Source organism: Gopherus flavomarginatus, chromosome 3 (genome assembly GCF_025201925.1).
Source record: "Gopherus flavomarginatus isolate rGopFla2 chromosome 3, rGopFla2.mat.asm, whole genome shotgun sequence".
Taxonomy (NCBI): domain Eukaryota; kingdom Metazoa; phylum Chordata; order Testudines; family Testudinidae; genus Gopherus; species Gopherus flavomarginatus.
Genome location: NC_066619.1, coordinates 156,278,508 through 156,422,686, shown reverse-complemented (window position 1 = coordinate 156,422,686; position 144,179 = coordinate 156,278,508). Strand labels below are relative to the sequence as shown.

Sequence of the window (144,179 nt, the reverse complement as noted above, 5' to 3'; positions counted from 1 at the left end):
GTCCAGTCTAAAAATTCAAAGTAATGGCACTTCCCCTGAAATACTGCCGTATAGCCTATTGCTGACAGCAAGCTTTTCCTGATACTGAGGGAGAATTTCAAAAGCCTTGAAGGGTCATAGAAGCATAAGTCCCCTCCTCCATTCAACACAAATTTATCACAGTAAATCATTCTTCATCCGGCTTCATATTTATGCTTTTCAAATATTTATAGGCTTATTATACCTTCCTGTCGTTTTCACTAGAGCTTGTTGACAGTTTTCCAACAGAAAATGTCACTTCAAAGAAATCAAAAAATTTTGCAGAAATGTGTCAATTTTGACAAAATTTTGTTATGGAAACAAAAACAAAAATGGAAGAGTGTTCCAATGGGTCAAAACGTTCCATTTCAAGCTTTTCAGAATGGAACATTTCAATTTTCCATTTCAAAATTAGTTTTCATTTCAATTCTTTTATTTTATAATAAATAAAGAAGTCAAAGTTGCAATGAAGCATTTTGATCAATCTCAAATTAATTTTTTTAGAATTTCATTTGGTGGGAATTTTTTTTGTTTTGTTTCATGTTATAATGCAAAAAAAAAAATCTCAAAATTGTGGAATTTCCCATGAAGTGGAAAATCTGGTTCCTGTACAGCTCTAGTTGTAACGTTGCCAAACAAAACCCTTAGTACAAACAAAACTTACGTAGTACAATAATAATATCAATGCTTAGTGCTTTTATTACACTTTACAGTATCCAAATATTGCATACAAATATCCTATATTTCCTCTTCTTAAAAAAAAATGGTTCCAATACGCCTGGTCTCCAAAACAAGCTGGCCTTTGAGATGCACACATACAAAATGGGAAATAATTGCCTAGGAAGGAGCACTGTGGAAAGGGATCTGGGGGTCATAGTGGACCACAAGCTAAATATAAGTCAGCAGTGTAACGCTGTTGCAAAAAAAAAGCGAACATCATTCTGGGATGTATTAGCAGGAATGTTGTAAGCAAGACATGAGAAGTAATTATTCCACCTTACTCCGCTCTGATTAGGCCTTACCTGGAGTATTGTGTCCAGTTCTGGGCACATTTCAGGAAGGATGTGGAGAAATTGGAGAGAGTCCAAAAAACATGGGTCTAGAAAACATCACCTACGAGGGAAGATTGAAAAAATTGGGTTTGTCTCGTCTGGAAAAGAGAAGACTGTGAGGGGACATGATGATAGTTTTCAAGTATGTAAAAGGTTGTTACAAGGATGAGGAAGAAAAATTGTTTTTCTTAAACTCTGAGGATAGGACAAGAAGCAATGGGCTTAAATTGCAGGAAGAGAGGTTTAGGTTGGACATTAGGAAAAACTTCCTAATTGGCAGGGTGGTTAAACACTGGAGTAAATTGCCTAGAGAGGTTGTGGAATCTCCATCATTGGGGATTTTTAAGAGCAGGTTGGACAAACACCTGTCAGGAGTGCTCTAGATAATTAGCCCTCCCATGAGTGAACGAGACTAGACTAGATGACCTCTCGAGGTCCCTTCCTGTTCTGTGATTCTATGTCTCAGATATGCTGACAGCTTGGTAAAACAGCCTCTGATCTCAGGCTGCTAAGCAGCAGCAGGAAAGAAGGCATGATTGAGTGTTTGACTGACTCCAGGAGCTACACAGTTGCCGGGGTGGGCTTGTAAGAATAAGTATCTAAACAGGGTAATGTTCCCCTCATCGTCCTGACTGGTCAATTTGGATGACATATTTTGGGCATCTCTGCTTTCTCAGTGACTGCAACTTGTTCACCATCCACAAATCCCCATCTGCATCTACAGATGGTCCACTTTTTTTTTTCTTTTCTTCACTGTATAATAGCTCTTTGAGGGTGCAGACAGGAGAGACAGAGATGCAGTTTTACAGTGTACAGCTACATAAGCCAGGTACGCATTGAAATCTATTGAAAAAGGCACAGCCACATGCTGAATTTACAATACCATGGTTATTCTACGCTGGCAAAATGTACTTCCATTGTTCAACCTCACACATGCATCACAAGTGAACTGCAGCTTTTAAACCCTGATGTACAGTAGGTCTGGGAAGAAAAAAAAATTGCTGAAGATTGAACTGTATCATCTTCATTTTTAATTCTGTTGTTTATGTATAAAACCCTGTAGCCAATAAAATGTTCCCTTTGTTCCGTGCTATGTATCCGACTTACCCACAACAACACTGTACTGTCTGCTTCTTGGGGCACAACAGGGCTTTACCCAATGCTGAACACATTTGGCAGCATCCTGAAGATCTAAAAGTGTCACCAGAGAACCAAGCTTCACTTTTATTTGAGCTGCAGCATACCCATATGTTTTTATGCATTCTCTGCTCTGGTTTGCTAAACTTCCACCCTCTCTGCATTCAAATCCCTATTCACAACTTCTGTGATGTCTACAAGCAGTGAGACAAACAGTGTGTGTGTGTGTCTGTGTCTGTGTGGTGGGGGAGGCTGACTCAGCACCAGTTTACTCCAGTTTTATGCTGGTGCAGCTCTGCTGAAATTAATAGAGTTATACCTCTGTAAAAGTGGCCTAATGCAGTGGTGAATCTGGCCCCAAAATAGAAAACAGCAGATAAATTAGGAAGCCCAAAAGGAATTCCCAGATAGAACTGAAAATTGCAGTGCTGCGCATGTCTAGTCAGTGAGGATCTCATGGCACTTCTCATCAGAGTAGGGATATTAATTCAGGTTACCTGGCCACATTCCACCTCAGCAAGTAATAACATTCCACTTATATAACTTCATTTGCAGATTCATTTAGGTACAGTATTTTTCACATCTAGTCCTAACCAGTTATAGAGCAGTGCTGTGTACTGATAAACGGTTTCCTGTTTTCCTCCAGAGGTGGTTAAATTTCAGTGGAAGATGAAACTCTCTCTGTGTCTAATTTTCATGGAAGTTTGTTTACATTTTAATACACTTTGGAATGCAAGTTGCTACTACATAGAAAAATAAGATACTGCTATTGCCCTGCTCTATTTTTTCCTTTCTCCATGGCTTGGCCTAAATTTTCAAAATTTTGTGACCCAACTTGAGATATTTTGATGAGACCTAATTTTTAGGAACAATTGACTATCCATTCTCTGAAAAGCACGCCCCTTCAAGGCTTTTCCAGGTGGACCCCCAAAATGAGGCACTCAAAATTACTAGTCATTTTTGAAAATGTAGGCCCTTGTATTTTAAACTCCGCACTTCTATTTTGAATAGGGTGTATCTGATTGTTGTGATTCACTGAGTTTTGCAACCTGCTGCTTATCCTTGGTTTAAGATTTAATGCGCTGGCAATTTCTATTCCCTGAAATGTGGAGGAGAAAGCCGCATACATGAAGAACATTAAGATCAAACACTACGATAGAACAGCCAATTGTGTCATCTTTATAATTTTGCTTCAAACTTCTTGCATACTATTTTCAGACCATTAAAACTATTTTTTACTCTTTCAATGACAAAAAAATAACATCTCAAATGTGCTGAGGGATTTTTATTACCTTTTTATTTCCTGAAGAGTAATGTGCAGGAGGGAAATACTGTTACACGGCTTGGTAAATATTGCCTGTTTAAGGGCAAAGGTTATCGCACTGTATGATTTTCAGTCTCTTAGATACTGCAGGGCGAAAGTCATTGATAAATGCGGACTTTTTTTAATAGCCACTGCTATACTAGTTGAATTGCTGGAAGACCTGTGTTGTACCTAATTATAGCACAGCTTATGCTCAAGATTTTTAAAAACAGAGGTGAAATCCTAGTCATATTGAAATCAATGACAAAACTCCCTTTGATTTCAATGGAGCAAGATTTCATGCTGGGTGTCTAAAGTAGGCTCCTGGCTTCTTATCTAGGCACCTAGATAAGTGATCTGATTTTCAAAAGTTCTGAGCAACCAGCAGCTTCCAATAATTTTTAAGGATTAGGTCACTTATTTAAGTGCCTGAATATGGATTTAGTAGGCTAATTTTGGGTGCTCAGATTTGACAATCCGGGGTGAAGTTTTGTACCTCTGAGTGCATATCACAGGACACTGTATTTCCTTCATCCTTCAAAGATGTAGGCTTTGTTGCTTCTCTGTTACAGCAAAGCTGCACAGTATCATTGCCAGTAATGGCAGTGAGAGCTGTGCATGTTAAAAAATGTGCTGATGTCCTACTGCTTCTGAGTGCCTGCCTGATCTCTTTCAGCACCAAAGCATCTACAGCAGAACTTTGTCACATAAACCTAGGTTATACCAAGGCTAGCAGAGTAATAAACATTTATTGGTTACCATTGTTTTACGTGAAAGTACTGCGCCTTTTGTCTTAATTTTAAAAGTGGCTCAGAACACATCCTTACTTTTTGTTTGTTTTATTGACTATTTTAAAATCAATTCTTGTTTCTATTTTCATTCAGTCCACCAAGAACATTAAAAATAAAGAATATTTACAGTAGCTAGGTTAATGTCCCAGATCCTCAGCTAGGGTAAACAGGCAAAGATATTTATAATTATTGACATAAATGGAGCTACACTGATTTACAGTAGCTGAGGATTTGGCCCATTATATGTTAAATACGATTGGTTCTCAAGAGGCAAATTAGCAATAAAATCTGCTTGGTTTTTGTTTTGTTTTTTAAACCATCTGATCATTAGAATGATATAAAACCTATTGGCTTAAATGCTAAATTTACAGTACTGATCCATCCACTATAGACAAATGCTGATTAGCCAAAGACATTTTTCCTTATAATTAGATTCATACTTTATATATGAAAAGGGAATGTGGTGTGTTTGCAATGCCCTACATGGAGCTAGATCAATAATGTGACAGTGCTAACTGGTACCTATTAGGACACAGAAGCTTGCTGTCCCAAACTGGCTGCTTTCTCTAGAAAACACAACCCCAACAACTTCTGAGCTACTAACAGAGAACCCTGTTCTTATTGTAACACCGCATTATTCAAAATAATGTAATGAAATCCAGGAAATATCAGATGCAGCAGGTACATGAAGATAATTTTGTTTTTATAACCAATTTCAGGCAGATAAATACTAGAATCCTTTCCAATTTTCCCCCCATGAAACTGAAGTGTCACTGAGATTTACAGCACCCTCAAGTTCTCTTTTCAGAGGAACATTCATTTACATAAACAGATAATCCCAGATAAAAATTTCCATTAGACAAAGGTGAAATGGATCAATTTTCTCTGCCAAGACAAATCTTAAATCTTGAACAGATAGGGTCATTATTACACCAGGCCCATTTCAGAAATAATGTATTTAAAAAAAAATCAGCCGATAGCAGCCATTTCCAGCTTTCCAATTATCCTTAAGAAAAGCTTATTCTGTGGACAATAAAGCACATTAATGCACAATATGATACAGTCCATAAAGATCACAATGTTTTATGAAAGGTTAAAGAAAGCTCAGCACATTTAGGGGAATGTCATAACCCACAAAGACTTTCAAGACTTAACTGAATCCATGTGCATGCTGTGCAAATATTGTGCTATGGAATGCAGTGTTCCCTTTTCGGTATCAAAACAGTGCACTAGGAAGTGTACGCAACTGGCTCTGGCGTGAAATCAGGTACTGACATGAGATAAAAAGAAAGGGAACGAAGGCACCAGCAGACTTTCTTCCTTCTCCAGGGAAGAAGCTAATTCGCCTATACCTGTTTTATGTGCTGGGGAGAAAGAGAAGATCTCTCATGAATACCCACCAATCCATGTCAGTCCACTTGCCCTCAGATTGCTACCCCAAATAATTTATGCACCCAGCTGCACTAACATACTATGGGAAATGAGAAATACAGGAAAGCCTCTTCTTGTCTGTTTCCTTTTGTGGTACCCTCATTGGTAGCCCACTAGTTCACATGGCAGGATGGAAAGTGGGCTCGCCAATGCAGGATTGTGCTGCATTGGTCTAGCACAGACTGCATTATACCATGATATGAAGACAAGCCCAGATTACATAGTTCTGCCTGGACAATTCAGAAGGGAAGACTGGCAGGAGCAGAACTCTAGAGAAATACACTCCTCACTCATCAAAGACACATCATTCTAAAGTACAGCACAAGATTCCCAGAGCTCCTGGGAATAGAGTTTATGATGGGTGACAGCCATAAGAGGAATGAGCTGGAAATCACTGTCTAACAGATGCAGCCATCAAAGCAAAAACAAGCAGCAACCTAGTTGACTCATGTTTTCTTTGAAGAGGAAACATTTCCTTGCCAGCTAACTGCTACTTAGAGACATCACCCTAGGAACAACAGCTTTGAGTGCACGGATAATACTGGATTGAGTGAACCATGCCTGTTGTAAGAAGCATTGCTCAGATAGCAGTAGATAACATATTTGATCTGTTTTTATACCAATCAATGCTAGGTCCCAACCTGCAAAGTGAGTGCTCTCAGCTCCCAATGAATTAGCAAGACCTGAGCATATACACGAGATCAGGGTCCTTAGAGATCAGTATGCATTAGATTTGAGATAGGCAGTCACACACAAAGAGCTGAGAATCCTTGTCTGAAAACTAGCTTTATTAAACTAAGGAAAACTGAAATGACATGGAAAGAGATAAAAAACAGTGAACTACTGTTGACTTACTCTAAACCTTCTTTTGCTGTTGCACTGCAGACGGCAGCATAAGGCAAGGCAGGTCGGTGTGAGGTGAAACTCACCCCTTTGCAAAGGGCAGAACAAGGTCTATGCAACACCAAAGACCGATTTAAGCCAAGAGGGTTTATGTCTTGTGCTGACCAGGGGTGAATTTATTTTGTTCCCCCGTCTCCCTGGTCCTGTACCCCCACCCGCTTGTTTGCCTCATTTAGACAGTACACTTCTAGGTATAATCACCATCATCCTCATGCTGAAGAGGAAGAGCTGCATCTGAAGGCTCAGAGAAAAACAAGGGGCTAAAACAAGTGGTGAATGAATGTCTATAAATCCATGATGAGGAACACACATCTTCCCTTTTCCAGATGCCTTGTCCCAGCCCCTCCTCTTACGGATCTCTGTGCAACTGGAGTTCCACGGAGTACGGGGAATGGAAGGGAGTGGGGGAAGCTACTCTCCACCGTGCCATTCCCCTACAAAGCCTGGGGATTTCGGCATCGGAAACTAGATGGAAAATGGTACAACTCAGATATGTATGAACTCTCTCTGGGCACCCTTGGTGCAGCCAAGGACAGGAGTCATGTCGCCAGGAGGAGGCAGTTAGCAGAGCAGCAACCATTCCTGAATCATTCTGCCCCCAGATTTGAGGTTGGGGAGGGCCTGGCATCCAAAATATGCCACCCCTCCAATCACAGGGGATAGTTCAAGGAAACCTCACTGACTCTTTCACTGCCATAAGCTCAGCCCCTCTTGTGGGTTCTTCCATGGATCACTCCAACGGGAGCTGCTGAACTGATGCTTGGGTTGGGGGCAGCATGTGGTAGCCCCCATGGTTGCCCCTGCACCTAGGAGCTAGGCATGCTGGCTGCTCCTAGAAGCCGTGTAAAGCCAGGGAGCCTGCCTTAGCCCCGCTGTGCTGCCAAACAGACTTTGAGAGGTGCTGATCAGAGCCACCAGGGTCCCTTTTTGACTGGGCATTCCGGTTGAAAACCAGATGTCTGGCAAACCTAGCCCAGATCCTAGACACTATGGTATTCAGGTTCCTAACTTCTATTGATTTCAGTGGAAATTAGGCACTTAACCTAATTGGAGGACCTGGGCCTAACTGATTTACCCACACACAGTCACACAGGAGCAGGGATTTGAACACAGGCCTCCCAGACACTACATTAGTGCCCTAACCATTGGACTATTCTTCCCCTTTAAATATAGCCCCCTAAACTCAGTCTTTGAATCATATCAGCTTACTTTTCTGACCAAAAAAAAAATATCAAGAACCATATAGCCAATGCAGCTACAGAAGCGTGAGCTAGATTCTATTCTGCCACATCACTACAAAGTTTCAGCTGAGTTTGGATTGTAGGGTCTTTAACTAGGAATGCAAAAGTCACACAAAAAAGTCCAGCTTGACTTTCAAGTCCCCAGACTGTGTGCGCAGAGCTGGTAGGTACACAAAGTATCTTTTCATGTGTAAGCTAAGCACATTTGATCTGAAATGCACTGAGAGATGGAAAATATGGAACTTCACCGTTTTTTCCCCCCACCATACAAAGGTACTTCAGTTAACTGTAATTTGAAACTTTTTCTGTGTGTAAATAGTTATTATTTCAGTAGCTAGAATATCAGTCATAACATCTAACGATGTGGAGATTGTTGCCTTATAAAATTCACAGCTGGGTAGCTACATGGCTCAAGGCAAAGCCTATTTTAAAACTCAGTGTTTTAGGAAGGGGGATGTTTATTAAAACATTCTCTCTATTAAAAATATATGATGCATCATTGGAAATTCCATGTGATGCGATGCCAGCCCTCTTTTTAGGCATTCCACTTGGGATGATAGCTGTAAGCCTGGCAAGGATGTGTGACAAGTCTACATCCTAATAATTTACTAGTCTATCAAAACAGAAATAAATACATTCCAAAACCAGAAAGTAAATCACCAGTACCCCTCCCACAACATGCCTATAAACTTCTGTTCATGTGCAGTAGCCACAGTTGGTCTCTCTGCCACTGTCAAAGGTTGACATTCAAAAAGGTGATAATTGCTTGATCTCCTCATGTCAGAAGTGATATGAAATAATAATGCAGCCATGGCTTTTTCTAGATGTGGTGCAGAGGAAACACAACGATAAATAATTCTTTTATTCATTCCATAGGTATTTTGCATCCACTTACAGGATATGGTGCACAGAGCTCGAGGAATATCAGAGGTAGAATTGCATGGCCACACACAAATCAAAATCACAACCCATCCATCTATCCCATGCCCACCGTGTGGTATCTGTGCATCTCTCTTTGACATCTCTTATTAAACGTAAATATATAACAGTAATGCTTCGAACCACTGTGGGACATTTTGTGCCCCTCTTACTCACATTGGTGAGCAATCACACACATGTATAGGCCCACTGGAGTCATATGAATAACTGTTCATCAATGCAGGGGTGTTCACCATCTGGCCCTGCTGTGGTAACCTTGTTTTAAGCTATAGTGTTTAGGACTATTGCTTTAGAAAACAATCACATCCTTTTTTAATAAGGGGTGCACAGTTGAAGTCATCTTTCCTGTTATGGCCCAGCATCTGTAGAAATTGCCTGCTCCCATTTAAAGATGTTGCTGCTGACTACTCAGAGGCCTCTTGTTGAAAGCAGCACCAAATCATAGTCAAGTGGAAGCAACATACATGAAACAATACCACATCATGGGAAAGAACTCAAGATACAGTGCTGCTATTTAAAGATCTGTCCAGGCTGAAGTCCACTTTCTCTTCCCACCCACCCCAACTCCTGCCCTTTCATTTTGGGGAACTAGAAATGTCAAGGAAAATCTCAATTTTATTTTGTCTTTCAACGCAAGTTCCTAGCTCTTTTCATTGTGAAGTGATCTCCGAGATTGTGAACTAGTTATTGCAGGAAGCTGAGGTATAGATCACTTGCTGGGCTTGTCTGGGATACCTCACTAAATCAATGTCCTGCCTATTGCCGGGGCCTCAGGCACTGGTGCACCTCATTCCCTGCTATTCTTTGACCGTTGCGCACACTAGTTCAGTTTTTCAAGGGCTGTGATACTTTGGTCTAATTCTAGTTATTGGGTTTGGTGTGGAGGTGGCTGGGTGGTGTTGGTGGCCTGTGATATACAGGAGGTCAGACTAGTTTATCTGGTGACCCCTTCCAAGCTTTAACATGATGACTCCTGAAAATCTGTCACTAAAGGACATTTCTACAGTACACAGGTTATTCACAGTCCCCCTGACAGTGTCCCAGGATGGCCTTTGAGATTCATGAAACTCATGGCCACAAGTCCCTCTGGTTTGTAGGAAACCTCAGATCAGCTCACACTTGTGAGCAGTGGTGCTGTCTGGGTTGCTATGTTTGCTCCCACAGTCAACACAAGCTCCCTTCCACAGTGATCAGCCTTCTGTTGAACTGACTCATCTGCTGAACAGCCAGCGTGGCCTGTGAAGACTAAAGGGGGCATATCAACAGTGTGAGGGGCAACGCAGTCTAGCGAACTATGGCTGGGCTAATAGCAAAGGGACTGCTGTGTTCTGATACCATATCAGACAATGACTTGCTCTGTGGCCTTTGCCATCTCACTAATGGCCAAATTTTCTGAAGTGCTGAGCACCCACAAAACCCACAGAAGTGGGTAGGAGCTGCAGGTATCAGCATATCTGAAAATCACGCCACCAAGTGCTAAACTCTGTATCTGAATTGTCTTTTCTACCTTGCCTTTTTTTTTTAAGGGAAAATATTGTGTTTGAACAGGTGGCTGAGTTTTAAAAAATACCTGGCAAAATGGCTTAGGACAGCTTTTTATAAAAATGACTTTCCAAGTTTGTTAGGTTGGTGTACAATGTAATTAGGTTTGATTTGTTTTTCAGGTGCTTGGGCCAGAGTATGGTGTGGCATTAAAAGACAAAGAAGTTGTTGAGACTTAGGTGGAATGTTGTATTTCCAACTTTAACTTGTGTTTGTATGAATTTAATTCAAATCACACTTACTAGAATGACAGCCCTGGAACCTGATATCCTCTATTAAGCCACAAAGCAAGTGCAGCACCAGAAGGAGCAGTGCCCATGCTGTCCCACCAATATCTCTCAGCCCTTGAGCTGGAGGGGGCCACCTCTAAGGATGAGAGAGGTAGTTCAGTCTCTAGGCCAGTTCATTCCTTAGTCTTTTCTATTGAGACTGCCACCAGCGGTGTCTACTCTGGTGGCGATTTTTGTGAAGACACTTCCTTAGTGGGAAATGAACTGAGGCTCCTTTCACTAGGATACTCAACAGCCATCAGATGATGATGGTTTGTAATCATTAGTGACCACAGCCCTGCTTCAGCACCTCCCATGATTCAGCTGTGCAGGGAGCCCCTGTCAAACTGAGTCCTGGGACATGCATTGAGTGCTTCCAGTATATGGTTTTGATTATGTTTTAAGCATCTCATATTCTTTTGCACCAAATGGCCACCATCTCCCATTACTTTGCATGGGACTGATGCCACAGGCTGCCCTAAATCAAGATGGTCACCATTTTGCTGTAGTCTTTGCCTATGAAAGTGAGGATGCTCTTAGTCAAGGTGGCCACTATCTTCCATTGCTTTCAATGGTAAGTTAGGAAACTGGACTGGAAACCATGAGGAGGCAGGGAAATGTTAAAAGCCGTCGAGAGAAACTGAGAGCACATTGGACTAGAGGGAGCAGAAGGCCAGATATATTCTAATATGGCAATGCAGGCATTGCTGCCTGCTAGCAGTTTATCAGCATTAGCCACCCAAAATGGAATAAGGCGTTGATGGAGCCATGGCTTTGTCCCCCTGCACCTCCACAATTTAGAATCATGCTGATCAAGCACATAATGGAGAACACACATACTGAACCTGTTAATATGGTGACAGAGAGGATGCAAATGAGTTTCCCAGAAGTAACTCTACCTGTGTCCACTAGAATATCTCCTGTGGAACCACTACAACATAGCCTCTCAAGTGAGCCTCTGGCTGCAAAAGCCTGATCTAGCCTAGCTACTGAATAATTTCCCGTACTGTTTTCCTCAAAAAAAACCACTAGGTAATACTTCAGCATTAAGGACCTCAGTGTTAATGTTCAACAAAATAAATCTGACCCCACTGTAATCCCAGTGTACAGCCACATGGCAAAACTTGGATAAAATTAGCCATGTTAACACAGGACAAATATTCCCAAAATGTCATCCTTCCATAATTATTTTAAAATTATTTAAAATTAAAGTGCAATTCTGGGCAGGAAAGCTACCCTACGGAAGGAAGACCACGCTACTGCGCATAGCTGTTCCCTATTTGTCTTCCAAGTTCTATATATTTACTCAGCTTATGTACAAAAACATTTTTTTAAACTACAGTCAGCACGGCAGAGTCAATACAGCAGCAACAAAGCAAGCTGTTCTGCCTCATGCCTCATCAACATTTCTCACATTCTGTATCAAAACACAGAACGTTAGCAAATTCAGCTGCCCTTCAGAATTCCAGCTCTGTTCAGGAGAAAGCGTCTGTGCCTCTTCAGCTCCTTGTGCAGCTGACCCAGGGAAAGAGTTTGGCTTGCCAGAGATGCCCATATACTCAAACCTAATTGCTCTCTGGCTTACGGCTGCAGAGCGGACAGCAAGGAGTTGAATTTCTGCTCTCTTTCCATCATTCCACAATAGCTACTCCTCGCTCCAGTTACCCACCCAGAATAAATGGCAGCACAGCTCTATGGAGTTTACTCTTAGCTCTAAGCTGCAGTAATTCATTTGTACCACTTGTGTATGAGATCAAAGATGTTAGAAATGGAAAAGACGCACCTGAATTTTTGGTAGTATTGCTTCAGGAATGTCAGTAAGAAGGAAGTCAATAAATAATAATAATAGTGATTCCTTCCTCTGGGCTTCCCAGTGCATTCTGTTTGCACTATACCATATATCTTACTTAATCTGCAAATTCTTCAAGGCAGCGCCAGCCTGTATTTTGAGTTTTTAAATCACTCAAGCATATTATGGGCACTTAAAGAATACATTAATGATAAATTAATAAGCAAAACATCTTCTACATATGCCCACCCCCAATAGATCACAAGTTTTGAGTACACAAGATAAAATGCATTAATTGGTCCAAATGACCAACTTCATTTAAAATGCACAGTCACCAAAATGAAAAATTTCTGCACACATACATCTCTCTATAGTTCCTTTGATCTTGAACTTCTAATACAATTTAACATAAGCCTCGATCACTACTACCTCACACAAAAATCTTAGAGTAAATCAGAAGTGTTCACAAATTAATAAACAATTCCAGGGTAAATCACAAATAAATAATATATAGTAATTCATCAGCAGTGCAAACACTTTTCCTGTGGCCTAAGCATAAGGGTGACTTAAACATGGGACCATATATAAAGTTAAGTTCTGGATCAGGATTTCCTCAGAGGTCAAGGGAGGGGTTACATTTTGGCTCAGCATTTTATAAGGACCAGTCACAAAGTTCAAAACTAGATCCACATCTGGATTTGAATCTTCAGTCTGGAGTTGTTGGATCCAGAGGCATTTGGGTTCCGGCCCATGTCTAGAATCTCAGATGAACTGCTAAAGTATGGATGAGCACTCCATGCTCTATAATCCTTTGGAATAAGAGGCAGTAAATAATTGCAGGATATATTATTAGCTATCATTCAACATCACTTAGCATTCGTGAGGTTCTCAAATCTAGGAATTCCAGAACTGCAAGATGCAAAAGACTCCATTAAATAGGCACTTTAGGTGTGGAAAAGGGATACTTTTCTCTCTCTGTACTATTAACCTTCCTCCATCACTTGAAAACTGCTAGACATGCTGCATTAAAGTGACACCTGTTTCAGTTCACTATTGCAAACTACTGCAGAGCTTTCCCTCTTGGCTACTGTCTCCAGTACATCATTGCTTGCTCCTGGGGGAGTCATGTCAGTGTATTCCACATCTAAAGACGCACAGCAAATGGAATTAAAGCAACAAGACCCGTTGGATGATCCAGGTCGTTTCCCTTCAAGTGCAGGATGCACTCCTCTGATAAAGGACATATCAGATATTAAACAGGTCAAGCTTGAAGAAGCCAGCGTTAAATGAATACAAATGCCAGTTAATCAGAGCTTAAATCAGAATCTTGCAGGCCAGAATTAGGGGCCTATGCTGCACATGAAACATAGGGTGGAATTTTCAGCTTAAAGGAGTTAGGCACATGACTCCTCTTGAATGTCAATAAGAATTAGGCACCCAGAGCTAGATTCACAAAAATATTGGGATACCTAAAGATGCAGAGGCACCTAGTAGGACTTTTCAAAAGCAGTGAATGAGGTTAGGTGCCTAACCTGCTTGGGTGCTAAGGAAACCTCACTAGGCACCTATCTGCATTTATAAATACCTTTGAAAATCCTGCCCTCATTTTCCTGAGGCTCCACTGAAAATCCCAGCCTGACTTGTCATGTATAGGAGGGGTGTTTTTTTAACAAAGTTGTTTTACACAGTTATGATGTCTTAGTAGCACAGGTCCTCTCTACGGCACTTTGCTATTAAACTTTGGACCTAGTGAACAGAGATTTGGGGGTTTTTTTTGCAAGAATAATCAGGTTTGCACATTAGGGAATGGAAAAATTTGAGCATACGCAGCAGCAAAATTATTCTATCAAACAAAGCCAAGTTCTGAGTTATCCCCCAGGCCCTACAGTTTCGTCTTCACTGTAAATAACTAAACTAAAGCCATTAAACTGAAGAAATTAAGTCTTTACAGTCAAAACATTTTATCTAGAAATGCTCCCTATAGTGTTATGATGTCCAGCTGTTGTTTTTATATACAAAAGGTTTTTAAACATGAAAAAACACCCTACCAGAATTCAAGACACCACAGAAAACATTTAGGCAAAATAGTTCTGATTCTATTCCCATTTAATTCACAGGGATTTTTGGTAGGAGTGGGAGCAGGCCCACTGTTTGGTTCCAAAATGTGATTCTTTTTTATTATTAAGCAGATGTCCTTTTCTCAAAACGTATGTTTAACATGAATAATGCAACTCCTTTATTTTTGCATACAGCACATTCCTAGTCCACCCTTGTCAATAAATTCCAGTCCTTTTAGTATTGGATTCTGCTATGTGCACATCTGTCAGCCTAGCGTGGATGGAAAAGATGCTGCTAGGTTGGAGGAAAATAGTAAACCGTGCAGAAAAGGTGCCTTTTTCTCATGTGTGTAGTGCTTTTTTACTGACTGTAATCTCTCACACAACAGGAAAGAGCCAAAATTCCATCCTTACTCTTGCTATTAGCAGCTGTCCTCTTATCTCCATAGAGAATTTATCGCACCACTGACAGATGCTGAGATTCAGAAGCTTGAACTGAAAGCCAGAAACCAAGAGATTCAGTGTGTCAAAGAAAGACATGTCAGAGGAAGCAAGTGATGCCCACCATGTAAAGGTCTTAAAAGTCCTTCTTAATAAAAGATTGTGTTAAAAATCACACATTAAACAGAGATAGGATACATGGTTTCAAAGTTACCAGAATTTGCAAGTGGTGGGTCAACATATGATGTTCCCAAGGATTCCTATTATTTTTCTACCCTTAAGCCTCTCCCCTCTTGCAAGACTCTGCATCATATATAACACTACATTATATTCTGGCTAATCAAGAAAGTGGGTATCAGAGGATCTAAGCCTGTTTCAGATAACTTTGTTTCAGATAGTCAAGGTTGCACTGCTTGTATTTTTGCACAATCACATACACTTGCACGTCTTCTTTCCACCCACGTTACACACACAGATAGAATACATATGTATCACAACGTATACACATGTATAACACTTACATTCTATATACAAGCATCTATTCAATACACACATACATGAGCCCTGTACATAAATGTGCATTAATTCCCTGAAAAGAGTTGTATGCATTTATATACAGGCAAACAGAAGTAGGAATTTTTGACACAACGTGACAGAAAGACAGCTCTTTCCTGTAAGCATTTGGACCCAGAAAACAAAAGATCCCTGACATTTTCAAACAAATAACCATTTTTATATTCGCAAACAAGGATCAACTACAGCAGGGATTGGCAACCTTTGGCACGCAGCTTGCCAGGATAAACCCCCTGGTGGGCCGGGCCAGTTTGTTTACCTACCGCGTCTGCAGGTTCGGCAGATCATGGGTCCCACTGGCCGGGGTTCACCGTCCCAGGCCAACGGGGGCTGCGGGAAGCAGCGCGGGCCAAGGGATGTGCTGGCCGCTGCTTCTCGGCAAGCCACGTGCCAAAGGATGCCGATCCCTTAACTACAGATTCCACTCCTGTGCACTGAAGGACTCTTGTGTGAACCTTGAAGCAAAGCGGAAGTCTCCACTAATGCTAAGAAGATTCCATCAATGGGTAAAAACAATCCAACAGCCCTTGCCTCGCACATTCATAATTTACTGTCTAAAAACCTCATGCTCTACCCATTAAAATTAACAAAAGTTTTGCCATTGAGTTCAAGGGGAACACGATAAAGCACCAACTCAAGACTATTGAGTATCTAGAATTTATACGGAACTTTTTCTTTTTAAACATGCTGGATCAGATCCTGACATTAGTTATACCAGTGTAAATCTGCAGGGAATGGAGTGACTGAGATCAGATTCGGGATTGGGCTCACTGATATATCTTGTATCATTAATTGCAAACCCATTGAACCAGTTCCCAACAGAACTTGTGAATAAAACTCAACTCTGACAGTTAAAGAAAATGTTAAGCCTGATTCTACAGTGACAGAGTGACATCTGCAGGAACATTTTAGAAGGAGTGGTTATACACGCTTCATACTCGAGTTTTCTACACAGGTAGCTGATATTAAACAATAATCTTGGACTTCAGTTATTATCTCTTGTAATAAACTTCCTGTTTCACAACTTCTCTGGCCAGAAAATCAGAATGCAGATATAAACTCATTCCCCCACTGTGCTGTGATAGGATGCAATGTAAAGAAATAAAATGAAAAATATTATAATGTTTTTAATATTTAGATTAAAAGTCAGGGAAGAACTGTGAAAATTTCAATTATTTTCATTCCACAGATTTCAAAAGGGAATGAATTTTTTTTGTTTATTCAAAAATTTTCCTGAACATTTTAATGAAATGTTTCCTCTTTCTTCACTGCTTTATCCATTTTTCTACAGAAAATGGGTGCAAAAGACAAGTTATAAAACATACATTGATTAAATTATTTAAATGAACCAGAGACCTCTACTAAGTTCCTCAGTGTTCTATAGATCTGTTCCTTAGGCCTAAAGAATTATTATAAATGTATGAGTATTATTAGCCAAAATAGCACAAAGCAGATAAAAATTACAGAAAACAAAATAAAAATTGTTGGATGATGTTTACAATACAAAAACTGAACATGGGAAATTATAACTGAAGAGACAATAAATCAGTTCTATTAATTCAAGGTCTTATCACAATTTTGTTACAAAGCCAAACTCCCCTAGTTCTATAATAGTCCAGGGAAGTGATTTTGGTATCGAAATGGAGCTATAGTTCCTTAAATCCCTTACCTCAAATCAATCTTATCCGCTTATGGAATTATGGGACTGTCCGTGGGAATTTAACCAAACTATTCTACAGAAGAATTCAGACAAGTTAACTTAATTATCAAGGAATGTCAACTCATTTCAAAGTTATCTTGCTCAGGTGATACTCACAGCAAAGCTTTGTCACTGATGAACTCAAGGCAATCACACATTAAACCCAAAACAAAATATGCAGGTAATTATTTTGAAGGTATTCTAATTTCTCTGGAATTTCATCAGTGACTGTTATGCCACTTTGACCAAAGATTTAAATAGTGGTAAAATCTTTAGCTCACAAGCCAATGCAAAGCTTCTTCCTTTTCTTGTCTAAGAAGCTGCTAATTCTCTTGACCACAAAATCTGTGTGAATTTTAGGCTGCTTTCTTTGAAACACTGAGAGCTTCTTTTGGTAACTTACATAGTTCTAAGTTGAAAGAACAGGAGTACTTGTGGCACCTTACAGTCTAACAAATTTATTTGAGCATAAGCTTTTGTGGGCTACAGCCCACTTCATCGGATGTATGCAGTGGAAAATACAGTAGGAAGATATATATTTACACAGAGAACATGAAACAATGGGTGTTACCATACACACTCTAAAGAGAGTGATCAGTTAAGGTGAGCTATTACCAGCAGGAGAGAAAAACAACTTTTTGTAGTGGTAATCAAAATGGTCCATTTGCAGCAGTTGACAAGAAGATGTGAGGAGGGGAGGAATAAACATGGGGAAATAGTTTTACTTTGTGTAATGACCCATCCACTCCCCGTCTTTATTCAAGCCTAATTTAATGGTGTCCATTTTGCAAATTAATTCCAACTCAGCAGTCTCTCGTTGGAATCTGTTTTTGAAGTTTTTTTGTTGTAATATTGCGACTTTTAGGTCTGTAATCGAGTGACCAGGGAGATTGAAGTGTTCTCCGACTGGTTTTTGAATGTTATAATTCTTGATGTCTGATTTATGTCCATTTATTCTTTTACATAGAGACTATCCGGTTTGGCCAATGTTCTAAGTTAGTGTAATGAGTTTCTTCAGCCTCGGCACTCTCAACTGAATTACTACTTCAGTGTTGTTTCTAGACAACTAAGACTAAATTTGTTAGTGAAATGCAAGTACACATTACACATTTTAGACATTCAGGGGTATGTACTTTCTGAGAAGCATTTAGCTTAACATAGCTAAGTTGTCACTTGGATAACAGCACATGTATACAAGTCATCTTTCTCCTATCAGTTGGAACTGACATGAAGGTGGACTCTCCAGCTCACAGTTGCAATGACTGTTTTGAGATAAGAGTTCATTCGAGTGACTAACTAAAGGTGACATGATGGTTGTATTCTCCTTCTCTTTCCAGATTTTGCAGCAGTCTTCCTAACCAGAAATTTAAAAGATTGAGTTAATAGGGCGCTTGTCAGCTACATGCCTATTTGTTACCCAGTAGAGGGCACTCTCCCTGACCAGGTGATACAGTCCCCTTGACCAGATGGTTTGGCTTCAGGGAGCAAGGTGTGGAACAACACATTTTTATACATCTTTTGCTTGCCCAGTTCCTCTTCTTGGCAAAGCCAACGTGGACCAAAAAAAGAAAACAAAAGTGGCCCATGCTTCAGATGAAGACTTGAAGTGCCTAACAAGGCTCAGAGTTATGTTCCTTCTCATCATCGTATGATGAAATGAGCCATGTCCTTTACGACTTCGTAATTCTTTGTGTCTGGTAAATTACAGTATCTTTGTGCAAAACATCTTGTGTCGTACCAATTTGTGTACAACATGCTGGGCTGAGTGTAAACTGAACCCCAAGTGGCTTAGCTCTGGACAGCAACCTACTTCCACAAGTAATTTCATCACCTGGCTACTCCCTGGGTACCAAGTGGACACAATGGCTAACGAAGAGATTTATTTTCCATCCTAAATGTGACTGGTTAGTACTATAACGCTCTTGGCCCAACAGTCAGATCTGCAGGAATCTGCCTGTGTAAATCCACTTTCAGGACTGGAGTCCGTGTGCATCTTCTTCTAAAAATCTTTGAAACTGACCTCGTAATTCCTGTTTCCAAAGGGATATACATGCTGCACAGCATTAAATGTGAGAAAACCAGCAGACTGAACCTAAAATCAAGAACAAAGTATAGGAAACGGACAACTCAGATGCAGACCAAAGCAGGAAAACATGTTTTTTGGAAGATAAAGCACATTTACAGGATTAAACAAAAGGGCTCCATAACCTTACTATGTAGAGTGAGTGAAAAGTGGCAAAAGATGAATAATACTGGAATAATATACAGGAGTATCTATAGGGTGACCGCTTTTTTCTGAACTCACATCATCAGGTTACTGGCCTTGACTTTTTCTAAAACATTTGTGCTCCCAGCTGAGCAAAAGCTGGTGAGGTAGGGATCTATTAGTGGCCAGCGGGCAGGGCGAAGTGGAAAGTGGAAAGAAGCAGAGAAAAGGAGCAGCAAACACTTAGGCACATGCTTAATTTTAAGTGCCACTAAGATGTAATATAGCTAATTGACTTTACTGGAACTTAAATTAATGCTTAAGTGCCTTGCTCATAAAGATGAGATTATTCAGGTGCTTAAAGTTTTTGTTGAATTGGGGCCCCTATGGCCAAGTCTTATGAGTGTATTGCTTATTAGGGTCCTAAGACACACTAAAGAAAATATGGATCCAGAACAGTTGGTAGCTAAAAATCACAAACTGGTGAAACAACTGTTGTTTATGGTGACATGAAGAACTAGAAGCAGGATGAATACGAGGCAGTTTCAGAACATTCACATAAAAAAATTAGTGCATGATTGATTACTGGGAACATATGAGAGTTGTTGTGTGGCTGGAGCTGATTAACTAGTGGAACCAAATGATATAACATGGAAGAGTATAACATTTGGGGGTTATAGAGTACAGCTGGCTATATAATACCTTTGTAATTTATAAGGCTACAGCATCTGGCTCCTTGCTGTCATTAGATTTCAAGTAGCCAGAATTCTGAGTCTTTTATTTCACAGCACAAATTTCTCTGCCATGGGAAAATCTTTAAAACTTGCAAAGACATTTTGGTGAAGTATTTTTCACATATTTGCTCAGAAAGATCAAAAGGAGACTGTAAGAAAACAGCAACGCATGTTATGGGGAAGAATTATTGTCCATTACCTTAATTTTAAAGTTATGTTTACGGGAGCAGATCCTCAGAAGAGTTAAGGCTGTATAGGTCTTTTGAAATCGGTGGAGCTATGCTGATTTACAGCAACTCACAATCTGACCCAGGATCCTTTAGATTTCTATTTATTGCAAGATTTTTGCCTTGGTCATTGTTCATTTAATACAGGGTATACTGGAGCAAAGGAAATACTAACACAGCAGAACATTTTCAATATTCACTGTAATAAACTAATACAGGCAGTGCAAGTATGAAGGGCTTTTTTCTGCAATGTGCCGAGTGACACCCCTATTAAGTACTTTACATCATCAACTCTCATTGACTTCAGTGAGAGCTGAAGGCACTCAGCTCACTGCACCAGGCCCATAGTTTGGAAAGACTGGCAGTTTGGTGTCCACTGCAACTTGGTCTGTATTGAAGTCTCACTGTTCATGTTTGTAAAACTGCTACAGCACTTGAGTGTCTGCAAGAGCGTGGGTAAACCTTTTTCTCTGCTAAATTAAATATTGTCTCAACTAAATAACACCACAGGCTGATGTCTACAGTAAATGTTCTGTATAGACTGAAGGGAATGACTACTGTATCTTTTAAAATAAGCATTTTTTCAATGGCAACTTAAAGAAACTTACCCCATTTTGACAAAAAAATGCAACTACTTCTAATTTCATATATCTGAAAAGTGAAAATATTCCTATTTTTATGTATTGGAAGAGTCACCCCTGTGCAGAGGATTCACATGAGGACTATGCACTACATAAATTCAATCTTGAGATCTTCAGTAGTGCATTGGCCTTGTACTGGTCCGTTGCACATAGGTGAATTTCACTCACCAAGAACGGCTCTGGTCTAACAAATTTCTTTGAAATATATTGTGACAATTTTAATTAATTTACCTTATTCATCATAAAAATTCACTATATGCCATTGTTATTCTTGCATAAAGTGTTTAAAGCATGTATTACTGATCAAGAGAGTATATTGTTACTAATAAAAATTGAGACAGGGTGAACAGAAAGAGGCTGATCCCTCAAATTAGTTGACTTCAGTGGAACTACTGATGTAAGTGAAGTTACCCACATTTGAAGGACTAAGGCCTGTATCTGAATATTGGCACTATGATCTCTCCACAGTGTTACCAATAGGTCTCTCCATCTAGATGCACACTCCTTTCGTTCTGCCTGCAAACCTCTGCCTTCATTGGCTTCTTCCTCCTCCACTACATGCACAACAAACATTCTTTGCTCACTGTCCCCTTTTCTCTTGTAGCACAACCATCACTTCACCACTTTTCCATGGCCACCCCATGACACCGATTCCTGCTGGAGGAATGGAAAGAGGGAAACTTACTGAAGAAGTGAAATGGACAGCAAAGCTTTGACTGTAATTCCCCAACTGATGCACATTTTGTCGCTGCCAAACCTGCTAAGCTTTCCCTAAAGGAGCATGAATATATATTTGCCTGGGGCTTCTTCCCACTGAACTAAGGTAGTCAACGGAAAAGTGCGAGCTGAATGCAACTGCACAGGGAATGGTGCCGACGAGTGAAAGGAGGCAAAGGAAGAGACAAGAAGTCACTGTGAGGGCTGGAACACTATTCCCTATTAGAGCCCAATCCTAGTCAACTGAAATCAATGACAAAATTCCCATTCATAACAATGGGAGTAGGAAAGGGTCCTAAATGCCTAAGAACCTATAAACACTAATCATGCAAGAGAAATCAATGTTGGATTATGTGCTGCTAGTGATATTTTACCAAATGAACATAGAATACATTCTTTGGCAGGGTATTGACTAAGTCATAACAAATGACGCAACATGCCTGGTAAGAGAAAGGATTGCTGTAGTTTTAATGGAGGAGTCAGGTAATCTTGGTTTGTTTTTTTTAATTAATATTTGTTTTTTAAATGTGCTAGAGAATCACCTATACCCCAGTGGTATCTGCAAGAACAGAAACGGCCATGCGGTCGGCCTCCAAAGAGGGGGGGTGATTTCCTAACAAGGAGATATGGACAAGCATGGCAAAGGGTAGCCAGAGCCAGAGAAGATTGGAAGACATGTTGTGATTGGTTCAGTTTCAGCTGATGAAGGACTGACAGTCTACGCAGAGAATCAAATCTATAACACTGTTTGAACTTTACACAAGAAGTTTGTAAACACAAGAAAGTAAAATTAACCACTCTAATACACCACAAAAAATGACTGTCAACACCAGACAGAACAAAGCTGCCAAACCACCAGATAATAGTAAGTTTCCTAAAAGAAACATGACGTTATGAAAGCTATAATGCCAGAGAGCACAACCCAAAAGCCTACAGCCTATGCCCCTTACAGAATTTGGGGAAGGGGAGAAGACTCGCTTCCTAGGCAAAGATCCTGTGAGTTTCTTTATCTTACACAAATATTAACTGAATCAGAGAATTCAATATTGTCCTAAGGAACTAAGTATCAAATCTTAAATATAGCGCCAGATCCAGAAAAACCTTCATAATGGCAGGTTTGAAGCCCACAGTGGTGCTGCTGACATGAGCGGAACGTCTTACCCAAATGAAAACATCCAAAGGTCAGCAGCGCGTTTTGAAGACAGCTACAGTTATGTACAGTACTAAATATATCAACTCACAATTACTTCCCTGCATCCTGGCTGGATTTTTCACTCATCTATCGTAAGTGCAGGGGTTGCCTATAGGTGCTCTCCCCACCCCACCCCCCCCCGGACACCCACCCACAGAGCAGGCAGACTCCCTGCTTCCCTTTCCGCCGCGCCTCTGGCTGGATCCTTGACACAACGGTGCACAGGAGGCAAGAGACAGCAGGAAAACATTGGCCCCAGGCTCCCCCCATGTTCTCAGCCAGCTGCACGGGCCTGCCCCAGAACCCACCCCACAGCTGGCACCCTGTTGTCCCAGCCACCCCGTGCAGCAGCGGCCCCTGGAGCAGACACGCCAAACCCACGGGGAAAATGCAGAAATTGGGCTTGTTTTTGGCTTGTTGCCCTTTTTTTTTTTTTTTTTTGGCTGGGCTCCCGGCCAGCAGGGGCAGGGGGCGGGGGAGGCGCGGGGTGCACAGCGGGCCCACCCCAGGCCCAGCCTGCAGGCCGGGGGACTTGTCACCGAGGGTGCTGGGGTTCCTGGGGACTGGCCTGGCCTGGTCTGAAACGGGATTAGCCTGATTGCAGGCGGGTGCTTAATTCCCAGTGGCGGTTGGCACCGCTGCCGGGAGCAGGGTGGCTGAGAGGGACGCTGGGCGCTTCTCGAGGTCAGGCGGGGTCGGCCTCTCCCCGCCCACACAGCGCCCCCTGCTGGCGGAGGGAAGGAACTGCTGCATTGACCCCCACCGCGCGCAGCCCGAACCGCCGCCTTCAACCCCCGGCTGCGCCCGCGCGCACATGCGTCGGTTGGGCTGGAGACGTCACAAGCTTGCGACCCCCCGCTCCCCTCCCTAGGGGCGGTTAGGCACCCGACGTGCAGGCCGTCGGGGCGGGGCGGCGCGCAGTGAGTGCGACATCCGCGCGCGGGGCTGGTGGCGCTACTGGCAGCGGGGCCGGAGCCAGGGCCAGGGCCGGCCGGCGAGGAAGCGGCTGGTTCCTCCCTGTCAGCGAGGGACCCGCGCACGGGGGAGCCGCCCCCCTCTCCGGGATGTGCGGGGCGGCCCGGCCCCGGCGGGTGAGCGGCGGCGGCGGTTCTCCCTGCCCCTCGGGCTCCGCTAGGCTGGAGCGGGGACCCTGCAGCCCCCCCGGCTCCCCGGGCTGAGGAGGGGGAGGCAGAGGGGGGACCCAAACCTCTCAGTGTCTGTGTAAATAAAGTGAAATGGGCCGGGGGGCAGCGCCGCCCCCCCCCCCGCCCCGCTCGGGGCGCCCCAGCGGCCGTGCAGCCGTTTCCGGGGTGGGGCCCAGCGGGGTGGAACAGGGCCGCGCACCGGCTAGGTGAGAGCGGGCGTGAAGGGGGATCCTAATGTCAGTCACCTCGCCCCTGCGCCGCACTTACACCTGGGCCAGGGCCGCCCGGGGAGCCAGCTCTCTGTGTCCGGTCTGAGGGAGTAGCCTAGGGCTGACTCGTGGCCAGCGCTTGGCTGGGATGTGCTCCCTTGTCAGCTGGAGGGTTATTGCTCCCTTGCGCCTCCCCTGTGGACAGACAGACTCTTGCCAGCTACAGAGCACTTAGCAGACAGCGTAGTTAGAGGTGTGAGTCTGTGCCCTCTTCCCACTCATTTTGTAAATGGAGTTGGTGAGAAAATTGTGCCTGGCCCTTACTACAGGGAGGGGAACTGCCTGGAAAAGGGACAGTTCCTGACTACAGAAAGGCATCGCTGGAGCTGCCAAATTTTGTCATGACTGAACTTGTTTCTACCTGTGATATAAGCTGTAATAAGTGATCCAGGAAATTTTGTTGTGTTTTTCAGGCATATTGTAGCAGAGATCAGATGCCTGGAGCATAATTAGATATTGTGTTCAGTCTTGCCTTAGCTGTTGACTGTGAAACTACCACCATGCATCAGAAGCTTTTGAAGAGTGCCCATTACATCGAGCTAGGAAGCTACCAGTACTGGCCTGTTCTGGTACCTCGGGGAATCCGCTTGTATACCTATGAGCAGATTCCTGTGTTCCTTAAGGACAATCCGTATATTACAGATGGCTACAGGGCTTATCTCCCTTCTAGGCTGTGTTTAAAAAGGTAACATACATTGATTGGGATGTTAAAAGTAAGATTTGGGCTTTTGCTAAACCTTTGAATGTTTGCTGAAATGATGATTTTTAGTTCCACACACCACTTTCTGAATATCTGCTATTGTCCTTTTTTTTCTTTTAGTCTGTTCATTTTATCCAATGAGACAGTAAACATCTGGAGTCACTTACTGGGCTTTTTCATTTTCTTCACTCTGGGCATATATGACATGACTTCTGTATTACCTTCAGCGAGTGCCTCTAGAGAAGACTTTGTTATCTGTTCTATTTGCCTCTTCTGCTTTCAAGTAAGTCCTTTCATGAACTAGTTGTAAAACACGTACTGCAGTTTTTTAAAATATTTGTCAGTCATTTTTCATCATTTTCAGGATCATAATTTAGTTCTACCTTGATAGACTTGACCGAAGTAGCAAAGAAATCTGTCAGGAGAAAGGGAAATTTAAAATATGTAGTTATGGTTTTGGAAGAACAGCTGAACTGTCAGTACATCTGGATTTGGGGTAGAAAATTAGTCTCTAAAAAGCCCATCTTAAAACTGCTAAAGGTTTATCACTTATACTTCAAAATATATCCACACAGAAGTTTAGTGGTAGTACTTGGCTATAGAGTGTGGCAGACCAGAACTTGATTTCAACCAGGCTAGGGAAAAGTCTAGATTTAAAATGTTATTTGACTAAGAAGTAGAGTTGTCCAATTATTTTTCACCTAAATAGCCAGATGTAGTATGAAGCATAGATGTTTGAACACAGCTAGAGGGAAAATTTAGCACCATAGTTGGCAAGGTAAGTACTTTGCTACAGCTATAGTTCAGTGGCATTTACAAATACACCGGAAGATCTTTCAGCCTTGGTCTACATGCAGGGCAGCTAACACACTGGCAGATTAAAGCAGTAATAAGGGGTGGAGGGAACCCTGTCACTGAACATCTCCTGACAAGTATTGAGTGTCCTCAATTCCTGTTGGATCCAGGCTCCTAAGTAATTACATTTCACTTGTTCGGATTGTTTTGTGACTGTTATTGGCTAATGGCCAATAAAATATTTACTAGTTCATTGCTTCCCAGTCCAGAGGGTACTGTTAATATAGCATTCCAGTGCTTTATAGTCCATGTTTCTCAATAGTTGCCCTGCCCAATTATATATAAGCTGTGTCGATGGGCCTTGCTTGGATCCCATTGTTTGGTCCTTCGATAGCTTTTAAAAAAGAGGAGCATAAGGAATATAGAAGATTCCTTGAGGGAGGGAAGAATTTGTCAGCACAACAATCTGCACTCCTCAAGGAGATAACAGCTTTCAGACTTCAACCTGTTTTTGATTTTTAACTAACAAATAACTATCCATAGTGCAGAAAACTGATTCTTAGTAGATACATCAAATTGCACCATGACCTGCATACAGCATATGCTGCCAAAAATACTGTAATCGTAACTTGTACGTTTTGGTTCCTAAGGAGCCTCTTGGTTAAAATTCAAATACCACCTATCCATTATTCTTTTGTGTGGAGGTCTATTTAGGATTAAAATGTGAGGACTTTGGTAATTAAAAAAAATTGCTGAATTGAGTCAAACATGTTGTTGGAGGCTGGTGTGTATAAACTGGATGTCTGAATTCAGTGTGCCACAGAGATTAACCTATAATTTTATTCAAAGTGGTCATGTTAGAGTGAAAAAAGTATAGATTTGGATTAATTTTTGCGTGTGTGCTGATAACTCAAGGTTGAAACTCAGGACTGTCATATCGACTTTAAATGTATACATCCTGCTTTGAAGCATGTGTAATATGAAACATTACATACTCTTGGAATCCCTGCAATGCTTGGGCACAGTGCTATGAGCAGAAGACATAAGTTAGAGTCTGTTTGAGCCTCTGGCCTTTTGACAGGGTGTTCAAGTTTGGAGAATTTAATATGAACTCTTTGCACTGATGCATAGCTAATAGTATGTGAGGAAGAGGGAGCACCTGTCAAGTTGCTGTAGTAACAGTGAAGTATACAGGAATTTTGTCCCTTTTACTGTTTCCATTACAAAGTGTTTTGGCAAATGAAAATTTTGGATAATTATTGCACTGAGATTTTTCCATGGATCCCTGATCCTTAACTACTTAGTTCTCAGTGTTTCATGCTGCAGGTTTCACATAAGGGCCACACAGACTATTGATGATATATGCAGATCTAGTCTGGCAAATACCATCCTAGTAGTGAGATCAGCAGCAGTGAAAGGCACAAACTCCATCCTCCTAAGGACAGAAGAAATATTTTTCCTCACCAGCCCAAAGGAAAGGTGTGTGGACTGAGGTGTCTCAGAGAGAGATACTCCCACCCTTTCCTTCCCAGCAGCTTCAAATGTATCAGTCACTTACTTGCAAAGTCCTTATGAAATATGGGCTCCCCAATGGGCCAGGAGTGGAGAGAAAGACCAGCACTTTCTTGCTCTTCCCATCACCTGTGGTTTGAACTGGGGGACTAGGAAGGGTTCTGTCCATTTGCCCAGTTAGTGACTCCCTCCTTGTAGACATCTCTCTGTGTAGTAGGTGACTGGTAAATTTTTCAAACCATGGTTGTTGTTGACCACTTTGAAAGTAGTCACTCTCTCTCTCCCCCTCAGAAAAAAATCTTTTAAAAAGAATAAATAAGGAAGGGACAAATATTGGTCCCAGCATAAGTGGACTGCACACTGAATAAGTCTGGAGTGATAGAATCCTCTCTCTTTGTGCCATTAGAACTGGATATTCCAGATACTCCCTACTTCTTTCCCTCCATGTGGTGGTTTGGCCAGTGGAACCACTAGGTGCACACCCAAATTACCTCTCTGCACTGAATCACAAGGAGCTCCTGCAGAGCCACCCGCTCCCCTTTGCAGACTCACCCTATTGACATCCATATGTCCCTGTTCCCCCTCTTCAGCAAAATATCATTGGTTGCTTTGCCAATCAGGCCTTTTGTGCCCACCAAGGCTGGACAGGATTTTTCCCTTAACTTCTGTTGACCCTTCTCTGAGTAGCTTGGTTTGGTCAGCTATTTCATCATTGGTAGGAAGCATAAATTTCACGACACCCAGTAGCAGTGTGAAATATATAACAGCATCAGGTGATTAATTCTATGCTTGACAGCTTCGTAGGTGGAGCTGGATGCTTTTTTTGCTTTGATTTCATGTAGCCATGAACTAGGCTTTGAAGAAATTAACATGCATTTGTTTGAACATTTGTACAGGTCTGTATGCTTTGCTCGGTAGGATATCATCTCTTCTGCTGCCATCGCTCAGAGAAGACTAGCCGTCGATGGATGGCATTAGATTATGCAGGAATTTCCATTGGGATCTTGGGCTGCTATGTATCAGGAGTGTTTTATGCGTTTTACTGTAATAATGTAAGTTTTAATGTACTTTTTATGCAATAAAGTGAACACTTCATAGCTGACCTGTATGGCCTTACCCAGATGGTTTCTCACACCCCAAGCAAGAAGTTGGTTGCACAACATGCAAGGAGTGCAGAATTAATTGAGTAGCAATGGGAACTGGAGTCCTGTCAAATATTAGTGTACCTTTCCCATGAAAAGTGATTTGGATTTTGATCACTGTTATAGAAGGTCCTTAAAACCTGGATTTTATGGCTTCCAGAATTGTTGAACACAGCAAATTGGCTCAGACACAAGCACACGATCTAAAATAATTCAACATTACTGGCCTGCTAGCTGATCCATGTTATTTGAACTTGTTAGTTGGCTTGCATTTGTCAAAAACAAGGGTGGTTTCCTACCTGCCACAAATTGCTGCTGCTTACTGGAAATAAATTTGGGTTTTGGAAGGCATCCTGGAGTGTAGCTGCCCCCCGAAGGCACTGGTTTTTTTGCAGCTTATCAAGTTACGCCAGAAATCATTTTGTTGAAAAGACCCAGTGGTTTGGAACAGGCCAGGATCTAGAAGAACTTAAGGGTGGGGAGAACAGGAGATGGTATCAGACAAGAGAAAAGAAAGGGGGATAGTTAAGAAGTTAGGAGAAGAGTGGTTGCTGGGCTTCTAGTTATATAAACAGGTACAAGTTTTACACAGGCAAGAGTATAGGGAAAATTACTGCATCCCAAGCAACCTTCCAGAAATAGTGATTAGGATGGTCCACAAACCTGCCTTCTCCTCACCATCCGTGTGTGTGTGTAGGGAAGGGGAAGGTAGTTTCCCACCAAAACCTTATGTTGACTTATCCATTGGTAATAAAGAATACTTGTAAAGTATCTGAATCCGGCAGTAGAACCAATTCCAACCTGTCAAACTAGTACAGGAGCAAACTTAACTCATTTTAGGGAACACAGTAGCATATGCAATTTTGTATATGGTGAAAAGTGTATAGACAAAACAATGGTTAGCCTTCTCTACACTTGATTTCTATTTCACTTTGTACATTTTCTGCCAAAGGTGTTAATTATCTTCACACCTACCCAAAGAAGAAAAAATAATTATTTTCTTTTTTCCTTTTCTGCAGTACTGGCGTCAGGTATACTTGATCACTGTGCTTGCTATGATCCTTGCAGTATTCTTTGCTCAGATTCATCCCAGCTACCTCACTCAACAGTGGCACAGACTGCGTTCTGTCATCTTTTGCTCCGTCTCTGGATATGGAGTCATTCCTACTATCCACTGGGTTTGGCTCAATGGAGGAGTTGGTGCCGCTATTGTGCAGGTAAGCTCAGAAGCAGACACGATTCCTCTGATTTTCTAGTTGTCTCCCTGTTTTTGGAATAGAAGCATGGTTAAAAAATGAATACCTTTGAACTGGATTTTCCTAATGCAGAGCTTCAGAATATTAAACTCAGGATGTGAACTAAAAACAAGCTGCATCAATTAAATCTGGCTTACAACATACTAATTAAACCTGCCTTGTGAGAAGAAAAAAAATATAGGGAACAACTGTGACCCTAGATATACACTTCTGGGACACAACAACCTGCGTGGGGTCACTTTACTGCCTGCCTCCAGATGGGTGCAGTGTGCAGTCAAGTCAGCATAATGGAAAGTAGTAGTCTGGGTCAGGTAGCACTGGTGCAGATTCTCTATTGCCTTCACCCCCCTGAAATAAAATGGGGGAAGTAGCGGCCAGATTCTGACTCTGATCCTCTCCTGGGGCAGAGTCCCTTACTTGGAGTTTGTGGCAAATCCAGAAATGAGCCTTAAATATATATACATACATACGCACGCACATAACTTTGCCTTTCAAATGACCCACAGATCATAAAATATGAATAAAGTTACTAATGTTAGAAGTTATAAACTGGCTAGTAAAGTAATCTGTTGTAAAGGTTACCCAACCCTGAAAAGCAAGGAGTATGGCAGGATGAAAGAAGGAAATATATATCTGTCTTATGGTAAAACAGGAGTTGTAGTAGTTATATAATGAACTAGACACAGATGAGAACCTACCATGATGCTAATCTGTGCAGGTTTTATGCTGGCACCTTAATGGACTTTAGACTAGGCCTATAATTAGTACAAGTAAAAAAAAATTTTTTTTGTCTAAGTGTTATTGTCTGGGTATTCAAAGTATTTCTCTGCATAAGTCTGTGTTACTGATCTTGTTCCTGTACATCTAAAAATAGAAAGCTTTGCTTTTGGCAGCAAGACACTGTGGTAATAGGGACTTCAAAGAAAAGGAACTAATATATAGGTTGCTTTCCACTGAACCGTTTCATCCCTTTTTCCCATCTGGTGTTTAGTAGCCTCATGAGATCATGTGTGGTAAGTTATGCTTCACATGGTTAAAGATTCCAAGCTGATCTAGTAATGTTTTCTCCCTGCACTACCTTTTACTGCACTACCTCCAAAAGGAACGTACAGGGCGTTGATTGATCCAACTTTTAGTCATTAGTCAATGCATTTAAAATGCATTCTTACTGATGGAAATTCTTCAGTGTAGAGTGGTGGGGACCAGCCTAAGGAAATCTGTTCTTAGGCACAGTGTGAATGTATTAAACAAGAGGGCATCTCTGATTGTGGAATTTCACCTTCTGCAGAGAAAGCAGAAGGTTAGGGGGTGGGGGGAGGAGAATTGTTTTCGAGCACAAAGCTGGGGCTAAGCTTTAACCTCGTCTGTCTCCAGTTTTCATACTACTTACACATTTGAAGTCTGTTCAACATTCATGTAAATAAAGTAATAAGAATAAAGCTTTGTCCTTGCAAAATATGCAGTGCACTTGCTATAAAAATGTTATGGGGTAGGCATTCATGATCTACTACTAAGCATTAAAGCTTCATTTTATTTTGCAGGAGTTTGCCCCTCGAGTAATTGTGATGTACTTGATTGCTGCCATAGCTTTTCTATTTTACATTTCCAAAGTTCCAGAAAGATACTTCCCAGGTATGATTATCTTTTGCATTGTACTTACGTGGTGATTCTGGAAGGGCATCGAAAGAAAATATAATGTGTGTGTTTTGAATTGTCATTAAAAAACGAGTGAATATGTCCTACATTAAGCAGCCATATTTGTGTTGAATACTGCACTCTCTGTGCATTTGCTGCACTCATGCTAGTAGCTTCTCTGAGCCTGCAGGAATTCAGCTAAATCATAATCTTGTAGTAAGACATGTTAAGGGAGGAATCATTAACACTTGTATAAAATTGGAAAAAATACAACTAAATCATAAAAAAAAGTGTCAGTATGCCAATAATCTCAATTTAACCTCAAAGATCTTGGAACCTTACCTGTACTATATGATTTCTTGGTATTGCACACCCTTGGTCAACAGTTCATCCACTTATGGCAGGTGATGATTATTATGATTATTCTCCTAACAAAATGAAATGGGATTTGGGAGGCTAACTCGCTTTGGCTCCTTGGAAAATCCCAGCTCCAGAGCTTGTTTTCGCACCCCCCAGCACTGATCACACTCAGCTCTCACTGACTGCTGGCTATCATTTTCCCCAGTTGTAAAAGGGATTACTTACCTGTGTCTGTGGAGTGCTTTGAGATCTTTTGATAAATAGTGCTCGGTAAGTGTAAAAAGCTGTTGGGTTATAGGGTTTTCCAGCTAGTATGAGTGTTGGGACTAGACTAGGACAATCAGAGGATTAATGTCTGCTGACTGCTCTGATTTTTAAGGCAAAAATGTCAAATGACATCTCCGGGTAAATTACTTGTACCATTGTTTTATATAGTAAATTCATGTCCAATAAACTATTGCTATCTATATAAACCCCAGCTGGAGAGTAGCCTCACCACTGGTGCATTCCCTTGAGGCTGGGCGTGGTGTAGCAGGCTCTCCCCCAGCCTAACGCCCCCTGTCGATAGCCACTCTGGCCCTGAGGTGGTCTCCCTTGGGTCCCTGGTCTGCTTACCTTCAGTCTCACACCTCCTGGGCTCTGCAGGATTGTCCTGCTCTTGTGCAGCACAACGTGTCTGAGGACTTTCTTCCTGGAGGCTTAGCTCCAAATAATCGTTCTCTTTTTTGTGTCGAGGTGTTTCCATACCATCTTTCCTGTAGGACTGGTAGGCGAACCCAGGTCCTCCATCTCTTCTGGGTTCCAGTCCAGAGATCTTATGGCAAGCAGCTATAGTCTGCTCGCTCAGCTGCCTCACTGGACTTTGTACCTTACCTTTCCTTCAGGTCCTTTCTCACAGCACCCCCAGCATACTCTGTCTGCCTCTAGGCGTTTCCTCCACTCTCCAGTAGCCAGAGAACAACTGCAGAGGTGTTTTTTTTTCCCTCCCTTCTCTCCCTGCAGCCTCCTTCTCATTTTGGCTTCCTCCCTTTATGCTTACCACCCAGCTGTGCTTCATCTTCACTTGGGCCTGGCCCATCTTCCAGGTGCAACCAAGTGCACTAATTGCTGTCTGTCTCCAGTTAGCTATCATTTCCTGTGGGGGCATATACTCCATCACAATTCCCAATCAAGATTGGAGTTCATTTGTGTTAGATACTGTACATATATAATGGAAAGTAGGTCCCTACCCCAAAGAGCATACTCTTAAGTCTTTAACAAGAAATGGGTGGCTATGACAAACAGATGATGGGAGCACACAATAACAGTAAAGACAATTATGATTTAGTATACTGAGCAGCAGTCACAGCAAATCAGCTGTCTACTCAAGATTGAGTGTTTTATAGGCATCACAGGAGGAGAGAGATTTAAAGGAAAAGGTGGTAGATCCACTCACACAGAAAAGACCTTGGGTGTGGCCAAATGGCACATCATTTCATTAAAGGGAACGTGGTATTTATTGCAGAGAATACCACCACTGTAATATAAATAGAAATAAAATTGTGATATATTGAAAGTTAACCACTTGCAATAAATTCCTATGTAGAGATTCAACTTTGGTAAATATTTTAATTGTACCAGTGACAGGTTCCCTATTGTAGTATTGTATTGAGTACTAGGATCCAATATAACTTTTAATTAAAAGTTAGTGAAAGGACCTTATTAGTTTCCATGGGGTTGAATTGGGCCCTGGAGGAGACCGGTAGCTAGTGAGCATCCACTTTTTTGCTTCTTCTCTAGTTTTTGGGGTTCAGTTAGCTCACTTTACTTACTTTAGTAGGTTTGGGTATTAAACACCAGTCGGGTCCAGATTTTCCAATTAGATTGCTCCTTTGTTTCCCCAGGTGTATCATGCATGCTTAAATACCCAGTGTGCCCATGTGCATTCTGTATCTGTACACATGGCAATTGCTTACGGGCACTGGGGTTTATAGCCACCCATATAGCTGCACTGTTACAAACTCCAAGTGTAAATGTTGGGTATTAGTGTAAACTGGCTCTTGCATTGTGTCTTCACTAAGGGTTTGTACCAGTACCTAAAAACTGGAGTATAGACAAGCCCTTGTTTGCTTAAGTGGTCAGATGGGCCTGCAAATACATAATCTGAGCATACACTTAATGCACTTGCATATATTGTCCATTTAAAGCTGGCCCAGAGATATACAGTACTTTCCCTTCAATGCATGCATGTTTATGAGAAATTATTCAAATGCATGAGCGCTTCAACCTCCAGGCTAGAGTTGTTACTGCAGTAGTTATATTGAATATAATAACATAGACAATCTTTTTGCTTTTTCCAAAAGGACAATTAAACTACCTCGGCTCTAGTCACCAAGTGTGGCATATCCTTGCAGTAGTAATGTTGTATTGGTGGCATCAATCTACAGTGTATATCATGCAATACAGACACAGCAAGCCCTGTCCTGACTACAGTACACATTTATGAATGAAGGTATGGCAGTCCTATATGCATGGAGACATGAAGATAGAGTGGGTGGGGGATTGATCATCTTGCTTTGAGCCTGTCACAAGGTTCAGTTTGCCTTCTTTCCTTATTTGTGCTAATGCTCCAGAACAGAACCACGGGGTAGTGCTTTTTATCCATGAGAGATACATCACTTGAAGAGTTATATGCAGTATTCTCCTAGACACAGCTGAAGTGCCAGATAAGAAGCTCCAGGCAAAACTGGAGAGCTGCTGGGTGTTCAACATCATTTGTATACGTAGGTGTAAGGGAAGCTGACACTACGATCAAACTCCACAACTGAATATCTGCTTGTTTACACTAGTATAAATTGGGCCAAACTCCATTATAGCCAGGGATGTTACATAGTTTTTAAACTGGGATAAGCCAGAGGAGACTCATCAGTCCATCACATCTTGGTTACAGGGACACTAACTACCACTTAGAGCCAAACTTTGATTTACAATCTGATAGTAAAAGTCCTGCATGTTTTTACTAGTGAAAATTCAGGCTATAATTTTGATAAATTGTTTTATAATATCTCAATTTATTTTGTTTTTATTTTCTTGATATTTAATATTCTGCAATAATACGTATATTTACACTGCAGTTTGCTTAGATTTTTACTGTACATTACATTTTTTTTCACTAAATTGCTTCTTCCTTATTTTTCTCCAAAACTTGTAATAACACATCCACATTTTCTGCTTTCCCCCCTAAAGAATAAAAGCAAATGTGTCACAGTACAGGTAGATGTAAAAGCTAAGGGATCACACAAGGCACAGATATCATCCGGCATGATGTAGTACTATAGATGTTGCAAGTAAGCAAAGACAGCCAGGTTAATTGCAGCTCCGTTCAAAGGAGAGGAAGACTTAGTGGTTTTCAAATGTGGAAAGTACAAAATTGGCAAAGGCACTTAAAATAAAGTTCTAGAAGAATATAGCTAACCAGTGAAAACTATAAATAGAAAACGTGTGTCCTCTGGGACGTGCCTGAAGTGTCTTACCTGTAAATCTATCTATAATTGCACTTAAGTTAATAAGATTGGTAATGGACAGGGCATTTGTCTGCACTGTCTATACTAGAACTCTTTCTAGAATACTTGCTCACCCCAGACTCTAATGCTAGATATTGCCATTGAAATTTTAGATGAAAAGATACTTCCATTGCATTTTTCTGTCCTTGCTGTCTGAGGTGAAATTTCTCTACATGAAGAAATCCTAGCTGTCTATCCAACATGAAATTTATCTATATGAAGAAACAGTCATTTTATTTAACAATTTGCATTGAGACAAATTCTGTCACCCTTACTCACGCTGAGTAACATCTTACTCCTTCAGTAGCAACTCTGAAATCAGTGGGGATATGCACAGAGTAAGGTGCTACCCTGTGAGAGAGAGGATGGCAGAATGAGCTCTCTCTGACACCCTTCTTTTCACTCCATTTTGTTAATTCCCCCAACGTTTGTCCATTTTTTTTTAAACAAAAGTGTAGACAGTTGATGTTTGTAGTCTGATGAAACTTGTCTCCCACTATCTTTCAGAATTCTCTTACTGCAACAGAAGTTCTGACTATGAATGTCTAGTCCTTAGTCACATGCTGATTTCCAAAACCATGCACTGAGGCAGCTACTCTCTCTCACCTGCGGGACTGTGTTTCTACTTGCTGGGATGGCATACCAACAGAGGTTTTTTTGAGACAACTGCTTAGGTCTTCAAAATGACTCATTCACCTCAACCACTGTACATTCTGCAGTGAAGCAGAGAACAACTGTGCAGGTCTTCCTATAGAGAGGTTATGTAATCCGACCATGTGAAAACAGGATATGAATAATTACATTCCTTCTTCTGACTGGTAAAACATGAAAGGCAGCGATGTGTACTCTTGGTGAACAGCAAATGACTCTCTCCTTGATTTGGACTTCACTTTCAGACTTCATTAAAGAGTATACTGAAGAGATTTGCCCTAAACAGCATGCTTCTGAAGCTCCTATGATAAATTGCTTCTTGGGACCTCGTCTTAGATCTTTTCAAATCCATACAGTGTGGTGTACCATCTAGACTTGCTATCTAATTGTTGTGTTTGTGCTATGACATTGCTGTTATATTTAAACCTGAATTCTGTGGATTCTTACTTTTTTTACAGGAAGTTTTTTCTTTTTGAAAGATCAAAATGGATGCTCTCTCTCCGCTCCGTTTCATCATCAGTAACTTTAAAATTAATTCCTTCATTTGAAATGGACAGTGTCACTAATTTGTGCCATTGAGTTTCCAGGTTTCTCTCAAGAACTTAAGTGATTCCTGTGGTTTTGCAAATTTTACTCTTGACATATTACAAGGACTATCCAGCAACTGTAGGGTTAAGTTTATTAACCAGTTGTGGTCAGTAGACAGTAGTATTACACTTAATATACGTTGCTGGAGTTTACACCATCAATTGGCCCTGTATTAGACTGGTATAAATAATCCAAAGTAACTGTCCAGCTCTAAAGAGCAAATATAGCCTTCTGATTAATATGAACAAATGCATCAGTGTTCTTTTAGCATTGTGTAGTCTTATTTAAACATGTCTGTTACCATAAGTTTTCTATAGCGATTAATAAAAGGAGACTCAGTATTTGCCCCTAGATTAGTCTTCCCAGTCTGAATCCTGGTTTTAAAAATTGCAGTTTATTTTAAATTTATTTTGCCTTGAAACACTTTAAAAATAATTTTACATGTCAATACAGAAAGTGTCTGGATTCCTTAATGCCAACAAGATACCTTAAACTCCTGAACAGTTGTTTTGGTCTGTTGCAGGGATTGAAAGATTTTTATTTTATTATATAGATTTCAATGTGAAACTGGCTGGAAACTCTTTGTTTTTAAATGGAATTAAAATCTTAAATAGCTTCTGGAGGGTAATTGCTTGTGTTTACATTCATTTCACCAGTTGCATTAAATGCTGCTGGCTAATGTGATAAATGTTATAATCAGTGTTTCTCTCAAGTTTGTTCTACACCAGTATGTTGGCAGATCTGATTACAACTGAGTAACAATCCAACATGAGACTGACCTGTATGTCGATTGTCAGGGAAGCACAGTTGTAATCATATCCTCTAACGCAGTAGTTACTTCAACGTGGATGGGATGATGTTCTAAAGGAGATGACCTCATGACAGGCACCTGTTTCCTTTACAATTATGTTGAAGTCCCTGTTTTGGGAATGACTATCCAGGGTCATGCTTAGAATCAATAGAAACATGTAGCCTAGTGGCTGATGCATGGTCTCTGAAAATGCCAGCTATGTGTTTGGCTACAACTTTTCTTGATCATCTTAGTAGTCACTCTGAGAACTACTGAATGTGACCTTTAAGAAAACCACCTTGGCCAGAAAAAGGTACATCACCAATCAGCAGGCTAAAAAGAAATATAACCAATAGCCCATGCTGGAATGTCTAAAGCTGTGTAACATACACAAACTATTGTAAGCCTTTCCTAGATAGGGGTCCCATCAAAGGTTGGGGAGGGGAGCCAAGCGAAGAAACAGGTTCCTCTTTGAGAGAGGATTTTTCCCTGTGTTTTATTTTGCTCTTAACTTCAAGTAGCTAAGCCTGTTTTTTAATTCTTGTACAATGGAATTGTTTGTTAACAGAGGTAGAAGGAAAGTACTTTGAAATTCAAAGAAGGTCTTTGGCAATGGCTATGTTGTCAATGAAGACGGTGACTTACTACAGTAGATGCAGCTCTATTGTAAAACCTTTGAACACTAACTTATGCTTGTGACTGAGAATTCTGGGCACTATAACTTTTGTACTAATATGTTTTGAGTATGTATTTATTGTAAAATTGTAGATTGTTGATGAGTCTAACCATGCCAAGTTCCTTTGAGTTCTAAACTAAATTAGTTTCAAAATAACTTGTTAGCATTTAATACTGATGGATTACCTCCCAAACCTCTGAGCCTTTCAGTGTGAACACCAGACCTTATTTATTTTTTTAAAAACTTGTCTGCAAAACAAGTTTAAAGTGCACTAATAAGTACTACTGAAGCCTGACTAGAAACTTGCAAATGAAAAAGCCTGCTCTAACAAACTTCATGGACAATTTAAACAATCTGCAATTGTCTGTGTTGGTGGCTGCATTTTGATTATTTTAGGTTGCTAGGTCATTTTTTAAAACTAATTATGTAATTATTGTAGCCTTTTTCAACCACTGAAAAGGAAATTCAAAGTCATGGTGTGTTTCAATTTCATGGAGTGCAATTTATCAAGCTGCATGACTAAATGTGTATTATGTGAATATCTAAGCTGTAAATAAATTTGGGTTTACTGAATATATGCTTAACAATATTATACACAAGAGTCATGTCTCATTAAAGTAAAGTGGATGCTGCTCCTTCAGTGCCAAAACCTTGAGTTTCTACAATGCAGTTGGGCATCTTGAAAACTGAAAATATGAGGATAATGTAAAATCAAACTTCACAGAAAAATGAATGACAGGGATACCTATTCATTCTAATGCTTCATTTAAAATTTTTTTAAATGAAACTGTCAGAGAATTTCCAGGCTGCTACACCAAAATCCTGATGAACTCAATGGTCTTACTACAGCATTAATGTCCAGTTTCCTCCAGAGTAGACACGGCCTTGTTTGAACAAGAGCTCTGATCATTCCACTTCATGGAAACCTCCCAAATTTTGATTCTTGGCACCCACATAACCTGGGAAGTTTGTCTTCTCCTTCCATGCCTCCCCCCTGATTCCTAAATGTCTCTGGGACTGACCAAAAGTGATTTGGTCACGCCATAAAACAGTAACTGCGTTGATTTGGGAGGTGGGGAATCTGATGTTCATGTCAAGCACTGAAAAAAGAGGTACTATTTCTTTTCACTTCCAATCCCAGCTGTCAACTACTTCCAACAAGGTAAAAGGATCTGAATGTTCTACAATGTTATGACTGTATGAGTGTACTACCACAAAGCAATCTGAGCTATTATTTATTGTGAGTTGAACTGGCACCTCAATTAGAAGATGGGGGTGGGCAGCGAGGGAACAGAAAATTTCTCACCAGTAATTTCCATTCTGCTAACAGCATCTCCCAAAAGTCTGGATGCTGGGGCTGCTCTCCTCTCTCTGAAGCTTCACGGCAGCAGTTCAGCATTTTGGCTCCACATGCTCTGGCCATGCCTCCTCTGCTCTTGCTTGCTGCCAGATGAGTTATTCGGAGGACCTTGCTAGAGTACGTCTGGTCTTCATGGAAGCTGGAGTGGGGATTCCAGTTTCAGCTCTATGAGATCCAAGAACCAAGGTCTCCTTGACCAACAATGAGTTAAATGAATTCTCATCTTATTTTCTGGACCACCTTCCCCCAATATTGGAAAGGGTGAAAATGCATAAAGTAGGTCCTGTGGCCAATTGTGCAATATGGCATCTGTCCCCCGGCTCTAGGATGTCTCCCCCCTATGAAGGCAAGGAAGCAGCCTCATAGGCTATGAGCTGCAAACAGCTGCTTCCCTGCCTTTGAGATCCTATATTTAGAGTCCTGCGCAGATACAAAATTTGTACCGGCATCCAATTCGCAAAAATGGTCTGTGGAAATCTGCAGATATAGAGCTGATATCTGTGGATTTGCAGGGCTATAATGATATGTTACAGTAAGCAGAGGAACAGAATAGAAAATTGAAATCAGCTGTAGAGAAACTGCAAAAAAGTAGTGCTGTCCCCTATCATAAATCTTGGTGGACAACAATAGGCTTCAAATACTTAGGCAGGGCTTGAAGATGGAACCTGGGATGATTGGAATAGATGTTGGAATGGGGACATGTGGAATGACCCAGACCAACAGTCATCCAAGCAGTCGACGGGCAAGGGCCACTGCACAACAACTACCACTGCATGAGGAGAGCCAGCTTCTGGCAAAACCCAAGCCAAAACCCAGAGCAGTTTCTGTATGAAGGGAGAAGTAAGTGCAGAGGGAAAAGAATCATCAAATGATTTGACTAGGTTGGTAGATAAGATGGATGAGGAAACAGTCTGGTTAACAAAGCACCTTGAGAGACAGAGGCTGCGACTTGTTTGATGAAAGAGAATATAGAAATAAAATGAAGTGAGCTGGTTAACACCTAGAATGGATGCATTAACGTGTGGAGTTGCCCAGAAACGGTCAACTGCAGCAGGGAAGGGCGTTCCTGCAATCCGTTTGGCACGCACGCAAAAGCAACTGACACTGGGGGAACAAGTTTGTGTTTTGCAGGAGCAGGTGACAACCCCCACTCTCCTCTCAGAGCCAGGATAAAAACCAGAGGTCCCAACCCCAGCCCCCTCTCCAACCCATGGAAATGTACTTCCCTCAGAGCTAATAATATAACCTCTCAAATATTATATCCTCTTTCAGTTTGCTAAACTCACTGCTGCTGCCTTTAACTAACTTTGTGAGGTTAGTTTAAAGTAATCTCTCTTGGCTTCTGCCTCCCTCCCTACATTGCCTTCTCACTTCTGCCCTCCCTTAGTTTTTAAAAGTTATAGCTATTAACAGAAGCCACCCCTATCACAGAAAGAAACAGCAACTGAAAAAAAAGAAACAAAAAACCAAATCATGATGCTTAAGGTGGTAACTTTACTTAAATAAATCCAATAAATTAATTATTTTAACCCTTCAGGCATGCAACAGCTGAAAAGACTTAAGTTTCTTGAAGATATGGTTGCTAAGCAACAGAAATGCTAGCTCTGCTAATCCTAACCACTAATATTTGAAACACGAGTTTTTCCTTATTTCTAAATAGTAGCTTTTCTAAGATAAATGTCTATAAAGTAATGGGAAGGGACTACATTAAGACAAAGTAGGAAAATAATTTTTATCAATTCTTATTACAAGTTTTAAACAAAAGGTAATTTCTTTAACTAAATGTTTAACCCTTTTGTGTTTACCTTTTAATTTTCTAAAATGCATTGCCTTTAAGCCTATAAATGCCTTACTGTTCATCTTTAATTGTTAGTTTGTTGTGTGCTGGGTCATGTGACTTCTTTGTTTTTATTTTGTTGCAACACAAGTCAATTTGACATTCATAATTATAAAAAGTTCTTTCTGGTATAAGTGGTACCACACTTTTAATATTAGAGTCAGGTTAAAGCCATCATCTTTTTTTTTTTGCAAAACTCAAAAAGGCCTCAGTTATAAATATATGTATGTATATTTCTGCCTTAACACAGTTGCAAACAAAAAGGGTTCTCTTATCAATCAAAGGCTTTTTGTTCAAAGAAAAAAAACTAGGGGGGAAACCAAAATTAATGCAAAGGTAACATTGACAAAACATTAATTTCCTTTTTGGGAACTGGATAAACTTAATTGCACCTTTACTAAATATTAAAATATAGTTATAAGAATCTTACAGCAAATGTCAAAAAATTTAAGTATATATAGCATATCTCATTATGTTGCAAAATGTTAAAGCTAACCAAGCAATTTCAATAGGCTTCCACCTTTGTCTCCCAAACAAAACCAAATGTCGTGAAAGTTCAATACCCTCAAAGTGTTTGCATAGACCTGCATTTAAATTTCATTTTCCTTTAATGTTTATACTTATTTTGTTTGTTTTGTTAAAGAAAAATAGTGGTGGTTAAAGTTTGTGCTTTCAAATATTAACAAAAGTTTAATTGGGTATAACAAGCAAAGTAATCCTAAAAGAGTTTGTGTAAAAATTCTTGTACAGTACTAATTCTTTTGCAAAAACAGAGTGCTCAGTGGAGGACAGCAATATACTTGATCACAGAAAATTGTGAGCATTTATTTTAGCAGTCAAACACCATTTATTATGAAAAACTAGTAATGCACATATTAAGGAAGTACAAATTATTGTCTATGCAAAAACAGCTAAAAACAGGTATATTTGTGCTAAAGCATTGGAAAAATCAGTACAAAAGTATAGCTCATGTTATAAATGATTTGGTCCTTATTACACTGTTGATAAATTAATCTGTGTATAAATTAGAGTTACTAAAAACTAGAGAAATGTAACACACAAGAAATTTATCATGTTAAATATCTTAAGTGATTTAAGGGTGCATCCGACAGACCGAGACACCAGAAATCAGTACACAGTGAAGAAACCACAAGCGTTGGAAGAAGAGAAGATAAAGTGCTTTATAAATAACAGACCAGTCGACTACACTTCAGTCTACCATATACAGACAGCTGAGTATGCAATCCACTATAGAGGCATTATAGAAATCAGTAGCTGGGTCAGGTCTGTTATTTAAAATATATATTATTAAGCAAAAGGAGTTGAGGTACCTGTGGTTTTAAATCTCTCTCACTGAAATATGGCTGAATTTGGTTACTTTGCAAAAGCATATATTATTTATTACTGTATACTACTTTGTTAATTAATATACTAGCATCGTATCAGGAATGTGCGCAAGACTCAAGGGTTATGCAAAAGAAATATCTGCCGTCTGGTATCTTTCAGAATAGGAGACCCTAAAATCTAGATTGAATAATTTGTTAAATGTCATGATTATTTAAATCTGGAATATCCATTCTAAACAGGGGTAATGTGGAAATATAACGATGTACACAGCTATATACCACATTAACTATTTTGACCACTAGGCAGTGGAACTCTAAACCTATAATTCCTGGTATTAAGGGCCTGGCTATTGAGAAACATTACACCATTTACAATGAGCATGCCATTGCTAACATGTTTAATGAAACACCAGTAGAAGTTAAACTAACTACAACAAACAGTATGAAGGCAAGGGAAAAACTGGGCTGGTAAAGAAATTATTTGAACTGCTTATGGGAGTTACGTAGTATTAGATAACTTGGTCGCTGCCTTAATAGGTTACCTGGAAGGCATCATGTACAAGAAACAACTAGATCTACATCAACTACTGGTGTATCACACAACGCTAGCCTGAAGAGCACTGCACCCCGCTTGTTATGCCAGGGATTTTTTACACATCGCTACTCCAGTTGTTCAGTCCAGTACAATGTGACGGAGAGGGTAACCTCTCCTGTCTGGTGAAGCTTATCAGATGGTGACAACCATCACTAAGGGTCACCTACAATATGAATGGACAGTAGTGTAGTAACTAATTACATGAAATTTAGATATGAAGGCCTCACTTGTAATGTCAGTACTCCAAAACCAATAGGAATGTGCTGCTTCTCCAAAGATCAGGCCCAGTATTATTAGAATTCCTATGTAAATGGGAACCCTCACATTTTATTAACACTCAGCAAAAGATACAAACACTCCCAGCAAGGGAGGTAGAGAATATAGACTGGGGTGGCCAACCTGAACCTGAGAAGGAGCCAGAATTTACCAAATGTACATTGCCAGGGAGCCACAGTAACACATCAGCAGCCTCCCACCACTCCTAGCACCTCCCACCCACCTGCAGCCCCGCCAATCAGCGCCTCCCCCTCCCTTCCAATCAGCTGTTTTGTGGCCTGCAGAAGGTTGGCAGGGGCGGGGGAAGCAAGGGCACAGCAGACTCAGGGGAGGGGGCAGGGCCTGTGGCAGAGCCAGGGGTTGAGCAGTGAACACCCCCGGGCACATTGGAAAGTTGGCGCCTGTAGCTCCAGCTCCGGAGTCGGTGCCTATACAAGGAGCCGCATATTAACTTCTGAAGAGCCACATGTGGATATAGACTGAGTTGAGCATCCATATACTCTCACTATCCCTTGCAGAACAACTGGAAATGTTAGTTATCTGCCATCTCATTATCATCCCCATCAGCAGTAGCAGTCACCCTGGCATCTCCTAAGGGATACAGGCCTGGATACAGCACTTACAATATGTTAGACTGATGCCAATATGCCTAATGCACATTCAGTGGGGGTTTCAGCCCCTTTTCTTTATTTGTATTTCCTCACCCTACTAATGTTGGGATGCTCTTCTCCGATAGGTTATTCATCCTCTTACCTCAATTTTAACCAAGTCATTGGTTACCAAGGCATTCTTGTGGCTAGACATCTGCTGATGTCCCTAATTTAAGATACACCAAGCATAAAATACAAGTTAGCATTTTGTGGTTACCTGTTAGCAGTTTAGTCATTGCATCATTCTGTCTTGTGATATATTATGATCTAGGGTTAGTTTTGGTTAGCTACTTTGCAAAGGTTTTTTGGGCTTTATGCCTTCATTGGTTTAGCCGAACTATTTCTTCCAGTAGGTTCATTGTATTACTTCCTCAGCTTATACCTATGCACTTAGACCACCAACTACACACATGTACTGTCAGATTTTTTGTTCCTCTTGCTGGTTTAAATAGGCTTCCATAGTCATGTTATGTCTGACTGAACCAGGAAGTGGTTCCCCCTTGTGGGGGAGCAGGGCTGGAACCTTCACACAGCTAAGCCGACCACTCAGCTGCAGGAGTTTTATTCTGTGAGCCTTTTCCTCCTTGCTCCAGAGGCCCTGAACTGTTTGGGCCCCCAAACGAGCTCCTCAAACTGCCAGATTGGCATCAGTTGTGCAGACTGAAGGCTCTTGAAGGCAGCTCGGCATGCCTTTGCAGACATTGTCATGGACTGACCAAATTTGGTTGTGTCAGAACCAGTATTTGACCTTTTCATGCATTTCAGGGAATGGTTCCACTCCTTCTAAAAGAAGGCTTGAAGCACTCTGATGTGCCCGTGAAGTGATGCCTATGCTTGACACCAGCAGTTGAAGGTATTATGCTATGGCAGGTCTTCTGTGACTCTGGAGCACGGTGATAAAAAATTCCTGGATTTTCTCTGACCTTTCTAACGCTGGTTAGATCCTTGCTACCAAGGCATCTATTTCTGCCCTCCACAGCTAGAGTAGTCTCATGGCCAGAACCAGGGAACTCTTCTTGGCACTGATGATGAAGCCATACACCTGGAGGAGACTCGAAGTCCGAAATGTGATCCTATGCATTGCACTGATCCAACTGTCATCCAAGAAAAGGTTCCTTGCAACCTGAGTCTGTTTACTATCATCACCACCAACATATTTGTAGAAACCCTGGGGACTGAGGACAGGCCGAATTAAAGAGAAGGTTACTCAATGTGTGCAGTAATTGAGGTTCTTTGAGATGGTTGTCCCTGCGGGTGCTTGTAATCGGAGATTTGTGGTAGCAGTGCCCAGTTGAGCAGCGCATGCTTTGCAGCCGTCTCGCACTGCACCAAGCAGCTACATAGCAGTGTGCGGCCAACTGTCCTCCTGTTCCTTCTCTACCTCAGAGAATCAGCCTGAAAGTTCAACGTAGAGGGTAGTGGAGTAAACAGGGACAAGCATCTTGAAGAATTTCTGTTTCTGCATAAGGTAAGAAACCATCTTCTCTTCTTTGAGGCGTGTCCCTGTGGGTGCTCCACTTCAGGTGACTGTTGAGCAGTGCCCCTCAGAGGAGGGGAGGGACTTCAGAGTTGAACTATTGATGGTGGATAACACCATAAGTTCAAAGTGAGCATCTGATGTTGACTGTTATTCTAAAGCATAGAGGTTAGCGAAAGTACGGACTGATGCCCAGGCAGCTGCTCTGAAAATGTCAGTGACAGGCCACAAACGCTGTCAGTGCTCTGGTGAAGTGTGTGCGAATTCCTGGTGGAAGTTGTAGATCGTTGTTTTGGTAGCACAAATGGATATTTTCAGATATCCATTTAGATAGCCTCTGTTTTGAAATGGTTTGACCCATCGACCATTCCGTTATGGAAACTAATAGTCTAGGTGATTTTCTAAATGTTTGTATTCTTTCACTGTAGAAAGTTAATGCTGTGTGAACACCCAGTGTGTGGAGTGAGGCCTCCCTCCTGTCTGCATGTGGCTTCGGAAAAAATACAGTTAAGTAAATGGGTTGATTTAAATGAAATGGGAAGGCGACCTGCGGTATGAACTTAGGATGCAGTCACAGGATTACTTTATATTTAAAGAATGTTGTATAAGGTGTGTGTGCCATTAGGGCACCTAATTCTCCCACTCATCTTGCGGACTTGATGTCAATGAGGAAAGCCACCTTCATGGATAAGTGCAACAAAGAGCAAGTTACAAGAGGTTCAAACAGTTTTTCCATGAGTCCGTGTAGAACAAGGTTGAGGTCCCACAAGGGTGTAGGGTTTCTTAGTGTGAAATAAGTGTTTTCAATGCCTTTTAGGAGGTGTTTAATTGTCAGGTGAGCAAACATAGTGACCCCGTCCACCTTGTCATAGAAGGAGGTAATAGCAGCCAAGCATACTCTGATGGAGCTTGTGGATAGCCCTGATTTTTTAAGCCTTAATAATAGTCGAGGATCCTCGGTAGGGGGGACGACTGTGGTACGATCTGTTTGTCTTGACACCAGGTGCAGAATCATTTCTACGTATGGATACGAATCTCTCTCCTGCTTGGACTCCAACTGTTCAGTAATATATCTTTTACTTCCTCAGAACAGGCCTTCTTGACCCCAGTCAGCCATGGAGTAACCAGGTCTTTAGGTGGAATACTGCGAGGTTGGGGTGACAGAGGCATCCCGCAACTTGTGATAGAAGGTGAGGTACTAAGGGAAGGATTTGAGGCGGTTTCACTGCCATCTGATGCAGGTATGGGAACCACATCTGTCTGGGTCATGTGGGTACAATGAAAATGACCCTGGACTTCTCCTGCCTGATCATGTGAATGACTCGGCTTAGGAGTGGAGTCGGAGGAAATGAATATATCAGTGGCACCTTACATTTTATGAGGAGAGTGTCGCCTAGGGAGTGGTTTCCCAATCTCGCCCAGGAGCAATATTGTGGGCACTTGGCATTCTGAGCTGTTGCAAATAGATCTATGGTGGGGAATCCCCATAGTTTAAATACGGATTTGAGAATTCCAGGATCCATCTCCCACTTGTGGGTTTGTGAAAAATCCCTGCTTAGTGGATCCGCTGTTGTATTCTGACATCCCAGCAGATAAGATGCTGATATCTCTGTTGTTGGTGATGCACCAATTCCAAAGACGTATTGTCTCCATACATAGGGAGTATGATTGTGCTCCCCCTTAGTGGTTTCTATAAAACGGGCATGCTACATTGTCTGTGACAATCTTGATGGCATTGTTCTTGATTAAAGTGAGAAAGTGATTGCATGTATTTCAGACTGCCCTTAGCTCCAGTAAGTTTATGTGCAGGTTGGGACTAGCGGCCTGGAATCGTATTGTTGAATAGATGCGTCCCCCAACCTATTAGGGAAGTGCCTGTCGTGATTGTCATGCTTGGAGTTCTTTATTGGAAAAGTACTCCTGAGCAGATGTTCTTTGGTTGTGTCCACCAAGTTAATGAGTCTTTCACTGTACGTGGCATTGTGGGGCATCTGTTGCTGAGAGTGTATCAGTGCGGTATATATACTGTTCAAAGCCAGGCCTGCAAACATTTCACATGGAGTCTGGCATGTTTTATAACAAACGTTGTCACTGGCATGTGTCCTAAGAGTTGTAAGCATGTTCTGGCGGCTGTTTGTGGGCTGTCCATCACTGCTGAAATTAGGTTAACTAGAGTGATGAAGCGTTGTTGGGGTAACATTGCTGTTGCTGTGAAACAATTGAGGTAGGTTCCTATGAATTCCAACTTTTGGACAGGAACCAGTGTGACTTTTTTACATTTATTTGCAACCCTAGGTATGTGAACAGGATTATCATGCTCTATGGGGTGTTTATTACTTTTTGCTACGTTGGTGCCCTTATAAAGGCAGTTGTCTAAGAATGGAAATATCATCGATCCATGTCTGCAAGCAAGAACTATGGAAAAACCCTCAGGGCAGTGGAAAGGCAAAGGGTAGTACTCTGTACTGGAAATGCTGTTTCCCTAGGGTGAATCTCAGGAATCTTGTGTGTGATGGGTGAATGGTGATATGAAAATAAGCCTCGTCCTGAAGGTCGAGGGCCGAGAGCCAATCTCCCTTCTCTAATGCCAGAATTATTGCGGTTAGAATCACCATTTTGAAATGTTGTGTTCTCACGAATTTGAGTTTTCGTAAATCCAGGACGGGTCTCTACCCACTGGTCTTTTTCTGAGTTAGAAAGTAATGTGAATAAAAACCTCTTGTGTTGCTCTGGTATGGATTCCACAGCACCTAATTGTATGAGGTGGTTTATTTCCTGTTGTCACAAGGGCTCATGAGGGGGGTTCCTGAAGAGGAAAAGGGAGTGGATAGAAGGGATAGAAGTAAAGGGGATGGAGTAGCCCTTCTGGATATTCTCTTAAAACCATTTGTCTGTCATGATGGTGTTCCAAATTGGGTACAGGCGGTCTCCGAAGGGTCAAGGGACTGTTTCTGATTCTGGAGTCAGAGAGTGTGGAGATCTCGAGCCCTCAACCACACCTTCAAAATGATTGCCTAGAGGTGGATGGTTGAAACGTCAAAGGCTGATCTTGGTTCTGCTGACATCTGTTCTGTCTTTGTTTACCCCATTGGTCATACTGTCTTTAGGGTTGAGAGTATGGAGTAGCTGGAACCTCTGGTTGTAAAACCAGCCTTGTTTCTTTTTGCTTGCAGGTACATAGATGCCCAGGGGGTTTTAAGTTTTCGCTGGAGTCCTTTAAGGTGTGTAAGGACACATCAGTTTTGTTAGCAAATAGTTTTTGACCCTTGAAGGGTAAGTCCTCAACCATTGCCTGGACCACCCTTAGGAATCCAGAGAAATGGAGCCAGGATGCATGGCCCATGACCATGGATGTGGCAATGGATCATGCTGTCATGTCTGCAGAGTCAAAGGAGGCCTGTAGGGCCATCCTGGCAATGAGACACTCCTCGGAAATATTCGCCTTATATTGTTCTTTATTGTCATCTGGCAAATTTTCAATAAATTCTCAAGTTTTGGAGAAGAGATTATATGTATTTTTAGCCAGCAGGGCCACATAGTTAGCTATGCGGAACTGAAGTGTAGCTGAGGAATAGGCTTTCCACCCAAAAAGGTCTAGCTTTCCCCAATACTTATCATATGGGGTCATTCAGGACTGGTGTTGTTTCTCCCTTTCTTTGATTGCCTCCACCACTAAGGAGTTTGGTACAGGGTATGTGAATAAAAATTCAGCTTCTTTTGCTGTTCCATAATATTTTTTGTCGGACCTCTTACACGAGGGTGGAGGAGTAGCTGGAGTCTGCCAGATGATTTTCACAGGCTCCATAATACACCTCTACACTGATATAACGCTGTCTTTGGGAGCCAAAAAAATCTTACTGTGTTATATGTGAAACCACGTTATATCAAACTTGCTTTGGCCTCGAGCATGTCCGTTAATAGTTAGCAAATCATTTTTGTTAGAACCCCACGATGTATGCAGTATGCTGTGCCTCCCCAAACAGCCTGGCTCTGCCCCCGTCTGACCCCCACCTATTTCCCGTCCCCTGACCTCTCAGAACTGCCAACCCATCCAACCCCCCCAATCCTTGTCCGGACTACCCCCTCCAGAGACTCCCCACCCCTAACTACCCCTCCCAATACCCCACCCATCTAGCCCCCCCTGCTCCTTGTCCCCTGATCGCCCCCTCCAGAAACCCCCCGCCATCCCTAATCACCCCCAGGACTCCCACACCCTATCCAATGCCCCTGTTCCCTGTCCCCTGACCGCCCCACCCCCAGAACCTCCAAACCATCCAACTGCTCCCTGACCACCCCCCGAGACCCTCTGCCCCTTATCCAAACCCTCGGTCCCAGCCCGGCACCCTTAACACACCGCTCAGAGCAGCGTGTCCAAGCCAGATACACTGATGCGCTGATCCACCGGAGCACACAACCCCCCCCCCCAGAGAGCGCTGCTTTACCACATTATATCCTAATTCGTGTTATATCGGGTTGCATTATATCGGGGTAGAGGTGTAGCATCATTTATCGGCAGGGCTATCTTTGCCAATGGGGATGCCTAGAGTATGTCCATGAGCTTATGTTGGGCTTCTGGTAGCTGTGACAACCAAATGTCTAGGGATTTAACAACCCTTTTGAAGAGTTCCTGAAGCTAAAGGCTCCATCCCATCCATTCTTCATCTACTCATCTAGTTCCAACAACCCCATAAAGTGTAATCTGATCTGGAACAAAAAGCTCACCTTCTGGATATGGGAGTGATAGTGTTTCCTCGGAAGAAAGGTTCTCTGGGTTCTATTCCATCTTCTTCATTGTGCAGAAACACACGGGGAGTGTCAATCATTTTCGACCTCAAAAGACTCAAGAAGTGGCTGAAGAAAACTAAGTTTCAGATGGGGACCCTGGCTTCTCTAGTGTCATCCCTGTCCGGGGGGCGGGCAGGAGGGGAAGGGGAGAAGGATGGGGATTTATTGAATTCAGTAGGTATAGCAGATGCATATCTCCACCACACTGTGCCACCACAGACTTCTGAGGGTTACTCATGGCAAGAACCATTATTTGTACCAAACACTACTTCTTCAAGGAGTGTCCCTGCGGGTGCTGCACATTAGGTGTCTTGACGCTCTGCACTTGTAATCAGTTGGGCCATGCACATACAGCAGCCATCTCACGCCCCACCGAGTGGCTACATAGCATCATGCAGCCAACCATCCCCCTGTTCCTTCTCTACTGCCTTTGCTGTCCTCTCTGACTTCAGATAAAATTTATAGATCATTCATAGCGGTAGTGTTAGCTTAGTTGTAGTTAGCTTCCCTATCCCCCTTGCCCTATTCTAATTTATTTAATCTCATCAAAAAAAATTCCCCTTTTTAACTCCCCTGTCTCTCCGGCAGGCGTACAGCCTTAGTCTCAAACAAGGTTTACCCGTTTTTTCTTTAAGAGACCAACTCTCTCATGCAGGGCTGGCTCACCTGGTTTTAAACACTGCCTGACTTGCAGACTTTCCATACCAGTCTCTGATGGCCACGCTCAGGGTGTCCGCTGCCTTAGCGAGACACACATTACTCAAACGTGCCCACACTGCAGAAAACTGAGAGCCAGGACAAGAAAAGCCAGAGATCTCCAACTGAAGCGCCTCATAGAGAAATCCCTCAGACCAACCTCCGACCCTGAGTCCAGGTCACCCCACGGCCAACAGTTGCCAATGGCAGCCTCTGATGGGTTCTGCAACAATGGCTGCCAAGGAGCCTGCTCCTAGAAAGGCTACAAAAAGGCGGTCACAGACATCCCCGCACCAAGAGTCACCTAAAAGAAAGCGATTTCCAGCTGAAAAATCTGCCCTGGTACCAATGGCACTGAGAGCGCCGGGCCACGAGGCACATCCAGCACTGAGAGTTTCCGACAAGCTAAAGACCCTGTGCAGGCAAGCTCTGATGGAGCGCGTCACACTCAAGTGAAACTTGGCACCCAGGGAGCTAAAGAAGATCTCAGCACCAAGCGGTACAATGGCTCCACCTGCTGTATCGATGCCACAGAGCTCTAAATCCTCAGCACTGGCAGCTTCAATTCAGGTTCCTGGGCTGCAGTGGAGGCTCAGAAAGGGTTAAACTGAGGGAGAAGGAGGAGGAGGAGGAGAACACTCGCTCCTTACTGCCCAAAAGCTGCAAGAAACAGATCAGATTGCTAAATAAGGGCAGAAGCAACAGAAACTGCCATGGTCTGCTGCCACAGAGGCAGAGAATCTGGTGGCAAGTGGTAACAGACCAGGCACGGCCAGAGCCTGGGAGCCAAATGATCTGCCTCCGTGAAGCTGCAATGAAATTAGAGCAGCCCAGACGTCCAGAATTGTGAGACCCTAGGCTGCAGAAAGAAGAATGGCGAGACTGGGTCAGACCAATGGTCTATGTAGCCCAATCTCCTGTCATCTGACAGTGGCCAATGCCAGGTGCTTCAGAGGGAGTGAACAGAGAAGGCAATCAAGTGATCCATCCTCTGTTGTCCACTCCCAGCTTCTGGCAATCAGAGGTTAAGGACACCCAGAGCATGGGGTTGTATCCCTGACCATAGATGGACCTATTCTCCATGAATTTATCTAACTCTAATTTTACTGAACTTGTGTAACATTTGTGTAACACTGACAGACTCAGTGAGTGATTGAACCAGGGACCTCTGGAGCTTAGTGAACGAGCCTCTACTGCATGAGCTAAAAGCCAACTGGCTGGTAGCTAAGGCTGTAGAGCAAACTCATTACTCACTCTCTCTCTCGTCACCACTAGATGGGACAGAACACCACACCCAGAAGGTGTGTGGGTTACATACTTCTCCTAGCTGAGGAAGTGCATCCTGAGCTTCAACGATTTCCCAGTTGAAATCCTGGATGAGCCCCCACTTGTAACGCCGACAGACCCTGGTCGTCAGCAGGCAGGATCAAACCTGGGGCCTCTGGAGCTTAGTGCATGAGCTAAAAGTCAGTTTGCTGTTATAGCTAAGGCTGTAGAGCACATTCATTAATCTCTCTCTTGCTAAATGGTCTTGGTACCGCTAGATGGGACAGAACACCACACCCAGAAGATGTGTGGATTACACTTGCACTCTGGGCCTCTCAAATGCTAAAGCCTAAAATATGGCAATTCATGTGGCTTTTGAGTTCCTGGATTTTGGGGTCCCTCCCAAGAAATTGTGTCAAAATTAGTTTGCCTGTCCTCCTTAAGGCATTGATAATGGTGCTCTATCACAGATGTTAAAAATGCTTTAAGAAACTTTAGTTAGAGCTTTGAGCCCAACCGTCTTAGCTGTGAGGTGCATTTAATTCAGACGGACACCAGCATTCATCTTTCAAGATCCATCACCACATTCAGAGGACCTCTTCAAGCTGTTAACTTCCTCTCAAGTCTCCATCTACATGGTACCTCTAATAGAGGGCCTTAGAGAGCTCTCTTTAGAGCGAGGTTTTCCCCTGTGGCTCAGAGGCCAAGACGATCTTTATTACTAACAAATGGTTGTTAGAAACTTGAAAAGTCTAGCTTGTGCAATTTTAAAGAATCCCCATTTCACTGTTATATGAAGTTGGGCCCTATCTAAATGTGGTCTGCTAATCCTTAGCAGTTTTTTCATTCCCCAATGGAGAAAAACCTTCAGCCCCTTGATCTAAAGAAACTTGATTAGATTCTAAGAAACACTGCATGGTTTCTTTGGCTACCAATATTAATTCCCTCCCATTTGCAGGAGTGGTTTGGGTCAGTCAGATGGATCTTGGTCATATTTCAGTATGAAGTAATTGCAGGAGCTTTTGGGTTACAGGTTTGTGTTGGACAGGGATGACTTCCTATACAAGGTCCTAGTCAGAGCAAAGGGCACAAGTACATACATTGTGCTTAATCCCAGACACAGGAGGGCCTGGCCCATGTCCCAACCTGAATTAAACTTGTTCAGCCCAAGTAAAGGGAGTTCAGCTGTGATGTTTCTCTTACCTTCCTCAATGACACATTCCCTCCTTCTCCGCTAAGCATGGTTCATGTTAGAACAACAGGGCATCGTTTTCCCTCCTCTTCTTGGATGCACTGTTACAGGAAATCAAACTACCATAGGCTTAACAGAGACCATAATAGTGTTGTTACCATGTAATCTTGCGGTAAGTGTAGCCTACATCAAGATATTGTGTGTGAAAATGGGTGGGTTTTGGGCTACAGCAGAAAAACTGCTCACATCTATTCCTCTACTTGATTCTTTCATGAATCCTAAGAAACTTTAACAATAACTATACTATCTCCCTGTATGTTGCGTATCCAGGCTGTGTGTTTGTGTGCATGTTAAATACTGTAATTAGCTGTAGCACAGGCATCAGAATAAGCTCCACCACACACGGTACCCACAGAAGTCTTACCAAAATGCTGACATCTTTAACTGGAAAGACCACTTTAATAGTTCTCAGCATCCCCCTCCAGGAAGACCTGGTGTTGCAACAACCCCAGCCCATTTCCTTCCAGCCATATCAGACTCCGTTCTGTCCCTTTCTGGAGCTATAAACAGAGTCCAGCAAAACAATCTTCACACCTGACATAAACCAAAATAGTTTCCTGCCCCTCCTGGGCTCAATGCTCAGTCCTTCACCCTTCTTCCAGAAAGCTGGCTCTCAGATTTCCTCCCCTCAGAGTCCACACTTAGCCAACACACAACGGGTACCCACTGCTTCCCACTGGGCACAGCCCTCCTGCTTTGAGTCTGCCCTAGCTCAGTTCCAGCCCTCCCAGAGGAGCCAGCCAGACAACCTGCCTCTCTTAGCTCCCTTTGCTGTCTGCTGCTTCTCCTGGGAACTTGGCCTCACACCACTCAAGGAGCAAACCCTCATGTGCAATCCACCCAGCTGAGCCTGCTAATGAACCTATCTAAACCCCAGCTGACCAACATCATTGGGGGGGGGTAAGGGAGGCAGCTCAGCTGGCACATGTGTGGCTGGGTTTGACCCCCCCTTAAAGGGACAGCCAACCTGTAACAACCACCTAAGAAGAATGAGAGGTTTTCTATGCCTATTCAATCACTGGGTCCTGTGCTGAGACTGCTAAAGGTGGTGCCAACTGTTTAACGTAAGACCATAACCAGCCAACCAGCTGTTGGTAACTTTCACTCAAAAGCAAACTGAGCTGGATTTGAAAAGGGACCTACAGATGAAAAAAACCTCATTAGCCGCCTTTTAACAAAGCTTCTTTTATAGATGTGCATCATTTTTTGAGACTAGGTCTCTGAATCAAGCGATGGTGACTGAAGGACAGAACACCCAGCCATATCACCACTAATATGGGGTACTCATCACCAGTGACTAATACTGGTTTCTTCCCTTTCACTTTACTGTTACATTTGAATAGGGGTAACATTAATATTGCCATTAGTCTTCGATAAAGCCCTACATTTACCCCCGTCTGCTCTGGGGTTTTAGTAGATTGGCCCAGAGTAGTTTTATCCTAAAAAATGGTTACAAAATCAATTGCAGGGCAGAATCCGTATAGCAAGCATATAGACAATATTTAGTCTTCTAGCCAGGAATGAAAACTGGCAACATTTGGCTTCCCTACCCTATTAAGAATCTGAATATTCACATCTGAAAATCTTCTGCAGGAAGGAGTCAAATAAATATGTTGCATTCATGGAATTATAAAAGAATGTGTAATCCACTGGGATTTATTGCTTTAAGAGAAAGCAGATTATTAGGCAGCAAATATGATAAACAAAGAAAAAAATATTTCAAACAGAATGAACTAGGGACCAAAATCAAGTCTGTAGCAGTGAAATGATAAAATGCCATAAAACTCAATTAGTGATTAAATGGAGAACGTTAACTGCAGCTCATCAGGAATATGATATTACACAATTAGTTGTTTAAGGAGGTCTGCAAAATCACTATCACATTTGATTATTTTTTTAATAACAATCGCAAGTATTTGATGATGTACATCAAGTTTACAGAAAAATTAAAATTCTCTGTTTAGTGGTACACAAAAAAGCTTTAGAAACTTCAAGTCTAACAAGAAATGGAAGTGTAATTCAGAAAAGTGCACTTAAAGCTGTAGGCCAGCAATTTAAAAATAGCTTGTATGCTGTTTACTATTAAAGGATGCCCTAGTCACACAAACAAACTGAGTATACACACAATTATTTGATTTTCCTTTTGAAAGAAGTACTGTAGAAAAATAACTCAGCATCCGCCCCCTGGCATTTTTCTCATGTCTCCCTGGCATTTTTAGGGGCTTTTGTTCATATTCTCTTTTCCAGTCACATGAAAATGATTGTGGCTGCAATGATATTTTTTAAAAAAAAGTCACATTGACTCCAAGAGATACGTAATGTGTGAGTGCATGTGTATATTTATATATATAAAAATACACCGTATAGTACAAAAATCTCCAGATAAACTATTTGTTATTCTCACAGTAGTAAATATATCCATTTATTTTCACAGTGGGTATCTCATCTTACTAACTGGAACATGTTAACAATGAAAAGATATTTCCGTAAGTGTGGGACACACTAAATTAGGTCCAGCTCTGGTATAGTGCAAGCCAGTAAAAAGCAATGCAGATCTCCCAAAACTGACGCTTTGGGGTTTGCAGAGAAGCTAAACTTATTTTCAATGACTCTTGCCCTTAGCCAAGAAGGGCTTATTAGTACCTTCTGACAAGATGTGCAATCTCAGAAAACCCACTCAATGCTTGTTAAGACAAACAGCTAGTGCATTGCAAGCTGGGGTGTAAATGTACACCATGCTAGCGTGCTGCGCACTGATGGACTGTGTGGACTGCTATCATGGCACTACGTTCCCTAAGTGCTTGGACCTACTGCAGTTCGAAAGTAGTTGATTTGCAAAGATCTCCCTTACTGCCTTTTATATTCTAGAGGGAAGGATCAAACCCTAAAATGATACTCCCTGCTGGCTAACCAAAAAAAAGTGACAATTCCCTACCTGCCTCTCATGGTCTTATACGGCATCGTGATACAAATTTATCATAGTATGTTTTTTCCAGTACTTCAGGTATGGTCGTGATATAATAATCCTTTTTAAAATACATACATGCATTCATACATACACACAGAGTACAGGCAAAGGTATATTTTCCCCAGTGACACCAGTTACTTTGTTTCCATTAATAGATCTTAACGGAAATTAAACTCAAGGTCAATATCTTCACTGGCCAAGTCTACTGCACAGCAAACCAGGCAAAGCCAGGTTTGTAAGGCATGCTAATATAGTCTCTCTCCACCATCGCCACCAAAAAATCACTGTAACAACAGAAACATATTAAAAATAAGTCATGTCTGAAAAAGATCTGCTATATAAGTAGAGTACATAAATCAAGGTATATTAAGGCCATTAGGAAGGAAAGATCATAATAATGAAAGGTCAGAGAAATGTGCCAATTTTGGAATTACTTGGTTTTACAGTATTTTTGTCTCCCTTGGTAATTCATTACTTAGTCTCATTTCATCTAACCTATACCTTCCTTCTGTGGCAAGAAGAAGAAAGAAAGAAAACATTTAAAATATTCTCCAGCTTAAACAGGTGTCAGGATAAAAGTCTTCGAAATCTAATTGGGATGGCAGTAATCTGCCTTCTACGCTCATTTTAATTGATATTCTAAGACAGGAGTTATCTTAGTACATAACCTTTTTTGGGGCCTAATGCTCCCCCCATTGAAGTCAAAGGCAAACTCCCTTTCACTTAAGAGAGCCAGAGTCAAGAATCCCTTTGTGCAGACTGTTAAATTCAGAGATATAATTCCTGTGTGTGAGATATATCTATGAATAAAAAATGATTTTTTCAATTTCAGACAAATGTTTGGCAGGTAGTTAAGATCATTCTACACAAATGAAAGCCATGACCTTAGTGTTCTAGACCCGATTTACTATAATCTCCCAGTCCACATTACTCATGGGGGGGTGTAAATCCTGTAATCTGATCACTTTTGGAACTAACATCTTCCAACAACTAATTAGGTATGTGTGTGAAATTTCAATAAAAAGCTACGTAAAAGCAGTTTCGTGTGTTTCTTCGTAAATCAATGTTAACCTGAGAGCCAGAAAAAAATGCAAGCTCGACATCTGCTTCTTGGCACAAGAATAGGAAAGATTAATAGGGACAGAGTCTAAAAACTGGAATATTCAGATGCAGATAGAGGTTACCCATTTTTAACTGTCTCTCAAAGCTAAACATTTTAGCACGAGAAGGACATCTCTAACTCAGCAAGACTTTGTATTTGAATTTCATCTGTTTTGTCAGAATAAAGGAAAAAGAGAGGAAGAGAAAGAGATAAAGACCCATGTATGTATCTTATTTCTCTTGTCTAGGACTAGAGACATGAATACTTTAGCTACAGGTGGTTTCTAGTCAATCCAAAAAAGCAGTCAAAGAAAATTGAATAAAGCCAGCAAAGGAGAGCAGCAATTTGTTTTAAGAAGTCTCCTTTTTATTTTTGTGCTCGAAAAGAGCCAGACTCCTCTGGAAAAATCTATGGAAGAGTCTGCACCTAACTGTATTTTTCTTAAGACTTTCGGAAGAAATGTATTAATCTAGATTTCAGCTAATCCAGAGAGAGAGTGAGTGTGTCTGGGGGGAGGAGGGCAGGTGGGTAGGAAGGGAACACTCACTGCATCTGCATATACAATTCATTCATCCATTGATTTGTCTCAAATAATTTAAAACTTGGCTTTTTGTGCAAAATGTCAATATTCAGAGCAAGATATACCATGGTGACATAAACAAAGAAGACCCGATTCCTTCCATCTAGTGTCTAGTCATTTATGCCTGCGAAAAATGAATGTGAAATAGGTGTCAAATACCACCACTCTGATTTCTGCTCACTTTGCAACAGGTGTAAGTGACTAGACACAAGGTACAAGACAGTGGAGAATCAGGCCCATATACAGGTAGTATATACTTTTATAACAACAACTAAATCATGTATTCACCAAGTGGATTAGCATCACCAGCCCATCATGACATACTGTGTACTATACTTTTTAGCACTCTCATGTGCACCTGTCGGCTTAAGAGGTACTTTGTAGCAGGAAGTGGGTCCTGTCTGTAAGGCCTTGTGGTGTGAAACGCAGTTTACTGACAGAATAGTAATCAGCATCTACAAGCTACCTGCTGCTTACTGCTTCTCTTCTGAAACTCTGTGGTTTCACGGTATAGCTTCTTCATAGCTCAGTGCATTTAGCAGAAACTCTGATAAAACAGACTAAGTACAATAATAGAGTTGTCAGAACTTAAAAGAATATTATGTGACAATTTCATAATTGTTTAAAAACAGTTTCTAAAGATATACACAGATTTTGTTTGGAATAAAAATCCAAGAGAAAAAAAAAAAGTGGTATTCTCAGATGCAAACCCTAATTGATAATTGAATAAAACTGATTTGTAATCTTTACGTGTTTTCACTTGCTGCCAATTTTACTGATGATCTGATATACTCCCGCTGTGCTAGACATGGCATCCAGGTAAATCAGCCCCTCTTGTCAAATGTACTGTGTAGTCTTCAAAGTGCTGCAAATGCTGGCTGTATTTCTGCTACTTTGTTACCCATGATTTTATCTGGCAAACCAATATATTCTCTATATCTTTAGTTTTAACTCTAGACTTTCATTTTGCTATTTTATATTAATGGCACTTACTGTAAAAATATTAATGTTCAGGCACACAAAAATGGCCTTCCACCTCTACTTGTGCACCAGTTCTCAAACCACCACCATGCTCTGAAATCTTGAGACACAATCCTTTGAGTAGGTTTCTTTGTTAGGATTAGAAAAGAGCTTTCATTTAGAAGGTGGAGACTGAAGAATTTCCAGCAGATCATGGATACCAGCACATACATATTATCTCAGGTCTCAGAGAGAGTCAAAGGTTTGTATCATAGAAGGATTCCATTCCATCAGACTAACTGGATGCATCATGGCAGACCTTCTTCCATGGTTTTCCCCCTCGCCTACAAGCGAAAAGGCCATGCAAAAGTGCAGAACAGTATATTTCATGGCTACAAAGTCAGTGGCTGAAACAATAGCTCATGTCGGATTCCTCTTCTGCTCTGGAAATGCGCTGTCCTGTTGAAATGCTTCCTCCTTTTTCTGGGTGTTTTGTACAATACAAAACCACAGGATTTAAAATTCTGGGGGAACGCTGGGCATGCAGTACCGAGGCTGAATAAACTGTACGAAAAATCAGTTTCCTGTCAATTCAACCAGATGAATTATTACACTATTTAAAAACGAAGTTAAATAGTGCAGGGAATGAGAAATAGTCTGGTGGGAGCACTTACTGTTTGGAAGGAAATGGAGCTGCCCCAAATGGATCTAACTCTAATGCCTGTTGCTGCTGGGCCTGCTGTGGCATTACACTCTGCACAACCAGTTCTGTGAAGGGCACTGCACCAAAGTCATCTGTTTTTAGCCCATCACCACCGTGAACGGCCCCGTGCAGGGAGCTCTGTCGAGGTCTACCAGGCACTACTATATTATGGTCCCCACGGTTGTCAGCCAGTCCTTGATGTTGTGGGTTCCGCATCAAGTCTGGTGGGTGGAAAGGTTTGGCTCCAAAGGGGTCCAGCAGATTCTCATCCGCTTGCAAAGGGTTGCCTCGATCTTTGCTGTCAGTCAATGCAACGCTTATGTTTTCCTTGGAGTCGGAGATAGTTAGGAATTCGTTGCTGCTTTGGGAGTCCCTGCGGCCAGTTTTTTTGTGCCTGCGGGCTCTCTCTGGGGTGCGGTAGCTGGGTTTCAAAGCCTTCTTGGTGCTGGTCGGGGTGCCATGGTGGCGCTTCCCATTGCTTTTGGGCACCTCCTGTTTCATGCGTCTTTGCCGGGAGGAGAGTTTCTGCAGATTCCGCTGCTGCTTCACCTTCTGTTGCTGCTGGCTCCCTGTAATCTCCTCAAAGGGGACAAGCCCAAAGAGGTCCTCTCTGCTTTCACTGCTCTTTGGGGTGGGAAGAGGCTGGAAAGGGGTGCAGCCAAAAATATCCACACTTCGGGGAGAAGTAGGGGAGGTTTGGGTCTCAGCTCCGACAACCGGGCCATCTGCCTGGGCCACCTTCTTGTTGAATGGGGCTTTGGTGAAGACATCAAAGTCATCCTGCTCTTGCCTCAGGCCAAGAAAAGCTGGCTGAGGGGAGAAATCTGTGTCACTCTTTTCTCTTGGCTGAGGTTGCTGAGTCTGAAGAGCAAAGAAAGGGACAGCTCCAAACACATCAAATTCTTGGCCAGGGCTTACCTTGGCCACAGTACTTGGTAACTCAGACAGGGAAGAGAGTGCTACATTGGGTTCTCTGTCTTCATGACTGCCACCCACCTCTCTGTATCTACCACAAGGGATCCCTTCCATGGGCTTTCCCTTGGTGCGATCGGAATCAGAATCCGAACTCTGCTTTTCTTCCTCCTCTTCCTCCGCCTCATCTTCAGAGTCCATAAGGAGAGGCCGATGGCCAAAGTTCTCAGGCTCTGTATCATTGTCATCATTAAAGTCTCCATGCTCCCCCTGTAAGACATCTTCATCCTCCTGTTCTTCGTCTTCCTCACTGCTCTTGGGAGAAGGAGGATCAGATTCAAAGTCACTCTCTGACTCATCATTTCCTTTCTGCACTTGTCCCCCTGCAGTTTTTCTTCCTGGATGGTGCTCTCGAGAGGCTTGACTTGATTTTTCAGCCTTGTTTGGGCTCCCTAAATTATTTTCTTGGCTGCTGGCTGAGTTGTCAGTGGCCTTTCCTGGAGAACCTGGAGGGCCAAAGAAAATATAAAACAACCTTAAATTCACTTTTACAACAAACAGTTCTTATTTCACATACACCATATAGACATGTAGAAGGGTGCAGGTGCATTCAGATGTGCCTCTTTTGCAGTTACTCACAGAAGAGACTGAAAGTCCACATAGAATTTCAACTTTTGATCTGACGCTAATGAAACAGGTAAACTGTCCGACCTTTGTGCCCATAGGTTACTTCTAATACATCTGGCCTGTGGGAACAGCACTGTTTCTCTCCTTTGACAGCTCTTGGTATCAATCTTCAAAAGAAAAGGCTACAATATAAACAAGTAGGGCCAGGTCTGAACAATGCAGCTCCTACTGAAAATGATGGGAATTGCTGGGTGATGAGCGCTTTGAAAATCTTTCCGTTTCTTTAAGATTCCTAAGTGGAAGCCGGTGGGGTCCTGATCTTTTCAAAATCTAGCCTGCAAAGCTCAATTAATGGAAAAAAAAAGTCTACCAGTGTGAGCTAGTCACATTTCATCTAATTTGTCCAGTTTCTGTACACCATGTAACAGACACACCTTCCTACCAATCACAAATCAGAAGGCAATACAGTTGTATGACAGCATTTGACTTTGAAGAGGCTTCTTCATTTTTGGAAGACAAATGTGGACACCATCTTACTGAACATGTGCACTGTACAGCTGCAGAGGTACTGGTCTGTAGCAATACTGATGTTTTTATATTGATACAGAACTGCAGTATAGACTGATAGCTATTGCAGCATCCTACATCAGTGGACAACTTGCAGTTTGTTTTCACAGTCCAAGCATAGCTAAAAGAATATAATGCAAAGAATGGAGATTGCTTAGTTCATATACAATTCCTTCAAAAAGGTTCTCCACATGAGTTCTCAAAGGATTACACGAGACTGGTTTAAATTTCTCTAGAAAGTCACTTTCATTTGACCTTGTCTATACTACACATTTTTGTGCCTATTTCCAACACGGATGCCCCAATGCAAGCACTAATACAGCCCAGGCACAGGTATTTTCAGCATGGTATCGGAACCCAGCTCTGCCAAGGTTTTACGGCACCGTATTGAAAAGGCCGGAGAGGGGGCCTACATTAGCACTCACACTAGGTATGGGATATTGGGGCGCAGATGCTATATTAGCAGGGCCCCCCAAGCCCGTACTGTTGCAATCCGCAGTGGAGCCGACTACACCAACTGCTACCAATGTTCTGAGTGCAGTGTTTACCTAGCCTTGATCACAGGAGGTCTAATTCAGTGGGTCTCAACCAGGGGTCCAGGACCCACTGGGGGGCTGCAAACAGGGCCACTGTTAGACTTGTTGGGGCCCAGGGCAGACAGCTGAAGCCCTGACATGTGAGGCTGAAACCCGGAGCCTTGAACGCTGCCACCTGGGGCTGAAGTGGAAGCCTGAGCAACTTAGCTTTGCAGGGGGCCCTAGGCAATAGCCTTCCTTGTTACCCCTAATACCAGCTCTGGCTTTTATACACAGAAAAAAGTTGTGGCACAGGTGGGCCGTGGAGTTTTTATACCAGGTTGGATGGGGCCTCAGAAAGAAAAAGGTTGAGAACCCCTTATCTAATTGATATGGGGGAAATTTTCAAAGGCAAAAGTGCCAGTCAGGCACCTAACTGCCCTTGAGACAGTGGGTGGTCTACCTTAGTACTCAGTATTGTTAATGCCAATGAGGCTGAATTGGTGGTAGCAACAGTAGGAAATTTTGGAAACATTTCTTTGACGAATACATTCCAAGTACTTGTCTTGCTGTTTTTCAAACTGGCTGTAATCAGAAAAATCATGCTCTAAACTGACATTGTGAGGTCCCATATTCATTTTCTCCCATTAAGCAGTTTACAAATCATGAAAGGATTTTAAAAAAACCAAAAAACTAGCAGGCTCAACTTGGGGTCTGAAAAAAATCAGTCTGTTCTTGCTTTGACATCCTCCTATTTGATTTAAGATTCTGCAATTAGAATGTAGCTGACAATTTCACTTTCAATGACTGATGCACAATAGGGATACAATCTACTCTTTCATGGGTACATTGGCTTGGTAGCGTTAGAAGTAGTAAAAGTTTGTTCATGCCAGTAAAGTAAGCAGACATGACTTCTACACTCAGGGACTGATATGTTAAGGTGGTGCTATTTTTACACATCAAGAGTCACTTTTGGGTAATTACTCTCAAGCTTTAGAGCTGGGATATTGTATGTTGTGAAGATGTCTCTTACTTTGAAGTTTTCAAATTCTGAGTTTCAGTAATATTTAGGTGGAAGAAAACAGTAATACAGCAACAAACTGTTACAATCAACCGAAGAAAGGCTTTACACTTCAGTTCAATACAATATACCTGAGCTTGTCAATGTCCCATTCTTCTCCCCAGAACATAGATCACATTGCAGCTCCATCACCTGAGAGTGGATCATAGAATAATATAATGGCAGTAACAATAATGCTGACTAGGGTTGTTGCAGGAGCTATCAAAGGGTGAAATTCACCTTTTCCTGCACATAGTCTGATTAAGAAGGCTTCGTGTGAAGAACTACACAGATGAAGAGGAGGTGGGGGAATTCAGCACACCAGCAAGCCACATGGCTGCCATACAGTCCCAGAGGTATTTTTTTATACAGCACCATGGGTAGGGTGAACGATTGGTGAACGTGACAACCTGGTAGTGTCTCTGGATCAGCATATGTACAAGCATATGTTAATTCCCTACGAAAAAGCCAGCAAAAACAGATGCTTGAGCAGTACCACATATTTATAAAAAGATGTAGCTGTTATGAAACACTGTTTTGTTGCTTTATTTTAAAAGGTCATGTCTCCTCCTTCCTTCCCAGAAGCACATTTTAAAAGCTATGTTCTAATTTCTCACCTACTACAATACGTTGGCCCTGCTTCAGCAAAGCACTTAAGCATATGCTTGAGTGCCTTACTGTGTAATCAGTTCATTACACTGATGCACTAGAAAGATTAAAACTACAAACACAAAATCAAGTCTTATGAAATAGCATAAAGAGGATACACTGAAGGATCTTTCTTCAATCTCCATGGAACAGAGATTATGGGTCCTGTTTCAGTTGTACAGGATAGTAGGTTTGCAGAGACAGATGAGAGAATATTCCCCCTACTTCAGAAAAAGGTTGTACTTGAGGTAGGAGAGGCTCAAGTCTAACTACTGGGAATACTTTTGTTAATTATGAGGCCAAAATAGTGTCTATAGAGCTTGTAAACAAAGGATGGGGGGGGGAAAATAGAAAAGGCAGCTCGTCTTTATTTAGGCTCCATCTGTATAGCACAAAATTACCTCTTTCGTTAAGTGATTTTTTTCTACAATGCAACCCCCGTTTTATGGGTGAGGCAGAGTTGCCTAGTGGATGAAGCACCAGACTGTTATATAAGAGAGCTGGGTTCTATTCCTGGTTCTGTCACTGGCCTACTAAGTGGCTTGGGAAAGTCACTTCACCTCTCTGCCTCAGTTTCACCAGCTGTAAAATGGGAATGATATTGATCGGGCGGTCAGTATTTTGTAAAGCCCTTTGAGATCTATGGATGACATGTGACGTGCTATACCAGAGCTAGATATTCTAACTCAAGTTATCTGTTATTAGTCTGATGTGCTACTGAGAGTGTAGTAAACCATAAGCAGAGCTCATCACCACCTGCAGGAGTGGTGCAGAGCCTCCTGCCAGGGGTGAGACTTGCTCTAGCAGAACTTCAGAGCTCCCCTGTTGCAGAAATTAGGAGTGCCACTGGAGTTTAGCTTCACTCTCAAGGAGCTTCAGCTCCCTTTTCTGCTGACTCAGCCAGCCTGTAACTGAGGGAACAGGAGTCACCTGAACCCCTGATTTTACATAGGTATCATGCGTTCCTTGATATCTTCGTAAAATTCAGAGTTCAGTTATGCTAATATTTTAATATCTTACAGGTGTCGTATACAGCACCTTTCATCTTAAAGGACATCAGAAAAGTTTACTCTCACACACAAAATATGGAGAAAATGTATAACTTTGTAGATAGATTTCATTTCACCAGTAGAAGATTGCTTAATTAATACAGGTCTCACATTTCTAGTATCACACCAAAGTACAACAATTGATTTTCTGGAAATGCTCTACTTCCTGACGGCTCAGGTCCTCACTCTTACTGAAGCACGGCACTGATGATCTTTAATGAGTCCCATTTTTGAACTACAAAGAAGGACTGACTCTCTCTGAGCAGCAGCAGTTTTATTACTGGGGTTTGCCATCCTACAGGGGAAAATATAAAGCTAAGCTCTTGTACTGGCCTTTACTTCTGGCTTTATTAATTATTGACAGCAGTGCCTACTAGGAAGCCAGGCGCTTTCCAGGATATTCCCTGATCTAATACCTCTAATTTAAGGACAGACAAGTGAATAGAGATGGAGGAAAGAGAACAAGAGGCAGTTTATATATAAGTTAACTAGAGCAGTGCTTCTCAGCCAGGGGCCTGGGGCCCATGAGCTGATTTTAGGGGGTCCATGAAGCTGGATTGGCATTAGACTTGCTGGGGCTCAGGCCAGAAAGACAAAGCCCTGCTGCATGGGGTGAACAAGCCCGGGCCCCTAAGCCCCACTCTCCAGGGCTGATGCTGAAGCCTGAACAACTTAGCTTTGCACGTCCCCCTGTGGTGAGGGGCCCAGGGTAATTGCCCTGATTGTTAATCCCTAATGCTGGCCCAGGCTTTTATATGTATAGAAACAGTTGTGGTATAGGTGGGCTGTGGAGTTTTTGATAGCATGGGGGGGGCTTAGAAAGAAAAAGTTTAAGAACCTCCAAACTAGAATCATCATAAGCAGCATCACACAAATGTTTCCTTAAGAGGGACTAAAATGTGGATAGGGTCAAGCCTTTGCAGATGAGCTCATATGTAGCATAGAGGGTCACACGGAAGACCTCACAGAGAGGCTTGTGCAAAAAGCTGACAAATGAGCGGACAAGGGTCAGAGCATGGGTGGAGTAGAGGGGATGAGGGGCAAGACACAGCTTGACAAGGAGAGATTAGTAGGGAAGAGCAGAATTACAGCGAGCTTTGAGGGTAGTTGATGAGAAGCTTAAGTTGGATGCAATGGTGGGTAGGCAGCCAATGGAAGGATTTGGAAAGAGGGGGATGGTTATACTGATTAAACTGATCGGCAAGGAGGAGGGGATGAGTGTCTCTTTTAATGGTGCACAATAAAGGGAAGTGAGCCACTACCATATTCCACTCCAGACAGGAAAAAAAGCAACTGCGAACACCTACCAGCACAGCACTGCTACACTGAAGTGCTTCGTAAACAGCAGGAAGGGGTGGTATGGAAACAAAATTACTTGTCGACAAAAGCGTTAAAAACACAGAAGGGCAAATTACCTCTCTTCCCTCATCTATACTCCCCCCACATGTAACTCCATTCTTACAGCAGTTAATACATTTTAAAGTGTAATATGAGACTTTAAAAGGCTTGTTTATTTTTAAATTGAAATATATTTTGAATTTATAAAAAAATACTTCTTACAACTGACATACAGTCACCTACTTCAGAGATGGGCCAGATTTGTAACCCCCAGCCCAAGGCCCTGTTCCTACAAATACAATTGTAGCACAGTAGGGGAAAATCCGCCTAAAGGCAAAAGATCTCATGCAGCTCTTCCGTTTTGAGTGTCAAGGGCAGGATTTTGGATGCGAGTTTAACATCTATGCTCCATGGACTGCTTCCCAGCTCAGTTTAATTGATACGGCCATACGTGGGTTGGTTCCTGTACAACTTGAACAGCTTCCCCTTCCTGTGCCTCGTCATCTCAGTTGAAGCTCTTTTGCTGACCGTGCAATGATGTTTTCGTGTAGGGAGTTGAGGCTGGTTAATTTCAGGAGAGTCCCCTAGCATGGAAGCCACTTCTTCTAGGTGAATCACAAGAGATCACTTTTATCGACCTTCAGAGCATGGAACAAAACATATTTTTGCTCGACTAATTGATAATCACTAGTTGATTTATGGTCAGTTGAAATGGTTTGTGCTGGGGGGAGCTATTTGTCCTGTCCACTGTGGGCAGTTTTAAGTTATTAAGATTCAGTAATATATCCATATGCAACAGTCATTAATGCATAAATATAAATCGATAACTCATTACATCACAGTCAACACCCAATGTAAGTTATAGGTAGGGCAGCTACGTACCGTTAAAGCAATTAACCACCTTTGTAGTACTGCACTTGACCCAGAACGTCCTCAGCTAAGCAAAATTTACATATACTTTAATGACAGTGGTGCTTGAGCAAGGACTAAAGGATTGGGCCCTCTCTTTTCATACAAAAAAATCAGCCCCCCTGGAATATAAGCAACTGAAAATTATTCACAGGACAGGGCAAGTTTGCATGTTGTTGTTTTTTTAAATGATGAATTGGTTAGTCTGAGTAAAAAGTTCGTCACTCTACTCACTGGTTTCTAACTGGTAAAGCTTCTGCTGTTGGCTTATGGTTTATTCCTTTGTCACTCAAGGAGTATGCAACTTTAACACCCAAAGCAAGGTCAATATTATCTTTTGATGGTTAATGGTCTATTTCTGGAAGGAAGCAGACGCTTACTGAACTATCTTGTTTTATTCTATGAAAAAAGTAGAACTGAATAGTTTTTGATAACCACTTTTTCATCTCTAAAACATGCCCCCAGTCATAAGAAGAATTTAGAAGTAATGTATGTTTTTTGTATGGATTTAAGAACAAAATGACCAGAAACATCAGGTGATTATAGCTTTGGACTGTTTGTTTGCTTCTGGTGTTAAACTGCTTCTTATCTGTTCTTAGTTTAAATAGCGCACATTTGGTTTACTGTTAAATTAAAATCTGGATTACTGGACACTTTAGATTTCCCAAAGGTATAGCCTTCATGTTGGGACTTGATAACCCCATGTCTTGCAAATCCTGACATTTCCAATGTTTGTTGAGACACTGTAATTGTTAACATGAATGTGATTAGTTTGCAAAATGAAAATAACCTAAAATCTATCTGATTTAGGGTAGACATTAGCAACATTAGGTTCAGAAAGGCAAACCTGTTTTTAAAATGTGTACCAAAGTATGTGTATATTCTGCTTTTTTGTATATACCTACACACACCTATTTCTGTATGAAGAGAGTTGAACACTTGTAACAGGCAAATGGTTCAATTTCTGTCTGATGAACTGAATTTGGTATACTGAAAATATCTAAATATCACATACTAGTCTTTATTCTCATCTTCATGCTCTCACCCTGATTATGCTAGGAGACTAACCATCTGCAAACTGCATTAGCAAGACAAAGAGAAACTGTGAGGGCTGTGTCTGACCCCTGGAGCATATACTGTGGCAAGATTTATCCCATATTATGGTGCGTGTTTAGTTTTCAATGGGAAACATTTTTATTACATGTGTTCTGTCATGGCAGACTTGGGGCTTGAGTCTATGCCCATTACAATCAATGGTGCTGGATCTGATCTATACAGTTTAAAAGTCCTAGCATACTAGGTCAACTTCACTTTTGTTGACATAAATTAACATCCTAAAGTTTAGTTTTTCAATAAGTGGACAATAACCCCTGTAGAGGAATGGGCTTGAGAATGGAGGAAAGGGGGAAGAAATTGGTTGGGAAATAATTTTTTAATTTGAGCTTGTTTGCTATGTCTACTGCAACTATACCTGAAGTGGTTAGGTGGGTTTTGTTTGGCTACTGGGATGAACATTTGCTGTTATTGGGTCTGACCACCCGAGCATCTCTTATTGTCAAGATAGCCTTTATCGATGTTTTTCTTTCAGCCGTAATAAATCCAAAAGAGCTTTGAAAGATTTAGGAATAGCTTAACAGCTGACAAAATAATATTTAGTTTTTATATTTAAAGCACTCGGCAAACAGTCAGTATATGATTAACTGTTCCATTGCCAATCAGCTTTGGTGCCCCCATTCCTTGCAATGCCATAGGAACAGGCAGTCCTAGTGAGGCTAATGGGACTAGTCACATGAGTAGCGTTACTCACTGCCATGTTTCCAGGATCAGGTCGATAAAAGGGTTGTGTTTGTCTGAGATTGTTCTACAGAGTCCTTAGACATTGTTAGCACCCATATGTCACTAATGGTAATACTGAAGAAACAGAGCTAAAGATCTGCACAGAGGTGCAGTAAGAATCAGGACAGAGCATGGAACAGGAAGAATAAATTGCTACGACTACTGTTATCTGAGTGCTTTCTTATTTATTCTAAATGTCTAATTAATTAGATTTGAAGTCTTTTACTGTTCCCACCTATCAATCTATTGAACAGAGATCATATACATACGAGAGGCCATTTCAGAATAAAGATTATGGTATCTGAGCATTGAAGTAGGTCGATCACACGAAAATAACGACATATTTATAAAGAGACCATTAGTTTTTCACCGAGTCCCTTGCCCGTATACAGTAAGTATAGCAGTTTTAACCAACTCAACCATCTCCTAACCCAGGGTTTCGAGAACATGAACAGAATGGCAAAGTCCTAAATCCATATGTAGGTAGCTAAATAAGTGGCTTGGTTCTTGAAAGTGCTGAGCACTGATGAGCTCCCATGACTTCTGTGGGAGCTACTGAGCTCTCAGTATTTTTGAAAATTAGGTCACAAATGTCAAACTCAGAAACCCACTCTAGATACCCATTTTTGTACATTTTTAAAATTAGAGAACAGAGCATATCATGCATAGAAATAATGTCCTTTCAACTTGAACTTCCTACTTCTTCAGCTTGTGAATGCAATGCAGTTACAAAAGCATCATATCTGTTGCTATGGGGTTGAAAAAAAGAGCATCAGAGTTTCTGAACAAGTGGCAGAAAGACTACAAGTCTCACAGTAAAAAAATAATTCAAAGTATATTATTGTTGTGGTTACAGGTTTACTTTGAAGACATATGCAGGATTTTCATTCTTTGATGACTGCCAAGTCATGTTCTCATTTGAATGTTCCTATCCTACATAACAGAAAAGACTGCCCACTTAAACTCTAAAACCAGAACCGTGTAAGTGTGGGGATCAGAATCAAAGCTCTGTTTCCTCAGCTAGTGCTATAACTCAAAGAACTTTCACACAGAAGTGCACTGCAAAGACCCTTGCTCATCCCTTGCTCCCCTTTCAACCTCTCATTTAAAAAGATTTTAACAAAGCAGCAGCCATGCTGACTCACTCACTCTGCCATGGTCTAATGTGAACCACTGCAGTTTAAAATTGGTGACCAACCCCCTAAAATATAGGAGACAACCCAAGAATAGAGAACAAGAAACTATGTGGGGGATTTGTTTCTTTGAACCTGTAAGATCTTTCCTCCCCACAGCTTTGTGTCAGCATTCTGTTCCCATTTATTGACCGTAACGAACAGTGAGATCACGTTTGGGTGTCTTGGATGTAAATCTGAAGTTTACAAGACAGCTTGCAAAGAAGTGTGGGTGAGAGCTACGTTCTCTTAATTCTCATCCCCATCAAAACCACCCTCAATATTACCCACTCCATCTGCAATTTTGGAATAACCAGATTTACAGAATATTTTCCCCTCTGGTTACTATTAGACTTAGAATAACGTCTAACTTTCATTTAAGTAACACTTCTGCCCTAAACTGCTTACTTCTCATACTGTGTGTACAAGCCACAGAAGTATGTTTTCCTTGTTTCTATGAACAGATTGTTTTTGTTTAGATCTAGAAATAAGTTCTCTTCGCACCCTCCCCAAGGTACTTGAAAGTGCATACTAAATGCCAGTTTATGGGAGTTAATTTGGAATAGTCAATGACTCAGCAGTATAAAGCCAAAAGTCATTCTACTTCTATTAATAGCAGATAGATTTCTTTTTTGTTATCTGCAGATAAAACTGTGAAAAACTATTGCCTAGAGGAAGAAGCAGGCTTTATTCAAAACCTGAGATTAATTTCCTGACATGCTCCCCACTGAAACTGTAGGATACTTATTAGAATCATACAAAAGCAAATCCAGCAACCCTTATTTCAGTGAAGAGATTCACATTTTGCTTCGTATGACTGTCATGAGCTTTGCTGAGGAAAATGATATATTATGGATGTATTAAACTTCTGCAACTTCTAAATCATATGATGAGATTATAGTTATAGAGATGGCAAGTCTGGTTTTCCTCTCACTTGGAGACACTGTTGTAAAACCACTGTCTCCATTGCCTTCAGTAGAATTACTCCAGATTTAAACCAGTTTAAGAAAGGGGAGAATCAGGCCCTTTTGGGAATAAAAGGAAGAGAACGCCTATCAGAAGGTTACAGCAGTTTCTGAAGAAATAAGTTTTCTTTACTTTTTATATACACCAAAAAAAAAAAAAAAAACAAAAAAACCACACACACACAACAAAACATGTCCAAGAGAAAATCCTTTTTAAGCAACCATTGATTTTGAGATCACCTCAAGGAATATTACAGTGCTAGACTTTGCTGGATTCATCACTGCTTGAAGCAGCTTCCACTACATTCCTGCACATGACTAAGCACAGCTCAAACCTGCTTTTAGGGAATGAGCATACTCCCACTTGAAATCAACAATAATATTCCTGGTGACTTTATGGTCAGAGTCGCTGTTAAATTAATGAGCAACAAATTCAACCTTAAACAAGTAAAAATAAATACCCAAATACAAAGCCCCTGTATTGTTGATAATTCACATAAGTTTAAACATTACATAGTTTCGCTGTTATTGATGGAGGAAAATTTCTATTTTCAACCCCCAAAATAAAAAAGTTGTCAAACTATACTTCATTTACCAAAAATTTTAAAAATGTATCAAAATAAATGCCTAAAAGGGAAAAAATGAGTTTTGTTTATTTAATGACATTCTAATGTTGCCAGAATGCACTTCAAAATCAACATGGCAGAAGATTTCATTTTTTTTTAATAATCTTCTCAAACTGTAAACTGCTGTAATGAAAATTTCAAATATATATTTATACAAGCTGAAGAAATATGCAGTAACATCTGTTTGCAATGTACTTCTAATCAGGTTTGCATCTTGTAGGAGACAATTCTTCTTCACTCAACTGAAAGGCAGGTGGAACATCTTTAATCATATAAGAAGATCCTAATCTTTAAGGAAATTTTCTGTTCTGATGTTCTTTTTCTAGACATCCGATTATAAGAGGATGAATGGCTTGTAACAACTGCAGTAATTACACGCCTTCTGCTGGTTCATCATTTTAGGGGCTGGGGTGGGGCGGAAGAGTAGGGCATAAGGGCCTTACGCTTTCTTTGAATTGGTAACATACTGCCGCCATCATTTCACAGTAATTTGCCATGTCAGGCCCAGGATTAGTGGGACATTTCAACTAAATCTGCACTATTTCCTTGACGACAGGCAGAGCAGCAGCTGCTGAATATTGTAATAGATTTATGGTGCTTGCTGCTCTTGTTTTCAAGACAAGAACTGGATATTAAAACAAACATTTGGTTCTTAGAATATATGTTTTTTCCCCTTCAAAACATCTGTGAATAACTTTACACTTGTTACGTCTTTGATGGTTTTTAGTGGCACTTCTCTTGTATCAGACAACATGAGTTGACTTACATAACGCATGATCCTGATGTACTGATCCATTTTAATGATAGTAGAAACCTACTTCATCATTTACTATTAAAGGATGCCTAGATATACAGTCTCCAAAGAATCTCTGCTCATCCCCAAAAAGGAAAGGATGGAATATGATCACACAACAGAATGAGTGACAGGAGTATACTTGAGTCATTTCACGGGCAAAGCAATCAGTGTTGTTCTGGACCATCAACTTGTCACAGATCATGAATTCCCACTGTATTAGGAAACAGACAGCCAGAGTTTAATAAAGAAAGATTACTGCAATATAAGCTATGCTTTTTTCCCCCCGTTAAAGTCCACAATATTAAATGCGAGGTTTTTTAAAAAGATTTTTTCCCGCTAAAGTGAATTACTCCATGAACTCAGATATTCTTACTGTGAAGTGGACCACTGCTAAGCAGATGATCATTTAGCCAGAGATACTACCATGAGTTAACTGCATCATCTACTTGCCAACTCAAAAGTACCAAAGTAAATATGTTTTGCATGCAGCTGGAGAACTGTGCAGTCACAGTTGATATTTATATAGGGAATCAGGTGTTTTATGCAAATTTGCCCCACTGACTCAACTCTATTCCATATTTCTTCTGCCTAAATTTAAGTGAAATGTGCCTCACATTTACAAATCAAAATCTATAGTAATCTGTGTGTTATAGTAAAAATACGATGGGGAGAAACTTACCACAGGAGTTGCCATGGTCTAAAATCATGCCTATAGATTTAAAATCATGCATCATCTATTATTCTTGATTACCACAGTCTGAGGACTGGGACACTCACTATAATTTACCTGTTCAAAATTAAATTTTCAGGGAAAGCTAGATACTTCTGGTAAAAATATCCATTAGTTTCATTAGAGATGCTTTGCAGTAGTAAAGAAATGAAAAAACTTTTTTTTTTTTTAAACCAAAAGCTAGAAAACGCAACTTGATTCAGAGAATAATTCCAGCTCCTGGGAGCCTGAAAATATATATATTTTTTTTTTAAAGAGTCTTCAAGTTCCTAGGAACTGTATGGATCCAGTTTAGATATTCTTAAAAGGCTGAGACCAAAAGGAGACCAAGACAGTTAACTATCTATCACATTACCATTGAGTACCATTTCTAATAGCAGAAATTTATGTATGGGAATGTTTTGTTGTTGTTTTTAACTAAAACACTCTACCAGAAGTTAACATACAAAGGACCAATTTGTTTGTAGGATGCAGAACTCTTTCACGAGCTGTACCAAACTGTGCCAGCCATCACAAGACATTATAAACTGCTTTGAGATTTGACAGATTGTGGTGTAGATATGAGGTCAAGAATTTAGGGGAAAAATAATTGTCACCTTGTAAAGAAAGGACGTACTTTCAGGCTTCTGTATTTGCTAAATAGCAAAGATTCGTGTCCAATGCCTCAAATTGTCCTGGCTGAAGAAATTAACGTAATAAAGCCACTTTTGAAAGCTGTGTTTATAGTATCCACATGAGGTTTAGTGGGGAGGGTTCCCCAGGATTAACATAACACAACACTAACACTATTTACAAAGCTAAATTTTATTTTAAGGGGTGCACCAAGCAGCAGTGAGAAGGAACTGGAGAGGCGGTCAGTCTGCCCTGCCCTTTATCCCCTCAGTCAGAGTCAAACGGTGAGCAAGGGAGCATGCGCGGATCACTGGACACTACTTTCAAATTCTCTGGCTCCGGACACATTGTGTGAGCGTGTAATCCGCAGTGGAATACAATAGGAACCATCACGCAAAGACCACCACTGACATTTATTGCAGGGCTTTCCCCTGCCCCCCAGTAAAAGACCCCAACATATGCGAGGCCTCCCAGACTGCTGTGGTGTAAGAATTTTTACAACCAACAGCTAGAGAAGATCTTTTGTAAGTCTCCTCTTACTTTTCAACCTTAACTGATCCAGGATTGTAAATATTTTTTTTTTAAATGGAGATACCTTTTTCTAAGTTTTATAAATGGCAAAAGTTAATAGTGAAGATATATAGTTTTTCTCTCAAGATCGCCACAGCTCTTCCATTTCCTGGACTCAAGATTATCCTAAATATGTAAATGGAAAAAAGTGGTTTTTTTTCATTATATGATTTAATAAATTCAGTTTAAATATCTGAAGGTTATAGGCACACCAGGCTGAGAAGCAGTAGCAGAGTAAAAGCATCAAAAAGTTGTCAGAAGTTAAGGGACTATTAAAAGTTTCCAGATCTAAAAAGTATCACAGTGCAAGAAACCTTTTACTTTTCTGATCTTGATATAATCAGCAAGCAAACAGCAATGTTAATTTGGGTGGCCACCACACAAAGGGAACCATTTCTTTCTTTATTTCACATTAATTCAGTCTTGCCTATAAGGCGAAGAAGAGTCTCTGCAGATATTGCATAATGCAAATCCTACAGAGTCTCTAGTTCTATGGAGAAAACACAGTCCTTAGGACAGGCTTAAGAGACCTCAGCAATGCTAGACCTCTTTAGAGCAGGGTGATTGGAGGTGGTAATTTAGTGCTTGCTGAGCAGATATAATGGAAGAAAACTCAGAAAATGTAATAATGTGAGCAGAACCAGTTTAAGGCAGCCTGACAAGGAAAAAGTTGATAGAGAATGCGAACAGAACAGCCTAGCTCTTAATGAGTACCACAGAGAACAGAATGCCAAATATTATTCTGTTCACACCTGGTTGTGTATGGTCAGAAAGGGCCTAAGTCACACAAGGAGATTCACAGAAACGCAAAGTGAAAGAAGAAAAGGGAATGTGGCTGCAAAAGAAGTACCCAAGATTGAAGACAGTGAAATCTGAGCATATTAGAGGAACCATTACTGTGGATATAGACAGTCAGAAAAATCACACCAAGAGCGCATTTTTAACTCAACATTCCCACAACTTTGAGCATCTTTAAGTTGCACCTTATTTTACTCATTGCTGGCTGCACAGTAGTACAAAGTAACAAAAGCTTTTTTTAATGTTATGGAGGAGTGCCCTAGATTCTATCCTACCTCCTGCCTTAAAACTGTCAATGAAGTTCTTGTTGCAGAGTTTTTAATAACTGGCAAATTAGTAGGTGACAGAGCACGATTTGGTTTTTAGATCCCAGAGTTCACAGTACAGTCAGACAATCTGTCTCTATAAAGAAAAAGTTATACAGAGTCTCAGTGTCATAAGTGTGACTGTAACCAGACTTAAAGCTAAGCTCTTTATCCCTCTGCTGTTGCACCTGGAGGTTCTAATAAAACAGAGGAACCAACAACTAAAATAGAAGACAGAAAGGTTGTTGGCTGAAAACAATCGAGGAAAGTAGCAATACTCTTGTGTGACCTAAAAAAAATTTAATTCTATTAAGGAAAATTAGTCATTTAACTGACACGGTTGTATTAAATCCACTAGACCATGCATGTGCAATTTTTGAAATGTAAAATGTATCAATGCATTTGGGTGCTAGGTTAGATTTAAACTTCAAGACATTCACGATAACATTAGAAAAGTTGTCCTCTATTCTATCTTCAACCACAAGGCTGATGATTCCAATTTGCACTGGTTTGGTCATATAACTGAACAAGCTTCCTTTGAGAGAGAGAGATTTAAATAAGAGGTAGTGACGTTACGTATGTAACTTGCCTGGGTGAGAAATGAAAGGTACAGAACCAAAGGGATCTTCAGAAGGATGGTTCTGTGGAGCAGAATATGGCTCCACATTCTTATCTGAGGATGTTCTCCTCTCCACGAGCCTGTCTGCAAAAATAAATGAAACAGAACAAAAAATAAAATAAAATAAAAATGGCAGTTCTTATGCCAAATTAATGATACGTTTAAATAGATTTGTGTTTGTTTCAGATCCTCTCCTTGTACCCTGACATCTATCCCATTTTCGAAGGCCTTCATCTGCAAGAGTTATTCTTGTTTTACTTCTTCACTCCCACCCCGAAGTAAACTGTGGCAGATGAAAATGTATTATAACCAAAAAACAATATCGTCAAACTTCTCTGAGCAGTGCATGTAAGAGACTAAATTTTCATTCTGTTCCATTTAGGTTCTAATATCACAAAAACACACCATGGTATCCAAAGACTTATGTCAGACGCCTTGTGTTACATTTTTATTTTTTATGCCTAAAATTAGTTTTAAAAAACAATTCACCAACTTCCCTAAAGGTAAAGCTTTTCTGCTAGAACCACAATGGACACAAATTAGTAATCCCACCAGCATCCCTTTTAAATTATGGGATTGTACTAATGACTGCAATACCAGTTTCTGAGTTTCACCAAATCCAAATAAGTACAATTATATTTTGTATGCTCTTTATTCTCTAGAGTTCTGGTCCATGCAATGTGTTTTAGAATCGGATACATACAGTATTCAACATAAGAATAATGCAACAAAAAATTGGGAATGTAGTCTCCTCATTTATTGTAGCCTAGTGTTCCAGGGGTCATCAATGATGAGACAAGAAGGTAACCCAAGTAACTGGAATTCTGTCAGATCTACCTTGGTGCACTATTGCTCAGGAGTCCTGGAACTATTTCAAAGCAGTTACCCAACAGTACACAAACTGATAGTCATAGCTATACATTCTGTGAGTATAAAAGGCCCATATCCTCAATTGTCCACAGCGTCTCTCCATCTGGCTAAACTCCAATTTTTGATTCAAAGGAAGAAGGGATGGAGGGCAGGTGAGCAAGGATCTGCAGAAACTATACATTCAGATAAAGAAAAAAAAAGTTACCAGTAACCACAGTTAATATAATTATCCTTGTGGTATTCCATTGTAGATTAACAAGTAGTTGGAATTCCCAGGTGGATGAGCAATGAGTGTTTAATTGGACAAATGATTTGACAGGGTGAGCATGTTGTCTAGCTCCGGCATTTTGAGAGAGTATTACTGAGCCAGATAAACTGAAAGCATAATAAATCTGATGGAGGCAAGATAAAGAGGTGGCCATGTCTCTTGTAAAATGAGTCAAACCCTTCTGGCAAATTCCCACACAAGAGCTGAAGAAGGTGGTGGTTCAACTGTGTTGATTACAGATGTGTCACTTATAGCAGTACCCAGTCTCAAGACTTCATATGGATCTCTGTGTAGGGGAAGGAGAGGGTGGCAACATCACTGTGTCAGACCTCAGCAGGTTCTTGAGTTGTATGTGCACTCAAATTGCTTTAAGTTGCACCAGCTCATCTGTGCACCAGGTCCCACAAGGTGCCAGTGTGTGTGTTTGTGTTCATCTACCAGATTGTTGTATTAAAAGTCAGTCAATTTCTGCTCTGTTACGGCAAATCCTGAATGTCCGAGGCATGGAAGACTTCAAGTAGCTCCTGGTCAGTTTAAGTTTCAAAAAGAGCATTCTGCAGAGGCCATAGTAATAAGCACTGTCAAATTAAAGCATAGTACAAGACAGGTGTGTGGGAGGCTTTAAAAAGCATTGTTTCCTCCCACCATCATACCCATATGCATAGGGCCAATCTGAGGAATTTGATCAGCTGTTCTTTTGCATATACTCTACTTATACGGCCTAAAATTAACTGTTTAACTCTTACACTTTGTCTCCCTGCCCATGATGATCAGATGACCTCCAATTTTTTCCATTTCTCCCACAGTCATCCTCACATTTGTTCCTGCATGACCCTTATACAGGTAACATCTTCTCTGATCTGGTCTATATGGACCTTTTTTCAAAGCACCAATTAAATGAACTGACTATTCACAGGGAGTCTAAGGACCAACTGGAGATAGCTGATAGGGTGGAGGAAAATACTTTTCCCCCTCTTTGTTTGCTGCTTGTTTTAGGTTGTGAGGTCATCAGGACAAGGACTGCCTCTTACTGCATATCTGGACAGAGCCTACTGCATTGTGGCCACTACCATAATACAAGTTTATATAAAATGTGCATATGGGAGGCTTTAGGTAGCATCATCCCTAGTCTCCTGCTGTAGGCAAAATGGAGACCTCTATTTTTCCACAGAAAAGACCTCAGAAAATGGATGGGAAAGAGGCAGATTGATAGGGAGAAAGTTTTTAGACAGCTAGATTCCAAATAAAGAGTTGGGATTCTTAGCTCTCTGGGAACATCAGCTGATTCAGAAGATAAGCTAATGGGATCCAGGAATGCTTTCAGTGACTTGGCACTCCTTGCATTCTACACTCTGAAACTGCCTCTGTTGAATTATTTCTGCTGAGGCTGATTTTCAGTCTGTATATCGTAACAGTTATACTGCTGCTAGTAGAAAAAATGAATAAGCCTTCCTTCTCAATTGATCTAACCTTTGGCGTTGATGTCACAGTGACTTGCATCCCTTTGATTTATAAATTTACAGTTAACAAGGAGCCCAAGGAAGGAAGGGTGAGGAAGAAGATTAAATCTTGCTGTCACTTAAGAGTTTGTACAGTTTCCTGATTTAGGCCAGGGCAGAAGCAGGTTGACTCCATAGTTTCTTGATGCTCAAAACACCCTCAACATGTGGAGCAAGCAAGATTACTTTGCATGCGATAGCCTGGAACTGAGGGACAAAAAGCTTGCATGAGCTTTCCTTGAGTGTCAATGATTAAGGCAATCAAGCACTGGTTAATTTGCTTAAGACATGAAGCGGATGGTTCCTCAACACAGCTAGAGATAAAATAAATTGAGGGCAGTTGGGCCCATGGGCCTTCTATACATTTCTCTAGAATGCTTGCAACCCTAGGCCCATATGCACACTTGTTTGAAGTGATTTGGGGTCTCAAAAATAATATGATTTGGAAGGATCTGAAGAGGAATTCTATATAGGAGAATGGGCAGTTTTCAGTCTCAAACCCATAGGTTCCAGTTTAAGAGTACTGGAGCTTAGAAAGCAATAACTCAGCAATACTAAAATGTTCCCATTTGGGAAAACATGTTTTATTTATTTATTTACACTAGGAACAAAATTTTCAGCGAAGACTTCAGGAGCCAAGATAACAGAAAATCATGGTGAGCCGAGATGACTGTTTACTATGGTTACCCAGATTCCAGTGAGTGTTTTACTTTGGCTCCAAAGTGTAGTACTACAACTGAGTGTTTAGTCAGTAAAGAAACCATTTAATTCTAACACAATTCTATAATTTTCAGAAACCCAGTTACAATCAATCACTCATGTTTGGCCTTTGCAGCTTCACTGACATCTTTAAAACCATGACCATGGAAAAGGAAACAATGCAGGAAAAAAAGCCAATAGCTAATGGAATAGCTAATTTTGAAAAAAAATATTTTTACTCAAAAGAGTTCTCACTCCGCTTCATCTACTGGTTAATTGTCAAGTGACTGCCTCTGTGAAAGTCAGATCTTTTCCACAGCATATATAAAATAGCAAGTTTATTCATTTCTCCTGCAGTGAACATGGAGAACAAAAAGCTGAACCATCATAGCATCAAGAACTTTAGTTCTCTGTGCATACTCTACTATGCATGCAGATAATGGTTTAACCAGTTTATAGGAGAGATTGTGCCCAAAGATGAAGATGCTGATAGCTGCAGATATATCATATACCCTAAAAACCTTGACTTTTGAGACCCAAAAGGGAGTACCTAGGAAACTTGTTTAATAGTGTATAACGGTGAACAAAGCTTTAAATATTTTTAATGTATATGTAAATTGTGACATGACATAACAAATTAGGCTTTTAGAAAAAAAACAAGGGTCAACATGTTGTGATTTGCCAGCCCAGTGAAACTGAAAGCTAATAGAAAAGTTTATTTCAAAAGACTATATAATAGCTTATAAGGTGTGTCAATTATTGGGCTAAGTAGTACAGCAATGAAATTTTCTTCTCTGGATTCTCATTCTTCTGTTCTTATTCCCTTAGATCAAAAAAGCAAAAATAAACCTAGAAAATTTACACATTTTGTGATAAACAGTAGCTTTCTCTAGTAAAAACTGATGTCCTCTCCTGTAGAAAGGATTTTGGTGATTTTTATGAAGAGAGCAGTGATATCTATTTAAATACATCTGCACAATGTCAAAAACATTTTAGCAAGTATAATCTCGTTAATGTATGACGAAATAACTAAAAACATAATTATGTAAATTATCTCTGTAGAGGTGTATGCCTCTACATGTACCAATTCTAACATTTTAACTGTATAGTGGTAAACATTTGTGCTTTGATTTTAGAAGATTACTGTAGGTATTACAGAACATACGTTTAGAACAAGATTGCTAACTGTCAACACTCAAAATCCATAGGCTAAAATTTAATGGTAGTATTTTATCTATTTTGTCTACTATTGCCTTCATACAAGGGATCTGTTTTGCGACAGGATGTCAATAATTACAATAAGAAATTCATTAAGGAAATCCTCATTGTCAGAGTTAAGACTGTGGAAATTTATGATCTATAGCAGGGCTTTCCACTGAGGCTTTTAAACTTGACTCAAGCCAAAGGTGAGGAAGAAAAACTATTGCACTTCATGCACTATACTAAACCAGTCTGCCACCTACTGTATTATTTGTCAAACCACAGCAAGTTACGTCTCAACATTTTCCTAGGCAGTGCTGTTGTGTGGTTAAAAAAACTGAGTCAGGAAACCTGAGTTTCTAGTCTTGGCTCTAACAACTCATTGAAGGACTTAGGGTTAAGAGATCTACCCTATCTATAAACAGAGTTATTACCTAGTTCAGAAATGTAATGTAATTACAAGAAAATTTTCAAACATTAACTTTTTTTTTTAAATATAATGCTACATACAAGCTAAGTACTAAATACTGAATAAATGGAACAGTGGTCAGGTACTTAATTTTACAGACATGTGAAGTGTTACTGGATTACTGATCATATCATAAGCTTCTTGTACAACAGTAAAGTCACTTTACAGGCAGGCGAGGGTAGGGGAAAAGCAAGATACACCAGCACTCACTGTTTAGTCAGTTATACTAGCAGGGTATAATACAAACATTGGACAATGGAGGTAACCAGTAACTGTTAATGGAGAATCAGCAGAGAACATACAAGAGATTGTAGAGTACAAGACATCATTAGTTTATTTTCTTCATATAATTCTCTTGCACAAGCTCAGTATACTTGAGGAAATAAGCAGCAACTCAAACAAATGTTGGCATTCAGATAACATGAAGTCTAATGTCTACTATGCTCTAACTTACTACATATTCCTCCCAACTTAACAGTAAAGGGCAAAAGAGGACAGAAAATTGTGCGGTTTCAAGCACTCCCATTTTTACAAGGATTGTGTTCCAAGAAACATTATCTTAAGGCTACTACACTAATTCAACTGCAAGCATTATATATAATGAACGGAATATTAACAGGAGCCACCAACCATGTAAAAATGGTTATAATTCTTCATTTTTACAATAATTCTTCCGTTTTATGCCATCACTTTACAGGTCCATCTTGCTCACTGTGATGCTGGACTAAAGCAATTGTTGGCCATGGCTATACTAGCGAACTTATAGCGGCACAGCTGTACTGATGCAGCTGTGCTGCTGTAAGGTCACGCGTGCAGCTGCTCTATGCTACCTCCAACGAGCTGCGGTCGCTCTGTCGACAAGAGAATGTCTCCTGCTGACATAGTGTTGTCCACAACAGCGCTTCTGTCAGTGTACTTATGTCACTCTGGGGGGTGTTTTTTTCCCCACACACCTGAGACACATAAGCTATACCAAAAAAAGTGCGAGTGTAAACATAGCTCTAGTCTACAGACTGCACAATAATCTTAGTCAACTATTCTTCTTTATATTCTCCTTAATCTTGCACTGAGAATACCACCAGTCATCTCACTACATAGCGTCATGAGCTCTCTATCAAGTGTATATAAAGGCATTACTTAACTTCAGGGCCTCTGAGACAATGGTGTTAGAATTTCCTGATGAGATAACCTTATGCAAAGTTCACTAGCATTTACAGGAAGAAATCAACCTCCTAGAACCTTCAAAGAAAGCGGCTTTGCATGAAAATAGCATTACTTTAGGATTTCTATTTTGCTGGAATTTTAGAATATGATCACACTGTATGAAAAAAAGTTTTAAAATCTTAATCTCTGACAAACTTATTTTCCCTTCTTAGAATCTGTTTAAATCGTCCATTTTTCTACACCTTTCACCAAACTGAACAGAACTTTGAGTATACTAAGTATAGCCAGCCATTCTCAGTAAGCACATTTGCCCGGATAGCAGCTAGTACATTAGTCATGAAGCCACTTAAAATATTTTTCTGGTCAGTAACTTCTATTTTCCTTACATCTATCGGAAACGTGGCTCAAGACTACTCAGTGAAGCCAGATGCAGGACGTACTCAGGACATTTAGCATAATTATGGTCAGCAAAGTGGTTAGGAATTATGAGAATTGGCAGTGTTATGCTGACCTTTCACTTTTAAACAAATATTCTCCTGTTGAGTATTATTTTGATTTCCAAATCCTCTAAGGCTCCTTTTGAAGGAACAATGCTTAAGATTTTCAACACAATTACCAGAAAGACAATAGTTTCAAGCTCCAAAACAAATTTTTTTTTTTAAAGAATGGTTATTTTCAACTAGGACAATCTTAATTTCCCAAACATTAACAAGAGCAATTATTTTGTTTTACTGGAAAATAATTCATTTTTTGCAATGCTACTTTGACACCTCTTAGAAAAGTGGTACCAAAAAAAGCACATATGTGCAACGCTATGGTAAGTTTTTGGTTCTGCCCTATTTTAGACTGACTTCTTGAACCTAAATGATAGAAAAATGATTTCATGTATGTTCTTTAATATTCTTATGTTCACTTTGCTTGTTGGCATTCCACATTCTCACAGCAAGCTTACAAAAAAAAGGAGTCACTTGGAAAAATTAAGCCACCAGAAATGTGAAAGAAGCTAGCTCTGTTAAAATTATAGTTTCTTTTTCCATTAATTCCCCACTAGCTATTTTGTTGCATGTTTTACTAGTGAGAAATCTGATCCTTGCTGTCAAATGATTATATCTGTAACTTAGAAGTCAATGTCATGTTTTGCTACATGCTAAAGGTCTTTTTAAAAAAACCAGACCTAGTCTTCCTTAACAAAATTACATTTGAAAATAGTATCGTGATGAATACCAACAAGTTGACTAAAGAAAGTGATTTCAAGTAAAAACATTGAGATAGCTGACTTAAAGAGGAAAAAAGTTTATTCAACTATTGCCATGTCAGAACAATAAAGCAGCCCTTACATTTAGCCACTCTTCAAAGGACATTACAAAACATTAACATAATGTAATAGACCAATTTTTCTTTCCGGCATTTTCAAAGGGCATTTCAGACCAACAGAACCTTCTGTTCTGATGTGCAAGAAAACAGAGCTGAAAATGGAATAATACAAGCAGCTAAACTGTCTCATGTATCTGAACACCATATTACTGATATTTAGAATTCTTGACAATCAAGGAGATGAGAAATATTTAAGAGTTAAAGATTATATCAATAGCTGCTAATGCTAAACAGTGAATTTCTTCTGCACACAACATTTTCCAAATGGAAAGAAAAGTGAGAAGGCGGACCTAGTTCTGCCCTCAAATGCTCAGAAAGAGTTTTCTGTACAACAGACTGCATGGCCCTTAAAAAGGACTGTCTTTGGCACTGTTGAGTGTACAAACAGAGCCCTTATTTACTGTGAAGCGAAATAAGCCTTCAAGCGTCCCTTACTTGATCTCAGAAGGTCAAATTCCCTGTCCAGTAGCTCCTCCTCTGTTAGCTTGGAGAAATTGTCCTCTCCAAATGGGTTCCAGCCTGACATATCAGGTGGGTTACTGATGTTCTGCTTTGGGTAACTGGAAACGGCCTCTGCATCAGGAACGGCTGAGCTGTGAAGTCAATTTGGGGAAGCAGATAAAAAAAATTAGCCTATTGATGTAAAATTAAGCATAACAGAATTTCATCATTTCAGAGATCTTTGAATATTTGTTCTTACACACAATGTGACAGCTTCTTAGTGAGATAGTTTAGCAATAATTTAGAGTTTTGTTCCACCTTGTTTTATATTGTTGTATGTAATTCACTTCAACTTGTGTTTTACCTTATGGGTTTTTTTTCCTCCATTCATTCTAAGCATAGCCAAATCACAAACACCTTCTAATGTTAATGTGACCTGAAATAGGAAAGGTGGTGTAGCTATTTGTTTCTGTATTATATTAAAAAATAGCCAAAATGTTTATTTCTGCTTTTTCAGGAGAGGGAGAGGAAAATATTGGGAATGTCAAAATCTGTTTTCCCCGTTTTGCTGCTGTTTTTTTTTTTTCGGGGGGGGGGGGGAGGGGGAATTGGAGAAAAATGTATTTGTAGATTGGGAGCTGCTGGTCCTTATTGAAGGAGTGGGGCAATTGACTAAAAGGTTCCCCTCCCCCACTTATTTATAGAGAGTTCACTAAGTGTTAACAAGAAAAAATGACTTTAAAGAAAATAGTCACTTTCTCTTTAATCATGTTTTTCCTTTCATGGAATCTTAATACTATTGGTTCTTTGGTTTTCATTGAAAATAAGGGAAGAAAGGAGAGATATATAACATGTCAACATCTAATTAATGTGTTTTTTAAAACTTTTCAGGCCTTTATATATATCAGCAGCAAAAAAAGATAAACCCATTTCCTTTGGAGATCACTTCCAAGGAACAAAGAAGAATGACTAGTATGTGAACATCCAAGGGAATGTTTACACTAGAAACACTACAGTGGCACACCTGCAGTGCTGCAGCTGCATCGCTATCGTTCTGTGGCATAGACAGACACTACCATGACGGAAGAGGTTCTTAAACCTACCTCTGAGAGGCCATAGCTATGTCAACTGTGTCTACACTGGGGCTTAGGTTGGTTTAACTACGTCACACAGGGCATGACATTTTTCCACAATTAAAGCAGACATAACTTTACAGTGCAGACCAGGCCTAAACAGATATGTAAATATACGTTCATTCTTTCCATTTTTTATTAACCGGAAACATACAAAATTTTGCCCTGGCCTCTTGATTTACGTCTCCTAACCCCTTCTACGTGCCCACCCTCCAGCTTTTCCAATTTGTATAAAAATCATGATCCCATATCCGATGCAGCCTGAAAATATTCAACTCAAATTTAAAATTAAAAAGCTAAGAGAAAAAAAGTGGTGATAACCCAATTCCCTTTGGTGGTGGAAATATCACTGGCAAAAGCAGCCAAACCAGTAATAAACTACAGTCTTTGGCTTTAGGTGAAGACTTATGACAATGAGACCAACTGACGTGGCCTGCCACCAGGAGGCAGGCAAAACCCAATTATCCATGGATAGTTACTTAGAAATCATGGGAAAGATCTAAACTCTGACTGAAATCATACTAAAAAGCATGATGTTCTTAGGAGCCTTGTCTGAATGTTTGGAGAAGGAGCAATTACTTCCTTACAGTAACGCTGAGTTCAAAATGTTGTGCCCCTATGGGTGCTCCACATAGGATGTGTGTGCGCTCACACGCTCTCAATCACAGACTGCCAAATAGTGTCTGCTGGCCCGTGCCTGCACAGAACAGTGCCTGCCTTATGCTTCAAATGAGGGGATAAAAAGAGATGCAAGCCCACTGCAACTCAGTTCCTTTTCAGTGAAAACTCCACAGTAGAGGGAAAGGAGGACAGGAAGTGAAGTATCCATAGGGACAAAACCTCTTGAAGAACTCAAGTAACTGTAAGACAAGTAACCTCTCCCTCTTCAAGTGTATGTCTCTGAGTGCTCCACTGTAGCAAATTCCCAAGCAGTAACAATGAAGTGATGGGTGGTAAGGGAGGAGTTCAAATGATTGTATCACCAAAGGTGGCGTCATTGCTAGAAGCAAGTAAAATGGCATAATGCTGCTCAAAAGTAGGGAAAGATGACTAAATTGCAGTTTTGCAGATTTCTGTTATAGGGACGTCCTTCAGGAGAGCTATAGATCCAGGCTGCACTCTAGTGGAAGAAGTTGTTACTTGTATTAGGAGACATCTGAGGTGCAGCCTCACGTGGGTAATCACAAATCCAGAAGCAGACATGTCACCCAATAGCTCTACACAAGCCTTTAAGGTTGTTTGTGGGCTGAACTGCAGTGTTGAGATTAACTGGATAGGATGGAAAATCTTTCCTTGGGTAGATAGGCTCTTGCTATTGTGGAGTTTCAAGTGGCCCTATAAAATCTATTTTTTGAACCAGAAATAGTATGGATTTCCGAGGATGGCTCAGAGATTACAATAAAGTTAATGCCTTGCCCACTGATGACTGGACCTCCTCAGGTGACCTGCCTTAGAGCAGCCAGTTGTCCAAGCACAGGACTATCAAGCTGACAGAGAAGCTGCTACTGCTGAGAGGATCTTTCTCAGCACCCTTTGAGCCACAGAGAGTCTGAAAGGGACAACTCAATATTGGTAGTGATCTCTTCCTATTCTAAAGTGTAGGCAGTGCTTGTGGGATGGGTGGATGGCCACATGAAAGCAGACATCCTGTAAGTTGAGGGCAACAAACCAGCCTCCCAGATCTAGGGATGAAATAATGGTAGAAGTGTCACCATTCTGAAGTGCTGCGCTAGAACATAATTCAAATTCTTGAGTCTCACCCTCTCGGTCTCTTGGGAACTAGAAAGAGATCGGAATACAAGCCTCTTTCAATAAGCTGTGGCAGAACTGGCTCTATTGCTTAGAAGAGAAGGGGGATTGAACCTCTTATCTTACAAGCTCCTCATGAGAAGGGTCCCTGAGGAGGGACAGGTAAGGGGGAGTGAGAGGGAGGGGAGTGAAAGTGGATGGAATAACCAACTCTGATGACCTCCAGTATCCACTTGTCTGAGGCAAGGAGTGGGACAGAGTCTCCAAAAGGGACACGGGGAAGTAATTGCACAAGAGAGGATCCAGCGGAATGGGATACTCGATGCTCTTGACTGAGCTGTCAAAACCACATCTTAGAAAGAGCAGACTGACTAGAAGGTGGGAGGGGGTCCTCATTTTTGCTGTTTGTATCTGCCCAAGAAGAGTTCCTGAGGCTTAGAGAAGGTGTGCTGATGATACTAGAATGGACTGGATCTTTGAGCAGTTTGGGATCTACTAAACAATCTTGCTGTTGTAAGAGCCTAAATCCCCAGTGGCTGCAAAACTGCCCTGGAATCCTTGAGTAAGAAGAAAGAGGAGTCCATATTCTCACTGAAGAGATTGGATCCTTCTAAAGGGAGACACTCTCCACAGTGTTTTGCACCCCTCTCAGAAAATCTGAGGCCTGGAGCCAGGATGCTCTTCTCATGACCACAGTCGTGGCTGTGGCCCTGGAGCTGTGTTGGTGACATTTAGGGTAGTCTGCACAGAGGCTTTTGCAACTAATTAGACTTCCAAGATGGACTGAAATTGATTTCTCTGGTCTTGTGGCAGGTGTACAATAAAATGTGTAAATTTTGAGTATGTGGTAAAGTCTTGTTTTGCCACAAAGGCCTGATAATTGACAATATGAATTTGAAGAGCAGAAGATGAGTAGCTCTTCCTGCCCAGACAGTCCAGTCACTTGATCCCTTGTCCACAGGAGAAGGTCTACAGTGTGCTTGATGACTCCTTTCGTTGGCTGCATCCACCACCAGGAATTAGGGCTGGGATAAGAAAATAAGTGTTCTATTCCACTTGATCAGATATAATACATTTTATCTACCCTCTTACAGGTGGATGGAATTGTGGCAGGTGTTTGCCATAAAGTACACACAAGAGATAGAGAAATTAATAGGCAGGGCAATCTTTCCTTGGGGATTGATATTCCAAATATCCACCAAGGAATGATGCTACTCTTGGACTTCTTCTAGCAGGATTTGGAGAGAGTCCACCAGCCACTGCATGAAGTCCTGGAAGGTCTTGAAGTCACCAGCATAGGAAGGTGGTGATATTACTGCCACCTGGTCCAGAAATAAAGAGGATCTGACTGAAGGAGAAGAGACCCCCTGAGGTTCTTGTCCCTCCTGTGTATCATCCGATACCGAAGTAGTGAGCGAATTGTCTGTTGATACCCATGAACAGTAAGGTACTGGTAGGTACTGATCCTTTATCTCCAAGAAAAAAGTAAGACTTCTCAATGATAATCAGACTCTCTAGACCTACAATGTCCGGTAGGTACCCCCAAAATCCTCTTTATTAGAGGGATTCATAGGAGTGTAGTGGTACAGTACATGGAAGAATTCCTGTACCAAGATCTGACCAATCCTCTCCTGAGCTACAAAGGGAACCTCAAGGTAACACAGCCAGTTCTAAAGGCTGGTGACTCAGGAAAGTTTCGACTTGTGGCTGTCTGAATGGTACCAGGGCGGGAGCTTTGACAGATCTCAACAGTGAGACTCCAGCTCATCAGAAATTATAAGGGCCTCCAAATTTAGGAGCTGAAGGCCTCTGATAGCCTTTAATAAAGACTTGGGCTGTTACCAGAGGCGGAAATGCCTACTGATGACATGGAGATTGTTGCAGTACCGAGGAAGCTGCAGGGTCTTCAACCATCTGCGAACTGTGGTAACAGAACGGTATCAATATATGCACGATAGCCCTATGTATATAGCAGTGCCATGAAGGATCAGGTGATGCCACTGCAGTAGGTGCTCTGGCGCTAGCGAGCTTGTCTATATGGAGCTTCTTATGTGGTACAAAAACCTCGGTCCTGGACTCAGTCAGAGATTCAGCCATACCCTCTGAGGAATGCGAAGTCTGAGAGTGGGTCATATGGGGTGACCTACCTCTTTTCTTTGTCCACCTGGCCGGGGAGATGTGCATCTTTTCCTTTGAAAAGGTCATTTCTGGAGCTGCAGACGAAGCTCCAATGGTGGCCAAAGCAGCCAGCAATGTTGAGGCCAACATAGAGGAGGAGGGAGCAGACCCCTCTGGAACTAGAGTACGTTTCATTAGGCAGGAGTTTTAGTCTAGTTTCCCTGTCCTTTTGGACCTGTCTTTGAATCCCAGACACACTTTACACTATGAAGTCCCCCAAACAACGCAGGCAACTCAAGTGTCTGTCACTGCAGGGAAAAGTCCTGTGGCAGGTCTGGGAAGGCTTAAACCCTTAAAGTGTAACAGATTGTGTTCCAGCACAAATGAATGGACCAAGAAGAGGAAGGGGAAACACTTTGTTGCTCCCAGGAGCACAAATGTGCTAAACAAAAATAGAAAAGGGGATAATTAAGTAAATAGATAAAATAAATAAGGATTTCACAAAATGAAAAAAATGGCAGAAACCTGGAGACAGCAGAACACTCCACTCTGAGGGTATGTCTACACTACGGGATTATTCCGATTTTACATAAACTGATTTTGTAAAACAGATTGTATAAGTCGAGTGCATGCGGCCACACTAAGCACATTAATTCGGTGGTGTGCATCCATGTACCAAGGCTAGCGTCGATTTCTGGAGCATTGCACTGTGGGTAGCTATCCCGTAGCTATCCCACAGTCTCCCCCGCCCATTGGAATTCTAGGTTGAGATCCCAATGCATGATGGTGCAAAAACAGTGTCGCAGGTGATTCTGGGTAAATATCACTCAATCCTTCCTCTGTGAAAGCAACGGCAGACAATCATTTCGCGCCTTTTTTCCCTGGATTGCCCTGGCAGACGCCATAGCATGGCAACCATGGAGCCTGTTTTGCCTTTTGTCACTGTCACCGTGTGTACTGGATGCTGCTGACAGACGCGGTACTGCAGTGCAACACAGCAGCATTCATTTGCCTTTGCAAGGTAGCAAAGATGGTTACCATCCCTACTGCACCACCTGCCATTGTAAATTGGCGATGAGATGACCGTTATCAATCATTTTGTACCGTCTGCTGCTGTCATGGGTGCTCCTGACAGGCCTCGCTGAGGTCGGCCAGGGGTGCATGGACAAAAATGGGAATGACTCCCCGGGTCATTCTCTTCTTTATGTTTTGTCTAAAAATACAGTCAGTCCTGCCTAGAATCTGGGGCAAGTCTACTAGAGAGCCAAAGAGCACAGCCGCTCCGGGTCAGAGCCCCAGAGATCCCGCAGAAATGATGAACTGCATGCCATTCTAGGGGGTGCCCCTGCAACAACCCCACTCGTTGCTTCCCTCCTCTCACACCCCTCCTGGGCTACTGTGGCAGTGTCCCTCTATTGTGTGATGAAGTAATAAAGAATGCAGGAATAAGAAAAAGATGGTTACTCACCTTTGTAACTGTTGTTCTTCGAGATGTGTTGCTCATATACATTCCAATTAGGTGTGCGCGCGCGCCACGTGCACGTTCGTCGGAAGATTTTTACCCTAGCAACACTCGGTGGGTTGGCTGGGTCGCCCCCTAGAGTTGCACCACCATGGCACCGGATATATACCCCTGCCGACCCAACGGCCCTTCTTGCCGGCTACTCCGACAGAGGGGAAGGAGGGTGGATTTGGAATGGATATGAGCAACACATCTCGAAGAACAGTTACAAAGGTGAGTAACCGTCTTTTCTTCTTCGAGTGCTTGCTCATATCGATTCCAGCCTTACCTAGGCGCTGGGGTCGGAGTGAGATGTTGCAGAATACAGAACTGCTGAGCCAAAGGCTGCATCATCTCTGGACTGTTGAACCAGAGCGTACTGTGAGGCAAAGGTGTGGACGGAGGACCAGGTAACTGCGCGACATATCTCCTGGATGGGTACATGAGCCAGGAAGGCGGCAGATGAAGCCTGAGCCCTGGTAGAATGTGCAGTGAGGTGGCTCAAGGGGACATGAGCCAAGTCATAACAAGTACAGATGCACGACGTAACCCAAGACGAGATCCTCTGGGAGGAGACAGGTAGGCCCTTCATTAGGTCTGCCACCGCGATGAAGAGTTGGGGCATTTTACGAAAGGGTTTTGTCCACTCGATATAAAATGCGAGCGCTCTACAGACGTCTAGGGAGTGCAATTATTGTTCCCATCGTGACGAGTGTGGCTTTGGGAAGAAGACTGGAAGAAAGATATCCCGGTTGATATGAAAGGTCGATACCACTTTAGGGAGGAAAGCCGGGTGTGGTCGCAACTACACCTTGTCCTTGTGAAACACAGTATATGGTGGGTCCACCGTGAAAGCCCTAAGCTTGGAGACTCGTCTGGCTGATGTAATGGTTAAGAGGAAAGCTGTCTTCCAGGAAAGGTATAGCAGCGAGCAGGTTGCTAACGGCTTGAAAGAGGCAGACATAAAAGTCTGGTTAGAACCAGGTTGAGGTCCCAGGTCGGGGCGGGGACGGCGTACTTGGGGGTATAGGCGGTCCAAGCCCTTGAGGAACCTAGAAACCATAGGGTGTGAGAACACGGAGCGGCCACTTTCCCCTGGGTGGAAGGTAGAGATGGCCGCCAAGTGCACCCTCAATGATGATACCGCTAGGCCCTGTTGTTTGAGAGACCAGAGGTAGTCCAAGTTGGTGGGGATCGAGACCTCAGTGGGAGTAACATTATGTGTTTCGCACCAGCAGGAGAAACGCTTCCACTTGGCCAGATACGTTGACCGAGTGGAAGGTTTCCTGCTACCCAGGAGTACTTTTTGTACTGAGGCAGAGCAACGTAACTTGGACTGGCTTAACCATGCAGCAGCCATGCTGTGGGGTGAAGGGACTGCAGGTCTGGGTGGTGAAGTCTGCCGTGGTCCTGAGTTATGAGGTCTGGGCGAAGAGGCAGGGTAACTGGGTTGGCTATCGACAGGTCAAGAAGCATGGTGTACCAGTGCTGCCTGGGCCATGCAAGAGTGATCATGATCAAGCGAGCTCTGTCCTTGCGGAGCTTTATCAGGACCCTGTGAACCAGTGGGAACGGTGGAAAGGTGTAAAGCAGTTGGCTCATCCACGGCATCAGGAAAGCGTCCTAGATCAAGCCCAGGGAGAGGCCTTGGAAGGAGCAGAACATCTGGCATTTCCTGTTCTTGTGGGAAGAGAAGATGTCTATACGGGGAAAGCCCCACTTTTGGAAAACATAATGAATAATGTCCGGATGAATTGACCACTTGTAAGACAGGAAGGATCTGCTGAGTCGATCCGCCAGAGTGTTCCGAACCCCTGGGAGAAAAGACACTACCAGGTCTATCGAGTGGGCTATAAAGAAGTCCCAAAGCTGGATGGCTTCCTGACAAAGGGGGGAGGACCATGTCTGTCCCTGCTTGTTTATGTAATACATGGTCGTTGTGTTGTCTGTGAACACTGAGACACAACGGCCTTGCAAATGCTGTTGAAACACCTGGTACGCAAGGCGGACTGCTCTCAGCTCTTGGACATTGATGTGCAAGGCCAGCTCCTGAGATGACCAAAGGCCTTGAGTGCGAAGATGGCCGAGGTGAGCACCCCAGCCGAGAGATGATGCATCCATTGTCAGGGACATAGAAGGCTGAGGTGGATGGAACGGCATCTTTGCACACAGCAGGGAGGGCATCAACCACCAGTCGAGGGAGCCTAGGATGCTCGGGAGAATCGTGACTATCATGTCTATGGTGTCCCTGCCCAGGTGGTATACCGAGGTGAGCCAAGATTGGAGGGGACGGAGGCATAGCCTGGCATGTTTGGTCACGAACGTGCAGGCAGCCACGTGACCCAGGAGACCGAGACAAGTGTGAGCTGAAGTTGTCGGGAAGTTCTGTAGGCCTCGGATAATTGTTACCATCGCCTGAAACCGAGGCTGTGGTAAGTAGGCTTTGGCGAGATTGGAGTCCAGGATGGCCCCAATGAAGTCTATCCTCTGTGTGGGAACCAGAGTGGATTTCTCTGTATTGATCATCAGGCCTAGACTCATGAATAGGTCCTTGACGATGTCCACATAATGAGATACAGAAAAACATTAAACGACAGCGGCAGAGGGAGGTGGTGACTACAGCCATGCACTTTGTGAATACTCTTGGAGCTGCAGAGAGGCCGAACGCAAGGACCGTAAACTGGAAATGCTGACGGTTGGCTACAAATCGGAGGTATCGTCTGTGCGGAGGATAGATGGCTATGTGAAAATACGCGTTCTTCATATCAAGGGCGGCATACCAGTCTCTGGGATCCAAGGATGGGATGATGGTCCCCAGGGATACCATGCGGAACTTCAACTTAATCATGAACTTGTTGAGTTCTCGCAGGTCTAGGATAGGTCTGAGACCTCCCTTCGCCTTGGGGATTAGGAAATAGCGGGAGTAGAACCGCTTGCCCCTTTCGTCCTTTGCTACCTCCTCTACGGCTCCCATAGCAAGGAGCATCGGCACCTCTTGTAAGAGGAGTTGCTCGTGAGATGGGTCCCTGAAGAGGGACGAGGATGGGAGGTGGGAAGGGTGGGGCGAAATAAACTGGAGGCGGTACCCAAGTTCCACCATGCATAGGAACCAACAATCCGAAGTTAGCTGGGACCACGCAGGGAGGAAAAAGGAGAGGCTGGTAAAGTCTTGTTTAAGTCTTGTTGTAAGAGGGAGGGAAAGGATCCTGGAAAGGAACTGGTACACTGTCCTCGGGCGCACCTTCAAAAGTTTGGCTTTGGCCCTGTAGGTGGCTTGGAGGGGCCCTGATTTTGGCCCCCTTGGGGTCCTGACTGCCATCTACGACCGGCTCGACTATGCCTTCTGCCAAAGTCCTGCCTCTGTCTAGGCGGAGGGTAAGGGCGGCGAGGCTGAGGGCGGGAAGGCCGGCATTGAGTCACCGGCATGTGCATGCCGAGAGCGCGCATAATGACCCTGTTGTCCTTCAGGCTTTGCAGGGTCATTTCAGAAAAGAGGCCTCGACCGTCAAAGGGCAAGTCCTGTATGGTATGCTGTAGTTCTGGTGGGAGGCCTGACACTTGAAGCCATGAAATGTGTCTCATGGCAACTCCCGAGGCCAGAGTCCTGGCCGCAGAGTCTGCTGCACCCAGCGAAGCCTGGAGGGAAGTCCTCGCCACTTTCTTTCCCTCCTCCAAGAGGGGAGCAAACTCTTGACGGGAGTCTTGAGGGACTAACTCCGTGAACTAGCCCACCGCCACCCAGGTGGTGTAGTTGTAGCGTCTAAGTAGGGCTTGCTGGTTTGCCACCCGGAGTTGGAGGGCGCCTGCAGAGTATACCTTACGGCCCAGTAAGTCCATGCGCCTAGCCTCCTTCGATTTTGGAGCTGGAGCTTACTGGCCAGGGTGTTCCCTCTCATTGACAGACTGTATGACAAGGGAGCAGGGAGGAGGATGGACGTACAGGTACTCGTACCCCTTAGAGGGCACCATGTACTTGTGCTCAACTCCTCTGGCAGCGGGTGGAATAGAGACTGGAGACTGCCAGATGGTATCAGCATTGGCCTGGATGTCCGGATGAATGGTAAGGTCGCTCTTGTGGAGACGTCAGCCGACAGAATATCCACCACTGGGTCCTCTATCTCCAGCAACTCCCCTACCTGGAGATTCATATTCAGTGCCACTCGTCTCAGGAGGTCCTGATGGGCTCTCAGGTCAATTGGAGGAGGGCCCATGGAGGATGTCCCCACCATTGCCTCATCAGGAGAGGAGGAAGAGGAGACGCCAGGGACAAGCAGGTCCTGTGTGGACTCTTGCTCTTGGATGACCTCCGGCTCCAGTGGAATCTGGGAGTCTGGTGGCCGAACAGGCGCTTCCTCCGTACCGGTAGGAGGGAGGCAGCTGATAGTCGCCTCCGGCACCCGGTGCTCCGATGGAGCAGAGCGAGATGGGACCGGAGGTACACCTTGGGCCTGGTGGTACGCCCAAGGTGTCCAGAATGACCACTGATGGGGGCCTTGATCTTGGGCCTGGGTCTCCTGGAAGATTCTGGCGGGCACATCGGAGTCACGGTCCTGTGCATAGGAACTGTCCGCATGAGAGGACACAGATGCATGTCGGGATGGCCAAGGAGGGGCTGAAAACCTCTGGGAAGAGTCTCCCTCTATGATCGATCTCACTCTGTGCGGCACCAGGGATTGGTACCGGGAGCATACTGGTACCAGGAACGAGATCGAGACCTACGACCGGAGTGGTGCCGGGAGGTCGACCGGGATCTCAAAGCTCGATGTCTGGAGTGGCTATGAGAGTCACGGTGCCTGTAGCAGTGCCTGGATCTGGATCGGTGCCAAGAGTACCAGACCGGCGAACGGGATGCTGATCAGTGCCGCTGGTGCGACTGGTGCCAAGACAAGGATCGGTGCCGGGATTGCGATTGGCGTCGGGACTGGGATCAACGATGGGACCGAGAACACCGGCAGGATCATGATCGTGAGCGGTGCCGCTCTGCGGTGCCGACAGAGGGTGGCCTCATCAAGGCCTGCTTGTCTACCAATTGTTTGACCCGCACCAGCGGTGCCGGGGGTTGAGGCAGGGCAGACTGTCATCGCGATCAGCTCCCTCGCTGTGGAAAAAGTCTCCGGCGTGGAAGGAATAGTGAGCTCGACCACGACTCTCGCCGGGGAGCTTTCAGGTACCGGACTCGATGGCCCTTGGGGGACCGGAATCGATGGTGCCAACGTTGTCAGTGCCGCAGCAGGTGTAGGTGCCGGGCGGTCCGATCTAGCCAGGTGCTCTGGCTGCGGTGCAGGTGGCACGGAAGCAGCGTGAGTCTTATGTCTCTTCACCCGCGGGGAGAGAGAACGGTGCCGAGCAGACGTCGGTGCCGGTGATGGTCGGTGCCGAGAGGCCTTAGCAGTACTGGTGCGATCTGGTGCCAAAGAAGCGCTTCTGCCCATGGAATGACCAGCGCTCGGTGCCGAGGGCGGAGGAGTAAGACTTGCCTCCATCAGGAGCTGTTTGAGACGAAAGTCCCGCTCCTTTTTCATCCTCAGCTTGAAGGCCTTGCAGATCCAGCACTTATCGGCGAGGTGGGATTCCCCGAGGCACTTAAGGCAGGAGTCGTGGGGATCTCCTGTTGGCATCGGCTTATGACAGGTCGAGCACGGTTTGAAACCCGGTGAACCTGGCATGGGCCCCGGCACCAGGTGCGGGGAAGGGGCTAATCCTCGAACCCCTCTTAACTATATACATTAACAATGTTATAAAAACGAGTAAGAATTAACTGCAACTATAGAAATTTCAACTATATACACAAGAATAACGAGAGAACTATGAGTAGCTAGGGAAGTGGAGATAAGTTAAGCCACGCTCCACTGTTCCAACAACTGACACAGGCCGTAAGAAGGAACTGAAGGGCCATTGGGTCAGCAGCGGTATATATCCGGCCCACGGCGGCGCCACTCTAGGGGGCGACCCAGCCAACCCACCGAGTGTTGCTAGGGTAAAAATCTTCCGACGAACATGCACGCAGCGCGCGCACACCTAATTGGAATCAATATGAGAAAGCACTCGAAGAACACTGACCTTTTAGCGAGATAAAATGAGGAGGAGGCAGCCTCCAGCTGCTGTGATAGTCCAGGGAGTACAGAATCTTCTCTTTAGTTCTCTTTAGACATGAAGGGGGTGGAGGGGCTGATGGAGCTCAGGCTCCAGCTTCTATGAGGACGACAGTTACCCAGCATTTTGCACCGTCTGCCAGGAATGACAGGGAGTCATTCCCATTTTTACCGAGGCCAGCCAGGAGCACTCACGGGATGATGACGGTTTTCCACCATTTTGTACCATCTGCCATCAGGAAAGGAAGGGGAGGGGATGCTGCTGTTCAGCGACGCAGCATCGCGCCTACCAACAGCATGCAGTAGAGTTACGGTGACAGTGAAAAATGGCAAGAAACAATTTTTTTCCCTTTTCTTTCACGGCGGGAGGAGGGGTGGTAAATTGACGAGATATACCCTGAACCACCCCGGACAATGTTTTTGACCCTTCAGGCATTGGGAGCTCAGCCGAGAATGCAAATGCTTTTCGGAGACTGTGGGATAGCTGGAGTCCTCAGTCCCCCCTCCCTCCCTCCATGAGTGTCCATTTGATTCTTTGGCTTTCCGTTACGCTTGTCACGCAGCACCGTGCTGAGTCTCTGCCGTGGCCTCTGTCTATCATAGCCTGGACATTTTTTAAGATGCTTTGTCATTTCGTCTTCTGGAACGGAGCTCTGACAGAACAGATTTGTCTCCCCAAACAGCGATCAGATCCAGTATCTCCCATACAGTCCATGCTGGAGCTCTTTTTGGATTTGGGACTGCATGGCCACACATGCTGATCAGAGCTCCATGCTGGGCAAACAGGAAATGCAATTCAAAAGTTCACGGGGCTTTTCTTGTCTACCTGGCCAGTATATCCGAGTTCAGATTGCTTTCCAGAGCGGTCACAATGGTGCACTGTGGGATACCGCCCGGAGGCCAATACTGTCGATTTGCAGCCACATTAACCCTAATCCGACATGGCAATACCGATTTCAGCGCTACTCCTCTTGTTGGGGAGGAGTACAGAAACCAGTTTAAAGAGCCCTTTATATCAATATAAAAGGCCTCGTTGTGTGGACGGGTGCAGGGTTAAATTGGTTTAACGCTGCTAAATTTGGTATAAACGCATAGTATAGACCAGGCCTGAGCTGCAGGAAATGAAGAGGAAGCTGAGCACGAGGCACAGCTCTGAGCAGAAGCAGCCCTCTGAACACTAATTTGCAGTCTCCAATCGAGAGCGCATGCACATCCTAAGGTGGGGAATCCATAGGCACGAACTTAAAGAAGAACTGAAACTTTTATTTATAGGTAGAAGCGAAACATACTGGGACAATGAGAACAAAACAGTCAGTCAAGGCCTTTTTTTTAAAAAAAATACAAAATGCTGAAAAAATCCACTTTTGAAGTCTTTCAAACATAGTTAACTTTCACCAGTATCTACCATTGACAACATATAAAAACCCAAAAAACTTTAAGGATTGGCAACTTTTCATCAACGTTCTGGTGTTTTGTTGTCTGTATTTTCCTTTTGATTTTATTTTCTGTTGTAAGCTGCAGAGGTTTAGGGGCTGTGAAGCTGGGACCGAGTGAACTCTCACATGGGAGAGAAAAAAGGACCCAAGAAGCTGACTCCAATTAACTACTATTTTCAGAGTCTGCTGGAGTTGGAGGAGGCTGGGATTTATGCAAGCCAGACCCAGCTTATTCCAGAGAGGAGGGACAGCATCACCATCGGCACCAAGAAGAGTAAGCTGAAGGAGTGTCAAGAGGAAAAACTGCCCCGGAAGGGGCCGAAGGAGAGGCAGTCACCTTGGGGAAAAAGGTATTGAGGTTGGGGAGGATGGGGCACCAACTGGGACATGCATTGCTAAGAAACTGTGAACTTGTCTGGCAGGTAAAAACTATGTAGACTTTGATTGTAGATGACAAACTACTGACATGTCTTTAGTAAGGCCTCCTACATGCTCGCTGGTGTCCATTGTCTGTGGTGGTCAGGTCATCTTGGCTCATCAGACAATGCCTTGGTGATATTTGGGACATATCTGGAGGACCACCTCACCTTAGGCCATGTCTACACTACAGCATAAAATCAAAATTATTAAAACCGGTTTTATAAAACTGGTTTTATAAAATCGATTTTACGCGTCCACACTAGGGCACATTAATTCAGTGGTGTGCGTCCATGGTCCTAGGCTACCATCGATTTCCGGAGCAGTGCACTCTGGGTAGCTCAGTAAAAGAATGAGACCAATAACTTCGATTTCCGTCCACACTAACCCTAAATCGATATAGTAATATCGATTTTAGGGTTACTCCTCTCGTTGGGGAGGAGTACAGAAATCGATTTTAAGAGCCCTTAAAATCGATTTAAAGTGCCTTGTAGTGTAGACGGGTACAGCGTTAAATCAATTTAACGCTGTTTAAATCGATTTAACGCTGTAGTGTGGACCAGGCCTTAGTGACCTCCTGCTGAACTTCCTGGGGCTTCTGAGAAGCACCTGGTTTACAGAAGCCTATCAAAACCTCAGGCCGTGGTTACTCCTGAGTTCTAACAGCATACCTTAGCTGTCCTGGATGAAGACGATGCCTCTTTATCTGATGTGGTCTCTGTGGATTCTTGCTACTTGTCAAGAGGAAAATTTCACCTGTCATCTGCATGTTGCCTTCAGCTACTGAGTCTCAAGTGTGATCTTACATCTTTGGAGAGGGCTCCCATATGGTGCCAAATTCAGCCTAATTTAACACAACCCTCACCCACATCTGACCATAAAAGCTCTCTCCTTTACCCTTCAATCTATGTCTGTTTGGTTCAGAAAACTGACTTAACATCACAGCTTTGTAAGTAAGCTGAAAATATTTCAGCTGCAGCCTCATTCATATTTCCATCATAACAAACTTAAGCAATGAAGCTGATTTTTTGAATTCTCTTTTCTTTCCAATGTATAGTGAATAAAGTAGAAAAGTTTACATTGTGTACACCTAAAGTTAAGGCCTGAAAACTGAAAAAAACTTAAGACATAGCTTGTGTTGTGGGGTGCACAAGTAACATGCAACAATAAATCACGACATATGCACACCTTTGAGCAGCATATAAAAAGGTTTTAATCCTGCCTAGAGATAGCAGAATGGTAAATGGCAGCAGGTGTCAAGTTAGCCCATGACCAACCAAGGCAAGAAGTGAGGTTAGTCCAGAAGCAATCAGCTTTGAAAGGTGTGTTCTGTCAGTAGCAGAACCTGAACTGATTTGTAAGTCAGAGTAACCAGAGAAGCACCTCACCTCAATATAAACAGCATCAAGTTGAATGCAGATTGTAGGACACATTTTAAATAAATTTCAGAATACTGAAGAAAACTTGTCTTGAGAAAGGACCAGCCAAGTATTTGTACAGTGACCATCACAACAGGACCAAGTCAATTAGGGCATCCGGCCCTAGTCTCTCAACAATATGCGTACTTGCCTATTGGCCGGATAAGGAGAATCCATCACAGCTCCAACATGAGCTGGAAGTGATGCAGAGTAGGAAATTAAGGCTGGTGAGAACTCTTGAGGAGAGGTAAGATACTCAGGAGACTGTGGATGTTGAGGTTGCTGTTGATGTTGCTGTGCAAGGATCCGCTGATGTAAGAGAGCTTGCTGGTATTGTTGCACCTGAGGAAGATACTCACCATTATAAAGTAATCAGAATTCATTTAGCCATTAAAAACAGGCCACTTTCACTTTGCTTCTTGTAAAGTATTTGGACTTGCAATATGACTCTCTCATCATAGTTTTCAATGTTATTGGAGCTGTATTGGTCCCAAGATATGAGACACGAAGTGGGTGAGGTAGTATCTTTTTTTGGACCAACATCTGTTGGTGGAGGGGACAAGATTTTGAACTTCTCAGTGCTCTTCACCTTCTCCAGACCTGAGGAAGAGCTCTGTGAAGCTTGAAAGCTTGTCCCCTCCACCAACAGTAGCTGGTCCAATAAAAAAATACTACCTCACCCAGCTTGTCTGAAATCAATATACGAGGAGAAAGCCAAAAAACCATCAAGCTATGGCAAAGCCAAAGTTACATATTCCTGCTGAAACTGCAGGAAACCAATATTAGAGCACTTATACTACTAATAAAATTGCTGGTTTAATAAATCACTCATTGAAACATATGAGTTGGAGGAGGAAAAAAAATCAAACTAAATATATAATGTTACCATTGCTACTAATTTGGTTTGTTTTTTTTTAAATTACACCCACTTTCAATACACCTCTACCCTGATATAACGCTGTCCTCGGGAGCCAAAAAAAATCTTACCGTGTTATAGGTGAAACCGCGTTATATCCGAATTCGTGTTATATCAGGGTAGAGGTGTATATTGAGGGCACTGTATGGCAGCACAGAGGAGTCCTTACAATTCTGTAGTGGATGCGCTGTCAACAAGTTATGTTTTACTATATCCATTAAAGGATGAAATGCTGAATAATGTTCATTTTAGTAATCTTGCTGTAAATTATCCTTGCAAATATTGTAGTTGCCCACATACCCAGATAAATCTATTTTGATGGGGGAGTAAAATCTCTAATTATGTTAGAGATAAGAGAGAGTGTACTAATTAGATTGGGCTAATTACTTTTCCATGACTACATTACAAAGCTGGAGTAAATTGACAATACTGTATCTATTAATAAAAATAAAAACATTTAAAATTAGTTTAAACCTAAGTCTAATGAAATTGAACCTGACTACAAAGATGGTTTTAAGTCTGGAGGGATTGCATACCCCAAAATATGAAATTATTCCATCTGGCTAAGAAAAGACCAAACCACGCACAAAAGCTCTCTCAAAAGCAGAAAAATTCTGAGCTTAAAGTCCACCATGACGTACCTACATAGTGCAGCACAGATACTATGTAAGAATATTTACTGTTTAGTGAAATCATGATACATCAAACGGTAAATAAAGGAAAGGTTTTAACTTAAACATCAAACAATATCACAGTTAACTCAAGACTTTAGGTATATTTTAAAACCTGCATTCAAAAATATTTCATATAAAAAACTTCAGTCAATGTAACACATACTTGATTTCAAATGCTTTATCATAAGCAAGTGAAAAACTCTCTCTGCTCTGGTGCTCATCCTATATTTTATGGCATACTCAGAATATTAATTTATGAACAAATAAAAAGTAAAAACCAGAAAATGAGATGTTGCATAATAGTATGCATTTAGTAGCCAAGTTAACATTACTCTGAGAAAGTTAAGGTTCTAATAATAATAATAATAATGTTAGCTCAGCCACGTTTGTGCATACAACTGTCGCAATTATTAAAATATTTACTGGCAAAGGCAAGCAAAATTAATGCATGTTATGCTGTACTTCAATATGTACTTGCAAAAAAAATTATAAATATTTTAAATGGTGACTACTGTACTGCTTTTCTATTTTTGTCTTTAAGGACCAAACTTCCATAATTGTGTTCAAAATGAGTGTTCAGTTAATATGACTGCATGCAACTGCAGAATTTACATGTACCGTTAGCCAGTTGTATGTACAGTTGTGGTAAGTACCAGTACAATGGGGCCTGAAAGGAAACTGCTGGATATTCAGCACCTGAAATATTCAGGCCACTTAAGAACCCAATTTTAAGCAACCACTTTTGAAAGGCTTAGCCTGAAAAGTTTATTTCAAATATTGGATTTTATAGTGCTTTCATTTCCTACCAACATTTAGATGTTGAACATCTGCCTACATTCTTGTAACAACCAAATATCTCTCAGTCTAGTAAGTAACTACACCGCAGTGTTTCATGCAGTGTGCATTAACTGTAACCTAGTATTAAAACAAATCTACACATTCTTTAAATTGTGCTCATTATAAAATCAGTTAACAGATATGAACAGAGAAACATGTCAACATGCGCTATTTTGTTAGCGCTGAAAGCTGTAGCATGTTGGGAAAAGAATTAGATGATTTGCTGCCCAATATTTAAGATGTCTATTGCAGCTCAGATATCTATTAAGACTACTATATGTGGCAATTAATCTGTATAGCATACCAACTAATCAAATAAAGAATAGCAGCATCTACAGGCAACATACCATGGCAGGATACTGGGATGGGGAAGGTTGCTGTTGGTACATAGATTGCATCATAAGTTGTTGTTGAATCATTTGCTGGTGCATTGCTTGTTGATACTACATTTAGAAAGAAAGAGATATTTCTGAAAAAATTAACCAAAACAATTCAATGAGTAATGATTTTAAACAGCTTGTTTAAAAAACGCATCTATAAGCAGCCTTTTCAATAAAGGAGAGCCACGGTTAAATAAGAGTAAAACGCACTATCCACAATTGGTGCATTTTAAAACACGTTGTTCTGGTACTACAAGATATAAAAACTGGGCCAGTAGTTAGTCTATTTTGCAAGTGAACACTTAAATGAAAACTCAATGGTCTACCTTAAAAAGTAGAGTCGGGGGGGGGGGAGGAGGAGGAATGATGTATTATGGACCCATAGGATCTGTCAAACCTGGTTGCTCTTTTAGATTCCCTCTCAGATGGTTATTTATCGTATCACTCACCCTCAAGTGTCTTTTAGGCACTACACAGTACAAGTAAACTGAATGTGTTCCTCAGGAAATTTAGGCAGCCATACTCAACAGAACACAAGTTTAAGTCTTTTAAGGATACACAGTGTCAACAGAACAGCTGGAGCAATGCAGAATCAGTCACCAAAAGGGAACACCTTTGCTGACCATGATCAAAAAAGGGATCATAATGTTTCCAAGTATTTACAGGAGGATCCAACAAGAAGAGGGATCTGTCTTCTGCGCTCACTGCTGCTACCCTCCAGGATCAGAAAAACCTCAACAGCTATGGGAATTTTACACTGACTAGGCAAAACCACAGAATGATAATCCTACACAGATGGCATCTTTAGAGAACAACCTATTGCTGACAGTCGTTGCCAGTATTACGCTGTTTTCCTAGATTGCTGGTGTCATAAACAGATAAGTAAGAGTTAATAGAACAGAAGTACTTCATCTCTCTTGTGCCTGTAAAGGATTAACAAGATCAGTGAGCCAGGCTGTCACCTGACCAGAGGACCAATCAGGGGACAGGATACTTTCAAATCTTGAGAGAGGGAAGTTTTTGTGTGTGCTGTTAGTTTTTGATGGTTGTTCACTCCGGGGGCTCAAAGGGACCAGATGTGCAACCAGGTTTCTCTCCAATCTCTCCGATACAGGCTCTTATAAGTTCAGAATAGTGAGTACTAGGTAGATATAGCGAGTTAGGCTTATGTTTGTTTTCTTTATTTGCAAATGTGTATTTGGCTGGGAGGAGTTCAAATGTGTATTTGGCTGGAAGGATTTTAATTTGTACTTGAATACTTAGGCTGGGAGGGTATTCCCAGTGTCTATAGCTGAAAGACCCTGTAACATATTTCATCTTAAATTTACAAAGATAATTATTACTGTTTTTTTTCTCTCTAATTAAAAGCTTCTCTTGTTTAAGAATCTGATTTTTTTTTTTATTCTGGTGAGACCCCAGGGGACTGGGTCTGGATTCACCAGGGAATTGGTGGGGAGAAAGGAGGGAAGGGGGAGAGAAAGGTTAATTTCTCTCTGTGTTAGGATTACTTTCTCTCTCAGGGAGAGTCTGGGAGGGGGGAAGGTGAATTTTCCTCTCTGTTTTAAGATTCAAGGAGTTTGAATCACAGTAATCTTCCAGGGTAACCCAGGAAGGGGCAGCCTGGGAGAGGCAATGGTGAGGGAAAGGGTTTACTTTCCTTGTGTTAAGATCCAGAGGGACTGGGTCTTGGGGGTCCCCGGGCAAGGTTTTGGGGGGACAAGAGTGTACCAGGCACTGGAATTCCTGGTTGGTGGCAGCGCTACAAGTACTAAGCTGGTAATTGAGCTTAGAGGAATTCATGCTGGTACCCCATCTTTTGGACGCTGAGGTTCAGAGCGGGGAATTATACCATGACAGTTGGAATGCAAGGGTGTCTCACACATCACATCATTTACACCTAGTCCTAAGTCAAAATCCAGCTAGGATCCAAGTTCAAGCAGCCGGAAGAAATAGCAACTGGTTAATATACAGAACGTAACTATAAAAAGAGTGTTATGCAACAGATGCAGGATAAAGGTGAAATAAAACAGCCCATATTGCTCTCCACCTGAAAAAGGCAGAACCACCCATAGTAGCAGAAAAGTTTAAATTTTCATGTGTAATTGAAATATAGAATTTAAAATGTGGGCTTACTCACATTTAATTATTTTTTAAACATGGCATTTTCCTTTAGTAAAATAAGCCTGTACCTGTTGCATGTAAGCATCCTGAAGTAATTGTTGCTGGTGATGCAAGTGGTGCAACTGCTGTAATCTCCAGTCCCCCTGCTGCAGTTGCTGCAGTACTCTATTTTGTTGTGGAGGATGCTGATTGGTCCCTTGAGACAAGATCTCTTGTCCATTTCCTGGTCTTATGGTTCCTATAACATTTTTAAAGAATTTTATTAACTCATGTATTTCTGAAGTCTATTGGCAGAATTGTCAGTAACAGTCACATTTTTATTTTAACATTCTTACTGCAAACAAACTGTTTTCTAAGTCCGAGTATACATTTACTGCAGTATTACTACATAGCTCAGGGGTGTGAACAATCCAGATTATATGGACCCTAGCCCCCCACATAGCACTATGTTGACCAGAAGGCTTCTCCTGCCAACACAGGTCTTGCCTCTCCAGTCAGCTTACAGCATCTTCACGAGAAGTCTTCAATAATTCAAGTTCGTAGCATAGACCTGCCCTAAAAGTTTCCTGGACCAGTCTGGGAAATGGAAACCTTAGAGAAATAGAATTGCAAGCTAAATTTTATTTCTCTAAAGATATCTTGAAGAATTCTCACTCTAAGATATCAGGCCTCCAGCCTGAGTCACGTGGGAAACTCCCTTTGCTTTTATGATTTGACTTTATGGTCTTTGTCAGCTGGTTTGAGGGCTCTTCTTTACTGAGAATGCTCAGGAGGTCTCAAAACTTTCCAGTGAGTGGGAACTTGAAATTGAAATAGACAGTTCCCTTTATTCCATTTGTATCTCATAGACTCATAGACTCATAGGTCAGAAGGGACCAATCTGATCATCTAGTCTGACCTCCTGCACAAGGCAGGCCACAGAACCCCACCCATCCAATTTTATAACAACCCCTATCCCAGGACCGAGTTATTGAAATCCTCAAAAATGGTTTGAAGACCTCAAGCTGCAGAGACACCACCAGCAAGCGACCCGTGCCCCACGCTGCAGGGGAAGGCGAAAAACCTCCAGGGCACCTGCCAATCCGCCCTGGAGGAAAATTCCTTCCCGACCCCAAATATGGCGATCAGCTAAACCCTGAGCATGTGGGCAAGAGTCACCGGCTAGCACCCAAGAAGGAATTCTCCGCAGCAACTCAGTACCCATCGCATGCAACATCTCCCCGCAGACCATTGAGCAGACCTGTCTGGTGGTAATTCAAGATCAATTGCCCAAATTAATGATCCTATCATAACATCCCCTCCATATACTTATCAAGCTTTGTCTTAAAGCCAGGAAAGTCTTTTGCCCCTACTACTTCCCTTGGAAGGCTATTCCAGAACTTCACTCCCCTAATGGTCAGAAACCTTCGTCTAATTTCAAGTCTAAACTTCCTAATATCCAGTTTACACCCATTGGTCCTCGTGGCTACATTAGTACTAAACTTAAATAATTCCTCTCCCTCCCTAACGTTAACCCCCTTGATATATTTATATAGGGCGAGCATATCCCCCCTCAGCCTTCTTTTGGCCAGGCTAAACAAGCCAAGCTCTTTGAGTCTCCTTTCATAAGGCAGTTTTTCCATTCCTCGGATCATCCTCGTAGCCCGTCTCTGAACCTGTTCCAGTTTGAATTCATCCTTCTTGAACATGGGACACCAGAACTGCACACAGTATTCCAGATGGGGTCTCACCAACGCCGTATACAACGGTACTAACACAACCTTATCCTTGCAGGAAATACCCCGCCTGATGCATCCCAAAATCGCATTTGCTTTTTTAACAGCCGTATCACATTGGCGACTCATAGTCATCCTGCTATCAACCAGTACCCCAAGGTCCTTCTCTTCCTCCGTCGCTTCCAACTGATGCGCCCCCAACGTATATCCAAAATTCTTATTATTAATTCCTAAATGCATAACCTTGCACTTTTCACTATTGTATTTCATCCTATTTCTATTACTCCAGTTTACAAGGTGGTTCAGATCTTCCTGAATAGTATCCCTGTCCTTCTCCGTGTTAGCAATACCCCCCAGCTTCATGTCATCCGCAAACTTTATTAGCACATTCCCGCTCTTTGTGCCAAGGTCAGTAATAAAAAGGTTAAATAAGATCGGTCCAAAAACCGATCCTTGAGGGACTCCACTGGTGACCTCCTTCCAGTCCAACAGTTCACCTTTCAATACGACCCTCTGGAGTCTCCCCTTTAACCAGTTCCTTATCCACCTTACAACTTTCATATTCACTCCCAGCTTTTCCAATTTAACTAACAGCTCCGTGTGCGGAACCGTGTCGAACGCCTTACTGAAATCTAGGTAAATTATATCTACCGCATTTCCTTTATCTAAGTAATCCGTCACCTTCTCAAAGAAGGAGATCAGATTGGTTTGGCACGATCTACCTTTAGTAAATCCGTGTTGCAATTCGTCACAATTCCCATTGACCTCTATGTCCTTAACTACTTTCTCCCTTAAAATTTTTTCGAAGACCTTACATACTACAGACGTCAAGCTAACAGGCCTATAATTACCCGGATCACTCTTATTCCCTTTCTTAAAAATAGGAACTACATTAGCAATCCTCCAGTCATACGGCACAACCCCCGAGTTTATCGATTGCTTAAAAATTCTCGCTAACGGGCTCGCAATTTCACGTGCCAGTTCCTTTAATATCCTCGGGTGGAGATTGTCCGGGCCCTCCGACTTCGTCCCATCGAGCTGTTCAAGTACGGCCTCTACCTCAGTTGCAGTAATATCCACTTCCATATCCACATTCCCGTTTATCATCCCTCCATCATCGCAAGGTTCCTCACTAGTCTTATTAAAAACCGAGGCAAAGTACTTGTTTAGATGTTGGGCCATGCCTAGGTTATCCTTAACCTCCATTCCATCCTCAGTGTATAGCGGCCCCACTTCTTCTTTCTTTGTTTTCTTCTTATTTATGTGGCTGTAGAACCTTTTACTATTGGTTTTGATTCCCTTTGCAAGTTCCAGTTCAATGCGGCTTTTAGCCTTCCTCACTTTATCCCTACATGTTCTGACCTCAGCAAGGTAGCTTTCTTTACTGATCCTGCCTTCCTTCCACTCCCTGTAAGCTTTCTGCTTTTGTCTAATCCCCTCTCTGAGTTGCTTGCTCATCCAGTTTGGCCTACAACTCCTGCCCATGGTTCTTTTCCCCTTTCTCGGGATGCAGGCTTCCGACAGTCTCCGCAGCTGTGACTTAAAGAAATTCCAGGCCTCCTCCACATTTAAATCCACTAATTCCTCCATCCAGTCCACTTCCCTAACTAATTTCCTTAACTCTTTAAAATTAGCCCTGGAGAAGTCAAAAACCCTAATCGCAGATCTACATTTGTTTATCCTTCCATCTAGTTTGAACTGAATCAGCTCATGATCACTCGAACCAAGGTTGTCCCCTACCACCATTTCTTCTACGAGGTCCTCACTGCTCACCAACACCAAGTCTAAAATGGCATCCCCTCTTGTAGGTGCTTCAACTACTTGATGAAGAAATCCATCCGCTATCTCATCCAGAAAAACCTGACCCCTATTATTCGTGCAAGTACTCGTCCTCCAGTCTATATCCGGGAAGTTGAAGTCCCCCATAATCACACATTTCCCCTTTGTGTTTACTTCATTAAAGACATTAAAGAGGTCTCTATCCATATCCCAATCCGATCCCGGCGGTCTGTAGCACACCCCAAGCACTATCTCAGGGGAAGCTCTAGTTGCTTTTTTACCCAGCGTGATTTTTGCCCAGACGGACTCTGTCTTATCCATTCCATCGCATCTTATTTCGCTACATTTAATTTCATCATTGATGTACAAGGCTACTCCCCCACCTTTGCCTTTCTTCCTGTCTTTTCTGAACAGCTCATAGCCTTCAATACCCGTGCTCCAGTCATGAGTACTATTCCAACAGGTTTCGGTAATCCCTATAATATCCGGCTTCACTTCCTGCACGAGTAACTCCAGTTCCTCCATCTTGTTACCTAGGCTCCTCGCATTAGTGTACAAACCTTTTAATTTTCGGCGTTTGGCGTCAGTGACATTCTTTCCCCCGTCGTGCACAAACTTTCTACCACCAGCATCACCCGTTACTCTGGTTTCTACTCCACTATTCCTCCTTGGTTCAAATCTTGGGGCTGCAAAGGTATCCCTGCTCACTTTGTTTACTTCCCTCTCCAGGTTATGTTCTGGCGTGGAGATCTCCCGAACATTTCCCAACCATCTCCCCCAACTTTCTAGTTTAAAGCCCTCTTGATGAGGTCGGCGAGCCTCCATCCTAGAATTCTATTTCCCTCCTTGCTGAGATGAAGTCCATCGTGAGCAAACAGTTGTCTATCCGTAAATGCGTCCCAGTGACCGTACATCCCAAAGCCCTCCTTATAACACCACTCCCTGAGCCATCTGTTGATCGCCATAATCTTGTCACTCCTTCGTCGCCCCGCTCTATCCTTCTGACTCCTTACAATAATGAAGTACCTCGATGCATAGCTCATCCATTTAGGAAAAGATGTATTTCCTTGTTGTGGATCACTCCACATGCTGGCAAGTTAGGCACATGAAGTGTTCATGCATCAAGGTAAATCTAATTCCTCACACATTATAGCTGCTTATGATTTTAAAAAAATAGCTAAGGAAAACAATTTTTTTATCTTCAGAGATTCAGAGCATATTGACACGAACATTTGCAATATACTGCACACATATACACACAGGGCCAGATTCTCCAGTCCAGAGAGTCCTCTTTGTGCAGCCTTTATTAGGCAAGTAGTTACTAATTTACTATACACTATTGTCTAAGTAAGATGAAGTTGGGTAGCTCATGCACTGTGTAACATTCTAGGCCAGTGGTATAAAACTTGTGCCCTGGGGTCACTTGTGACCATCAAAGCTTTAAGCTGGGGTCCTTGAGAGCAACTAGGTTAAAAAAGAATTACAAATTGAAAATATATTTTCATAAGTATCTTTCCAGTTTTCAAATTAAGCACCTGAATCAGTCTTATCACTGTGGGGATGCACAGCCACCAACGCCTGTTGCAGCAGCTCATCAGTTCCCCTATTGGCCATTTACTGCTTTGCAGGGGAAAAAGGAAATCTGACCTAACTATCTACAGGACAAGAGCCCTACGGAGAGTCGGATAGGAGTCTGACTGCCTCTTCCTGTGCCTAGGAGAGTGTAGCCAAGAATGGTTCCCCTCTCTCACACAGTTATGTGGGAGAGTCCAGGATACTGGAAAAAGGAGAAGTTGAGAACCAACCACCTATTAAATATCCCTGATTCTTTACACCAATTAGAGAAATCTGAGAGTTGTTTTCAGCTGTCCCACATAATTGCACTCCAGCCACTCACTGCAACATGCCCTCTGCATCACGGTCTGTAGAGAGGGTGGTGAAGGAGCAATATATGCTGGCTCTACACCTACTGGAGATTCCGACACTAGGGTACTTTCAGGTAATTTTTGTTCCCTTTACTGCAGGGATCAGAATAAAAAACAACACCAAGCTCATGGTGGTAAAAAGAGGGGTTTGAATGCAGGCTCCACAAGCCTTAGGAAGATTAAACTGAAATCCTCGGCAGTAGGAGGTTCTCTGACCGGGGGGGGGGGGAAGGCCGGAAAGAGAGAGAGAGTGTGTGTGTAATATTCCTTTGGGAGTGACAAGACTAAACAATACTCTACAGGCAGATGGCACGCTTGGATTGCTGCTAGGTAGGTCTCAGAGATTAATAAAAGACCAGACTGTTTTAAGTGTAGTAAGTAATTGAGGACCTTCAGTACAGATGCCTGGACGAGGTCCAGACCATGCTGGGCTGCTTGCAACAAGAATGTCTCCCATTTAAATGAGTATGTTTTTCTAGTAGATGCTTTCCTGCTCTGTGTTAGGATTTTCTGGACCTGAAGGGAGCAGTCTCTGTCCATGGTACTCAACCAGCTAACAGCTATGCTGTCTCTGGGAGGCTACAGGGACTTTTGGATTGGATGGAGTACCTGGTTGTGAGGCTGTAGATCAGCTTCAAGCAGTCTGGGAGCTGGATCAAAGGCTGGATGGACATTTGTAATCAGTCTTTAAGTCAGAACTGCCTCCGCCAGTACAGAGCTGGAAATAATTATTCATTTGTCCCTTTCAATCTTGGAAATCATGCTGGCGGATCCAGGGAATTGGAAAGGCACATAAGAGGCCTTGGTACCACTGCAGAAGGAAGGTGCCCAATAAGCCTAGACTCACGCTCCCTCTGGAACAAAAGTTCTAGCACTTGGTGTTAACATCAGTGGCGAACAAGTCTCATCTCTATGATGGATCTATGCAAACATCACTGATGAGTGACAACCAACTGTCTGCTCAGGACATCTGCCAGGTTGTTTCTGTGATCTCAGTTATCTGGTGTTGATGGCATAACATACAGAGCTTGACAGCTTCCAATCCAGACAGAGGAGAGATGAACGTGTGCTTTCTTGATTTTTTATGTTGGAGAGGTGATATCTGTCAAGATCTGCACTATGGAGTTTTGAAGAAAAGGTAGTGAGGCCATTAGGGCTACCCAGATGGCTCAGAACTCCAGGACGCTGATCTTAACAGCTACCTCAGGGTTCAAAGTGACTTCCACAGACTTTGGATTTCTAACATTAAAAACAATGGAAAAATAGAACAAACCTTCTCCACTCCCACCTCCTTTTTTGGAGGGGGTGGGTTTAATATTTAAGTCCTTCAACTTGAGTGAATTACCTTTTTGCACACAGTTACCAAATTCACCAGGAACCGATACTTTTACTGGTGTTGCTGAACTCTGGATAGTTAGCACATTAGAAGTGGCAGTGCTTGAATTGGCCTTTGGTCTTTGTCGTGGTGCAATTGAGGTTTCTGTTGGTCCAACAGCATCCGTTATTCTATAACGAAGAATTTTCCAGAGAAAACATTTCAGTGTATATGACTACTCTTCAGCTTTATTCAAGATACCCATAAGCCCATCTTCTAATTGTTTAGTAATATCTTAACCCCATTTTGCATACCTTTACATTTTATTATTTCTAAGTTTTGATTTCTAAAAATATTGAAGACATTGAAAAATCTCTGATCTTACTTTTGGAGAACAAGCATAAAGACCTGCCTACTAATTCATATAAACGCTCAAATATCCATAGGTACCACAAGAGGGGGCCCATGCAACAACATTTCCAAGGAGACCAAGGTAACAGAACATCATTAATATGCATTCTTCCTAAGTGCAAGTGTTCTGTTTTTCCTTGAGACATATCTTGATCATAGCTTAATGACAGAATGCAACTGTTACAGGGTTTGAGCAAATTACTGTGATTGCATCATGATTATCATTCACAGCATATTCCAGAAACTCAACATTGCGATATAGAAAAAGAAAGAGATGATAAAAGATTTTTTTAAAAAGCAAGAATCCGCTCATCTCTTTTCATGGTGATCAAAAATCTACAGACTCTAGAGCAGGGCAACCTATGGAATGCGTGCAGAAGGCAGCATGCGAGCTGATTTTCAGTGGCACTCACACTGCCCAGGGCCTGGCCACCAGTCCGCAGAGATCTGCATTTTAATTTAATTTTAAATGAAGCTTCTTAAACATTTTTAAAACCTTATTTACTTTACATACAACAGTTTAGTTATATATTATAGACTTATAGAAAAAGACCTTCTAAAAACATTAAAATGTATTACTGGCACGGGAAACCTTAAATTAGAGTGAATAAATGAAGACTCGGCACAGCACTTCTGAAAGGCTGCTGACCCCTGCTCTAGAGCTTCAGTCATTTCAAGTTCTATTTCGCTATTAGGGAACTTTACAGCACTTATAGCAATGCCATATTCTGCCAGAGCATGAGTAAAATTTTCCAGAAGTGACACACTGACTTAGGAGTGAGTCTTAACCTAATTTCAAAAGCTACTAAGGCACACAGGAGGGTAAGACAAGTCAATGAGGAGCTTTTGAAAAAAGTTATCCTATCAATATGTGCCCCATCACTAATCTGTGAAAAGAAACCAATGCTGAAGAGACATTTTATCATAATAAAATATTCTCAAAAGCTGGGCCCTGGTGAGGGCACAGAAGCAGGGAGACAGGTGAAAAATGCATACATGCTTTTAGAAAATGTATTTCAATAAGCTATGTGCATGTGACCTACACAGGAAGAATAACCAAGTTTGTGACCTTTTTGCTTCTTGATGATGTACACATGTTTTGTGAATTAATTTTGCCCCTTCAAGAGGCTTTTGCCTTTTTTTTTTTTTTTTTTTTTTTAAACACACAAACATTCAGGGCTTCTTTAACTTATTTCTCGGTTGAAGACAATGTATGTCTCATACGTCATCACAAATACCAATGAAGTGAAATATGAGCAGTTTAGAACAGAAGGGATTTTTAATCTAACTGAAACTCTGAATTTGGTTTCTTGTTTGTTAAAATTTGTTGGGAGAAATTCTTTGTTGAAGATTCAAATCTCCATCCCTTCAACTAAAGGGGTGAGAAAGCTCCCATTCCAGTGCATTGAATCACTAAGAGCGCCTCCAGCAAAAAAATAGAGAAGGCAAGACTTGGAATTCCTGATATTTTAAGATACAAAACCAAAATCTTTAAACCTTTGTGTGTTGTTATAAAGCAGAAAGAGACTAAAACCCTTGTTTTCCTTTGCAGTCCCTTTAAGACTCAGTCAGGGACATTGACATAAAAATTAGCTTGGCTAAAGTTTTAAGAAGTTGTTTACACTTTGTATGTTTTTCATTTTTAATCATTAACTATCTTTATTGAATACTTTATTCATGCTAATACTGGATCAAGAAAAAGTCAATGAAGCCAAGGGCATTTGCATTCAAAAACAGAGGAGATCCTATCTGATGAGGAAAACGTCAGCAAATGGTCTTAATGCGTTCATTGTACAAATAGAAGCAGGACAATTGGTTGTTCGTGAGATAAACCCAGACAGATTTCAAATACTGTGATGCCTGTAAACGTTTACTTGGAGCTTATTAAAATTTCCATCTCAGACTGCTAAAAACATTGACCTTTTAAAGAGTTCATATGGACACAAGCCCTGGGTACCAGAGTGAGTTTTAGCATATTAACCAAAACATACAAGAAAACTGCAGGTACACAAAATTGCTATAAGATATCTAATCAGAATCCACAAAGTTCTACATTAATTTTGCTCACCTGGCTTTTATTTGGCTTTTTCTAGCAGCCGCCTCACTAGCTGACATGGGTTCAGGAAGAGTTGAAGGGACAGGAGAATTCTTTGGAAAAAACACATGTGAATTAAAATATAAAATTCTGAGAATTGTTACAAATTCAAAAAGTATACTGTAGATTCCTTAGGCGTGGAGGATGATCTTAATTTCTAAATAAAGCATCAGAGAGTGCTTTGGCTCAATATTGTGGTTAAACACACATTGTCAGATTAAAATGTATTAAAACCTTTCCTTACTTATGTTACAAGAGATTGTGACACAGCACCACATATTCTTCAGTAATGTTATGATAGCTTTATGGCATAATTATGATACATTTTGTACATTAGTCATGTGAAGTGTCATTGGAAATGTTATGATTTTCTGATTATCCTATTTGTATGCATGTATCTTTTTATCTCAAGTTATGAATATTGATTGTATCTGTATTTCAAATGTACTTACACCGGGTAACACCCACTAGACAAGATGCTTTCAGTCTTCCAGATAGTGGGTGGAGAAGGGCCTATTCAGAGAAATGGGCCACTGGGAAAAAACAATAGGCTTTAGAAGACGCTTAGCTCCCTGGTGAGCCTTCCTGTGAATGCTCCAAACAGCCTGTAAGAAATGGCTGCTATGACTCTACAAGGATATGTGATCAGACCACATGATGCTAGACTCCATCTTGGGATGTCAGTATTTTTCCACAGACTGGTCTGGAAACCAAGCTGTGAAACAAAGGGTTCCCGCCATATGCTAAAACTATATAAGGCAGGGAGTGACATCTGTGGTTCTTCACTCCCCACACAGGAAGACTCCTGGAAATACCTGAGGAACAAAGACTGAACTGCGGGAAATGCTGGAACCAGGCTAAAAGGGATTTCTAGCCTGTGAATGAAACATCTGGGGATTGCAAGCTGTAAAGCAAGTGTAGCTTGCCCCATAAGAATCTGCAGCCTGCCTGTATCATCTCTTACGGTGAGAATCTGCTAATTCATATCCAATCTATCTTGTATATTAAACTTAGTTTTTTTGTTTATTTGCTAGGTAACCTGCTTTGATCTGCTTGCTATCCCTTATCACTTAAATCTATCTTTTGTAATTAATAAATAGTTTTTGCTTTATCTTAACCAGTGAGTTGGAGTGAAGTGTATGGGAATCATAGCTCAAAGGGCAAAGGCTGTTGCATATTCCTCTCTACACTGAGGGAGGAGGGAAAACTTTACAGAATAAGCTCAGGGAGTTCCCTGTGCAGCCCAAGACAGTATAATTTTGGGTATATATGCCAGAGGGGGTACGTGCCTGGGGAGCTGGAAGTTGCCTTGGCTATAGCCTTCCTATGCAGGGGTGGTCAGAGAGCCTGCATGTAAGTGCAGCTGGGTGTGTCCCTGCTTGTATGAATGCTGGTGAAAGTGCAGACTGGAGGGCTTTGCAGCTTGTCACAGCAGTACAGTGTGAGAGGGAGTCCAGGCTGGTGGGTCAAGGGGCTCAGTGGTACCCCAGTTCCTGGTGGAACCCTGGGGAGAATCCATGTCAGAGATTATTAATTACAATTTAAAAAAAAATTGACCATTATATAGACTGCTTTTTGCTTTCTCATCTTGAATAGAAGTCAGCTAAGTCAGTTTAACTTTCAGGCTGTGTATTAGCACAACACTGTTATGTTTGGGTTTCACAGAGTGCAGAGAATATTTGTTTTAAAATGTTTCCTTTGGAGTTTTCAAACACATTCATGAAAACATTTATTTTTGCTCTACGCTTTATAAAAGATTTCTTTTTAAACCTGCATTTGGATAAAATTTGACACCATTCCTTTAGAAAGGAAGAAAGGTGTTCCCCCAAAAATGATGTCTCAGACCCCCTCATGAGCAGAAAAGAGGGCACTTGTTCCCGAAGGTGGTGAAGAGATCCACCTTCAGCAGACCCCATCTCAGGAGTATGTATTGGAGGACTTGAAAGTCTATTCTGTGCCAAGTGTCCACTGAAAATATTGCCTGTGGTGTTCTGAATGCCCAGGACACAGACCACCAATATTTAGATCTGATGAGCTATGCACAATTTCCATAGTATGTTGATATAGAACATGCAGGACACACTGTCCATCATGACCCGACTGATTTGCCTGTGAGAGGCAGAAAATGGAGGCAGACATTCCCGACAGTCCAGAACTCCGACAGATTGATATGGAGATTGGTTTCCTGAGTTGTCCATCTGCTCTGAGTCATGAGAACATTGAGATGAGCTCCCTATCCCAATAGTGATGCCTCTGTTAAAGTCAGTGATGGAGTTGGGTAACAGAGAGAATGCCCATCCAGATGCTGACTTGATCTTTCTGCCCATCCAGATGTTGAGTTCATCTTTCCACCAATCCAGGAAGCTCCTCAATTGTAGAGGAATCATCACTTGTTTGTCCAAGGTGCGTCTGCCTAGAAAGCAGGTCATTCTGAGCCAACCTTGAAAGCAGTGGAGACATAGCCATGCGTGTTCGGTCACAAAACCACAAGCTTCCATGTGTCCTTACAGTAGTTCAAGGACTTCCCTGAATTGTCTGTACCAAACATGATAAGGTTATGAAGCTATCTAACAGAAAGCAGGCCCTGGCTGTCAACAAGTTCAATGAAGCCCCTATAAACTGCATCTTCTTTATGAAGGTTAATATGAATTTTCTTACTTTCAGCTGAAGACCCAACTTTTGAAACAGAGCAAGGGTTGTCTGGGTGGAAGATAGCATAGCTTCATAAGAATGGCCCTTGAGTAGCCAGTCATCCAGATACTATTACTAATAGCTAACTATACTAACCGATCGTATCAAGCGACTATAAGAAGAATATATGATAGCCAAGGCACACTCAGGCAGGCACACTAGAGCTCCCTCTCCAGCCGAGGCGGTAGAAAAGGAATTAAGGGTGGTTCACTCAAGCATCCCTATATAGCCTCAAAATCTGGCATGAGGTGGTATAGGGCACATGTGCAGGTCAAACAGGCACAGGTAGTGCAAAAACCTCTGATCAAAGGGCTCAAGAGGCATATGTGGAACTGAAGCAGAGCACCAATATGGACACTACTTCAAGAAGAATGCCTGGTTTTGAAATAATGATTCCAGCCTTACAACATTACTCTCAACCTTAACTCCACCTTAAATGTAGCTTGTGTCTGAGAATTAGAGATTTTATATCTTTCCCCCAAATGCTAGAGAAATATAGAAATAGGGTGAAGGGGGCTGAGGCGAAAATCTCAGGCTATTCCATTTTCCCTGTAGGTAGGCAAGATCCTGCCAAGGCTGGAAATGGCTAAGGATGCTTAATAATACAAAGTTAAATCAAAGCTCTGTTCAAAATTATCAGTTCCTTTTGTCCTCATTACTTCATGCAGAAATTTGAACTTACTGTGAGAAAATCAACAGAGCAGGAACAATTTAAAATTTTACATAGACAGACTAAGGTCAGAAGGGACCATTATGGTCATCCAATCTGACCTCCTGAGCTCTAGCCAAATAAGAAGTGTGGAAAGTACAGTTCATTTAAAGTACCACTGCACTCTGATACAGTTTATCAGGATGTGTCAGAAGCTATTTTCCATTCCATCTTTATTTATTAGTGCTATCCAGAAGAGTCTAAGGCAGTTTTCCTTTTTGTTTTAGTTTAACAAGCTAAGAATTCTGTCAACACAGAATCTATTTGAAATTTATCAGATCCAGAACTTTCAGCACAGGGACAGACTTTTATAAAGAAAAAAGTTAACATCAGACATGTTCTAACTTGATTTGATCTAGAAGTAATAACTCCTTTTGACAATATTGAAGGACACTTACTAAATCTATCAAAAGATGTGAAAAACAGAAGACTACTTACATTAATATTGGACAATGGACATTCCTTTTTGGCAAGTTTAAAGGCAAAATAAGATACTTGAAAGATATCGGGTCTCCGTTCTTGATCTGGTTCAAGCATGTACCCTGTAAAAGTGGATTAAAATTTCTCTAATAGCAATTAAAGAAAATTTGCCTACAACATACTACAAATGAGAATTAAACTTCTTTACTAATTGATTTAGAATTTACTCATTTCAAAAAGCGGTTTTTACTTCTTTCAGACAAGTACTGAGTTAGAATGGTGTCTATTGCCAAGCGTATGCAGTTTTTACTATATGTTTTACTCTTTTCCTTGAATGGAAGAGTAGAAAATTTGCATTACCAGTCCTGAAGCTCAACTGAATCAATTAAACAGCAGACTTGTAAGGACTGCTAGGGATGCTATAGAACAAACTGCAAAGTGCTACACTAATAAGTTTTAAAAAAAGTAGTTAGTATTTTAGGAAACCAGTCTCTCCACCAGCTAGATCAGAGTTGTGTCTTCAAAACCTTCTCCATTATTAGAATGAAAACAACTCACGAGTACCACCCTTCTTGAAAAGCATTTTCTGAGACACAGTAATGTAAAACTGTGAGCCAACTAACAGCATCACAGCTGGGCTGATGTGTAAATGTCACTGCATTTGAAACTGGCAACTTTTTTTTTTTGTTTAATTAGAGGACCCAGGGAAAAAACCACACACACACACACACACACCACTCAAAACATAACCAAGTTCTATCTCTGAACACAAGTTATGTTTTCTGAACTGACACATACTCATGAAATCGCTGGCTATATTTTTCTATATGAATGTTTTAAAATGATTAGATGCAGACTAATTAAAAAAATAAGAAGGAGTGGATTTTATACCAGCACCAATCCATGCATCAGTTACAGAAACAGCATTATTAAAAACAAACAATGTTAATTAATAATTCATTCTCAAGTACACTCAATTTAATACAGTGATTCTCAGATTGTGGATCAGGACCCCAAAGTAGGTCATGACCCCGTTTTAATGGTGTTGCCAGGGCTGGTATTAGACTTACTGGGGCTTGGGGCCCAAGCCCACACCTGAGAACTTCAGCCCTGGGCAGCAGAAGTCAGGCTTCAACTTCAGCCCTGGGCAGCGGGGCTCAGGCTTCAATCCCCCCTCAGGGGGTCATGTAGTAAATTGTGTTGTCAGAAGGGGGTCATGGTGCAATGAAGTTTGAGAACCACTGATTTAATCAGTAAACGACCACAAATAGTTAGGTTCACTATAGAGAGTAATGGCATGTAACTAACTAGTTTTGAATGCAATCCATTCAATATAATAAATATAAATATGGAAACACCTAATGCACTGGAGAATTAAGCATCAATCCATCCTACATTTTTAAGTAAGGAAAAGTTAATGTATGAAGGAAAAACACTTGAGTAAAAGTTCCATTTCAATCTTCCAAAGTATTCTACACACAGCAAGAGAGAAAGTAATTTGAGTATGAAATACTTAAGTGTTTTGAGATATTTTAAACTAAATCACTTATTTGAGTAAAAGCAAAAATATGAGCAAGCAAACCTATCCATAACTGCACAAAGCTTACCTTTTACATGTTACAAAGAAATGCAGCTTGGAAACCAAAGAGTTATGTTTAAAAGTATGGCTCTTACTCTAAACAGTAATTGGTTTCTTAAACTTCATTTTGTAAATCTAGCCATGCCTGAAATCCTACACACTGCATCCTTTACTTTTAACGTGCTTCCACATGCCACTAAAAATGATAATCACAAAGAATAACCAGACAAATATATAAGCCTGATTTTGTATACAGTGATATTTATAACACACTAAGCTAGTTGTGTCCCATCTGTGACCTATGCTCCAGTTATTGGCCTTGAGGGGGACTACATTAAGAAAAAATGGCATTTGATTACAAGTGAAAAATGTGTTCCCTAAACAAGTGCAATTTTACAAAATGAAGTGTTCAGAACAGACCCATCACTTCAGGGAGGAGGCAAGGGCACAGTCTCATGCGACTTCCCTTACAACAGCTCTGAGGAGGGAGTGCTCTGAGCTGTGCTGTCCCTTCCCGGCTACAGTTCTAACTCCATCACATCACGAAGGAGAGAAAAATTCTGGCTGCTCTACTGTCTGCTTCCCTGTGGAAGCCCCAGAAAGGGCAGTATAAGAGCTTCACTAGCTCTGCCTGATCTTAAGGGTGCACTAAGCAAAATACCACTCTACTCTCCCATGCAGGGCAGACCAGGAGAAGTTGAGAAACAACACCCTGTTACAGCTCCCCAATTCTTTGCCCTGGGAAATGCCTCAACTTATGTCAGCTGACTGTGGTCCCCAAAGGACAATACGCCAACTGGGCACAGCCCAAGTGTCCACCCCAACCACTCTCACACTCCCTTTCTAGGAGCTATGCCTCCCTCTCCAGAGGAGCTAGCACAGGCGTAGAGCTAACAGACGTCCCTACATCAAGGTAAATCCTGAACTGTGCAAAGAGAACAGTGCAGAAAATCAGCCCCAAAATATTGATTGTAGACACCCGATCATTCTGAAATAACATTTGGCCTTCGGGATTAAGAGATTGGACACTACTGTAGTAAAACATTAGCAAATTTCACCCTAAAAATGAGGTCTATCTTCATTTCACATATTTGCAGTAATCAAAGAGGTTAGTCAAAAAGGCTGGGGAAATACCATTTAAACAAGATGGCAAGAACAGTATCAGATTGGATGGAAAAGTTGCAGTGTCACCACCAGCATGATCCTAGCCTGGTGCAAAAGTGCTGGAGATGATGGCATCAGAAGCACCTCAGAAAGAACAGTTTCAGGCATTACAAGTAGTGGCGGCAGGGGAGGGGCACGCAATTAGGACCTCAATTCCATTAAGTTCCCCTAGCTAATAGAAGTAAAATACTGCAGCTAGGAGAAACTGTGTGCAGCCCTCCTCTGAAAGAGAGGCATCACAACAAAGCTTTTGACAAACAGGAGGTTAAGAAGATAGATGCCTATGGCTCAGAAGGATTTGGAGGCATATTTGGACTCATCCTGGATTTTAGTGTCCTGCTAAATACATGACAAAATCACCTGTTGTCTTGTGTGAACCAAGACTACAGGATAAATTAGTCTACTAAAGTACACATTGGTCAGAAATTTGCCAGTGAAGTCAACATTCTGAGCTCATCATTTAACAAGTTGATAAATACAGAAAATTATAAAAATAGAAAAATCTTTCTTAAATTCTGAACAAGAAGTTTATAGCAAGGGCATTTCAGGAAACTTTAAAAGTATAATTTGCATCAGCCCAGGCTTTATCCCACAGTTTTGGGTAATAGCTTTACTGACAATCTGGGAAACCAACTGAAACATGGCAACATTGACTCTAGGAATCAAGGAACGTCATAAGAAAAATGAATTAAAACTAAATAGATCTGATTTGAAAGAATGATTGCATCAAATTAAATGCAACTTTCAAGCAAGAGATTCTTCCTCATCTCTGGTGTGCACAGCAAGGACTCTGGAGTTAATTTTGATGGAGTTAATTTTGATGAGAGTTCTGTTCATATTTTTTGTTACTTTTCTCCAGGTAGAAAGAAAATCAACAAATTTAAGACTGGTCTAGATGGACATTTTCTAGAACACACCTTGCTTTATCTACAGAGAAGGCAGCACTGTTTTTATTCTTTAAAAAAAAACAGGGTGTGTGTAGAGGTATATTTCACATACTTTAATAATAATTACTCTAAATTTATGATGTCTGATTTAAACAAGATTTTCCCCCAGAATTTTAAAATTTTGGTTGTTTCTCTGTCCACAGTACCTTCTTCACTGAACTGATTAGAGCAGTGGTCCCCAACCTTTTCTGGGTGGCAGGTGCCAGACGACGAGCCACTGAGGACCATGGCCGGCGGACAAGCATCCGCCAAAATGCCGCTGAAAGCCAGCCAGTACGCAGGCGCACACAGGCACCATGGGCACCGTGTTGGGGAACACTGGATTAGCGCAATATAGAGCTATATTTGGAAGCACTGCAAAGAAGTGCAGGGGAAATTCTGTGCTATACCTCAGCATAGTTTTATGGGTATCTGCAGAATTTTGGTATTACCAGTGTGTTCCATAAACACTTTTTTTTAAAAAGAAATGCATTTCTTGCTCCTTGCTGCAAAAGTATCCTTGCAAATATTGCATAAGTATCCTTTCAAAACGTAAGTTTTTTCCAGCTTATCTGCGGTTCTGTCCAATTAAGTTAGCTCAGGAGTAAACTCTCAATTCCTCCCTCACAAAGCGGTGGTTGCTCAAAACTGATTTAAAAAAGACTGGCACAGTTAACTAGTTTTATTGAAGACACTATATATTACTTAGGTTCTTACACCACAACCAATGCTGAAAGTTTTATAGATATAGTTAGTTGTCCTATCAAAAAATAATAATGTATTTTTTTTTTTTTTTTTTTTTTGGTCCTCAATGTAAGCTTTTAGCAAGGAGGAGAAGAAAAGCTGTAAACAAGTGAGGAGATCTGCAGGGTAGGTACATCGCTTGCATGGCTTAGGTCTTGAGGAAGGTGAAAGATCTCAGGGATGCCTTTTTATAAAAAATTTTTAATATTTTTTATTACCTAACGGATTTATGGATCGCTGATTGGCATAGCTTCTTACATCGCTTGCATGGCTTGAAACCTGGGGAACAGGGTATGCCCCGTCCCTAGACCAAGTCCCTCCAGGGACTATCTACACTACACAACCACTAAGAAGTACGAGAAACTACTAAACTACTATTATTTGCAGGTATATACAAGAACAAACTAGAAGAACCACTGGTCAAGTCCATTTGCTAATGGAAGAGGAGCATTCCAGCATTGTCACTGGTGGTAAGAAGGAACTGAAGGGGTAGGGGGGGCGCCGCTGATACTGGTGCATATGCACATGACTTCAGAGGGTGCCAGAGCCAGCCCCTATGGGTACCGCTGAAGGAAAAAACTTCCACCACCAGGGCAGGTGGTGAGCACACACCCCTACATGGAATGGATATGAGCAAGCACTCAAAGAACCCTTTTTCCCCTTCAGAGCAGACAATTTTCCTTTTCAAAACATTTCCTCAATGCAATGATCCCCCTTTCTTCCTCAGCAAAACCACAGATTTACCTTGATTTCTCAAGACAGTGGAGATAAGGACTCTTCTGAACTTAGAACAAAGGTCTAAAAGTAGTGTCAGGGCACAGTTAGATTATGTTCAACCAAACCTTCAAATTCACTGATTTAAAGGACATTAACTATAAGTGCATACTGCAGGTAGGGAAGGTCACTAGTAGTAAGGTCTAAAACTCACACAAAACGATTTTAAGTGCTGCCCAGCTACTTACGTATCAAACAATGTACATTATGGGTATATCGGGAATTGTCTGGAATGGTAAAATTTCCGTCGCAAATAGCAACCTGACTCTCCCCAAAGGGAAGTGTGAAGAAACAAAGTTTATACAGTAAGCAGCCAAGTGCCTATAAAAAAAAAGAAAAGTATTGTCATTGCAAAGTCTAGATAGCAACAAACTAGTGTAAAAAGTAAAGCTAGATTTAATACATAACTGTATTACAATACATAATACATAATCACGATTGATCCCTGCATAGACATTGAACATGGCAGCATTTTGAGTTACCACTCCATTGACATAACTTGGGATGTAAACAATGAAGTGATATGAAGCAGTTCTACAAGTGCTTTTTGTCCCACCAACTAGATGCCAAACAGCAACAAAGCTGTTCACTTAAAGAAATTCAGAGAGGAAACTTATGTCTGTTATTTAATTTTAAAAAAAATCTATTTTTTAATTCAGATGAACAGTTTAAATGTGTGTTTATACAGAGAAACTGCATGTGTAAAACCACCGTCTAATCTGACAAATAAGAGTCTTTGAACTCATGTTGTTTTCCCATAAACTTTTTGATGTAATCTACTCAAGATGCACCCGTTTGGCATGTAGAAGAAAAGTAATCATGGAGTTCTCCCATTTCAGTAATCTGAAAAAAAGTTCTTAAGTCTCCATTAGGTATTACATATGTTGACAATGAAAGTGTTATATTTCATACTGTTATCAGTTTTACCCTTGCTTCATTTCCTCAGTGTTTTTAGTAATTAAAAGTGTTGTAGCAGTGTTGGTCCTAGGATAGTGGAGACACAAGGTGGGTGAGGTAGTATCTTTTATTGGATCAACTTCTGTTGGTGACAGAGACAAGCTTTCAAACTACACAGAGCTCTTCTTACAGTCCGGGAAACGTACTCAGAGCATCACAGCTAAACATTAGGTGGAAAAGATTAGCATAAGCAGTTAACACATATTGTAAGAGACTATTCAAACTAAAAGTGACCTGTGAACACCCCTGCAGTCATAGGACCAAAACATGGGAGGGTAGAGGGTTACAGACTGTTGTAATAAGCCATAAATCCAGTGTCTTTATTAAGACCATGATTTCTAGTGTCTAGCAAGGTTATGAATTTAAGCTCCCAGGCTCATCTTTTGAAAGCATTACGCAGATTCTCTTTGAGAATGAGGACTGAGAGGCAGATATAGAATGATTGTTTTGTGAAAAGTACTGGCCCATGAATGTTATGTTTGTGTCTTACAACTTTTCTGTGAGTTCATTCAAGAGAGTAATGACTGTCTGATTTCACCCACAGAGTTGTTACTGAGGCATTTAGTGCACTGAATGAGGTACACCTCGTTGCCATAGGCATGTGTAGGACACATGGATCTTAAAAGGTACGTTATGATGGGTAATGATCATCCTAGTAGCAGAGTTAACTCTGCAGGTTTTGCATCTGTTATGGCAGGGCAGGGCCAGTGCCACTTGGAGTTGATATGTCTTGGTCTGTGGGGAGCTTGCTTCTGTTGATGAGCTCGGTGAGTCTGGGGGGTTGTATTAAGGCCAGAAAAGAGGGTTCAGAAAAGATTTTCAAGATGGGGTCCCCATCACGTATGGACTATAATTGTTTAATGATACCCTGTATGGGTATCATCATGTGTGGGTGAAACCAGACAATCAATACACTCTCAAATTAATTCACACAGTCCTATGACTGAAGAGGTTAACGTGCCCAATTCTCCTGGAACGGTATCTTAGGCCTGGTCTACACTACAGAGTTAGGTCAAGGTAAGCTGCCTTACCTAACTCTAAGGATCTACACTAAAATTTAGCTCTCACTGATATAAGTCACCCACTACATCAACTTAATAACTCCACTTCTGTGAGAGGCGTAGTACTTAGGTTGACATAGGGCAACACAGCATCCACGCAGACACTACATTATTTACATAATAATGTAAATATTGGGCCATGCATCCCTGGGCGGGGTGGGGCTGCAGCAGCGAGCCCTGCATGGCCAACAGCTCGGGCTATCAGACCCAGAGCCCCAGCTGTCAGTAACCCACAATGCCCCACACAGTTAAGTCAGTGGAAGCATTCCTGGTCAGGGGAGACACTGACAAAGGGCACAGTGTGGACATGAAAAGCCCCAGTAATTACTGTGGTTGCTATTCGTCGACCTAACTTAGGCTGACTTAATTTTGTAGAATAGACTTGTCCACAGTGTGTGTGTTAAACAAAATTTTTTTCCACTTTGTATTTAGCTGCAACTCTCTGTTAACACACTGTGATAAAGAACCCATGGCACCAAATCTCAGAGCCGGGTCTCCCCCCTCACAGGATCTCAAGGCTCTGCCTGAGCTCAAATATCTACACTGCATATTTTTATAACCCTGCAGCCCAGTTCAGCTGACCTGGGCTAGCTGTGGCCTCTGCATATCTTTCGCGGACCTGAAGAGCTCTCCATAGCTCATAAGTTTGTCTCTTTCACCAACAGAGGTTAATACAATAAAAGCTTTACCTCATCCACCTTGGTCAAGTATCAGAGGGGTAGCCGTGTTAGTCTGGATCTGTAAAAAGTGATTAAGAGTCCTGTGGCACCTTATAGACTAACAGACGTATTGGAGCTCGTGGGTGAATACCCACTTCGTCAGATGCATGACACGACATGCATTTGACGAAGTAGGTATTCACCCAAGAAAGCTTATGCTCCAATATGTCTGTTAGTCTAGAAGCTCCAATATGTCTGCCACAGGACTCTGTCGCTTTTTACTCATCCACCTTGTTTCTTTAGCAATTAAAAAGATGTTTAACAGTACCAGCCATTCATCACAAATATTTATTTTTGTATTACATACCTTATTTTCTCATTGTTACTTTTCTCCTTGAACTCAAATTATGTCCAGCTGGTTATTACTGAACTTTGCACTGATTATATATAGTGTAATCAACAAATATAGCACTTTTCATCTTTAATGCACTCTGCAAATATTCACTAAATATCATTAGTCATAACGAAATCTTATTTTTCACACTGAACCAAACATCACTGGCATGGCTGAATGCATAGGAGGAGCTGGTCACCTATTCAGTCTGCCTTATTTAAATCATACTATAAACAGGTTTCTATTGAAGCCATTGTTAACAGCTCAACAGAAGTAAGAGCAAGGGAAAATACTAATGTTAGCTACATTTTGCACTAGTAGGCTAAAGAAAAAAATACTCATCTAAATAATAATTCCCCTTTTACAGTACATCATGTATGCCAATTTTCTGTAGGAAAAGATAAGATCATTCTCTACAGCTATTTCTCTTTATTACCATTTCCCACACACTATTTCTGTTGCAAGAAGCCACATCTTATTCGCTCACTGCAAAGCCTTTACTTTGTAATTTGAGATGTTAACTTCCCCCCCCCGTCCTTTTTTTTTCTCTTACTTTTAACAAAGCAGAACTCCTCTACAAGAATTAGACCACCTTTTACGTTACTTACCCAGATATCTGCCTTGGTAGTAACTGGTTTTCCTCCATAAAGATTGATCATTTCAGGAGCTCTGTATGACAGTGTTGTATACCTAGCAGAAAATAAGTCAAGTGTAACAGAGATGAAATGGAAGATTTGCAATATACCTTTATTACCCACCATTCATAAGCTAATACACACTAATCATTTTTAGTGTGGATAACTGTCCACTACAGATTACTTACAGACTATGTAAAATAAAATCATAGACTTTAAGGTTAGAAGGGACCATTATGGTCATCTAGTCTGACCTCCTGTACAACACAGGCCACAGAATCTCACCCACCCACTCCTGTATCAACCCCCTAACCTATGTCTGAGCTACTGAAGTCCTTAAATCGTGCTTTAAAGACTCCAACGTGCAGAGAACCCTCCAGCAAGTAACCTGTGCCCCACACTGCAGAGGAAGGCAAAAAAACCCAGGGCCTCTGCGAATCTGCCCTGGAGGAAAATTCCTTCTCGACCCCAAATATGGCGATCAGCTAAACCCTGAGCATATGGGCAAGATTCACCAGCCAGCACCTAGGAAAGAATTCTCTGTAGTAACTCAGATCCTACCCCATGTAACATCCCATCACAGGCCACTGGGCATATTTACCGCTAATAGTCAAAGATCAATTAATTGCCAAAATTAGGCTCCCCCATCATACCATCCCCTCCATACACTTAACAAGCTTAGTCTTGAAGCCAGATATGTCTTTTGCCCCCACGGCTCCCCTTGGAAGGATGTTCCAGAACTTGACTCCTCTGATGGTTAGAAACTTTCATCTAATTTCAAGTCTAAACTTCCTGATGGCCAGTTTATATCCATTTGTTCTACTAAGTCATTGTAGCATTCCTCAACAATGAGCGATGCTGTGTGGATTGATCATTGACCATCTATGGGGACATGGCAGTAGACATGCTGCTTATAGGTCAGCCAAAGTTTTTGTTTTATGGAAAGAATTTTCTGCTGTTTTTCTATATTCTTAGAAGAATTACACCAAGTTACAACTATTGCAAAACAAATACACCAAGTTTATGAACACAAAAAAAGTTTGTCTAAGGTATCAACTGGAACACCTGATTTTAATAAAATTAGGGAAATGATCAACATTTAGTTCTTGTTATAGATTATCTTTGGAAGCAGCTAAATTACACCTTAGATTGTGGCATTTTAACTTATCATTTTTTGGTATTTTGTTCACACTACTCTAAAGGTACTACACATTAACAGATCAGTCCCCTAGTGAAGTTCTTAACATGAAGCTAATGCTAGAAACACGGAGCACGGAAAGAGAAAGATGGAGATAGAAAAGCCAAGAGTGATTTTTCAGAGCAGTACATCTACTACTATTTTTGCTAACTTTTCTTGATAAATATTGCACTCAAAGCCAAAGCCAAACTCAGATGCTGAAGTTGCATCTTTGAATTGATTCTTGCTAGTTAAAAACAAAGTATATTCCAGGATATTGAGTCTCATATTTGCAAATAACTGTGTGTTTATAAAATGTAACGTATCATTCCCAAATGTATGTATCCTAAATAGTAGTTTCAAAAAGGTGTATATTTATTTTCCATTTAAGTCCTGAATAATACATAGTTACACTCTAGCATCAACTATCTTTAGCAGGCAAGAAAATAAACAAAATTTTAAACTTTAACATATATACAATGTCTCTGATTAAACAAAGTAGAAATGGCATGGGTGTTACTGGATCCATCATTAGGATAGATCTAGATAAGGGGTGGCCAACCTGTGGCTCCAGAGCCACATGCATCTTCAGAAGGTAATATGCAGCTCCTTGTATGGTCACCGACTCCAGGGCTGGAGCTACAGGCGCCAACTTTCCAATGTGCCTTGAGGTGCTCACTGCTCAACCCAGGGCTCTGCCACAAGCCCTGCCCCCACTCCACCCCTTCCCGCCCCCTCCCCTCAGCCTGCAGCACCCTCACTCCTCTCCCACACAGCCTCCTGCAAGCCACGAAACAGCTGATTGGGAGGTATGGGGAGGGAGGGGGAGGCGCTGATTGGCAGGGCTGCCGGTGGGTGGGAGATGCTGGGAGAGGGGGCGGGGGAGCTAATGAGGGGCTGCTGACACACTACTGTGGCTCCTTGGCAATGTACATTGGTAAATTCTGGCTCCTTCTCAGGCTCAGGTTGGCCACTTCAATGTAGACCTTCGTAAGTTAGTATGAAGCCTTTTTCCAGCATCAGCAATCACGTAGGCGGATTGAGCCGGCTCTTATTAGTTGTCTTTCAATAATACCCAGATATCTCAACACAGGATCAGGGCTTCACTGTGCTAACAAACTTGCACTTCAAATAACTCTGAATCTAAGGTCTCACAATTCTGCAATTAACAACATGTTGGTACAATAGTTCACTTGTATGCTGTAAAATGCAGGTCAGGGGCCTAAATGGGAATAGCGAGGCTTAGAACACTGCAGGTTATTGGGGGAAAGAGCTGAGAGGGTAAAAGTAACACAAGGTTGCATATATTCTAAGTGAAATGTATTATCTAGAGGCAAACTTTCTGTAATTACAGGTCTGTCGCATCTTACGCTGGGGTTATGTTCTGCAGTCAGCGCGTAAAGCAAAAATCGCGTATAGTCAAAATTACATTGAGTGTAATGGCGGGCAGAATCACCCGCACTACAGGTACAGTATTAAAATTGTTGTTTTTCCCTTTTTTTGTTTTTGTTTTTGCCAACTGCGTAAAAATGAAATTGCGCATGTTAAATGCGCGTAAGATGTGACAGACCTGGACACTCTACTGTTAGTATATTCACTTTAAATTTTGCAGGAATTGTCTGTAGGTTAACTGAAATAGCATCAACATTATCAGGTATTCCTACTATCTTGCTATGCCTATTTTAGGTATTGGCATAGCCCCGATCATCACTAAGGAAGTGGAAAAAACATTACTGTTAACAGGAGTTGTGCACTTAAATCAACACTTTGAACACTAATTTGTTCCTAGCTAGGCTCTTATGTTTCCATTAACGTATATAACATGTAATAAGTTCTGTGCTGCTAAGAAAATTAATTAGTGCTTACGAATAGCCATTTAAGTGAACTTACTTTTTAATTTCTTCTTCAACTACATTAACACCATCTTTCTGAGGATTAAGGAATTTGTTAGTGGCACTGCCAAAGTCACAAAGGACATAGTTTCCATTGTCATTCAACAAAATATTCTCTACCTTAAAAGGAAAAATGAAACAATCAGGTAAACTGACAAAATGAAAAATGAAAAAAACAGGGTAGTGACCAATTTTATAGAAAGCAGCTAAGTCTTCCCTCTAACTTTAGTTAGTGATGACAAACCTGCCATGTACTAATATCCTGAAAATTCAAAAGAAATTTAGCATTAATAGTACAACTATGACTTGATCATTACCTCATTAGGCCATCAGTAGTGCCAAAATCTATTCTACAAGAATGTGATGCCTAACCTACCTAACATTTCACATTTAATCTTCTGGGTACAGTTCTGCAGACAGACTTTGTTCCCCTCCCCTTATATAAGTGGGCAGCTTTTGCACACTATGAGATGTCTTCCACATTACAAGCCATTTTTTGACAGCTGCTCAGTAGCAGCAAACATTTCAGCTCATTACCTTTTACTGGAACTCTTACCTTCAGGTCCCGGTGAACTATTGGGGTTTTACAGTGATGCAACCTGGCAACAGCTTCACAGGTGTCACAAAATATCCTCAGTACTTCTGGCTCAGTAAAGCCTGTCTGAAGTCTCTGATTCATCTGATTCACGACTTGCCCCGCTACAGTAGAAACATAACTTTGTAAAAGTAACAACTCTTTTTAACGATCTTTCAAAACGTTGTGTGGCCTTTAATCAAAGTTTGAGTTTCTATTTAAAATGTTACCTACATGCACTATAGCCAATCAAAAATTTTCAACCTCTTGTCAAAAAATTAAACAAGTTCTTAATCAACCACTCTTGCTGTTTTCCAAACAGGGCTAATACAACCCCCACCCCCATACATGTACAGAACAGGCAGAGTTAGTTACCCTTAATTTTATTAATTCCTAATAAGAATCCACTGCTCCAAACAGAAGGTAATTCAGTGTTCAATCCCACTTAATGGTGGCAAAAGGAATTTTTTGAACTGAAATATGAAACCTCCCCACACGAACACACTTGCTAACCTTTCCCAAATCCTTCCAAAGCTGAGAAGGCACAAAAACTGCAAAGCTTATTATAATTTGGAAGTACAGAAATAAGCCACCACGCAGATGTCACTATTGCAATATCTGCCATCTGACATCGCTTCTTCACCTGCCTAAACAAAAACTAGTTGATAAATATAGGGAAAGTATGTCCTAAGAATTCAAGTCTTATTAGGGAGGCAAAATTACAAGTAAGAAATCTGTTTTTTTTCCTCTTCTATTGGATTCACTGTCCTGGACAGGAGTCCTAATTCATGAGAAGTAACACTCAACCACCATATAGGAAAAGTAATAGGAGTACCAGCGTAAAGAGTATCACAATAACAAACGGTTGTAGGACATGTTCTAGTTCAGCTGAAAGCTATGGGGCTGCATGCAGGAATCAATAGGTGAAAGTTCTCTGGTCTGTTTTTTTATATACAGAAGGTCAGACTAGATGATCATAATACTTCTTTCTGTCCTTAATATCTATGACTCAGTGACAAAATTGACCACTGTGTAACTGTGCCAGAAATTAGAATTAAACAGAATAGGAAGACACAATGGAGACTATTCAGCAGTCTTTGAACTCAAGATTTCCACATGCAAAACGAATAATTTTCTCTAACACAAAATTTTATTTTTTAAAATGTACATCTTTATTCTGAAAAGCATGGACAGCTGACAGATCTGTTGCTCAAGAACTACTATCTGAAGAAACCAATTCACTTTTTCTATTTCAGAAAGAACATATTGACCAAATCACAGTGTTGCAGGATTTTTTCAGAGAGGACTTATATAACACAGTGGAGGGAGAAACATCTCTGGCAGAATGAGCACCAAACTCTCAGAGGAAGTTCTTGGATTACTAGTAATGTCTGGTGATCACAGAGTCATTTCTTGCACTATATTCCACTAAAGTGGAAAAAATAAAGAGAACACTTGTTTCCCAGAGACAACTCCCTTGTAAAAGGATCTCACAGAGAGCCAAAGAGAAAACATCTATTATCCTCAGTGCAGGCAGACATACTTGAAGGAAGGTGTAGTCAGTTCAGCAAGTGTACCTCCAGAGAGAGGTTTCAGAGAGCTTGATTCAGACATCAATACCTATTAATTATGACTTCAAAGCAGCGGATCAAATGAGAAATGAATTTATTAGCTCAATTTTCTACTCCATGCAATCAAGTTAAACTTACATTTAGAAACAGAAGTTTTTTAATTGCTCATCATATCACAGAAGCATAGAGTATCAGGGTTGAAAGGGACCTCAGCAGGTCATCTACTCCAACCCCCTGCTCAAAGCAGACAGATTTTTGCCCCAAATCTCTAAATGGCCCCCTCAAGGATTGAACTCACAACCCTGGGTTTAGCAGGCCAATGCTCAAACCACTGAGCTATCCCTCTCCCTCTCCTGTTCTCATGTTATACTTAGCGCCCTTCGTTTTCAGTTATTTTATTTTTCTGAAGAATGTATCTGTTTATTAATACGACGACAAAAACACGTGAAAATTGGAGGAAAACATTTAATATTTCTGGGCAGATATCAGGGTTGATTTTGGTGGACAGAAGGACGGGGGAAAGTATTCAGTAGATTAATGCTTTGGTGAATGGAACTAAATGCGGTTTGCTACAGAACTAAAACAGAACTCAAAACACAATGCCAACTGTGAGTTTAAGAAAATATCATCTCTAATCCCAAAATAAAACTTTTCATTTGAATAAACAGTTTACTGTTGTAGACTTAGAACTATTAGCCTATAAATATTTCCTTTAGTAATTGGGCCACACCATTTGCAGCACATACACTCAACTTCATCCTTTTCTCTCTTTTTTTAAACCAAAAAAACAACCTTTTGAATACTTCCTTGTGCTCTGAAATGTATTCTGATACAGATTTTCCCAATTTTAGTATGTCAGAGCTTTAAACTGTTAGCAGATAACAGCTTGAAATGTATACATGGTAGGCATGAGATTCATGAGTACGTTCATGTGCATACGCACTTCAGGAGCTTGAATGCATGCATGTTCATTTATTGTGTGCGCGTCTTCCAGACTAATACATAAACTTACTTCAACAGGCACCTTTGCATGTACACACACAGACTAATGTATTATCGTAATGCATATCTCATGCAATACATTGTATTTTCCTAATAAATCAAGTTATATTTTATAACTATGAATGATACAAACGTAGGGTGAAAGAAAATCAGAAAAAAAACCCAAAGAATACTTTTAGTAAAACCTGGGGTTGGTTGGTTGGGCTTTTTTTTTTTGTTGTTTTGTTTACACTGATAATGAAGGGGCTTAGTTATACTACACATAGAATACTTTCTTTTATGAGATTATGAGCCTTACTTTCAGATGCTAGGAAAATGTAGCTCCTACGAGTTTCAAAACCACACTTCATAGCACACAAGAATGGCCCTACTGGTCCATCAAGCCCAGTATCCTGTCTTCTGACAGTGGCCAATGCCAGGTGCCCCAGAGGGAATGAACAGAGCAGGTAATCATCAAGTGATCCATCCCCTGTCGCTCATTCCCAGCTTCTGGCAAACAGAAGAGGAAAAAAATCAAGTAGTATCAGTTTACTTAGCTTACATTAATATCAACAAGTGGACAAGCCATAAATGTTTAAGATTTTACATACTGAAATTCAAAAGTTTAAATCTCAGAAGTATGCAAAATCAAAACACTACTCAAGATTTGAGCTGAATTGGTGAAATGAGTCGAGAGTCAATTTTTAGATGAACAGTTGCAAACTATACTTATGCTATATAAACATATGTTTAAAAGACACTATTAAAACTATCTGCAGTGTTGTTATAGCTGTGTTGGTCCAAGAATATTAGAGAAACAAAGTGGATGAGCTATGAGGAGCTTGAAAGCTTGTCTCTTTCACCAACAGAAGTTGGTCCAATGAAAGATATTACCTCAGGCACTATTAAAACTAAAGTGAAGCATTCAGAAGCCCTACTTATGCACTGAATGAGGCAGAGGCAAGAGTCTGAGCAAGGGTAGTATGTGATCATATAATTAAAGGCTCTGTCTCCCTTAATGCATTTTGATAAACAGAAGCTGCACAAATAGCAACCGGAGTTCTACTGTTTTGGTAATCCGAGTGCTCAACTTCATAGCCTTAAAATCCTTTTAACAGTTTTTTTTCATGTAATTTCCTCAGTTTTCAGTTTTTTAAAACCACCAAGCAACATCATGTGCAACTGTACCAAGATCCTGTATGGATTTTCAACAGGATATGAACCCAGAAGCTTCACATCCATGTCACCCTTTCTACCATCTCAACTGAAATAAAATGGAGTTACATCTCACTAGTGAATCTGTACCAACCTAGGTAAAATTCTAAGACAGTGTAGCTAAGTGGATGAGACCTGGTCTGCCTTACTGGAAAAGTGACCTTGTGCAAACTCTCAGTAAGACCTTTTATATGATAAACCCTACCTTAAGAAGGGGGAAGGTATCACGTCTTGTTCATTGACCACTATGAAAAGTAGTAGTATTAGTGGAAAAGCATGGTGTTCTGGTCCCCTCTCCTAAACTAAAGATGCTTTTTGACAGGGAAAACAAGAGCAATATCCACAATTGAATCACCTATGTTATCCCTTGAGGTTTAGTTCTGTACAGAACAATGCAGGAGCTTTCTTAGTCTTGTGACTTAGGCTAAGTGATCAGCACAGTGATAAAACCATCCCCTAAACCAAGTACATAAAGGTGCGGAAAAGTTTAAGAACTATAGTTATCTAACTAAACTAAGTACAACAAGAGAAAAGGCAGCTGGAAATCTGAGGGGTACAGCAGACATTTCCTTTACCCTTAATCAACAGGAGAAGTAGTAGTAAATTCAGGCTGTAAATGTTGAGCACTATGGAGGCAGCACTCACATGGCTCCCAATTAGCATAGCTTTCTAGAAGGTTGCAGAAGCATACAAAAGAGTGCCTCACAGCAACAGTGAGAATACATACAAGCTACAACAACAATGCAGAATCTGACTGGTCTTTCAAAACAGAGATCCAAGGATATCACATCAGGCAGTTCACAGAAGGCCAACTGACAAGCACTTTACTCTCACTCACTGGTTCTACTGGCAGTGCAGACAAAGGCCAAATACCCTCAAAGGGAAGGCACCTGAAGCATTTTAAGCACCTAAGCACCTAATGCGCAGGCTTATGGAGAGCATTTTATTTTCACATGGAGCAGACACAGCGACTTTGAAATCCAAGTAGTTCTCCAGATTTGCCATAACTGGATCCTAACACTTTTCAAAATTTGAGCTAAACTACCGGAATAGATTTCTATACAAAAGGGGAAAAACTCAAACTATACTAGTAAATTTAAGAAGCTAGATATTTGAAAAAGAGGGAATGATTCTGAAGCCACTTGTATTGCCTAAAACAAAAAGAATGGTTATAGATCAGGACATGAGACACCATTATTTGGACCTCCATGGCCTCCATCCTCCACTGAATAAACTGACTTAAAACAATTTAAGGAATCAGTATGATCAGACTGCATGTTACCTTACAGTTCATTATCTGGAGCAGCAGCTTCATGAGTGAAAAGATATTCAGTTTTGCAAAGTCTTCATTCCCAAATCAATGTACAAATGTATTCTGAGATTTGTTAGAGAGAACAAGGAACTGGGACACTTTACATACACCTCTACCCCGCTATAATGTGACCTGATATAACATGGGTTCGCGTATAGCGCGGTAGCAGTGGGGCTCCAGCAGCGCTTTAAAGGGTCCAGGGCTCTGCCTGCTGCAGGGAGCCCCAGACCCTTTAAATCACTGTTAGAGCCCGGCCACCCCTACCCTCGGGCTGTGGCAGCGGGGCTCCACCAGCGATTTAAAGGGCCTGGGGCTCCCCACAGTGGCTGGAGCCCAGAGCTCTTTAAATCACCGCCGGAGCCCTGCCAGCCCTACCCCGATATAACGGAGTTTCAGCTATAATGTGGTAGGGATTTTTGGCTCCCCATAACCCCGTTATAGCAAGGTAGAGGTGTATTTATGTAAACATTTATTTTTTTTTCCCTCTTTTCTGGTCAGATCTTGATATAAAGAAGTGTAGGATGAGCTTTTCAATATTCCCAGATTCATTCTTTCTAACACTTAAGAACAAAATCAAGTGTGATGGTGTTTTCAGTGGTCTTGACCTTAATTAAGAAGATAAGCGTGTTTTTTGCCAAAATACATATCACATCTTAGGAGATAACCCTAGACACTAACTTTAAGAACGTTTTACTTATGTTCATAAAAATAAGAAATCCAGCAGTAGTTTACTTACCTCGACAATATTCCATTAAGATGAGCACCTCCCACACATTGTCGCTAACAGAATTAACAGCACAATCTAAATAGCCTACAATATTCTTGTGCCCAGAGAGTTCTTTCTGAAACCGAAAAAAAAAAATCAAATCACATTTGGAATAATTAACATTTAAATAAAGTCTAGAAAGTATAAAGATAAGTCTGTATAGAGACAGAAGAATTCTTGGGAATGGAGTCTTTCATCTCTCACTATGCTTGAAAAGTCCCAGGTAACTGTTAAAAAAGCATTCTAATAGCTACTTAGGAGCTTACGTCAAGTGAGTAGGTATCAACTACAATTGCCAGGGGACAAGTGCCCACATCAAAGAAAATATTAACAGTCAACCCCATCTTAGACTCAGCTAAGCACTAAGAATCAAACAGAGCATAAACATAATTCCTCCAAAAGACAGGACAGTGTGAACATGCTTGGATTGCCACTATTTATGCTGCGCCCAAATAGGCAGTCGGGTTCAATTTACAATACTGTCAATTTGGCAACTTGATAAACACGAAGCTCATTTCAAAAGAAAAATGTTCTCTGTGACTTTCATCATTAAGAAACTCCAAAAGGTTAAGATTTAGCAGCTATACTGCAAACATTAATGGACTGTGTGTTACATTAAAAAGGACTAATGGAAAATAAGTCAAAATCCAGGCAACTTGATCCATGCCTACTACAAAGTTAACACATGGTCAATCTCCAGAACTGTCACAATCCTTGATTCTAAGAGGACTAGTGGAAAGTTATGAGAACTTTCCCTCACAAACCATGTGAAAGTTACACCACACGAACCTTCAGTGGATGCAGAAGCTGCTTTTTATAATTAGAGACAAGGAACTCCACCTCTAATGTACCCTACTAGAGAAAAACCTGATCAGGGAACCATTTATTAGGGTCCAAAACCAGCTCATACTATGACAGCATTCTCTTTTCCAGTTACAGTAACTCCTCGCTTAATATTGTAGTTATGTTCTTGAAAAAAATGCAACTTTAAGCAAAATGATGTTAAGCGAATCCAATTTCCCCATATGAATTAATGTAAATGGGGCGATTAGGTTCCAGGGAAATTTTGTTCACCATACAAAAGACTATATATATTATATATATACATACATATATATACACACACAGTATAAGTTTTAAACAAACAACGTAATACTGTACACAGCAATGATGATTGTGAAGCTTGGTTGAGGTAGTAAAGTCAGGGGATGGAAGAGGGTGTGCTATTTCCCAGGGAATGTCTTTCTGGTAAATGATGAACTAGCACTCAGCTGAGCCCTCAAGGGTTAGCATATTGTTGTTAATGTGGCCTCACACTCTACAAGGCAGTACAAATAGAGGGAGGGGAGACAGAGACACACTGTGTGTGTGTGTGTGTGTGTGTGTGTGTGTGTGTGTGTGTGTGTGTGTGTGTGTGTGTGTGTGTGTGTGTGTGTGTGTGTGTGGGGCGCACTGCCCCTTTAAGGACACTAACCTCACTCTAAGTACACTGCCTTTTTAAGTAGATCAGCAAGTTGAGACAGCAGCTGCTGCCAGCAAGCTCCCTCCATCCTGAGCCCTGTTACCCGCCCCCTCACTCTCCCTAGTCTATAGAGATGGGGTAAGTGCGGGGGGCAGGAGCAGGGGGACACCCCTGACATTAGCCCTCTTCTTGCACCCCCCCTCCCAGGAGCAGCTCCAAGGCAGAGGGCAGGAGCAGCACGTGGTAGTGGCAGGAGGGACAGCTGAACTGCCCAGCAAGTGATAGTCTGCTGGGCAGCTGCCACACAGGGAACTTAGGGGAGTGGGGAGCTGATAGGGGGGCTGCTGGCCCACCCCGGTTCCAAGCCCCCACCAGCTAGCTCCAATGGGCTGCTCTTCCTGCAAGCAGTGGACAAAGCAGGCAGCTGCCAAACAACGTTATAAGGGAGCATTGCGCAACTTTAAACAAGCATGTTCTCTAATTGATCAGCAACGTAACAATGAAACAATGTTAACCGGGACAACTTTAAGTGATGAGTTACTGTAGTTAAGTAGCCAAAAGCAATGTATGCTGGACAATTCCCAGTCATATCTTCATAGATTCCAAGGCCAACTGGGTCTATTGCAGTCATCTAGGGTGACTTCCCATATAACATAGGCTGTATAACTTTCCCCAAATAATTCCTAGAGCATATGTTTTTAAATCAAGATGGGATCTTTTCTAAAATGGTCAGTGACAAGGAATCCACTATGACCCTCCATAAGTTAATTATTCACTATTAAAAACGTACACCTTATTTTCAGTCTGAATTTGTCTAGCTTCAACTTCCAGCCATTAGATCATGCAATGATCACGCATATCTCCCCATTAGACTGAAGAGCCCATTATTAAGTATTTGTTCCCCATATAGGTACTTATAGACATAATCATATCACTCCTTAACCATTTTAGTTAATCTAAATAGATTGAGCTCCTTGAGTCACTCTAAGGCAGATTTTCTCATCCTTTAATCATTCTCATGACTCTTTTCTGAACCCTCTCCAATTTTTCAATATTCTTCTTGAATTGTGGGCATCAGAATTGGACACAGCATTCCTGCAGCGGTCATACCAGTGACAAATACAGAGGTAAAAATTACCTCTATTCCTACTCGAAATTACCTGGTTTATGCATTCAAGAGTCAATCACACAAGTCCTTTTGACTACAGCATCACAGTGGGAGCCCATATTCAGCTGATTATCCACCATGACCCTCAAATATTTTTCAGTCACTGCTTCCCAGGACAGAGTTCCCCATTTTGTAAGCATGGCCTACATGCTGTGTTCCTAGATGTGTGCATTTAGTTATATTAAAATACATGATGTTTGCACATGCTCAATTTACCAAGCAATCCAGACCACTCTGTATCAGTGACCTGTCCTCTTTGTTATTTATCACTCCCTCAGTTGTGGGTCATCTGAAAACTATCAGTAATGATTTTTTTTTCTTTCAGGTCACTGACAAATACATGCTAAATAGCAAAGGGCTAAGAACTAATCCCTGAAGGACCCCCTCTAGAATCATATACCTGCTTGATGATGATTCCCCACTTACACTTACATTTTGAAACTTATCAGCCAATTTTAAATCTATTTAACAGGTGCTGTGTTCATTTTTCTCATCGTTTAATCAAAATGTCATGCGGTACCCAGACAAATGCCTTACAGAAGGCAAAGTATATCACATCAGCACTATTCCGTTTATCACTCAAACTTCTAATCTCATTAAAAAAAAAGATATCAAGTTACTTTGGCAAAATCTATATTCCACAAACCTATGTTGATTGGCATTAATTATATTACCCTTCTTGAATTCTTTATTAATCAAGTTCCATATCAGGTGCTCCATTATCTTGCCTGGGATCAATAATTGACCCCTGTCATCCCGTTTACCAATTTTAAGTATTGGTGTAACATTAGCTTTCTTCTGCTCTTCTGGAACTTACCCAGTGTTCCAAGACTTATTGAAAATCAACATTACCAGTCCAGTTCCAGTAAGCTCCTCTGTTAGCTCTTAAAACTCTAGGATGCAAGTTATCTGGACTTGCTGATTTAAAAATCTTTAATAGTGGTTATTCAATATGCTCCCGAGATAGCAGCGGAATGGAAAGAGTGTCTTCATATGAGACTACATCATATGTTTTTTCTCAAATGCAGAACATAAATAGGTATTGAACACTTTTTCCTTTTCTGCACTATTAATAATTCTACCATTGGCCTCTAATAATGGATCGAAGCCATTATCAGGATTCTTTTTGTATCTAATATATTTTTTTAAAACTCATTGTCCTTAACTCTGCTAGCAATAGATTTCTCCTGGTGTTCCTTTGCTTCCCTCACAAATCTTCTAAAAATTCTAGCTTTCAGTTTATATTGACTGCTATTTACATCTCCTTTCTTCCATCTATGTTTAATTATTATTTAATAGTTGTCTTCATTTCCCCTCCAAACCAGGTCAGATTTCTAACTAATACTGCCTTCTTCCTTGATTGTAGCTTTTGGAGCATCTAATAAAGCGTTCTTAAACAACTTCCAATCATCATCCGCAGGGTTGGTTTTCTACATAAAATAATTAAGACCCTCTCCTCCCCATAGATTTATGGAGAACATGGTGGCACTGTCAGAATCAAGAGAACTTTTTGAAATACTGGTCTTTAACAGTCACTTTGATCAGGATCACTTGTCATGCTCTAAGGATCTTTTAAAGAGTTATACAGTACATTTTAAAGATCTGTTGCTCACCAGGAAGAAACATCAGATCAAAGCCATGAACCTGTGAATATGCAGCCATATACAACATGCTTCAGGTATCAGATGCTGCTCAGAATGGACTTGATAAAATTATAATACAGGCAGTACACGTGAATGTTGTTCTGCAGAGATATTGCCCTGGTTGTTGTAACCTAGTACAGGACTGTTATGGGTTCGAAAGGATTTTCTGGCCAATTTAAAAAAAAAAAAATAATCAAGAACTTCTGCATTCTTCATGTTTGCTTCGCATCTATCTTTGTTATTTCTTTGGTTTAAGCTCAACTATGAGCCAAATCCTTAAAATTTAAGAGATAATTAAGTATTTGTTCCCCAGATAAGTACTTATAGACTGCGATCAAATCTTTCTCTGGCACTGAAGCCCAGTTCACTATCTCTAAGTACATAAAACAAGGATCCCAACCACAATTTCCTGTTCCACATGCCATACAAGACCCAAGGACTTTTGTATTAAAAAGTGGGGCCATGAAAAGGAAATAAATAGCATGGACACTAAGCAGTGGTGCAAGCACAGTGGTATGGTATACTGTACCAGTAAGGTATTTAAAGTTGGTACGGCGTACTGGAAAGACACAGGAAGAGCCTGCCACAGCCGTTCCACTCAGCTGCATCTCTCAAGTCCTCCTGCCTGAGGTCTGTACAGCAGAAGTCTGCGGCACAGTGGAAAGAGGACAGAGCCCCTCCCCACCCCCTTCCCAACGTGGAATGAATGTGGATCACGGGGAGGGGACGGGGACAGCGCAGGGGCCCCAGGCTCTGGGCGGGGTCACATGGGGAGGTCCCGTGCCCCCCCACTTTGTGTTCCTCCCATGAGTGCAGCATATCAGCAAGAAATGATTTCTACTTGCATCACTCATACTAAGTGAGGGCACATGACCAAGCAGCCGCACCCTTTATATTATTTCTCTCATGTATAGAGTGGGGTTGGCGTAAAAAAGTGTACTGTCTTAAGACATCTGCTCATTGCATAGTGTTTCAAATATAAAGTTCTTACTGCTTTCTTCTCAGGTAGAAACTCCAAAACTAACTGATTAAATCAGGTTGGGCTTTGGGTTCTTTAGCACATCAGAATGGTTTACCAGGTTCCAACCAGTTACACCTGTACAAACACATTGCAGACTAGACTACTACAAGCATCATTTAGCCAGCAGAACCTTGATTGTCACATATAGTGCTTTCAGAGCTTACAGGTAGAATTCACAGGTCTGGCAAATTATTATTATTTTTTTTTTTTAAACGGAACACATTTGACACAGAAATAAATTAACTATGGAAACCTACATTGCCATTTTTACCATCACTTTTGCAGAGTTATACTTTAGAATAGTTTTAATGTTACGTGTTATATGGAACACTTTAATTGATATGGGGAATTATGATTTTGAGGTTTGGAAAGGAGGCATTCCATGAGAGGATCTCTTCCTAAATTTTTTACCTTGTGAATCATGTGAAAGAAGTTATATGCTGTCTTTTTTTTTGGTAGTGTGTATATTTTCTTTTATACATGGAACAGAGTTTGTCTTATAAGACAAGTGCAGTAAATTTGCATGTTCTCAAACCTTTTAACTAGGACTCAGAAGGCTGAAGAGCATGAACACATTAGCAATAGCTTTCAGGAAACAATAGTGTTTAATGAAGAAATTCTAACATAGGCTATTGGAGTACAAATAGAGATACACACTGAGATTGCTAAAAAAATGACTTTATGCAATGTTGGGCCCTAAGGCATTTGCACACTGGCCTTGGCTTGCTGCAGTAACACCAGCAAAGGTGCCTGCACTTCACCTTCACAGATCAGTCACTCCAGATACCCAGAATCAGGGATCAAGACTTTTTCCCACCTCTTCACTCAGTATTTATTATGTATTTATCTTTTCAGTGCATCTCAGCCGCAGCCACAAAAGCAGCAACCATCTTTGAGAGAGAAGGGGTTCACAACGGTTTCTATCCAATTCTACTCCCTGACCAGCTAAGAGTAACTAAAGCACAATTCACATTCCATCTTCCAAACATAGAGGATATCTATATTCCTAATCTCACCCCTAGAAAAGTAAAACTGCAAAATTTCCATTCAAATCCAGGCCTGCTATATACCATCAAATAGCTGCTTTACTTACCATAATTGTTATTTCTCTTTTGCAAATGTTGAGGTCAGGCACATTATTAACATACATTCGTTTCAATGCACAGCGTACTCCACCATGGGTACGCACCAGGAACACAGTGGAAAAGCCACCTGAGGAAAAAAAATTACAGAGAAGTCAGACCACTTGAGTTTCCATTATTCCAGCAGTTCTCAAACTTTTGTACTGGTGACCCCTTTCACACAGCAAGCCTCTGAGTGTGACACCCCCTTATGAATTAAAAACACGTTTTTATATTTAACACTATTATAAATGCTGAAGGCAAAGCATGGTTTGGGGTGGAGGCTGACAGCTTGCAACCCCCCATGTAACAGCCTCACGACCCCGAGGGGTCCCAACCCCCAGTTTGAAAACCCCTGCATTATTCCTTTAAAAATATAACACTTTTTCAATCAAGTAGGAAGTCACTGACGCTTTGGTCCTCTTGTAATTGTACTTAATTCTTGGTTAACAATTTAAGGCTCCTACGATATATGTTATGCAGTGCTATTGGCTGAAAAAATATTTATTTCACATTAATGTTAGTCTGTCAACTCCAGCAACTCGTAACTGTTGCCATCCGCAGATGACAGTAATGAAGCTTTTCTGAGAGTTTTAATCCAGGATGACCAGTGCCATGTTTTATTTTTAATTCTATACTTATTCACAATTTTTAAGCTTTATTTGGCAAATTCACCCCATCCTTCATCAAGTACACAACCTAAACTCAAGATCAGGAAATTCTTTTGGCATCCTAGAAAGCTACAGGGGTAAGCAAAGTATCCAGAGAACTGTTAAAATAAAGCCTGTAAAAAGGTCACAAACTTGAAAGACGCTTGCTAACTGAATTTTTCACACAATGTAAGTGACAATTTAAATTTAATCTGCTTTTACTCTGTTGATCCTCTTGGCAACACATATGTACATCTGAGAATGAAATTAAACTCCCCCTTCATCAGTCAAATCAGCCCCCATCTAAAAGCAACATTAGGAAATGCACATTTCATTTTCAAGTATTACACACACTTGAGTCATCCTGCCAATTTTTGTGTATTTTTGTTTTTAGTTTTTCTCCTCATCTTGCTATGATAAGAACCAT

At 41.5% G+C, this 144,179-nt stretch overlaps 2 protein-coding genes across 4 annotated transcripts; one reads left to right on the top strand and one right to left on the bottom strand.

Moving 5' to 3' along the window:
* Positions 1-23,828: 23,828 nt before the first annotated feature.
* On the top strand, positions 23,829-38,552 carry PAQR3 (progestin and adipoQ receptor family member 3). 3 transcript variants are annotated; one of them, XM_050945216.1, is made up of 8 exons: positions 23,832-23,993; positions 24,730-25,001; positions 25,137-25,299; positions 28,220-28,375; positions 29,485-29,682; positions 31,263-31,353; positions 34,059-34,207; positions 35,766-38,552. In XM_050945216.1, the coding sequence occupies exons 2-7, from the start codon at positions 24,817-24,819 to the stop codon at positions 34,199-34,201; spliced, it is 936 nt and encodes a 311-aa protein (XP_050801173.1). In that variant the 5' UTR covers positions 23,832-23,993; positions 24,730-24,816; the 3' UTR covers positions 34,202-34,207; positions 35,766-38,552. The 3 variants fall into 3 exon arrangements, with proteins under 3 accessions (XP_050801177.1, XP_050801176.1, XP_050801173.1); XM_050945220.1 differs by lacking the exon at positions 28,220-28,375 and having other exon boundaries at positions 23,829-23,993; XM_050945219.1 differs by lacking the exon at positions 34,059-34,207 and having other exon boundaries at positions 23,830-23,993.
* Positions 38,553-57,429: 18,877 nt separating this feature from the next.
* BMP2K (BMP2 inducible kinase) lies at positions 57,430-143,206 on the bottom strand. Its single transcript, XM_050945249.1, has 15 exons — positions 143,075-143,206; positions 136,658-136,763; positions 130,825-130,967; positions 130,267-130,388; positions 127,173-127,254; positions 123,682-123,814; positions 118,325-118,428; positions 114,460-114,539; positions 112,011-112,171; positions 105,315-105,484; positions 103,093-103,188; positions 100,455-100,660; positions 84,449-84,606; positions 76,441-76,554; positions 57,430-61,234 (listed from the first exon to the last, which is right to left on the bottom strand). The coding sequence occupies exons 1-15, from the start codon at positions 143,129-143,131 to the stop codon at positions 59,784-59,786; spliced, it is 3,183 nt and encodes a 1,060-aa protein (XP_050801206.1). The 5' UTR covers positions 143,132-143,206; the 3' UTR covers positions 57,430-59,783.
* Between the last annotated feature and the right edge of the window lie 973 nt (positions 143,207-144,179).

Coding starts and splice junctions, on each gene's coding strand:
- PAQR3 (XM_050945216.1), top strand. CDS start 24,817: ATGCATCAGAAGCTTTTGAAGAGTGCCCATTACATCGAGCTAGGAAGC. Junction 25,002..25,136: donor TCTAGGCTGTGTTTAAAAAG/GTAACATACATT, acceptor TTTTTCTTTTAG/TCTGTTCATTTTATCCAATG. Junction 25,300..28,219: donor TTTGCCTCTTCTGCTTTCAA/GTAAGTCCTTTC, acceptor ACATTTGTACAG/GTCTGTATGCTTTGCTCGGT.
- BMP2K (XM_050945249.1), bottom strand. CDS start 143,131: ATGTATGTTAATAATGTGCCTGACCTCAACATTTGCAAAAGAGAAATA. Junction 105,485..112,010: donor TGGTAACTGTGTGCAAAAAG/GTAATTCACTCA, acceptor AAAATGTTATAG/GAACCATAAGACCAGGAAAT. Junction 76,555..84,448: donor ATTTGACCTTCTGAGATCAA/GTAAGGGACGCT, acceptor TTATTTTTGCAG/ACAGGCTCGTGGAGAGGAGA.